This window comes from Alosa sapidissima, chromosome 4 (genome assembly GCF_018492685.1).
Source record: "Alosa sapidissima isolate fAloSap1 chromosome 4, fAloSap1.pri, whole genome shotgun sequence".
In the NCBI taxonomy this organism is placed as follows: domain Eukaryota; kingdom Metazoa; phylum Chordata; class Actinopteri; order Clupeiformes; family Clupeidae; genus Alosa; species Alosa sapidissima.
In genome coordinates, this window is record NC_055960.1 from 18,750,345 (window position 1) to 18,894,523 (window position 144,179).

The 144,179-nt window shown below is 42.4% G+C and overlaps 7 protein-coding genes across 19 annotated transcripts in view; 3 read left to right on the forward strand and 4 right to left on the reverse strand.

Annotated features, from left to right (window-relative positions):
- The window catches only part of eya2 (EYA transcriptional coactivator and phosphatase 2), a 22,321-nt gene extending 19,904 nt beyond the window's left edge, over positions 1 to 2,417 (forward strand). For both annotated transcript variants that reach the window (XM_042090227.1, XM_042090228.1), the window contains exons 12-15: positions 242 to 356; positions 588 to 709; positions 793 to 893; positions 1,135 to 2,417. In XM_042090227.1, coding sequence (XP_041946161.1) covers positions 242 to 356; positions 588 to 709; positions 793 to 893; positions 1,135 to 1,215 — 419 coding nt within the window. In that variant the 3' untranslated portion in view covers positions 1,216 to 2,417. The remainder of the gene's footprint in view (positions 1 to 241; positions 357 to 587; positions 710 to 792; positions 894 to 1,134) is intronic.
- A 12,707-nt stretch (positions 2,418 to 15,124) lies between these two features.
- Positions 15,125 to 20,676, forward strand: sys1 (SYS1 golgi trafficking protein). Its single transcript, XM_042090587.1, has 4 exons — positions 15,125 to 15,362; positions 19,400 to 19,651; positions 19,730 to 19,797; positions 20,039 to 20,676. Exons 2-4 carry the CDS (start codon positions 19,490 to 19,492, stop codon positions 20,277 to 20,279), a joined length of 471 nt encoding a protein of 156 aa, XP_041946521.1. The 5' UTR covers positions 15,125 to 15,362; positions 19,400 to 19,489; the 3' UTR covers positions 20,280 to 20,676.
- Positions 20,677 to 23,126: 2,450 nt separating this feature from the next.
- Positions 23,127 to 26,952, reverse strand: LOC121707775 (neuritin-like). Its single transcript, XM_042090588.1, has 3 exons — positions 26,692 to 26,952; positions 25,477 to 25,624; positions 23,127 to 24,606 (listed from the first exon to the last, which is right to left on the reverse strand). The coding sequence occupies exons 1-3, from the start codon at positions 26,738 to 26,740 to the stop codon at positions 24,360 to 24,362; spliced, it is 444 nt and encodes a 147-aa protein (XP_041946522.1). The 5' UTR covers positions 26,741 to 26,952; the 3' UTR covers positions 23,127 to 24,359.
- atp2b4 (ATPase plasma membrane Ca2+ transporting 4) lies at positions 25,685 to 103,380 on the reverse strand. Of its 6 annotated transcripts, none has more exons than XR_006031391.1 (22): positions 102,638 to 103,380; positions 76,724 to 77,194; positions 72,034 to 72,231; positions 70,839 to 71,096; positions 68,432 to 68,557; positions 67,787 to 67,909; positions 66,648 to 66,683; positions 63,461 to 63,640; positions 62,475 to 62,689; positions 61,715 to 61,957; positions 60,299 to 60,543; positions 59,928 to 60,162; positions 58,952 to 59,131; positions 58,190 to 58,277; positions 57,470 to 57,576; positions 56,223 to 56,414; positions 55,256 to 55,469; positions 54,542 to 54,753; positions 54,079 to 54,186; positions 52,203 to 52,385; positions 45,083 to 45,424; positions 25,685 to 25,727 (listed from the first exon to the last, which is right to left on the reverse strand). XR_006031391.1 is itself a non-coding variant. In XM_042090585.1 (22 exons), exons 2-22 carry the CDS (start codon positions 76,911 to 76,913, stop codon positions 45,221 to 45,223), a joined length of 3,618 nt encoding a protein of 1,205 aa, XP_041946519.1. In that variant the 5' UTR covers positions 76,914 to 77,194; positions 102,638 to 103,380; the 3' UTR covers positions 40,266 to 45,220. The 6 variants fall into 6 exon arrangements, 5 of the variants coding, with proteins under 5 accessions (XP_041946519.1, XP_041946514.1, XP_041946516.1 ...); XM_042090585.1 differs by lacking the exon at positions 25,685 to 25,727 and adding an exon at positions 47,723 to 47,803 and having other exon boundaries at positions 40,266 to 45,424; XM_042090581.1 differs by lacking the exon at positions 25,685 to 25,727 and adding an exon at positions 47,623 to 47,803 and having other exon boundaries at positions 45,331 to 45,424.
- LOC121707773 (translocon-associated protein subunit alpha-like) lies at positions 27,287 to 33,622 on the reverse strand. The gene is made up of 9 exons (XM_042090586.1): positions 33,475 to 33,622; positions 32,607 to 32,725; positions 32,332 to 32,425; positions 32,081 to 32,208; positions 31,494 to 31,628; positions 31,279 to 31,355; positions 30,199 to 30,277; positions 28,572 to 28,665; positions 27,287 to 28,208 (listed from the first exon to the last, which is right to left on the reverse strand). Exons 1-9 carry the CDS (start codon positions 33,542 to 33,544, stop codon positions 28,141 to 28,143), a joined length of 864 nt encoding a protein of 287 aa, XP_041946520.1. The 5' UTR covers positions 33,545 to 33,622; the 3' UTR covers positions 27,287 to 28,140.
- A 24,733-nt stretch (positions 103,381 to 128,113) lies between the features above and the next one.
- On the forward strand, positions 128,114 to 137,269 carry LOC121707793. Of its 5 annotated transcripts, XR_006031403.1 has the most exons (5): positions 128,114 to 128,285; positions 128,493 to 128,631; positions 136,192 to 136,250; positions 136,411 to 136,683; positions 136,767 to 137,269. XR_006031403.1 is itself a non-coding variant. In XM_042090607.1 (2 exons), the coding sequence occupies exon 2, from the start codon at positions 128,999 to 129,001 to the stop codon at positions 130,214 to 130,216; it is 1,218 nt and encodes a 405-aa protein (XP_041946541.1). In that variant the 5' UTR covers positions 128,114 to 128,285; positions 128,493 to 128,998; the 3' UTR covers positions 130,217 to 131,540. The 5 variants fall into 5 exon arrangements, 1 of the variants encoding a protein (XP_041946541.1); XR_006031402.1 differs by having other exon boundaries at positions 136,411 to 137,269; XR_006031404.1 differs by having other exon boundaries at positions 136,555 to 137,269.
- Positions 137,270 to 143,566: 6,297 nt separating this feature from the next.
- optc (opticin) overlaps positions 143,567 to 144,179 on the reverse strand; it is a 9,196-nt gene continuing 8,583 nt past the window's right edge. For all 3 annotated transcript variants that reach the window (XM_042090609.1, XM_042090610.1, XM_042090608.1), the window contains one exon: positions 143,567 to 144,179. This exon is cut by the window's right edge and continues 177 nt beyond it. The gene's annotated coding sequence lies outside the window, so the exon portion shown is untranslated.

The following is a 144,179-nucleotide window of genomic DNA, read 5'->3' on the forward strand; positions in this document are numbered from 1 at the left end:
GAAATGAACTGATATTTCAGCAGAGTTGGAATGTGAGTTGCAAGATCCCAGTGTAATTCAAGTGTCAGTTCACAAAATAACTAGGTGACACAAAGCAATGAGACAAGAGGGTGATGCAAGTTATTAGACACAAAGTGAGTGGAAACTGTGTATATAATTTGACAAATTGTACAATACTCGGACAGAAATTTGACTGGTGTATGTCAACAGTGAATGGTTTGTGTTGCCTTGTGATTGGCAGGGTTATTGGGAAGCCCTAAACGAGAGGAATGGTTACAGCTGAGGCGGGAGATGGAGGTTCTGACAGACCTGTGGCTCACACAGGCACTGAAGGCTCTCGCTCTAATCAACTCCAGGTAGGCACACACACCCTGAAGCAAGCAAGGTTGCAGTAGACAATAACCCAGTATCACACATTTATGAATTTATGAAATCACATTTAAAAGCTGATAATTTATATATACATATACATATTAAAAAACAACATAGAAATTGGTTGCATAAACAGGAAAACACAATACAAGGGTTTCCCCACCCTGTTTAGTATGCTGTTTGAGATCGTTGATGACTGTGTCTTCCTGTTTCAGGCTCAACTGTGTGAATGTGATGGTCACCACTACACAACTCATTCCAGCCCTATCTAAGGTCTTGCTATATGGCCTGGGTTCTGCATTCCCCATAGAGAACATTTACAGTGCTACCAAAACAGGTAACCATTACCTCTACACACTCTTTGAGGAGAACCAGATTGCCACAAAATGGTATCTTACAATCCTATCTATGTCTTAACAGGCAAAGAAAGCTGTTTTGAGCGCATTACCCAGCGGTTTGGTCGGCGTGCAGTGTATGTAGTCATAGGGGATGGAGTGGAGGAGGAGACTGTGGCCAAGAAGGTAAGCTAATATGACAAAAATACCTAATTTTTTAACAACTTGTCTAGCTTTACACAGAACATAGACATAAACCAGCAGGAAATTATCAGGAATTGGGTATGGAGTGTGTGCTAGGGTAACAGACACTGGTGACACTCTATTACACAACATACATTCAACACGCTGACAGACAAAATAAACTGATTATGTAGCTCCCCCTAGTGTTCAACGCTAACAGGCTACTCTGTGCTTGCTGTTACAGAAGAATATGCCTTTCTGGAGGGTGACATGCCGAGCGGATCTGGAGGCCCTAAGTCATGCACTGGAGCTGGACTACCTCTAGGGGGCAGCAGCCGTTGGACACCCTGCCTCTACGCCTATCCCATATCCCTATGAACTGCAGCGGACCAACATAGACGTGGCCAGGCAACATCAATCATGATCCAAAGCCAAGAATATGGGACCAATCTTTATCTCAGCAGGGAGTTGCAATATTACTGGAAATGTATTTGTTTCAGTTCAGTCCAAGAAAAATACCCCCTTCTCCCTCACCATAGACTCCTTTTTTTTCTTTACTTTTTTTAACTGCAGCACATTGCACTGAAAATAAAAGCCCTTCTCAGATCTTTCAGTTCATGGTTGGCGGTTAGAGTGTCACATAGCATGTTTATTCTTTTTTCTAATAAGTTTGGAGGAGAGAATAACCATAAAGTAAAACCAACAAGAAACTGACCATAAGCTGTTGTTTATATTATTAGATACTGTAACTCCATTAAAAGACATGATTTGTTAGAAATATTACAAGAATACTTAGAGAATTGCTTTATTGGGGGGGGGGGGGGTCCTTCGATGCCAGTAATGTAGATTAGAAGAATGATTTGGATACCAATGAGATTTATATGGGATCTCTCAATGTAAATCAGTAACATAAGGGATGTATATAGAGTAGCCATTTTAATGTATTTAAATCGAATCACATGTGACAATCTGCTGGTATACAGACTATGTCTTATCACACAATAGTTGACAGAAAATGTATTAAAAAAATACACAGCTAAACATGATAAATAAATGGGCAGTAAATAAAGCATTTTTGTTTAATAAATACGATTATCAGTAACAATGCTAAACTGCCCCAAATTATACTGTTTGCATTTACAGCCTGCATTTCTCTGTTGTGGCACAGAAAATGTGACACCAATGTTAAACAAAAATATTTTGATAGTGACAGAAATAACATAAATTGCATCACACAACCTTTTTTTATGACCATAACAGACCCTGTCAATTTTACAAGGCAGGATTCTTCACCTGTTTGAGTATTTCAGAACAGAACGTTTTTGATGTATATTTCTTGTATTGTTCCTTTTGTTTTCTGAGTGAGAGTTGAAATATAACCTGTGTGTTATTAAATGGTATGATCGTGTCTGGATTTGCATGTGTCCTATACATGATCAGATTAGCTATGATTTGTATATAAGGTTTTATTGATAATTTGTTCTGATGGGCAATTATTATAGAATAATAAAACATAAATTAAGTGTATTTTGATGGCTATGTTCTTATTACTCAGATAACATACAATTGGTAACATTTATCAAGTATACACAGGAGAGATGTTAAATATCTTGTGCTATGAGTAGGGGATTTCACACAGCGGCTAATCTACAACCAAGTCTATTTACCTTCTAAACCAAAATGACTAACAAATCACAAATAACTAACAAAAACATCACAAACAGAACAGTCTTTAAGAGCATTTCACTGGGGTTATCAAGCAGGCACCTTGCTTTATAGGCGTTTCATTAAATAAGGCCCACAACACCTCCAGAAGGCCCTCTTCAGTGGTGTCTGGTGTCCCAGGCTCACCCCCCTCCACACTCATAATGGGTCCTCTACCAACAAATAATGACAACAAACCAAAGCAGACAACCCAAAATCACCAACAAAGCAGCCTCTGTGCGCAACTAATAATAATAATAATGATAATAATAATACATTTTATTTATAAAGCGCCTTTCAAGACACCTAAGGTCGTTTCACAAACGTAATTTAAAATACAAAAAATACAATTTACAAACACAAAATAGCCAGATGCCAGACAGAGCGGCGTACTCCCACAGCATTCCTGTAGGCACAGACATCAAGACATCAAATACATTTAAAAAAACAAAACAAATGACACAAGACAAAAGATGCCAGACTGAGCGGTATAGTCTCGCCAGTGTACCCGTGACACCAAGACATACAAGAGAGGAAACAAATAAATTAATAAATAATAAAAAGAAAATAAATTTTAAAAGAAAAATTCATGTTAAATTAGGCCAATTGGTTGCATCTAACCGGCTGAAAATGAGTTACAATTAGGCTTCACTAGCAAGTATCTATGCCCCATTGATGTGGCCAGAAAAGAACCAAACCAACAAGATCACCACCAGAACAGCAATCAAATGCATTTCACTGGGATTATCAAGCAGGCACCTTCCTTCTTCAGAGTTGTGTTGAACTAGGCAACACCTCCAGAAGGCTCAACAGTGGTGTCTGGTGTCCCAGACCCTCCTCATGGGTCTTCTACCAACAAATACTGATAATGAACCAAACCAGACAACACAAAACTGCCAACAAAGCAGCCTCTCTACGCAACAAATAGGCTTCACTAGCAAGTGCTTATAATTTAACATAATTAAAGCTAATTAGACTTCACACAGTGGTGAAACCTGACAAAGAGATTTTGAGGTTCATGAAAATCATATTTTAATGTCAAATACAAGCCTTCTCAGTAAAACACCTCTGGACCTATTCCTGTTACAGTTAATGTAGGCCTACCCTGGATTGGCAGTCTATTTAGACTTACCAGTGTTTTTTTATGTAGGCCTATTTTATGTAAATAGGCCTACACACAAATATAGCTAACTTACTTTTGTAAGTATGAGCACTAGTGATGGGGACGAGACCGCCTATGCCGAGTCCGAGTCAAGACCGAGTCTTTGAAGGGTCGAGACCGAGTCGAGACCGAGTCTGTTGGTTTTCAAATACAGTCGAGTCCGAGTCAAGACCGAGTCTTTGAAGAAGCAAGTCCGAGTCGAGACCGAGTCCTTTAGGAGTCGAGACCGATTCGAGACCAAGACCATAAAAAAATTTCAGTTTTAATATTCATAATTTAATATCACCCCAGTTAATAATCAACAGTTAGGCCTACAGACTAAGCTAGATTGGGAATTGTTTAGAGGAGCAGTCTTAACGTCTTAACATGGACTATGCTGACCTACAGACACTCACCGGCAGCAGAGCCATAGAGATAAATAAACGGCTCTGAAGGCAGTATCTTTGCATTGCACCATGGGATGTCATTTTCAAATAATGCCGGTCAACATTGCATTTTATTATTATTGTTGTTATGTGTTGTCTGTTTTTTATATGAACATAAAAAATGCGTTGGTCTCGAGGACTCGGTCTGAAATTACGAGTCCTTCTCCTCCCACTGTGGTCCGAGACCGAGTCAAGACCGAGTCTTTGAAGGAACGAGTCCGAGACGAGACCGAGAAAGCAGAAATTGGTCTCGAGACCGGACTCGAGTCCGAGACCGGACTCGAGTACTACATCACTAATGAGCACACACCACAACATGTAAATGTAAATGAAATTAGGCTACAGTAGGATAACATGTGATCTCTCTATCTCTCTCTCTCTCTCTGTATGTGTGTGTGTTTATAATATTCAGTTCATTACATTACATGAAATCCAACATCAATCTTTCTCATAACATGCATCAAAACACAGCAAGTAACTGATTCAGAAGAAATCAGATATTTGATTGGGAAATGCAGTATCTCCATAAGTTCAACTCAAGACTAAAACAAAACTCCTTGGAGCTTTGCATTAGGCCTACCTGATGTCTGAACTCTTGTACATTTTTTCAGAAACAGTGTAGGCCTAACAGAACTCGCTCATCTGAATGGCTTGAAAGGCTACTGTCCAAAACTGCAAAAAAAAACTACACATCTAGGCCTAATCTAGGCTCAGTGGCTACCATAGTGGCTACTAGTCCATGAGCCAGGTATCATCGGTATCATCGGGGGGACAAATGCTATCATTGTTTTTTGGAAAGGTATACACCCCTAGTACTAGAAAAATCACAATAGCAGTGCAGGGGTGGTAGCGAAATCACTTTTTTCAGCTCATGAAGCTACCCACCCCAAAGATAAATTCCGTTTGTCTGGTGTATATCTTGTGTGTGCTCATGGTAGGGATATTGTCAATATTCTATAATATGGTGCTTGGTATCATTGGAAAGGGGAGTATCTGAGTGCTGAATCTGTCTGACAAACACAGACATCACATGACTTCTTTAAACCAGAAATAACACACATTTTCTCACAATTCCCGCCTAAACTGTATGCTTTCTTTTATCCCTGTGGCTTGAAAGAACACCAGGGACACAAAACTCAACAACTTCAATACTCAAGGCACTCTGATGATTCAGAAAATGTACAATATCTACAATATAGCCATACTATTTATTTGTGAGAGCCTTAAATTAGACTTGTGTGGCCAGCACAAGTCTTCAAAATAGAATGGAGCCAATAGAATGGACAAATAGAATACCCTATTAGTCCAGGGCCAAATGGCCTAGTTTTTGAGATACCTCCACCTAATCATGTTTTTTATATTTTTGATATGTCTAGTTTATGAAATGGATTGTTGTATACAAATATTTTACTGGACAACTAGTTTTTTGGATGTTATTTGAATTTGTCACATATATCTTTGAAAGTAATGATCAGAAACTCACCAGATTTGGACTGTATGTTCCCAGGTCGTTGGCCCTTACAGTGAAGTGATAAATTAACAAAAAACAAAAAAACACATTTTTAACACACACACACACAAATCACAAAGGAGGTCTGATCAGATTTAGAATCGTAGAGGCCTCAGATTTGGTGGCCATTTATAAAAAAAATCTGACAAATATGGGTTTTGTTAGGTGAAAAGAGATTGAAATCAGAAACTAACAGAGGCGGGCAGAGTACACAGCTTCATTACTTGAGTAAAAGTACAGATACCCTTTGCTAAATTTTACTCAAGTACAAGTAAAAGTACAACAGTCAGATGTCTACTTAAGTAAAAGTACTGAAGTACTTGTTTTTAAAAGTACTTGAGTATCAAGAGTACAAGAGTAGCCTACATTGTCTAAATATTGCATTACTACTGCCACAGTGCTTACATTTATGTACAGAAACGTCCTACATGGAGTTATGAAAAATGTTAATGTTAATACCTTGGAGAATGTAAAAGAAATTGAAAGTAAAATCAAGGCATTTTCATCTTTTTACCATGTTGCCAGGGATGGACAGTATTTCTAATACATATATTTAAAATACGTATTTCAAATACGTATTTCAAATACAAAATACTATTTTGTTATTGAAACACTTGAAGCGAAAACAATCATTACTGTAACTTGTTCAGAAAATTGAAATAGTCTGGCGAGGTGGGGCCACGGGTTGGCACATTCCCGGGATGGACCTGCTGCGTCTTCATCCATTGTTTCGTCCATGGTTTCGTCTCTTATCTAAGTCTGACCATGGAGTTGACTTTGGCGGAAAGCTGAAGGTGATTGCTGATAGGCTGTCCCAGTCAGTGGTGCCTGCACAATCCAATCATGTTTGAGAGGGAAACAACAAATTGAGGGTTTCCGAAAATTTTCTTTTTTCCTTTTTTTTTTAGAAGAAGTAACGGGTACTCACGGTTATGGATAGAAATGTAGCGGAGTAAAGAGTACAATATTTGCCTCTCAAATGTACTTGAGTAAAGTCATGAGTACTCCCCAAAAATGATACTCGAGTAAAGTACAGATCCCTCAAAATTGTACTCAAGTACTGTACTCAAGTAAATGTACTCCGTTACTGTCCGGCTCTGGAAACTAACAACTACAGTTAAATATTATACCATAAATCAATGTAATTTTTCACACACACTCATGAACATACCCCTTAAATATATAAATAATTTTAAAAATATAAATTTTGGCTCCTGCAATACCAAATTGTATCATATGCAAGGTCATGTAGTGTGATATTTTTATCCAAAGCGACAAAAAAGGGAACAATAAAGGTACAGTGTGACTAGGACATGTTAGTGTAGCAATAAGCACTACTCGCATAGAATGGGATGACTGTTCAATGCTAGATTAAGCATGCCCAATTGTTTGTAGTGCTAGCAGAGGAGGTACCCTCGAAAGAGTTGGGTCTTCAGGAGGTTATTGAAGATAGTGTAGCACCCACCTGGATGATGCACGACAGCCATTATGCACCAGAACGCTCACCACACACCAGCTTGAGGTGGAGAGTGAGGGAGTGAATGAGCCAATTACAGTGGGGGATGATTAGGGGGCCAGATTGAATGAGCCAGGTTGGTAATTTAGCCAGGACACCGGGGAATCCCCTACTCTTTGCGATAAGTGCCATGGGATCTTTAATGACCACAGTGAGTCAGGACCACGGTTTAACGTCTCATCCGAAGGACGGCATCTCTAACAGTACAGTGTCCCCGTCACTGCACTGGGGCATTGGGATCGATCTTTTTGGCCAGAGGGAAGAGTGCCACCTACTGACCACCCACCAACACCACCCACCAACACCACTTCCAGCAGCAACCTAGTTTTCCAAGGAGGTCTACCATCCAAGTACTAACCAGGCCCACACCTGCTTAGCTTCAGTAATTCAGCTAAGACAAGGTATCCGTTGGTCTGCCTGCTGGCACATTTAACAAGTGTCCTGTGAGGTAGGATTCAAACCAGTAAAGTGCTGAGCCAGAGATGCCCATGTTTGAGAGTATGGAGAGAAGGAATACAGTGGCTAACCGTACCAAAGGCTGGTGATAAGTCAAGCAGGATGAGGACCGAGCACTGATCTGTTGCTCTGGCTTCTTTTAAGGCTTCTGTCACAGCAACAGGACTACAGCAACACAGCTACCTCCCTGAAGACCCAGTGACCATCAAAGTGGCAGACATCCAAGAAAGGGTCTCATGCATGAAGAACTGGACAGGACCTGGACTAGACATGGTCCATAGCTACTAGAGACTAACCTCCCTACATGAGCGTCTGGCCACACATATGAACCAAATACTGAGTGATAGAACCCATCCTGGATGGCTGACTGAAGGGTAAACAGTCCTGATCCTGAATGACCCCCAGAAGTGGGCAACCCCATCCAACTACAGGCCAATAACATGCCTCTGTACAATGTGGAGGCTCCTCTCTGGCATCATAGTGGATGTGTGGTAGACTACCAGAGTGGTGAAGGAGAAATCAGGCAGAGACAGCAGGTTAAAGGTCTCTTATGGCTAGGCTACATACCACTATATAAAGCAGACCTGACTGCAGGACTCACACCAGTCCCTTACCGTGCGTCACAAAACTTTGAACCCCTGCATAGAGAAAAGCCAGCGTTCAAATGGCCAATTAACTAATTACTTCCGCCGACACCGGTAAAGTCTAAACACTCAAAACGGGCACACCACCCCTACCTGGCGGACATCTAAAGCAAACGTCATGACATCAAAAATTACCATAGCACACCCCCAAAAACACACATGATAAAATATTAAACAATGCTCCTCGCATGCAAAGGAATGCACCCAACACACTGAACACGCACAAATAATAAATTCATGAAATTGACATAACATACATCATTAATTAAATAATAATTAAATAACCATAGTGCGATGTGCTGATGAGGTGGCACACCATCACAGGATAAGATGAGTGGGCACATCAGACAATACATGAGTAGAGCACAGAAAGGGATTGGCAATAACACCAGAGGAGCCAAGCAACAGCTACTGGTGGATAAAGCGGTCTTCAGAGACTGCCAGGCTAGACAGACCAACCTGTGCACTGCCTGGATTGACTACAAGAAAGCCTATGACTCAATACTGCACACATGGATCCTGGAATGCTTGGAACTCTACAACATCAAAATGACAAGAGGCTTCATCAAGAACTCCATGGTGCTGTGGAAGACAACCCAAGGCCAACTCTGAGTCCATTGCCAAGGTCACCATCAAGTGCGATATATACCAAGGGGATGCTCTGTCACCACTACTGTTCTGCATAGGCCTAAACCCACCTGAGCTATGGCTACAAACTGTGAAATGGAACCACAGGATCTACAGCAGTGCCATCAGAATGACATTCAGGCTAGACAAGTGTGGTAGGATGGTAACAAAGAGAGGTGGTCAGAACAGAGGGGATAACACTACCAACATAGAGGGCAACCTAGCAAATGTGGGGGACAGCTACAAATACCTTGGAATGCCACAGGCCAATGGGAACCAAGAGGACGTAGCAAAAAAAGGTGCTTCTGCCAAGTATGTACAGAGGGTGAGACAGGTCCTGAAAGCCAGCTGAATGGGAAGAACAAGATGCAGGCCATCAACAGAAACACCTTACCTGTCATCAGGTACCCTGCAGGCATAATAACCTGGACAAAGGAAGAGATAGATGCCATTGACAGCAAGACAAGAAAGCTCTTTACAATGCATGGAGGGTTTCACCCCAAGTCCAGCGTCCTGAGGCTGTACACTAAGAGGACTAATGGGGGCCGAGGACTAGTGAGTGTCCAGGATGAAACAACTAAGATCCACCAATACATCCAGAAGATGGCCCCATGTGATTGGATACTTAGTGAATACTTCAGGCAGCAAACACCTGAAAAAAAGGAGTGTGAGGAGGAACCCTATACAGTATGTACCACCGACAGATAGAGGAGGTAGCTGACATTGAGAAATCCTACCAGTGGCTGGCTCCATACAGCTGGACTGACAGACAGCAAAGAGGCACTGATCATGGCAGCGCAAGAGCATGCCCTGAGTACAAGAAAAATAGAGTCTGGGGTCTACCATGCAAGGCAAGATCAAAGGTGCACGCTGTGTAAGGAAGCCCCTGAGACAGTCCAACACATAACAGCATGATGCAAGATGCTGGCAGGCAAGGCATACATGGAGCGCCATAATCAGGTGGCTGGGATAGTATATAGGAACATCTGTGCTAAGTATGGGCTGCAGTCAAAATGGGATACACCTCCAAAGGTGGTCAAGAATGACCAAGCCAAGATACTGTGGGACTTGAAGATATACATTGCTTATATATATATATATATATATATATATATATATATATATATATTCATGAAAACACTACATTTGAATTCAATCTAATAGCAAAGTATCTTCAAGAAAGCACTACCTTTGAATGAAATCTATAGTATCTCCTTCCCATTTTGAATTTGCACTTTTCTTATCCTGTCCTGCATTGTTATGTGTATTTTGTCATTGTTCTTCGATGTTACATTAGAAATGAACAAGTTGTTTTATTGCTCAATTTTGTTTTGTTTTGTTTTGAAAGCACAAAATATGACTGCCGCTCAGACCTGTACATCCTTTCCGCGAAAATAAATCACACTAATCAATTTGTCTCCATCTTTTACTCCATCCCCCACTCTTGAAACTTTTGTGTATGCTTGTTTGGCATGCCTGTGTGTGTGTGTGTGTGTGTGTGGCTGCACAGAAAGTAGCCTACTGGCGCTGAAAAGGTGAATAGATTGTAGAATAGTTGTAAGTTGTAGCATTGTTATAAAACCTTTAAAATCTCTAAACAATCACAAGTAGGGCTGTTCATCACAGTTCATCCATTGCAACTGGATTGATGAAAGGTCACTTACACCTGTAGGCTACATTGTATTTGGGAAAAGCAAAAGGTATCAGCATAATGTTATATTTTTATTTATTTATTTATTTATTTATTTATTTATTTATTAATAAACAAAAACATCTCTGTCAGTTCCATGCCGTTTTCAACAGCTATCAAAAACAAAGGTCATTTTTGGATAGATGGATTTTTTGTGAATGTTTCTTCTTCTGCATAAGATTTTAGCCATCTTTAGTTCATGTGATACTTTATTATCAATGCACAAATTAAGTAACAGTAGTCTGAAACGAAATGCTGTTTTACATCTAACCAGTGGTGCAAATAACCTGCAAATAACATGTCCAAATGGGCCTTGATGAAATGCGTCGCTAGACTGTTCATACACATTTTAACAGGCCAAAGTTGAAGAGCTGTTGTCCGTTGTTGTTCGTGCAAATATAGGCTGATTCATGTTCCCTTGCATTGTGTAACTGAGGTCCATGGCTTGTCTGGCTTTCACCAGACCAAGCTCAATCTTTTAAGAAATCAAAAAATAAATAGCGGGCAGATCAGGCTGGGTTCACCCAGCCTAGTCCATAGGCGCCCGATATTGTTTAATTTTCCGATTGAGATATCCACGCTCTGGTTATTCTAAATGCAAAAATGCATCAGGGAGTTATGACAAAACTGTAACTAACAAACTAGATCTTAATAGAAAGCTGTTAGCTTCCCTAAGCTACAGGTAGGCCTATAAGGTAGGCCTATTTACAACATAAATTGTCAATAGGCTATGCTATGTTTCTTCCAGTAGCAGCAACTGGAATCCATGCATTTCCACGGAATTATTTTTGGAATCTGATCCCTTATCATACCTGTTCATTCTTACTCGTCGCTCGACTTATCGTGACTAAATTCAAGATGGCTGCAAACGCTAAACTTCGTGAAGATACTGTCTGTATAAATCGTCTTGTAAGTAAACTACTAGTGCTTTTTCAAAGTTCTCAATATCTCGTTTTAAATGTCAGGGCCCTCGGAAGTCTACCAATGAAGTGTGGAGATACATTGAGCCTCGTAAATGGTGTAAAACAGTGGTTTATTTGCATGGCTAGCCCGATGCCGAAGCACCACCATTGAAAAAGCTGTTGGTAGCATCGGCCAACTAGCGCCAGATTTTGGAGTGCAGGGGACAAGCCGAGATGGGCTATGAGACATACGTTCACACTCGGTATCATGTTTCAAAACACTTTAGGTCAATATCACACCGGAATTCTCCTTTAAGGGGGGTAGCAACGAACAGTGTTTAAAGGTTAACTGAAGATAGGGGCGATTAAAGCAGAATGATATTGCATTTTCATTTTTTACCGTGGGGGTGCAAATCACAAATGAGTGATTATGGGCCAGGTTGATGTGGGCCCTTGAGACCAACATACCATAAAAAAATCTTCATCCTCAGTGCCACGGTTCAGGTAGTTATTTAGGAAAAACTGCATTTTTTGGGTTTCGGGGGGCCCAGTGCGGTGGGGGAGTGACCCCCGGGGACCAAATGACATTTTTCCGTAAAAGTCTAGTGGGGCTACATACCCACCAAATTTCATGTGCTCCGGTGTTTCGGTGCCCCGGGTATCGTTGACCAAAATTTCAGGAAGTAGATGACGGGGGAAAAAAAATAAATAAATAAACTTTGACAATCCCTATATGACCGCTTCGCTAGCGGCGGTCATAATAAACATGGTTATGTCATATTTCGCCATTACCTTGTCATATTACCTTTTCAATGTCCGCCTACATTCCATGTATGTTGAAGGGTAAGTTTTTGCTACATACTCATAAAAAATGGTTAATGTATCACTTCATTGTATGGGCCAACGACCTGGGAACATACAGTCCAAATTTGGTGAGTTTCTGATCATTACTTTCAAAGATATATGTGACAAAGCAAATAATGTACTTTTTGCAGAATCCGGAATTTTCACAATATCCGGTTTTGGGAAAGATTCAAATAAACTAGACATATAGTACTATACTATATATACTTTTTTGATCCCGTGAGGGAAATTTGGTCTCTGCATTTAACCCAATTGGTGAATTAGTGAAACACAAACAGCACACAGCGAACACACAGTGAGGTGAAGCACACATTAATCCCGGCGCAGTGAGCTGCCTGCTTAAATGGCGGCGCTCGGGGAGCAGTGAGGGGTTAGGTGCCTTGCTCAAGGGCACTTCAGCCGCAGCCCACTGGTCGGGGCTCGAACCGGCAACCCTCCGGTTATAAGTCCAGAGTGCTAACCAGTGGGCCACTGGTCACAATTTTTTATTAAAAAATATTATAATAATTTATTCAATTATATAATTTAATATGATATATATTATATATAATTATATATTATATATTACAATATTTTATTCAAATTTTATATCAAAAATATTAAAAACACGATTGGGTGGAGGTATCTTAAAAACTAGGCCATTTGGCCCTGGACTAATAGGGTATTCTATTTGTCCATTCTATTGGCTCCATTCTATTTTGAAGACTTGTGCTGGCCACACAAGTCTAATTTAAGGTTCTCACAAATAAATAGTATGGCTATATTGTATATATTATACATTTTCTGAATCATCAGCCTTGAGTATTGAAGTTGTTGAGTTTTGTGTCCCTGGTGTTCTTTCAAGCCACAGGGATAAAAGAAAGCATACAGTTTAGGCGGAAATTGTGAGAAAATGTGTGTTATTTCTGGTTTAAAGAAGTCATGTGACGTCTGTGTTTGTCAGACAGATTCAGCACTGGGCTTAAATGAAAGCTTAAAAGGCCCCCTTTCCAATGATACAAGCACCATATTATAACATATTGACAATATCCCTACCATGAGCACAAACAAGATATACACCAGATTTTAAAAACGGAATTTATCTTTGGAGTTGACTTAAATAGAAGTTAGTTAGTTATTAACAATTAATTGATAAACTTTTAGAATACTTTGAGCACTGATGCAGTCAGCATAGGCCTCTTACATTGTTTGCAGGTACCCTGCTGACGCATGACTGCACTGCAACCTACAGCAACAATCACATAGTGAAATTTACTGACGACACAACTCTGGTGGGTCTCATCACCAAGGGCGACGAGACTCAATACAGGTTGGAGGTCGACCATCTGACCACGTGGTGCAGGGACAACAACCTCCTGCTGAACGTCAGCAAGACCAAAGAGATTGTTGTTGACTTCCGGAGAGGTCACACCCAACACCTGCCACTGACCATCGACGGTGCTGTGGTGGAGAGAGCAAGCAGCACCAAATTCCTGGGGGTGCACATCAGCGAAGACCTCTCCTGGACCACCAACACTGCATCACTGACGAAGAGAGCTCAGCGCCGCCTGTACTTCCTGCGGAAACTCAGGCGAGCAAGTGCTCCACCAGCCATCATGACCACATTCTACCGAGGCACCATTGAGAGCATCCTCTCCAGCTGTATCGCTGTGTGGGGCGGAAGCTGCACTGAATACAACAGGAAAGCCCTGCAGCGCATAGTGAACACAGCTGGAAGGATTATTGGTGCCTCACTCCCCTCCCTGAAGGACATTTACACCACCCACCTCACCCGCAAGGCGACCAAAATTGTGAGTGATGCAAGTCACCCCGCTCACAATCTGTTCGATCTACTGCCCTCTGGGAAGAGGTACAGAAGCCTGCGCTCCCGCACTACCAGACTCACCAACAGCTTCATACACCAAGCTGTAAGGATGCTGAACTCTCTCCCTCCTCTCCCCCCTCCACCCTCAGCTACATAACATCCTGGACATTGGACCCACAATGGCCGCGTGCACTACTCCACTTGCACACTTGCACACTTGTACACTTGTACACTTTACAACTTGTTGTTGTTGTCCTGAAAACACAACACTTCTGCTGCTCTTACACAACTTGCACCACTATGTCACTTTCTTTCTTAGGTCAAACAGAACTACCCAAGCCTTTTATTGGCCTGACTTTGCACTAGTATTTTATTGACTGTCTATGCACAATTTCAACCAATTTTGCTGCTCTTATTTTTTTTCATTATTATATGTGCCCTCTTATTTACTTACTTTTTTGTTTACTTGAATGCTATGTTTGTCTGTGGACTTAAATTGGTAAAATATGTCTTGTCTTCACCGTGGGATAGTGAGAAACGTAATTTCGATCTCTTTGTATGTCTGGAACATGTGAAGAAATTGACAATAAAGCTGACTTTGACTTTGACTTTGAGGTAGGCCTACATTTCATTCCGTTTTCGATGGCAAACGCGAAACAGCGCCAAAACAACCACCAGTGGACAAAAAAAGTATTTAACGTGTATTGTTAAGACTCGCCATAGAGAATGAATGGGGGAAATTACGGAGGTCATAGTTTGACGATGCCGTTCTCCCGTGCGGGCCAGATGCTATATACCACGGACATGATTTGGGGGGGCACCCAAAATGAGGTGGCGGGCCGTAGTTTGGGCAAAGACCGCCTTAACAATCTTTGGTTTGGGGACCACTGTAAGACAGATCATAGGTCAAAGGTAACAAGAGTCGTCGTCCAATCGTACACCTGAAACCCGTGACGTTTCCATTTCCCATTTGCCCATAGAATTGTTGGGTGAAACTTATAGACGTAATATCACACTACTTGGCGTTTTTCTCACCAATAACAATGTTCAATGTAACGCCATTTGCAGTATAGGAAATAACATCGAAGATGCCATCATCCGGTTTTGATTAGCTGCTTTCATGACAACTCACTACCGAAAGCAGCGTTAACTTACGGCCACGCAAAGGGTAAGCTATCACTGTTTGTTAGCTAACGCTAGCTATCAGTTGCAAACAATTACGCAGTTCTAAGGTAAATGTGCCTTAACCAGATATCGTGGCTATTTTGACCAGCTGTAAGAAAGCTTTTTGTGTGACACCAATGAATAACTTTAGTTACTTGTCAAGTGGACAACATTTCAAAGAAACTGTGAGTTAGCTTTGTAGCAGCTAGCTACTTAGTTAGCTAACAATGTTTCTTAATTTGGACGTCTGCGTCACCTCATACAACATACATTAGGTCTGAGGAACCAGAAACAACATTAATATAATGTTTGTGTCGTGGACATTCTCAGTTAAACAGCCACAATTGTGCCACACAATTGTGTGCTCATACATAATTAGCGTTACAAGACATTCTCTGGCGTTACCTAAAATTGTTGTAGCTAACTGTAAACGTTTGGTTGCTGTTGCTGGTCAGGCTTACAGGCTAGCATGTGTCATCTAAGTTTTCTCGGATCACAATTGAAATTCTCAAAACGGCTTTACTCCATATTAGCTTATTAGTGGGGTTGTTTAAGGCTCAGTCATTTCAAATTGGTGTTAAAGTTTGGTTTTCACTTCCAAGTTGAAGTTTGGGGTATATTAGGCATATTCGATGTGTTCACGCGATATAGTGGGGTCGTATGTATGTGTAATTTTTCTCAGTCATTTCAAATTGGTGTTAAAGTTTGGTTTTCACTTCTAAGTTGAAGTGAAGGGTCTATAGAACAATTTGAGTCCGAGTATCAAACGCACACATAACAAAATAGCCTCTGGGGGGCGCCGTAAATTATATAAACTGCTACAACTTTTCATTAGATTATCCAATTTTAACATATGAGGTATGTATGGATTCAGAATTAAAAGGAGAAACTGGTGTGCTAAGCATTTGGTTACCAGATTAAGAATACACTTTAATAAACACACTTTTAGCCCATGGACAGCAAAATTGTGCTTTTTTTTTTTTAGATAAAGGGTGGAAATGCCCTCAAAGTTGCAATGAAACATAATTTTTAAAGTTATTGTAAATAAAGCCTGGTATCACTCAACTCGATTTAAGATCGTTGTTCAGAATATCCCTGAAGCCCAAAGATACCTAGGATACCCATACACAAATATGGCTGCATAAAACCGATGTGATATTAAGCACCTAACTTGCAACTTTGAGTTTACGAATTTAGGATCATGAGTACCAACTTTTTTCAATCAAGCCATCATTTTATTCACAAAAAAAATCACAAAAGAACTTTATATCTGGAAGAAAGTAAATCAATAATATTTTGCAGCGCCCCCTAGAGGCTATTTTGTTATCTGTGTGTTTGACACTCGGACTCAAATTGTTCTATAGACCCTTCACTTCAACTTAGAAGTGAAAACCAAACTTTAACACCAATTTGAAATGACTGAGAAAAATTACACATACATACGACCCCACTATATCGCGTGAACACATCATAAAAACAATTTGTTTCAGTTTTGACCAAACAGCAAATGCTTTAGTTCATCCATCCATGCAACCTAGTGTACACGTGTCTCCTGTTTTTACAATTTAAATTGCTAATGTCATGTTGGTTCCATGTTGAATAGTCCTACCCCATAAACAAATAAGCCTTATTGCATCGCTTTATTACATGCAAAAATGTTGAACTAGTTGTCATACCGAGTTGTCATACATAATGTCATATGTGACCTGTCAGACAGCAACAGTAAATCTGGCTTACAGTGGTGCATAGCTCTGCCCAAGGGATGTTTCCTATGTTATGGACTCCACAAACTCATCCGATCAGCTACAGTCTGAGCTGGCCACTTTTTCAAACTGGTGCAGCCGGAACTGCCTTGATCTCAATATCACTAAAACAAAAGAACTAATAATAGACTTCAGAAAGCCCCCCCCCCCCCCCCCCCACCATCCCCACTCTGACTGTCAACAACCAGCCGATAGAGAGGGTTGACACATACAGATATCTTGGGACAATAATCGACCACAAACTCAACTTCAAAACAAATACCGATACCATTTACTCCAAGTGTCAGCAGCGTCTCTTTTTCCTACGCAAACTCCAGGTCCACCAATCCGTTCTGACAGCATTCTACAGATTACATTACATTACATTACATTTGGCTGACGCTTTTTTTAACCAAAGCGACTAACAACATGGTAAACAGTAAGTTTTAGAACAATTCTCACAATTTTAGGACAGTTTAAAAAAAACACATTAGAGTACAGTAAGAATAAGTGCGTCGGTGAGTGCTGTATTTTAACAGTTACTTGTCAGTTTAACGGCTGGTGAGTGCTAGGATCATTAAGACTTGTTGTAAGTGTTGCTATGAGAGTAGATGTTCTCTAAAGAGCTGGGTCTTCAGGAGTTTTTTGAAAGTGGAAAAGGATGTCCCTGCCCTTGTAGGAACTGGCAGTGTGTTCCACCAACGAGGAACAACAGATGAGAAAAGTTTGGATTGGCTTGAGCGTACCGGTGGTAGAGCTAGACGTCGTTCGTCAGAGGAGCGCAGCGGTCTGGAGGTAGTGTAAGTCTGTATGAGGGCATTCAAGTAGGTGGGAGCAGAACCGGAGACTACTTTGTAGGCAAGCGTTAGAGACTTGAATTTGATGCGGGCCGCCATAGGTAGCCAGTGTAGCTGGATGAGCAGCGGGGTAACGTGCCCTTTTGGGTTGGTTGTAGACCAGGCGCGCCGCCGCGTTCTGGATCATCTGAAGTGGTTTCACTGCGCAGGCTGGGAGACCTGTCAGGAGGGCATTGCAGTAGTCGAGTCGTGAGATGACTATTGCCTGAACCAGAAGTTGGGTTTACAGATGTTTCATTGAATCCATAATCACCTTCAACATCACTTCCTGGTTTGGAGCACTGTCCAACATCCATAGGAACCCACTAAACAGAATCAACCTGAGCAGTAAAATAACTGGACAACAGCAGGAATCACTCACCAGCATATACAACAAAAGGACTAAGCAAAAAGCAAAACAAATCACTTTGGACATCACACACACTCTACACAGTCAGTATTGCCTCCTACCCTCAGGCCACATATACAGAGCACCTACACTAAGGACAAATAGAGCCCTGTCAAGCTTTGTCCCAGCATCCATTAGACTTTTGAATGGTTGAACTGTCTTCTCTCTCTTTTAACACCTTGGACTCTCTTTAACTATTATTTATTGTCCCTCCACTGTGGAGATATTAACAACTTATTTATTCATCAGGCTCAGCAAAGTTTTTATTATCTGCCATATGTCCAGTATGGGCTGAAGATTATGGTGTGTGTGTATGTGTTTGTTTATTGTATGTATTGTTGGGTATGGACACACCCTGATGCTCTTCTACATGTGGAGTTCCTAACGGAAAAATAAAGTTATTTGAATTGATTGAATTGTTATACTGTAAAAGTGTAATTTTTCCTTTGCACATTGCTGTTTTCTTTATACTGTAACGGTGTCTGTCAACAAATTGCACTACAAACGGTACAGTACAGTAAAAACTTAAAAATAGTGCTGCCATGTGCATTTTTTTTTTTCATTAGAAAATACTTAGTAAACTGTCTTATTGACAACACCACAAAGCAGTTTGACTGTCTTGTTCATAAGCAATGGCATAAGGATTTGACGTTTTGATTGCACTGACAGTTTCATTGGTATAAATACACAGGCTACTTGCTTTTGAGAGTCATAAACTAAACATTTTGAGCAAGATACTTGCAGGTAATCCATTATATGGTGCAGTTTGCACTCAGTTATTTTTAGAAGTGTCACTGTTGTCATGTTAATGATGACTCGAGAAATGCAACAAAACGATGGTAAACATTATTGAGTTTGTGTAATTTTAGAACAACTAACCAGGCATTAAAGAAATCAGACAATATCTCGTATGGATTGTTTAGGATAAATATCGGTTTATGTGTTTCTCAATTTATAAATGTTTGCATTGATACTATGCTTCTCTGTCCATGGGTTTTCCATGGGTATATTTCCCACTGACATAAGGGCTTAACTGGTGCATTTATCTCTTCAGACACCTGGTGAGAGGAGGCCTGAAGACAGTCACGGGCTACCTTCAGTCCACCTCAACTCCGATTTGGCTTTCTTAAAGTGTCACTTCAGAATGGCCAGCCATTTCCGCAGCTACATCTGGGACCCAGTTCTCATTGTGTCTCAGATTGCGTTGATGCAGTGCATCTATTATAGCTTCCTTGGATTGTGGCTTGCTGGTGTTGATAGCCTTGTACAGACAAATAGATCTCTCGACCAAATTTTCAGCTATGAGGTAAGTCTGCAATAGTATCTGTTGTGTGGGATATTTGCTTTTTAGACTTTAGGATAATATTGTCAACTGTATTTGCAGGTAGTTGGTTTTGGGACACCTCAAGGCAGACTCTCAATGATGGCATTCATCTTAAATTCATTGACATGGTAAGTTGTCATTACCATTTCTCTCAATACATTTCTGAGAAAAATCAGATGGTAGCATTCCATATAGACAATGTAGTGTTAATCTCTGTGGTATGCTATGCACACAGACAATCAGCAGCAAATCTAGTCTAGCAGGTAGTTCTTTAGAACATTTACACCAATGAGCATATTCTTTGATTTGGGATAACTTTTAAAAATCACATTGCAAAAGTGAAGTAATGGTTTGTCTTTGTATCAACAGTGCTCTCGGCCTCTGGTTCTTCATCCGGCGTGGCAAGCAGTGCTTGGATTTCACCGTCACAGTGCATTTCTTTCACATGATCGGATGCTGGGTGTACAACTCTCACCTGCCGGCCTCTCTCTCCTGGTGGCTCGTCAACGTGGCATGTATGGCCCTAATGGCCGTCATCGGGGAATACCTGTGCATGCGGACTGAGCTCCGAGCTATTCCGGTCAACACCGGACCCAAATCAAACCTCTGAGGGATCATTCGTACTGGCATTCTCGGGGTGGACTGTGGACAGGCTGGACTAGTTGCCATTTTCAGTCTTTCTGTTGCTTTCTGTTGCTACATTATCAATGACTACACTTGACTGAATTGACCTGGAACAAAGGTCTTCTGTCAGAGATTGAACAGTTATGTCAATAAGCAAAGAATGCCCCTGTAATCGCTGATGTATAGATTATGTTGTGTTTTATTTATTTTCTCTGACATTCTTAAGCGGCTGCAATTTTAGAATTTTATAATGGTTAAGTATTACACATTTCTGAAGAGAGAGAAAATGGTCATATATGATGGATCTGTGCATCATCTTGCTTTTGTTGGCCCATAATGAGGTACTATCGTAAATATACAACAAAGCAAAACCTTTATTATTATTATTATTATTATTATTATTATTATATATTTTTTTTTTTTTTTTTTTTTTTTTTGAGAACTGTCATCATAGCACAGGTAAAAACAGACATGGAGAAGGAATGTTTGTCATTCATACTCAATACATAGTAAGTATGCATCCTTTGTAATTAAGAGTGGCTTAAATGTCATAAAAAGCAGTCAAACAAATCTTGACTTGGCCAGAAATGGGTACAATCCAGATATGCAATATGCATTTCAGATAGGAATAGATCACACAGCCTGTGATGAATACTTGAGAAGGGATACAAGGTTAACAAGAGGTTTACTGACTTTGTGCCCTGTTCGTGAAAAGCAGCCACCATTCGGGCATCATTTTTGTACATTTTATTCTGTGGTGTGCTTTATTTTAACAATTTAAACTGATGAACTATTTAAACTACTTGGACAGGAAGTCATAATCCTTCCCTGGATTACCTCAAGTTTGCTTTAATAAATTCATTCATTCAGATTGGCTAATGACTTGAATCCCACACTTTGACTTTTAATGCAATTAAAAAGTGTATCTTTATGCACACTGCTTCCAACTTGTACTGTAAATCCCAAACATTATTACACGGGTCATACATTGTAATGGTACAGACATGCCTGCAATACAGTACAGTATAGTAAGTATCTATCTAGTAATTATCTATTGTTCATAATTGTTATTTGTGCTCCTGGTTCTTGAATTATAAATGTTTTATGGAATAACTTTGACCACTAACTTGGGAAGGCAAGCATTTCAGGCCCATGTATTTGCATTACCATGTAAATGATAAAAGCGTACATTGTTGCTACCACTATTCCTTAGGAGGAACCCTGCGCAGGCTAGGAGTCAAGGAACCCATGACTAGTCCTTTGCTTTAGCAATACTTGCCCGACATGTTCAGTCTTATCACTCACAAGCACACACACTTTTTTTTTAAAACTATTCTTGTTAGTGTGTATGTGTGAGTGAGTGTGTACACTAATGATCTGCTATGGATTTGGCCTCTCTTGCTGTCGCCAATGTCTCAGTGCCGAAATAGGCAAGGAAGCAGGTATTACGTTTGCTCTTGCCGTGTGGAGTGAAGCCACTGAAGGAAGGAGCCGCAGATTGTGGACAGGCTTTCGAGCAACACAAGCATTCGATAAGCCTCTGATTACAGGCACTCGGATGGTTTCTGCAAGATGACAAGATGGGGGAGTGATCTGCACACCGCCTGGCTGCATTTCCTTTCCTATTTACCTTGGTAAATGGCAGCTAAGAGGAAGGAGGGGAGCCGTTACGACGGCCAATATAGACTCATGAATATTTGATACTCTCTAAAGGGTATTGCTCTGCCTGCAACCCCCAACCCCTTCACCCCCTGAGGACACACACACTCCACCACTATAATGAACAGCATATCAGCAGATGGAAGCATGTTAATTAAAGACTGATGGGCAGCTGTTACACACAGTATGAAATCCTCATTAACAGGAACAGGGTGTTTGCCATTTAGGTCCTAATCCCTGCATGCACCTAGGGCTAAAGCACCCCTAACCCCAGAGATGAGGTTTTTGAATGAGATTAATTAAAATGTGCCCGACTTTAATGACTTTTGGACCCACCCCCCACATAGAGGTACTGCAGTGAATGCTAGAGCATTTGGCTGTAAGCTTGACACTGCAGAAAACCAGCTTATGTGAGCCACTGCATTTGGTTGGGAAGGAAGCATAAATAGTGTCTATGTCGTAAAAAATATACTGCTTCCTGTACCCAGTAGAGCTTCTCCCCAGTGTCCTTGCTGAATGATAAGTGTAATATTTCTAGAACAAAATCCTTCCCTTACAGAGGGGATTTCATTTCAATTTACAGTTCAGTGTCATTTGTGTCAGGCATGTCATTTCCACACAAGGCAACCGTTTCAGCAAAGAATATTCCCATCATGACAAAAACTAGGGTAAATTGAGTAAGGTCAGTGTCAAATTTGGTATTTCGACCTAGACAGATGTAATGATAGTAGTAATAGTAATAGTAGTAGTAATATAGTCACATACTCCATCTGATACCAATCTGAAGTATTCCTTTCACCACAGAGGGTGGATGCGTAAAGTCTAAAGATGAAATGGATGAAATGTATTATTGAACTCTTGGAACATTTTAACAAACCTCCTGCTCAGGTCAATATTGATTGGCTAGACATGGATTAAAAACAACAACAACAACAGCTACAGAAAGAGCCGTCTACCAGCTGTCCTTGTGCCTGGATTTGTCACATCCAAAAAACAAGGCTCAAACATGGATTTCAGAGTGCATACAACAGCATGCAGTTACACTGAGACTTGCCAGGAGACACACATACTGTCATACCCAGACATTGCGTTGACACTAGGAATGCACCCTGCCATGAAAATAGAAAGATTTCTTTTGCTTCTGTGCCATAAGAACACTGACAATAAACTAACATTGGGCACATACAATCTTTATTTTAACAAGCAGAAAACACATTTGACTTATTATAAATCTCTTTTTAAAATCTCTCTGCATCTGTGAGCCTTTTACTGTTGGTTATTACCTTTTTTTTAAAGAATAGTCAAATTGATAGCATGGTTGTTTACAGATTACAGAAGTACTTGAGTTAGAATAAATATATGTATAATTAAGACATTTGGCCACTAGATGCTTTCAGAGATTAGTGGCTAAATCCTTTAATTTACCACAAATACGGTATACAAAAACATAAATCATCTTTGCATTCATCATATAATTAATCTCTACTTTCCTGCATCCAGACTACTTTTCTTCAAATGTAAGCCAAATACAGATAGGTACATGTAAAATTACTGCATACATGCCACAATTCACAGCCATAAAATGGTTGATCCTACAATATCTGGATATTACATCAAATGAAACTTGTGCACACAGTGTGAAGCACACATGCTCAGTAAAATGCCAAGATGCCCTCTTTCCCCACAATGCCCTTAGCCATACTGTCACAATATAAACTGAATTTGTATATTGCCATATAGATACTTTCAATGTCAGTGAGTGTCGCTGTGCTTCATACTGAAATTAAGTACTTTAGGCAATACAAAATGTTGTAACTTCATGTTATTGAACAGGGTATTGATTGCATACTGTTTTGTTTTTAATCATTACAGATTTATTACATTGGATTATTGGAAAGTATGTATCACTGCAGTATTTTGTTAATGTCTTTTATAACGCATCAAGTGTTAACGTTATGTTTTAAGTGCATGGGATGGTATTACTATTACTCTTTTTGGTGTTTTCTCATAGCAGCTAAGGTACTCCAATCCCAACAGTGTGGTTTCAGAAGTGGGGGGGGGGGGGCTGTGCTTGATCAGGAGGATGGGTTGATTGTCACAGTACAGGGTCATTCTTTTAACACATCAACACCTTTTTTCACAACACTTTAAAAACACACATAAAAATGTCACGCCATTCATCTTTTTTTACCTTAAGGAGGAGGCACAGATTCCAAATATTTCATCATGTATTCTTATTTGAATGCCATTGCTTTGCCTGGTGCCTTCTGCATCATCTCATCCAGCATAATCCTCATGTATTAAACATGCTGAGGAAGAAGACCACCCAGGTGGGAGAACGTGCAGGGATGGAGAGAGAGAGAGAGAGAGAGAGAGAGAGAGAGAGAGAGAGAGTTATGTATGGAGTCTATAGGGACGGACAGATGGACTCTGGCCCTGACAGCAGCTGGACCACCAGGGGAAGCAAGAGCAGGGACATGGGCAGCCAGGCCAAGCCCAGGCCGGGGGCGGCGTTGGGGCTGCACAGGTCGAACAGGCTGCCCTGGAACCGGAGCTTCCTGGAGTCTGCCCTTAAAGTCTCCCATATGGGCCCTGCTTCCTCCTGACAGTCGGAGAGTGCGGTGAGAGCGCAGGAGTGGAACGCCTCCCAGTGGCTGTAGGAGAGAGCAGCAGCAATTACAGAGCCTTCCTCACCCGGCATATTCATCCCCATCTCCCTGGCAAATTAACCATTCATATTGTGGGTTCTCATCCAGCCTCCCATTTGTTTTCAGTTAACGGCCCGTCTCTTTTCCCCACACTTTTTTCCCATCCTTTAACCTTTATCTTTATGCCTGCTCAGCCATGGAGGGGTTTTATTGCCTACGTTCTTTCAATCCCTAGCTATTAGAATTAATTATGTGTGTGCTAGCTTCAGGCAAGACAGTAACATCTTCATAAGGGAAGATCGCTCAAGATGAAACTGTACCAGTATCATGTCAACGGATAGGCCTGATGTCTTTGTGTGAGCCAGTGTATCTACCAATCTGGTGGTCCTGGAATGCTTTCAGTAACAATGACACAGAAAAAAAAAACAAGATGGCCCCTGAATTTCATTACTGTTGCAGGATCCGCTGGAGTCATAAATTATTCAGTTAGAAGACTCAGAGTCTCAGCTCGGTTCATTTCTGCCATGTCCCTCTGAGATTCCAACCCTCTCCCTTTTGTTCCTACTGCCCTTCAATGTAATCCAGCGTTTAATAATATTATTGATTTTTTTTATTCTTCCTCCCTCAGTCAGTGAGAGTGCACTTGAGAGATCCTTACCTCTCTAATTTGTCTCACAGAGATTACAGTCCAGTGATACTTTTTAGGTACCGAAAATTATAAGTCAACAGCCACTGTTGGAGGAAAAGCATCAGATGATGCTACCTTTTTTACATTTGTCTCTTCATGTATGTATTAATGCCAGCCCTCACACATAATTTAATCGATCCTATGACCTTATAACACCTCCAACACGCCCCCTTGCAAAAGCAGCCTACCTGCAGACAGCTTCCACGCCCTTCTCACTGGTGACATTCTCCTGCTGGTTATCCATGCTCTCCCCGAGCTCCAGGACACAGTCGGAGAAGTCCTTGTAGATGTTCTCACACTTTACATCTGCAGACACCTGGGCTACAGCCAAGAGCACTGGAGGGACGAATAGAGGAGGCAGTCAGACAGAGACACCGAGAGAGTGAGAGTGAGAGAGAGAGAGAGAGAGAGAGAGAGAGAGAGAGAGAGAGAGAGAGAACTCAGTGGGTAGCCTACAAAGGGAGAGACATGTCTAAGAAATGGAAGTTCAAAGACAAATGAGAAGATGGCAAAAGTAGGTCAGACTACCATCTCGATTGTTGATGCTGCTGCAGATGCTGCTGTGAGATGCAGCAGTAGTGAGGACATACTGACACCCATTGTCTTACCTCATGACATCACCTTTTAAATGAAAAAGATTCCCCATGGATGATATGATCTGTATCAGCGTGTTTGAAAGGAAACGAATGCTACAGTAAAATGCTAAACTCCCCCCTCCTCTTCGAACCTCATCTTTGTCCCAGCACCTAATCGATCTACTGTCAGCACCCCTAGTTGAGATGTGGTATATGTTCCAATCCAATAAATCCAATCCAATAAATCCCGGGCGTCAGCGCTACGGTGGGATGGTTCAAAGGTGAGTTATAGATGAAGTGGTGGGCTCGTAGAACCTTGCGTCCAATGTACAGGAGCTGACTGAACTCTATGTAATTTGATATCTCTCAGCAGTCAGTGTCCTTTAAAACAAAATATGTTATTCGGAGATAGAGAACAGCATCAGCTGTGGACACTTTATAGTATTTTTTGTCACGTAACTATATATTGTAGAAATTACTGTAAAAGCTAATGCGAATAAAATATTAATCACATGCGTAATACGCGTCCTGATCTTCCCCTTAGACGCTGAATGTCTCAGGTCCCACCCAAACTATTTTTAGTCGCCTTATCGTGATAACGGGGTTTTCACTCTCTTGGAATAACATTTGAGATGGTATCATTCACCCTTCCACTTTAACCCACTGAACAATGACAAATACCTTTACCTGAACAAAACATTACAGATACTCATTTTTATAAAAGGTTCACTGCATGCGTTAGAACCAGATTTCATATGAACATCCATACGACGCACACAAACGGGATAGACAATGACTGCATGCACATACTGTTAAGAAGCGCCTTACCTACTGCAACTACGGCACTAAATCTAGCCTCAGCCGACATAAATCCCATATCAAACCCGACCCAGGGCAAGACAAGCCATCAGTGGAAAGATGAGAAGTCAAGGGCGAATTCAGATGAGAAAAAAGAGCCGATAATACAAGTATTTTTTCTGCGTTCCTGCTGTGTCAGCAAAACGAAGTTTCCTTGTCCACAAACCGCTCCATTTCACACACCGCGGGTTCAGTTCACACCTTCAGTGCCAGCCCCTCAGTCGCTACCCCGTCGTGCGCTTCCGCCGAGGAGGATGCTCCATTCATTACACCCTGCACCAATAACATCGTACCATCCCCCGGTCAAACGTTTATCAATGGTCCGTCATCGTAAAGCTGACCACTTATTCACGCGTACATCGCCGCCGTACGGTTGTGCAAGATGGAATGGTGTGTTTATCATAGTGCTGACTGTATCACCTTGTCAGCTATATCTCTACACCAAAGACAAATGGGTATACAAGAGAACAAAATCCTTGGGTGAATAAAAAGTGGCAGACTCTGAAGGTGAATGTTTTAGAGACACACACACTCACACACAAAAACAGACTCTTGGACTACTTACTTCTATAAACGCATAAGTGGAACACTTTGAGAATTTATTTCCCATTTCAAGACATACTTATGCAAACCTTGCCTTTGTAGATGTTATGAGGAAGAAATAACCAGCATCACAGTGATACAAAAAAAGAAAAGAAAACAATCAAAAATATCTTCTCCACAATATATTTCAAAATTATAACTCATATAAATAAACCCAGACCAGGGTTACTTATAAGACAGAGTGGAGTCCATCAAAATAAACTAGGGGAATGGCTCAGGGCATCATTAGTCCTCTTACCTACACACATTTCAAACTGTACCAGACTATAACAGCCAAGAAATAGCTACAGAACAGTTGTAGGAAAGAACATAGACTGAGGACATAGTATCAAAATGGAAATTATTAAACCCCTTTTCTTAAACAAAAATGTAGTGTGCCGTTTTTTTTTTTTTTTCATTTGGCAAAGAAGAACCACCTCCTCCGTCTTTGGTTTAGTATGCTGATTGAATCACCCAGTCTCAACTCATATTTGTCTTGCAGTGCTATTGGCCGTATGCTGATTAAAAGGAGCAGTCCCCACCGTGATCTGTTTAAATGTAAATTTGCTCTGTTGATATGGGCCCATCTCATTCATTTGGAGTCCCATGCTTCCGTCTCGTTGGTCAGACAGCTCCGGATGAGATGGCTGAGTCTTGAGTATGAGAGAGGAGGAGGAGAAGGAGGAGGAGGAGGGTGTGGGGGCATTGAGTGAGGTCTCGTATGATGGTGACAGCCCGCTTGTGGTGAGCCGTGCGGTGGCTGGGTAGATGGAGCTTACAGCATGTGGGCCTTGAGCACTCGTACATGGATATGAAGATGAGCCACATGCGACTGGTTTACTGGTCTGTGGTGCCAGCTGTTCTCTTGGCGCGCTTCCTTGGTGAGGCTTTCGGGGAGGCTTTGTCTTGGAAAAGAGAGAGAGAGAAACACAAATACAAAGAGAGAGAGAGAGAGAGAGAGAGAGAGAGAGACAGAGAGAGAGAAAGAGAGACAGAGAGAGAGAAAGAGAGAGAGAGAGAGAGAGAGAGAGAGAACAGAGCAGTGATTATTCATGAGAGTCTGTCATCTGTGGTGGCACATATCTTAGAGCGGTTTTCACCATTAAGCTTTCGCCATCAAACAAGTTTCAAACTAATCAGTGTTTGTACTGGATTGGAAATAACAACATCAGTTTGATGTCAGTCAGCACAGTGACAACAAATGGCGCGTCATGTATTAAGGTGGGCTCAGACATATAAAGACTTCGATCCACAAGTACTCTACTCACTCATTACGTTAAGGGTCTCCTGAGGGATCCAGCTGATGTCAACGTCACCCATGCCCCCGGTGCCTGTCTCCACCTTGACTGGAAGCCTCTTCCTCTGCAGGTGGAATGGCACAGGTGTTAGCACAGTTCATAAGATATTCCACACAAGCAGACTTTATGGCCCTTTCCAAGTTACTTTCCTAGTTACTTCGCACTCTCCCTCGCCACTTGCACTTGGTTTGCGTGTTCACGTGAAGGGTCCGTCATAATAAGGGCCATCCAAAACCAATTACTGTTAAGTAGTAGTGTATTATAAACCCTTCAACGCTGAGTGAATAACGATGACCCCTTGTCGAGGGTGTATGTTAATTGATGCGGCACGTCATGTTGTTTCAAAATGTCATGATATTTCAATGATGTTTCAAAATCTAAGTTCCGCATGAGTAGGACACGCCTGTAAACAAATCCATGGTTCCGCGAAAACCTGTTTCTGCTAGGGAGAGTGAAGTTTGTCTCAAAGCTGAGTGCAGTGTTACGCCCTACACACTAACCAAGGGAACTTCATTTACCTGTAAGGGCTACCCACCTGGGTGCACTCCGTAACCAAGGGGGAGTGGGTAGGGTGAGTGATAGATAGATATTTTTTGACCCAAGGGGAAATTTGTGCTCTGCACTTTACCCAAAGTACACACACACACAGTGTACACCCATTCAAACACACACACACACACACCCTCAGCAGTGAGCACACTAGGAGCACACATACACACATAGCAGTGGGCAGCCCTTGATTCGGCATCCGGGGAGCAGTTGGGGGTTAGGTGCCTTGCTCAAGTGGGAGAGCACTGTTCAGTCACTCACCCACATTTTTCCTACCAGTCTGGGATCGAACAGGCCACCGTTCACAAGTCTCCCTAACCAATAGGCACGGATGAGTACCTCCTCTCTTAGCGCTACTAACAGCTGGACATGCTTAATGTAGCACTTACCACTACCTTCTTCTCTATCCTAACCCCCATCCCCCTTCCAACCCCTTGACTTCACTTGAACTGTTATTCTATTTGATCCAAGTAGTAGCCTACTTGTTGCTGCACTAACAATATCCTAGTACCTTTATCGTATCTTGATTGGTGCAAGTCACTTTCTATAAAACCGTCAGTTAAGTATAAGTATATATACTCTTTTGATCCCGTGAGGGAAATTTAGTCTCTGCATTTATCCCAATCCGTGAATTAGTGAAACACACTTAGCACACAGTGAACACACAGTGAGGTGAAGCACACACTAATCCCGGCGCAGTGAGCTGCCTGCAACAACAGCGGCGCTCGGGGAGCAGTGAAAGGTAAAGTGCCTTGCTCAAGGGCACTTCAGCTGTGCCTACTGGTCGGGGTTCGAACCGGCAAACCTTCAGTTACAAGTCCGAAGCGCTAACCAGTAGGCCACGGCTGCCCCCAACAACTACATGTAAATGTAACATGGTATCATTTGATACTGATCATTTGATGTATGTCTTTCATGCTGTTGGACAGAGTCCTTTTTTTGCTATATACATATATTTGTGCTAGCTGTGGGCCCAGAACAAATTTTCACTCTAGCCACAATTTACTATACAGAATATATCTATTGACATTCAATATCAAATTCATACCGTGCGGGATTCCAAAACCTGGTACAATCCAAAGGCGCCGAGAACAATCAGTCCACCAAGGAATATGTACATGAACATTCTGCAATGAAATAAGACAGAGGGATAGAAAAAAGGACAACAATGTAAAACTCAGGTGTGAATCAAATGTATTTTATTTCCCAATTCACCCATTAAAAGTTTAAGAATTCCTCAGAGAGGTATTTGTTATGACTCACTATCTGTAAGCATAAAACAGTGTCCATCATGTCAAAACAAGCAAAAAGCAAACTAAGGGCCATTCACTCCAAGAATAATAATAAGAAAGTATCGCTCTAGCTAATATGAATGACAATTGTCCACACAAATTAGAACAATAACGATATGAAGAACAATATTGTTGGGGCTCACGTTCAGAGCGATTTTCAGTCAAGTTCAGTCAGTGTGGACACATATTGTTGTAAAGACCAGCTTTTTGGCCAACTCTTTTTGCATTTCTAAAGAATGCCTTTTGCAGTTGCAAGGCCAATATTTCAGGACAAAACTGAAAAGGTCTGTCACATGGCTACCCCCATTACAAACAAAGGACATTCATAACTCCACAGGGACCAGGCCAAAGTAATTATCATGCAGTATTGGTTACCTCTGAAATCACTGTCAATCTATGTTGTGAATAATACATTAATGTTTGGTCTTGAATTAATACTTGTAATGTGAGCAACACTGATCATGGTTTCATCACAATTTAATGTATTTGTGCTTAGTTGTAGATTAAAAACTACACCGTAATCTTTAGGTGTGAGAACCACAAGCCTCACACCCACACCTATCCCACCAGCTATCCAAAGACCTGCAAGCCAGATGGGAGGGTCTTGAATACTCAAAAGCGTTGAACTTATATTAGGATACCTCTTGGAGATAAGCTCTTTTGTCTTTGCTCTGACCTCTTAGTCCTTCTCTCTGTCGCCGTCTCTCTCTGTCTCCCTTTGTCTTCCTCTCTCTCTCTATCTTTCTCTCTCTACGCTTTGTTTGGGCCGATTTCTCTCCTTACATCGTTAGTTACATCGTATCTGGTGTGAATGACCCTGTAGTAGCGGGACTTACGTCTCTCCGTCCAGTCCCTCATCCAGCTCAGTGATGGTGACAGTCTGGTTGTAGATGGCACTCTGGAAAGTATTTCCCTATTGGCACACAAATAAACATAAAGTCATCATGAATCAACATTAAACAAGATCACAAAATGATCATGCTTCAGCCAAAAATGAACAACATCACTGATATAGATGTGTGCAGAACAATGAGAATGACATTTCGCTCACCTCGCCATCCTGGTAGTTCAGCAAAATGACCAGGCCGAATGGACGGCCAGCCATGGGCTGGGCAGGGATGAAGGAATATTCGAAAGATGCCTGTTTCTCAGGCTGGACCACTGTGCTCAGGGGCAACGCTGTGAACTGTTCCCAAAACACACACACACACACACAAATGAGGAACAGGAAACATTAACATAATGTAAAACTATTTACATTATTCACTTGTAATAATTCAGCACATTTAACAGAACACACTTAGAATAAGTACTTCAAGTACATACGGTACCTAAACCATCTCATAGCTCAAGCTGACTGACTAGACTTTAAGGCATGATCTTGTATCTAGACATCTGTACATATATTCACTCATTCACCTGTGTAACTCTACACTTCTTAACTTGTTTTCCTTGCACTTTGTCCTACTGAGTAGATTTAGTACTCAGCACTTACACAAGATCTCTTACTACTGTGCACAAGCCTCATTTGTAAGTCACTTTGGATAAGAGCATCTGCAAACTCAGTCAATGTAATGTGTATTGATCCGTCAAGAGTCTGACAGGCCAACAGGAAACGCAATGGTCCACTGGACTCACATTCTGGATGTAGAACTGGAAGTCCTGAGGATAACGGAAGGAGGCCTCCAAAGACTGCACGGTGAAATCAGTGCTGCCCTTGTTGGTGAAACCCACAAGGAACTTCACAATCTCATTGGCAGCAAACTCTGCAGGGACAGGTTTTTGAGAGAGTGGTCAGTGGAAAAGACTTACTAAAGTCCTCTTCTGAATATGAGGAGAATGAGGAAGAAGAGGAGGAAGACGATGACAATAGAAAAGCCAAGCCATACCTTCTCCAGTCACAAAGATGATGGTGGTGTCAGCATCAGGATGAGAGGTCACATCTGTAGCAGCAGCATCTTCATCTAAATCATCCTCTGTGTCCTGCAGTGGTCAAATAACACCACAGCTCTTATATTGTACAGATGAGTGCATGTGTGCATTTTCAATACTTCTTCAGCAAAGCATAGTATGGGTCTAGAGAAGTCACTGGAGTGACACAATTATCACAAGCAAAGCCAGAACAACGACAAGTATAAGTGTCTGTGTGTTTAGTAACACTCACTGTGTCTGTAGCTTGAGGGTCCTCCACCACCACTTCATCTTCCTCTTCTTCATCTTCCTCTTCTTCGACTGCAGCATCTGGAACCTCATCCTCTAGTTCATCTTCTGCGGATACATGCCCTGGAAGAATAGGGTGAAAAAGTTAAATAAAATCAGAGAGCATATCGAATTTTTGATGACATGCAGATGCAGTAGCCTATGTGTATGCATAACATGTGCATTCGCCTTTTCATTGGATCTCGTTATGTCACAAAGAATAATGCTACACATTATAGTAGCCTAGTACAAGATGCAGTTATTTTTCTGAAGGTCTACTTCTAAAGCAGTTGTGACCCAACAGTGTCTGAAACAATTAAACTTCAGATGGCTGAAGTTTAGCAAAACTACCCCAGTAAATGTAGGCCACTATTTCAAGCAAAGGCGATCAGGTAAGCGTTATTCGCGGACCACGATACATTCTCGTCCCAGAATCTGCCTTCAAATTATAATCTACTGTTGTGCAACACACTTCGCTACAAAAGAGAGAAATGCTGAGAATCAGTGCTTGTATCAGCAACAGCCGTAACGGGAGTCAGTATATCGCTTAGGACACGTCACCAAAGATATGTGTGAGCTGGTAGCACGTTACTGTCAAAATAACACTTATTTTGAACAAACATGTCAAACAAAAAGTCACGACTGGAATTAAGTGCGACATTGTATCTCTAGGTCATATTTGGAACTCGGCGGCAACACAAATGAATGAAAGTTATGCCACGTCAATATAAACGTCTCCAACCCATCAGACAGACAGACAGACTACCCTGCTACCACCACCAGATACTCAACGCGAAAAGTTTAGAAAAAATACAAGTTCGAAAAAAACTTACCAACAGAGAGCAGACCGCATGGAAATGCCAGCAGAAATACAAGTAATAACTTTGACCCAAATTGAAACATTCTGATGTTCTATGGCGTGTCACTTTCCTCCCAACAACGACAAGAAAAGGAGAGAAGGGTAGAAAGAGGTGGGATTAAAAAAAAGTTTTAGGCCACGCCCACTGAACTACAATAGGTGGACTGATAGACTGACAGGTTTAAAGTACGTGTACTGTTAGAACATCTGACTTTGTATGTGGGAAAGATAAACTCAGTCTCAGAAGTCCGTAGGTTCTATCGCAAATGTAATCTTCCTATTCAGGATAACAATAATTAAATCAGATCACTTCTGAGAATAGTTGAACTGTTTTCTGTCTTGTCCAATGAACTGTTTCCACACGAATGCAAGCTATTTGTGATTGAAGCAATATTTAGGCCTACTGCAGTTAAATTAAATTAAATGAGCTCCTGTAAATGAGACCAGTCATGATACAGACTGGACTGAACATCTCTCTACTGGCCATCTGAGGTATATTTCTTTAGATAGCCTACATAGATAGAGATAGATCCTTGCTTACAGAGTATGACACAGTGCAAAAAAGCCCACATTCAGAACAAGAAAAACAATGATGAAATGATAGCTGTAAAATGATAGTCCATCCGCCAGAATTTTCACAGCGAATTGTCACTTTAAACTAGGCTGGAAGGCTAACTATAAACAAATGAAGTAGCCTACTATACAGTATGTGCCAGAGGAGGTAATGGAATGAAATGTTATAGTATGTCAGTATAAATTCAGCCTATAAAATGAATTCAGTGATAGTTGTTGTTGACAATGCCTTTAAACTGGATGTTTTATCACTATAATTAGTCTCATGTTGGAACTGAGAATAGGCTACTCAGAGGGTTGACTTCAAGAGCTTGGTCTTATTCTATTCTCTAAATATTTGCTCCATGATTGGAGTAGTTCCATTTCTACATCATTCTCTCTCCTGATCCTGGCCTTGAAATAACCTCTACTACTACTGGTTACTCTGTCACTTTCATAGTAATTATTCTTTTGAACTTACAAAGGGAAACCTAAATTATGTGCAGAGGTGATAGTATATTTTTATTACCATATTTCTCTTAAGACTCAATCAGGACGATGCAAGATCAGGATCCAGGCTTTATTCTTTTCAATGAGGGGCCAGTGGCCCTCAAGGGAGAGAAGTACATGTTTGTTTCACCCCATCATGGATTTCACCAGATTCTCAGTATTCTCTGACTTCTCTGACTATACAGAAACAGTCTACCATATTTAAAGTTACACACATAGAGAAGGAGTGACCTCTAGGTCCAACCCAGTTTGAATATGCAATAGAAAGGGAGGATGAGGATTAGGCCTTCATCAGGTCTGGTCAGCTTCTATTGTCTTTTAATTAAAACTACCCCCTTTCCTGGGAAGTCCTTCAGAGGCTTGGACACATGCTGTTCTACAAACATTAACATTTCACACCTGGTGATAGGCAAAAGGCCATAGACAGGCAAAAGACAGGCTTTCATTGAATTCAAGGATAAACAAAGGATGCTTGCATACAGACCAAAGACACACACAGGGTACACATGGGTACAAAAATCACAGATGACCATAAGAAGTACGCAGTATGTACATTTACAGAAATTAGGCTGATTCACAACACTTTCAGTAGGAGTACGTGTCCCAACATATTACAAGATCATCATATTTGATTTATTTGCATGACTCATCAAATCAAGGCAAGCTAAATGACACAGGATATGTTCACTCACTCTTAAAACAAATGTGTTGTTCCTACTGGACACAAAAAAACACATACACAAGTTGTGTTGTTTTCAATGCAAGTTGTCTTACTTTCAACACTTGTTCACACTTTTTGTGAACAAGTTCTGGTTCTGTATGTGTAGACATGAATGAGTGTGAGAGCACTCATATTATTGTGGATAATTGTTTGCACTGTGGATTTATAGAGAACTGACCTTGGTGTTGATATCAAAGACGCAAAGCTTAAGTGTTATCCCTCTGTCAATAGAGATTCTATTCTAGGCTAAAGGAAATGTGTGGAATTTTGTATTGAGTTACTTCCAGTACAATGTTACAGCATGTTGTTATAGTAGGCCTACATTGCTACAGAGTGGATGTAATATTACTTCAATTAGAAACAGATCTATGTTATTATCACATTGTTGTATCCTTTGGGTAATAATAAACTAATATTGCTCTAATATTGCCTATACTATTACCTTTTCATTAGTTTGACAGCTGCCTATGGAAACGCAATTCAAATATATAAGATATTGTAAGATCATGTAGATGATTTAAACGTGATTGAGTCAAATGTCCCAAAGATCAAAATAGTGATTCATCACCTTACAGACTCCCACTAGTGGCCTTCTGTGTTTCCCCAACTGAACATTGAAGGTCCATTTATTCAACTCAGGCCAGCTGCTGGATTACTCAGCACTATGGAGCTGGGAGTTGGAGACTTCATGACCACGCAATCGATTCCCACCTGTACAGGAGCTGCACCAGATGGCACACTGTCCACACCGTGACCAGCTGACCTCGGGCTGTGGTACTTAGAACGAGACACTGACATTGAACCACCCCGAGGAGGATGCTAAAAATACCAAAGGGGCATTATGAATATGTAGGAGTTACACAGTGGCAAGTTGCACCAGGGCCTATTATGTAACGACTAATTAGTCCTCCGATTTATGTAGGGTTGCCAACGTGGTTCTTGAATATTGATTTGGCCACTGAAGAAATACAATAAAATATCTGCAAAGCTTTGCACTTTTGTTTTGGTTTTGCTGTGGTTCATGCAACATTTTCTGTTATCCAAGATGTATCTGAAGTAGCTGCAACAGTTAATCAATTAATCAATTAGTTGTCAATTAGTGAAAATTAGTTGACAACTACTTTGGCAAACGGTTATAGTTGGTTTGTGCCACTTTTAAGGAAACTACCTGAAAATTCTCTGATTGCAGCTTCTCAAGCTTGAATATTTTCATCTTTATATAGTCCTTGATGACAGAAAAGTAAATACCTTTGATTGGACAAAACAAGGCATTTGAGGATATCAATCATTGGCTTTGGGAAACACTGATCAACATTTTTTCTGTCATTTTATCGATCAAACAACAGATAGAATAATCAAGAAAACAATCAACAGATTAATTAAGTATGAAAACAATCATTAGTTGCAGCCCTAAGCTAAAGTAATATTAAGGACAATTAGAAACCCCTGTTCGTGCACTATACTGCCGAGGAAAACACTGTTTTAAAACACTTTTTAATAACTTTCTTCTACTGAAACCCATAACTTAATTTGGTTGTCACACAACACTGAAATTTAAATATCATAATGTTGTAGAGCTCCAGGCAATGTATTCACAATATAAAATAATTAAGTTGTTTAAGCAGCCTTTTCCAGTTCTCCTAATTAAATGTTAAACTGATATTCCTAAGAACAGAAATGTTCCAGGAATATCCCAGGGATGAAGCAATCTATCTATCTATCTATCTATCTATCTATCTATCTATCTATCTATCTATCTATCTATCTATCTGTCGGTCTGTCTCTTCATCCATCTATCCTCTCATAATAAAGTTGCAGTTCTTTTATTCATCCACACAGAGTCACTGTTGCGCAGCTGTTTGCTTTTTTTCTCTCTGAATGCAAAAGATGACATGCCATGTATATCAAGGCTCATCTAAGTCAATTAAGGTAATTCAGAGACACTATAACACATCTTATTTCACTGGGTAATACAGTGCATGCATACACTGCACTCATTTAAAATAATAGACTCTGGGATAGGCCTAAACCATTCAGTGATGCTTATTAGAATCAGTTACAGTAATGCAATATGATGCTAATTAGCCCAATCACTTTAGCTGTGCAGCACAGATGTAGACACACTGAATATTTAAATTCCATAAAAACGTCCAGGTCTGTGTCTGTTAATTTCACATCACTATGCTGGACTTCACCTGTAATTACTGTAATATGTTGTCCACAGATAATTCCTTCCTCTCTAAGGCATTACTCCTTCGAAACGATGCGGGAAACGATTAGGCTTCCCTGCATGAATAATTCATATTTTCAGGTGTTAATGTTCACAATCATAAGTTAAACGGAGCATTCATCACATTACCCAATGATAGTGGATAGATATATACAAGCAAAAAACAAAACAAAGAATCAAACAAAACAAAAAACACTCAAAAATCAATGTATTTAAAATCCTAATGGCTTTATTATATTCATATAGATTGGTATATATTGTTTATATCATAACTTTACTTCAATTGCTTGATTATCATTCGTCTCGACAGGACAGAAAGGACAAGGCATTCCACATGATCATATTTTACAAAAAAGTGTAAAGAAATGTATAATATGTGCACATCACACGCATACACACACATACATACACACACATACACCCATGCATACACACATATAATACACAAAAAGATTTGTACAAAGTAATAAAATGGAGAGATTGATGGAAGAACAAACACATGTAAACAGGGTGGTGAGAGACACAAGAGGGGAATAGAGCCAAATAAAACTGTACAGGTAACTGATAGTAATGAAGCTCTAATTGGGTATATCTGTTGCATAGCTGAAAGCAATCAGAATTCACATTTTTAACAAAACTGGGCTTGTATTTACAAAAGGAAAAAGTAGAATAGAGAGCCAAGCCCACATATTTGCTAGAAAAGAGACACACCCTGCTCTATTAGTTGTGAAGCTTTTTTCAAGATCGTTTTGTTGGCTAAACACATCACACAGAAATGCTGTCAAACCCAAGTCCAGCTAATGAATCGTGTTAGTGCAAGGGCGAGGAGAGAATAGGCTATACTGGAAATGTCAGTACAGGCAACAGTAGGAAAGCCACGGCAGTCTCATAGTGTCAAATCATAAAAAAGACAGACAGAAAAGCCATGCCTCAATTCAACTAACCCCTGTTAAGTGCAAGACCTATGATGTTGAATTTCAACACTACTAATTTCCACTACTACTACACTAGACACAAATGACCATGATTATGACATCTATTATACGATAAACATATTCAGGTTATTGTAAACAATTCGCCTCTTCTGCCTTCACGTAGCCCTTGAAAACATGCTTCTGTACGGGGACCATTGCACACACTCGGTCACATACATGTGCATGTGGCCCAACCACATTACGGTAATGGGTGTTTATTTACAGAAAGTGCAGCTTTTGAGTTACACTGAAAACATGTGTGCACAGTGAATCTATGGGCACGAGAAAAAAGGCAGATTGAAGATAGGGCCACTACATCCATTTGTAAGTCCCGTCTAGGATTGGAATGTATAGTTCTTACAATTTGTTGTTGCTATGGTTCACACAATGACCATCAAGTAGCATAAAAGCATAAAACTGAACTACTTTACATGGGTGAAAATGAGAATCTCCAAATACATTCCAAAGCATGCTTATGAGTTAGGCAGCTACTATACACTATCATACAGTGGTTGAGCTATCTGAAGATCTACACATCTATTATTATGCTACTACTCTACAAAGGATCTGTCAGTCTCGGACAACATGTTCATGCATCACAGAGCATGCTGTTTTTTATCTGCTGTTCAGGAGAGCCACAGAGCTGCAAGAACAACTCACCACAGAAGACATTATTCAAAATTATGCACAGCAAATGAGCATCGTTAGGCCTGTGTTACTGTGGAACCAGTCAGTTAGTGCTTAGGTGACTGTAACATAAAAATGCATTCAGCTCTCGGGGAGCGTTTCTTCTGACACAGGATCCAGTCTCAGCTCTGAGCGGAGATGGGGGTGGGGGTATGGCTTTGATGTAGCTGGAGGCTGGGCTGACAAGAGAGGGGTGAAATGGCTGGAGGATGACATCAGGCAGCCCTTCTGAGGTTGCAGCCCTTTGGTTCTCAGTAAAGGTATGTCTTCATGACAAGAGGACAATCAAAGTGTTCATGGCATTTAAATATCTGTTGCTGCTGTTTATCTCACTATTCATAAGTTGTAAATATTAAGCGCTGACAAAAAAATAATAAAGATTTTTCAGGTTTTCAGGTATCACAATATCTAACAGCTAACATTTAACATGTAACATCTTTAAAGACACAGTGGAGAAAAGACATGTTTTCTCGTGGTCATCACATCCTATTCCATGTTCACAAATGTTGGCTCTGTGCTTATGGCTGTCAGCAATAAATGATCATTTCAAGTATGATACTGGTTTCTCATTACCCTCTCTCCTCTGTTAGGATAGGATCTGAAGATACAGTTTCAAATTTCTGATCTAATTAGCCTTCCCTAGACTCCACTATAAGACAGGAATAGCTCATATTAGAAGCAATAGGATGAGAGCATAAAACTAAAGTCATTAGGATGCTGGTAATAGGCAGACTGAAAAGCCCATGAGTAAGTCTACTTCCTGATCTTTCTGCAACAACAATGGCAATAGATTATTTTCGGGAATGTTCTCATCCATGCTTAAGAGCATTTATCAGAGGCCAATTGAGTTACTCATAACAATAAAAGTAATCTTTTACTAATCACAGCATATTTGGCACTAAATGTTTTCTATTTTCTTGATTTTCAGCACATTACATCATTGTTCAACTGTGTCCAAACTGTCAGTGGCTAGTCTGACACAACTAATTAGTGCTGTGAAGATGTGTGAAAAGTTGGAGTGCAGCGGAATGTTACTGATGAGGATTGAGATTTCTTTCGTCGAGAAAGCAAAAAATGACATGAACTAAACATTTAGAAAACATCTTTTTTATGTGCAACCATACAGAAGGGCGTACATACAGAAAGGGATCAATGTGTCAAGTGAAACCATGCAAATACACCTTTAACTGACACATCCATCCTTCAGATGGCTTTAGTCTGCCTGTATTTCCTGGAATGCAGAGGGACATAATGACCACAAGTCACATGAGTTGGGTGTTATGTATGTATACTGTAATATATAATATGTAACCAGCACGGTATGAATAGACTGGAGCATTGGTGGGTAGGAAGTGAGAGGAGGTTATAGGAGACAGTGGTGATGGAGACCAACTGCTCCTGAGGATGAGATTTTGGAATGTTCTATTTGCATGTAAACTACTTTTTTTTCCCATCACTTGCCGTTCACAGACTGAATCCAAGAATTCCTGGAGTTGGATCTGGCAATAGTTAAATTGATGCCTATAGACCTCCCATATGTCCCAATTGGCCAGTAGGTAAAGGAATTACAAGTGATTTCACTGTGGGCAATTACAACAGTTTCAGTAGTGCTTCAAATGACACTTCATATATGATGACTGTATATGATATGGTGAAAATGTCCTGTGCTCCTCAAATCAATGTCAAGACAATGGTGAATGGTGTTTTTTGTGAAGTAATGAAAGGTTAGTACTAGTATGTTTATGTCTACTTTGATAGTCTCGACCATTAGGAAGATTCAGGGGTAATTCTGTCAGCAATTCCCCACAGCCATTGCAATATTGTCAGAGTGTGTCTCATTTCTAACAAATAGGCAACAACATAAATACATGAACAGAAACAAATCCAGAGTATTTGAATTTGTGTGTACATGTGTGTGTTTGTGTGTGTGTGTGTGTAAGAGAAAGAATGAGAGATACAAGGGGGAGAGAGACAGAGACAGAGAGAGAGAAAAAAAAATAGCAGATGGAAATTTATGGAGGAAGTAAACAGGAGGGAGTATCATTCCATACATAAACATGCAGAACATTGAACACATATACTGAACAGTAAGCATTTTTTTCTCTCAGCACAGCATGGCTTAGGCTACACAGGACACTAAAATACCAATCGCACCAGGTTGTACGTATTGCTTTGAACCACCAATTTGTTTATAATTCATGCATGCCACATAGATGCTATTATGCTTATACAAAAATAACACCAGTGCTTATTATTACTGTCATCATATGAGTCACAGAATGTAATGTTCTGTCATCTTTTCTTTTCCCACCCGGGTTCCATGACAGTCAAACACAGCATGAGCTCTTGGTACATATAAATAAGTGGTTGTGACTTACATTGGTGATATTCCAGTTTTAACATTATTTTATTTACAATTGAGTTGTAACCTCTCCAAAACTCTGTTGTAAAAAGAGCCATTCACGCAAGATGGTTAGACAAACAATGTCGTTTTGCAGTTGCACAACATCTTAAGGGACATCATATTGAAGCTCACGGCAGAATATAGAACCAATGTACAGGCCAAACATTTGCAATACCATTAACTATGTTTTCCCAGAGGTATCAAAGTAAAATGGAAAAGAAATCAGGTACTTAATTTGAACTGGCCAATGTTTGACCAACAACATATTCACCTCCTTTGTATAGTTGTGCCCCGGGTAGACAAAGCATTTCTTTCACATACCACTGCACAGAAAGGACAGAAGTCGTTATAAAGTCTGAAGAAACATTAAGGACAGGGGTAATCTCTGAAACACATAAAACAATTGCAATCCAGGCTCATATGGGAAAACTAATTGGACTAAGGGTGTAGAAACAATCAGTGATTGACTGTAATAAAGGGATTAAATAAAAGGCAATTGTAGAAAACTTTGGCAGGGCTGTAAAGCTTGAAAAACATTTTAGAGATAATAGAATTACCTTCCTATTTGTCCATATTCATTGGATGCTGACTATAAATAATATTAAGATAGAGTTGAGAAATTAACAGAATTATAGAGAAAACAATTGAAATCGCTGAAATTATACAGACTAACACTTTCAAAAAGCACTAGAGAATAGATGTTGGTCCAATAGAAACATTTTTTTATGGGAACATCATTTTCCTTTCATACAAATTCAGGTCCTTTCAAATCTGAAGTTTCTGATGATTTTTAAAAATATATATATACGTCTATCTGCTAAAAATCTTTTTTAAGAGAAAATCTCAACTTAAAAATCAATTATTAACTGTAGTCAATGGCGAGCACCACTCATTCATAAAATAAATTAAACCTGTTGTCAGATCAAGCAATAAGAAAGGAAACAACAATGAAAATACATACTATATATTTATATATAAAAAAACATTTTCATACATCTGTGTAATATTAAGTCAACTGGATCTTGTACGAAATGTTTTGAGAAGGGAGTAGGAAAGTTAAGTTGCAATGACAATTGTCTTCAATAAAATAACAGTTTGAGGCAAAGTGGACTTTTCTAGAGGCTAGCCCATTTAGGCTTCGGAGTCTAGCCTGTGTCTCAATCACGTGGCTTTCAGTGGTAAACATCACCATTTAGTTTTAATTGGCCGTAAAACTAGAGAATAATTGAATGCATGGTTCAATAATGGCATTGATAAGGATGACAGGGATGTTAGTTTTTGTTTTTGCTCACTCCACTAATGTCATCAGGTTTACCAGCTTACACACCAATAATTGTCTATTTTACTAAATATTAAAAAAGTACTAGTGTAAATATAAAACCCACAGAGGAGTGGTTAAAAAAGGAACGATACACTGAGTTCAATATGAAAATCGTGCAGGAGGCCTCTAGCTCACAGTCTAAGTCACTGTGGGAGGAGGCAAAGGAAACAATCAGTAGGCAGGGGAAGCCTATTACTATTTTCAAACTTTGATCCCCCTCACATGAAAGTGATCTGCTTCGTTTTTTTTCTCTTGTCATTCGGCAGTGACTTAGTTTGTCTTTTTTTTCTGGTCGGAAATAAACAGCAACCCCTAAAATATGGCTCTGAGAAGTAGAAACATGCAGTCGACAACTCTGCACAATGCAGATATGAAAATAAGGTTCAAATATGGCAGTACTCAGTTATTAGTAATAAAATAGGTGTCTATGCCATGGAAGTTTATTTCTTTTCTCAATTACTCCCTTCTTTCCATGAAGGAGAAGAAAAATAAACATGTGTAAGCTTATGCGAGTGCAACTATGAGAAATTACACAAAAGGGAATTCCTCCACCTACACTTTTTTTTGTACAATGATGTAATTGCCTACTAAAAAGGATCCCTTTCACATACAATTTTGTTTTGGATTTTCTGTTGACAACTAACAATTTGGCTATACAATTTTGTTTTGGATGTTCTGTTGACAACTAACAATTTGGCTGGACAATGGGTCTCTAACATTTTCAGAACAGAAGCATTTTGCAGATTTGGATGGAGAAAGCTGGGACATAGCACAAGAGCTGAGCCTCTGAAAGGAACTTGATCCTGAAGCTAAGAGCAGGGGAAGGGGGAAGTTCAATTTTCAGAGCCTGTGTTTGTATTGAGAGTTAGTCAGAAACCCAAGATGGATGTTTTGGTGTAAATATTACAGCACTGACTGTTGCGTAGCCTATGAACTTCATACACGCAATACACACAAATTCTAGTGTATGCAATGGATGTAGGCATTACACACAGACACACACTCACTTCCACACACACACACACACACACACACACACACACACACACACACACACACACACACACACGCACACGCACACACGCATTCACATACGCACACGTAAACAAGTAGGATGTGGCCCACTGATAGTTGATATCTACCAGTTGATATCATCAGTATATTGTGTAGTTTGTCATGGGCCTGTGCATGGAAGTACAATAACAATCAATCAAGAGTAGTGTCTGTGGGTAATAAACATAAACACCTAAAGCAATTAGAAGCGTCAACACACCAACATTCCTCTGGTGCAGTGCAGGCGTTGGATTTCAAAGCCTCACCTTCAGACTGTTTGGTTCAGAAGAGAGCAGAGTTATGATCATGGTCACACACGTCACGCACTAACTGAGTTCGGTTTAGTAAAGTAAGTAAAAACCATGGAATGTTAGATTGATGACATTTTCCTTTAAAAGTGCAGGATGTGTTTCACGAGGCCAAGCCCGTATGGTATCCATAACCACAAACTCAATATCAATTAAAAACTGCCCAGTAATAACAATAAAAAATAACTGAGTTACAATATCTGTTCATTTCCACGGTCCATTGGCTTCAGACATCCTGTTCAAATGGCCCTCACATGTGAAATCACAGAAGCACTGAGAACACGCCCATGCGCACATACATACACGCACGCTCATTAGTAAGTATTTAAAGATGCTTATGGAATATATGTTTACAAAAGAAACAAAAACAAATAAACAAACAAAAATAAACTAAATTACAATGTTTAGCCATCTTTTGGAAAGAATATGTTAGATTTAAAGCATTACAGACATGTCTAGCAAAACATAACTGGGGGAAATTGGAAGGGGGAGGATGAGTCGATGAAACGGGGGGTGTTACAGGCCTGCTGGTCTGTTGCCTTTCTGGTTGGAGGTGTCCACTGCGCTGGCTTGCTGTCTGTACATGGATGTAGTAGCGGTGTGCAAACACCAGAGGGCAGTAGAAGTGGAGACAGAGAGACAGACACAGAGAGATAGACAGTGAGAGAGAGAGAGAGAGAGAGAGAGAAGAGAGAGAGAGAGAGAGAGAGAGAGAGAGAGAGAGAGAGACAGAGAGAGAGAGAGAGAGAGAGTCTGTGCCCTGTTCTGAGGAGAAGGCTGTGGTGTGGTGCGGTGCGGTTGGGTGTCGTATGTCAGGAGAACAGAGAGTCAGTCCCATCATCAGGCTGTGATGTGACACGGTACTGTGACAGGAGATGGGAGTCCGGCAGTGCTCTTGTTTCAATGGAGTTTGGGGAGGTGGGGGAGTTGGGAGGGGTCCCAGTTTGTGCGGAATGTTGGTCACTTTGTGCTGGGGGCGGGCTGGATGGCTGACTCACTCGCTCCCTCCTCCGCCTCCTCATCTTCATCCTCCTTGATGGAGGGGATCTGGGCCTCCTCCTCAGACAGGGGCACGAACTCAGGGTGGGACATGAAACTGTGGATGGAGTTTCTGGACTTCTGGACTTCGTAAAGGGAGCTACGGAACGCGTTCACCACCTTAATCTGCGAGGGAAATGGAGGAGAGTGGAGGAGGAGGAGGAGGAGGAGGGACGAGTCCAAGGACAACAAGAAAACAAAAGAAAACAACAAGAAAGAGGGAGAGAAGAGAAGAGAAGAAAGGAATTAATGTCAGCTTACCAATATACACTGCAAGGGAGGATTATGGGTTGATCTGAGTAGGGAGTGTGTGTACAGTCAGTCGTTTCTAGGCCCACACTCAGATGTGAGAATGGGACCCACCAGTGATGGGGATGGTGGGGGAGGGGGGGTGGTTTTAACAGGGACACAACAAGGTCTCAGAACACAACACAGCACAACACACTCCAATACACACAACATAGAACGCAGGCTGGAATCTAGGGCAGGAGGAGTACATTCACAGTCGCAACCCAAAAATCACACTTGAAAAGAACTACTGAGATGAACCGCAAGCAGGGTAAAAACTCAAAAGGAGACGCCAATGACAACAAAACCAAAACGCACTACACCACACCACAGCACACCACAATTCTCCTCCAACACCAAGCACAAATTCTTCAGAGATGAAACATGGTGGGCTAGAAGTAGCCAGGGGTTGAGTGGAGTGGGTTGGTGCAGTGGCAGTCCTTTCAACCCAAAATGCAGTCAGATGAGGGAGTGGGCATGAGAGAAGGATGAAGTCATTTGATGTAAGGTAGCAACCACGTAATGAAAGAATTCAATTGGACATGGAGAAATACACATACATGCACAGCTACACCTTCGAAAAATACACCTGCACTGCCACACACACACACGGATACACACACACACACACACACACACACACACACACACACACACACACACACACACACACGTTGTGTGGAAAAAAGGGATCTAGGGCTAAAGGTCAGTAGAAATGAAAATTAAAACACTGGAGCCTACAATCAAATCCATCTTGTCCTGTGCTTGTCTAGCATCTACAATAGTGCAGTCAAGTGTATCTTGAACGAAACACTGACCAATTTTCTGTGTATGCATCTAATATCTAATCCTCTAGAGTCTAAGTTTAGTGTAATTTAGTGACAATAACTTTGATATTATGCTGATTTTATACTCCTTGTGGTTACCATGCAAACCACCCAACAAACTACACATATACACACTCTGTCTATCGCTCATACTCTCACACTCTCACACACCCACACACACACACACACACACACACACACAAACACACAGTAAATGTATGTGAAGCAAGAACAAAATGTCCTCATTATCTTTGGAGTGATGATGATGGTACGCTTCATTTAAACTCCTGTACCTCATAAGCCTTAATGTCCTTAAAAAAAAAAAAAACTTTCACTGCAGGGAAAAAAGGCGGATCCATGTGTGACAAAAATGTCTTTGAAGAATTCTTGCAAGGGTTAATGCATGCAGACCTTTAGCATACTCAGCATGAGAATTAAATAAAACAGCATTATACGAGCATAGGGCCAAATGCAGGAAATATGCAGGCAGTCAGGCAGTCTATATAAGAGAGAGATGATGTGAGGGTGGGAATAAAGAGAGGCAATATGAGAAAGAGAGTGAAACTGTACATTTGCAAGAGAGAGAGAATTAAGGGCTGAGACAGAGAGAAAGAGAGCAAACGAAAGAACGATAGAAAGAATTGAAAGAAAGAAAAAAGACAAAGAAAGAAAGAATTGAAAGAAAGAAAGACAGAAAGAAAGAAAGAGAAAAAGAGAGAGAAAGGCTGACAGATTGAACAGGGGGCCAGAGCATATTGAAGTGCAGCACAGAACATAGGCAAAGAGGCAAAGGGGCGAAGAGGCCATGTCATGGCAGGACTGGGCATTCAGCATCCACTCATGCAGCATTTTGTGCAGTGTAGTGGGTTGGGGGTGAGGATGGTTGGAGGAGGAAGGTGGGGGGGAGCACGTCTATGTGTGTGTGTGTGTGTGTGTGTGTGTCTGTGTGTGTGTGTGTGTGTTTGTGTGTGTGTTTGTGTGTGCGCAGCGTGACGAGGGCTGTGTGTGTGTGTGTGTGTGTGTGTGTGTGTGTGTGTGTGTGTGTGTGTGTTTGTTTGTGTGTGTGCAGCGTGATGAGGGCTGTGTGTGTGTGTGTGTGTGTGTGTGTGTGTGTGTGTGTGTGTGTGTGTGTGGGAGGGGAGGGGGGGTGGGGGTGACTGATGTGGTCCGTGACTATGGTGGCCGGCCGTTGGCGACCATGTGACTCACTGCCAGCAGCAGAGGCGGAGGCGGGCGCCGCAGCGGCAGAGTTGGCGCAGAGCGCGGAAGAGGAAATCTCTACATGGGTGGGACTAGAAACGGTTTTTGCATCGTTTTGCTGGCTGACCACGGAGGGCTGTCGGCGCAGGGCCCCGGGGACAGGGCCATGGAATGTGTTAACCACGTCCATCTGCAAAGAACAGGGGTGGGGCAGAGGTGAAGCAGAGGGGAAGAGTCCCAAAGAGCAAAGAGCCATAGAAAGGTGGGGCAGAGAGAGAGAGAGAGAGAGAGAGAGAGGAGAGAGAGAGAGAGAGAGAGAGAGAGGGATCAGGAAGCAGAGGAGACACTGGTTAGAATACATTCTGTCAGTCACTGACGAAGAAAAAGAAGAAAAAGAAGAAGAAATCCATTAGCACATCAGTGGAGGGGAGACACCATGACATGGAGCAGCAAAGACAGCGGCAGGAGAAGCGCTTCTCTATAGAGGTGAGAGGGAAATGCATTTTCAGTGTGAAAAAGCCGAAGTGCAGAGCAGGGTAGGCTATGCCGCTCTATTGATCACAATGTCAGTTACGTCGGCAGAGCGGCTCCACCTGTCACAGGGTCACAACAAAACCAGATCATGTGTGCATCCAGTGGGAAGGAACAGAAGATCTATACAGTAGAGTAGAGAAGACCTACAGAGTAGTAAAGTCTCTGACTCTCCGTTTGGTTTACTCAGTCCAATTCTGTGTAGTGAATGTCCACTATTGGCTAACAACAGGGTGGGGTAGGGGTGGGGTGGAGAACTAGGCTAGAGGACATGTCTCTCTTTCTACTCACCGATGACTAACATCAAATGGGAATGCATCAGTACAGTTCAGTATAGTAAAGAGAAAAAAAAACACATCCTGAATTATTCATATGAAAGTACACATGCTGTAAATTAGCTATAATAGAGATCTCAGGAAGCATGTGGATATTTTGTAATGCACTCTTCACACAAACATTACATTACATTACATTTAGCAGACACTTCTTGACCAAAGTGACTTACATATGTCAGCTATATTACAAGGGATCACATTGTCCGCGGAGCAACTTGGGGTTAAGTGCTTTGCTCAAGGGCACAACAGTGGAAGCCGGGAATTGAATTGACAACTTTCAGGCTACTGCACGCTAGCCCAGCTCCTTAACCACTACACTACCACAGCCGCGGTAACAAAACCTCACATTTTAATGAATGCATAAAAAATAATTCTGCACATGGATACACACACACACACACACTGCACTACACAGGAAATAAGAGAACATGATAAAAGAGTTAGAAGAGAAAAATTCAGAGAATGTTAAATTCCTCATTAGGAGCTGGTGAAAACAGTGAGGCACTTTCTAGGCAATGGGCACGGGTGGATAGGGCACATGGAGGAGCCCAGCAGAGAAAACATCCACCCACACGAATGCATATAAAGCACTAAATGGAAAAACAGAAATATGGCAGAATGCAGCTATGCGAGGCCCTTGGAAGCTAACCAGTGATGGGAGTATGGACATATGCTGAGAGGTATATATGCTGAGAGGCCTTTCATAGTGTCGTCTTAAATGCTTGATATTACACTGGCTCACTCACAGAAGCAGAACTGGCTTGTGAGGCAACCTTTGGCAGATGCCAGGTCCATCATCTTGATTATTATTTTTATTTTTTTAAAGAAAGCTAAATTCGTAACTGGCTTCTGATGAAAGCAATAAGAGCAATAAAAAAGGGGCTTTCATGACAGTGAATGTGACAGACGGAGAAGGATTCACGTGGTTTGCGAAGATTGGCAACTTGGCCTTGTTTCACTGTCAAGGAGCCTTGATAATGCCAACCCCTTTCATCCGTCGATTTGTGTGCATTTCAATTTTAACACAAAAGGTCTCATTGAATAGGCCATGTTCAGTGGTTATCAAAAAAAGAGAACACATTGTTATGTCTCATCGTACAGTCAAAAGAAAGTGTTCTAACAAAATTGTTTAATGAAGTTGGTTTTTCATTAACAGTAATTTAGGACACATGCTTTTCAGAGCCTCTCAGGAGGCCTACGGTTCTCTGCACACAACAGATTAGGTCATGGTTCGATCTTTTTTTTTTGTTCTACTGTGGATAAAAGAGAACTGATCCACAGTGGCCAACAGATGAGCAGTTCCACTAAAAAAAGAAATGGAAAACCAATTGGCGATGAACTAAAAAAACAATGAACTAGAACGCCTATGAATTAGAAAAGACTATGGGTTGTGCAATGAACTGGGTCGAAAAGCTATATTCCCCCCCCCCCCCCCACACACACACACACATGTGCCACATTGTCTTGGGCACAGCTGTCAGTGGTTGTGGGGGAAATGAGAATTTTCTGGAGTGGTATTCCTGAGCCTTTCCAGTGTCTGAGCCTTTCCAGCGCCTTTGACAGACAGAAACAGGCCAGACAAGAGATGATGAATCAGGCCGTGAGGAAAGATCTGAAGGAGAGAAGGAGAAGATGAGAACTCTGACAACATTTACTACCTAAAACCACCACAGTTTCTCTCTCTCTCTCCTCTCTCTCTCTCTCTCTCTCTCTCTCTCTCTCTCTCTCTCTCTCTCTCTCTCTCTCTCTCTCTCTCTCTCTCTCTCTCTCTCCTCTCTCTCTCGTCTCTCTCCTCTCTCTCTCTCTCTCTCTCTCTCTCTCTCTCTCTCTCTCACTACAGCGCAAACCTTCAACTAGCCATGATCAAAGCGCCTGCATTGTGGAAAACAGTCAGTGGAGAAATAAACAACTATTTAAATAATAAAACATGTCCAGCTTCAGCTCCATGTCTTCAACATTGGTGACAAAAAAAGAGAAATGTAACGCAGCCTGAAAGGATGGGACAGCCCTGTACTTTCTTCAGCAGGAAGGAGATAAACAGCTTATAAATAGGCAACTGTAACCTGTCTTACAACACATCCTCACAAACCCTGTCCTTCTTAAACCTGGGCCTCCTCCTCAAAACCCACCATGTGCATGGATGCAAAAAAATAAATCCTTCAGTGAAAAAAAAAATAAACAGAAAAAAAAGAAATTTTTATGTTTAATTTCTGTCTCAGCTTACATCACTTCACAGTAAAAATGGACACTCCTACACTGTACTTCAAACAACAGAAAGGCAAAGACAAGACAATTTTGTGACACATTTGTGTCACAATGTGTCAATTTTTTTTTTTCCAAAGGAAAAAATTTAAATGATCTGAGAGAGAGAGAGACAGAGAGAGAGAGAGAGAGAGAGAGAGAGAGAGAGAGAGAGAGAGAGAGAGAGAGAGAGAGAGAGAGACATGTGAAACACACACACACACACAGACACACACACACACAGACATGGTGACAGGTGCTGTCTGTGTGTGGGTCACAGTGGGTGTGTGTTCCCTCTCTGCCTCCACATGGGGGCAGCGCAAGCCTTTGCCAGGTACGCGTAGGAATAAACATGTGTCAGTTTGTATGCATGATGTGCGTGTGTGTGCGTGTGCGCGTGTGTGTTTGCCTGTTTGCCTGTATCTGTGTGTTTGTGTATATGTCCAGAGAGAGAAAGAAAGAGAGAGAGACAGAGAGAGAGAGAGAGAGAGAGAGAGATGAGAGAGAGGAGAGAGTGAGTGAGTGGGTTTGTGTGGGCTGCAGCTCAAATGGTTGTCAGCAGGAGGCTTGCCTTTTCAGAGAACCCACCCATGGGAAAAGAGCCGGCATTGGGGGTTCAGCTGCACTAGTAAACACCATGCAGCTGGAGCCCAGCAACATGCTCCCAGCTTGATGAGGAAGGTGTCATTTCCAGCACGCCTCAGTGATACATCTATCCTGGCAGGCACTGGGAGAAACCAGCGCGTAACCTTCAGTCATGTTAGGTACTGTAGGTGGAAAACATCAGATACTAAGCTAGCTGAGTTTGTCTCTGGAGAAATCTCCTAGTGCTCCATAATCCATGTGAGAACTCAAAAGCTGAAAAATGCAAACAGGCGTGAGAACTTGTGTCATAAAGCACAAAGAACAACGTTGGCAATATGAAAAGGCCAAACCTGAGAAATGAACTGTGTTGTGAAAACATTTATCAAAAAGGTTGGCAATATGTGTAACATAGCCGTGATGGTGTATACTGTGAGAGCCTCTGAGGCTAACTAATGGATCTCCCCATCAGCTCTCAGCTGCTCTTGGTACCATGGTTAATATAAAGAGTTTGGTTCCAAAACGCTATATCCTCCATTTTAATGAATTTTCATAAATATTTTTTTTTTTACTGGTACATTTTGTTTTCCAAGTAATTTCAGTAGAACTGTAATTGGGTATTGTTATTTGATTTATCTTTACTCATTCAAAACAACACAACTGCAATTTCATTGATATTTATTGAAATACACAATTAAATAACATGATTTATTAATAATAGTTTTAAAAATGGAGATAGCGTTTTGGAACCAAACTCTTCATATATTGAGGAGGGGAGAAAAAAGACTGGACGGTTCCTGGACTGGACGGAGCGAAAGACGGAATCTGTTGGTCTCCAGCCTGTTGACATAGAGAGTGCCGTTAGTCAGGCGAGCGAGGGGGAGGGAGGGGAGCACATACCTGAGTCTGGATGCGGTTGAGTCCTCGGAACCAGAGGATCTGGCCACGGCGGAGCTCCATCTCGGCGTGGTCGATCTCGTCCTCGCCCTCGATCATCTCCTCCTCGTGCATCTCGGCCTTGGTGATGCCGTGGCCGGCCTCCTTCAGGAACTTGAGGCGGTGCGTGGGCACGGCCGAGATGAGCTAGGGGAGGGAAGGAGGGCAGGGGCACACCAGAGAGGTCACACACTGCACATTGGACTACATTCATGCACATGGAAGAATGTCCATCTCTGGGTTCTAATGTTGTGTGCCAGAATGTTGCTTCTTGTGAGGATGTTTGGGTCTTTTGTCTTATTAGGGAGAGAGAGCCAGAGCACATTGCATTAAGAATACAATAAAATACTTTCCGTACATATACAAATACATAAACTATGATAATAAACTTAAACGGAACTGAGCTCTGCAACTATTCAAGTATTCTGCTGCATGTTGTCATCTTTTCTATTAGCTTGATGGCAAGGGCATGGCCAAGGGCAAGGCCAATATTGTCACGTGATGAAGTTACCACCGGATCAACTGATTTTGTATAACTAATTTTGTGTGACCCACTGCAATTCAAGCATATGTGTGCAAGTGTTGTATAATGAACAAGCTCCTATGTCCTATTTCACTTCATTTTCAGTCTGGATTTCAGCAAGGTTACTATTCAGCCAGCAGCCACAGTGGTCTATTAATGGGTATCTTTGTGATTTTTAATACTGGAGCTTGACCCTGACCATTATTCTAATGAAACTATTTCCTCTTCCTCAAAGAAATAACCCACATCAATGTTATTTTTTCAATACCAATATAGTGAATGGGAAGGCTCCAGTAAAAAAGGCACTTAAAATAAAATAAAAAACAACATAAAACATATCACATATTAAGTCCTTGTCAAGCCTCTACCATTTTTTTCCACCAAATTATTTGTGTTAATTGCTTCAAATATTGCTTGAAATAAGATCAAAGGCATGGCCTCAGAGTTAACCCTCGCTGGGTATTTTTGACAAAAAGCCCAAGCGTGTGCAAAGGAGAGCATGCACATCACATCTCGTACAACATGGAGTCTTTTGATGCCAGAACTGATGGCAGTTCCCCCGCTGCACCAGGCATTTAAACATGCGCGGCATGAGGAGGAGGCAGGGGCACGTTGGTTCGCTGCAGAGGGAGTCGCTCACAGAGTTCCTTCTCCCTCCTCGGGGGGGTGGGTAAATGTGGGACAGCTCCATATCTAGTGCGGCGACGTTCATTACTAGGGTGGCGCGTAGAAAGGCTCTTTTGTTTCATCATTATTCATCCTGTCACTGAGTCGTTTACTTTAGCGAGAGCTCAACGTCAAAACCCTCCTGCCAGACTGAAGAAACACTTGGCCTCGATGGCAACAGGGTGTTTCTGAGAAAGAATTTGGCTTCTTGAGTTGTGATGAATGACTATTTTCCTCTTGTACCAAAGTGCCTTTGAAATGTGTATTTTGAAATCCACTTTGTGTTTGTTCAGGTTTGTGTTGAAAGTAATTTCAGAAAATGAAAAACAGACAGAAATACTGCATGTATCTGCATGTATCGTAAGTGTATAACATTAATACGGTACATCCTGTAGCAGACATGATAACAAACCATGAGCCATGACTTTCTATTTATATATCTTTCAACACACAAACACCTCTCTTGCCTCTGCAGTCACACAACCTGCAAATCACATCGCATGTGCTACTGTAACCATGGTGATGATGTCATGAGCTCAACTGAGAGGAGTATCTTTAACATCTCGTGCAGTGGCTAGGCTGCAACGCTGGCGTTTCCTGTGTACTGTGTTAACTTGCATGGCACGCTCGTGGCCACAGTGGACCTCTTACCTGACCCCAGAGCAGCTCGCCGACACCGATGAACACGCACCAGAGCCACTGGTCGATGGTGAGCGCCGTGCAGGAGAAGGGCTTCCCTCCAAACTGAATAATGACAATCTGTGACAAACAAAAAAGCGACCATCGTCAGACAGGTCTGTATTAAGCAGCTTCAACCTGGGCTAACCATTCAACATTAAGTAATTTCCTGTGTATTAGTCACATTGTGTATAAGCCGCAGGACAGTGTTTTATGTAAGTTAAAAGAAACAAAACCATATTAATACTATATTAACTGCCCCCGTGTATTAATTTTGCAAAATCAATCTATAAGCCGTGGCTAATAGTTGGGAAATTATGGTACTGGAAACTGGGACGAAAATAAAATCAATGACCATGGGGTGCTACTGATTTCCACCATCCACTGACAATGACCAAATGGTATCTATGTGCCAGAAGCTGTTAAATCCAGTTACCTGGATAGCAAAAGTGCCCAGGACCACAGAGCAGAAGATGGGGTTGCGGTAGATGCTTTCAAACACGTTCCTCTCGCCGTGGATCTTGCGAGCGTTGATCTCGTTGAAGAGCTGCATCATGACGAAGACGTTGAAGATGATCGTGTAGTGTTCAGAGGGAGGCGCGTGCAGTGGCGAGTTGCGGCCACTGTCGATGTCGAAAATTTTCTCTCCTATTTAATTGACGGTAGGGGGTTAATAGCACAAAAAAGAATACAGAGAGATAATGAGATTAAGAGTGTGTCTAATCCCAACCCGAGGCATAGGGTCAGATCTAGGACAAGCATACTGGATAAATTAGGGATTTTTCCCACACTGACTTCAATTGTCCTCATGTTTAATGGAGCAGTGTTTCAGCCATGTGGTCAAAAGACTAGTTCATTACGCTACAATGTGAATGTCCGTGTCGGGAGATATATATATTTTTAAATCTTTTTTTCACTGATAAGAGTTGATAATGCACTTCATCTTGAACTTGACAGCAGCTGGCCACAAGGCTGAAAGGCCTAATGGTCGTCACATAAAAATTCACACAAATGAACCCACACAACCATTTGACAGCCAACCTGCCCGAGGGGTTGACAAATGTAGTTGCCTCCATGTCACTCTCTTGCATTAAAAAACACAACACTCTTTCAAAGACAACAAAAACAACAACACCACAGATGACCTCACCGGCAAACAGCAGAGTGAAGATGATGACGAGCTGATAGACGGCGTGGCCCAGGATGTTCTTCATCATGGTGCGGGAGATGAGCGGCTTGTTCCTGCCGTAGGGCTTGCGTAGCAGCAGTGACTCTGTGGGCGGCTCAGTAGCCAGGGCCAATGAGGCCAGTGTGTCCATGATCAGGTTCACCCACAGCATCTGGACAGCCTTCAGGGGAGAGTCCTGCAGAGAGAGCCAACCACGCCCCAAAGCCCCCACACACATGAGTTTCCAGAGCACACCAGCAGAGAGGCATTTTACCTTATTTGCTTTTGTGGTTTAGCCATTTTGGCAGTTGCTCAGTAAGCACAGAAGGTTTGTTTTTGTTTGAGGTAGCAAAATGCACACTTGAATGCATCTGTTTGCTAAAAGCCAGGATTGTTTCAACTGGGGAGAGAGAAATACTGGGGCGCCATGCCACATTTCATTACTTTTGTGTGAATTCAAACCATTTCACAGTAGCTTACACAAGGGTATCTGAACATGCATTTTGTTTTAGCAGTCTACTTGATTTAATAGACTACCAAGCACTTGCCACTTTTTTCCCTCTCAAAATGATGACACTTTTCCCCATGGGCTATGACTCCAGCATCTGGGGGAAAGTCTGGGACTCTCTGTACTTCCATATCTGGGGCACTGGACTGGGACAATATCCCAGACGGCATCAGCTTGGCCGTGGAGACATTTAAGACTGAACTATGACGTGACAGCAGAACGAGACTCCCATGATGGTTTCAAAGAGCTCTTTTCATAACTCCCCTGTGTCAAACCTACTCTCTTGGTGGATGTCCCTGATATTCTAAATCCTAATAAAAATAGAATAGAGACTTCTGCACTATCCCTTCTCTCTACCCCAAATGAAAAGTAATGGTCTAGCCACTGTCTTAAGTGGAGAAAGCCCACACACAACCAAAAAGAAAAAAAAGAGTACATTACCTGAGTGATGCAGGCACCAGTGAAGGCGACTATGACAGCCACCACGTTGACAGTCAGCTGGAACTGCAGGAACTTGGAGATGCTGTCATAGACGTTGCGTCCCCACATCACGGCCTTGACGATGCTGGTGAAGTTGTCATCTGTCAGGATGATGTCAGATGCCTCCTTGGCCACGTCTGTTCCAGCGATACCCTACAGATGGGGAAAGGATGCAAGGTGATTTAGCAAATCTCAGTGACGTCTAGTTGGGGCCAGACTGAGGTGACAACTGCATCAACATAACGTACTAGAAATTATTTGGACATTATTTAAGGGTAAGGCTGAACAGTCAAACGTCAGTCACATATGAGTTCAAACCTACCATCTTAGTAAGTGTGTGCTTTAAGAGTCAGGACCAATTAAAAGATAATTAACTAGGCTGACTTGAAAAGAGGAAATAAAGAAAGAAATGAAAAGTCTAAAATCCCAACGATAACAAATAGGAGAAATTGTCACTGAAGTGCAGTGTGTCAAAGGAGAAAAGCAGAATGTAATGACTTTTATCATATCAGATGAAAAAAATCCACACAATCAAAACACGATGAGCAACAAAGAGATAAAAATGCAATTTCACCATGGATTTATCTAAAAGCACATGAGAAATGTTCATTTGTATAAATTTAATCTATTTCATTTCCAGTCAGCATCAGCAAGGCTTTCACTATTATTGCATTATTTACTTTTCCTTACATAGGAAATAGTATTAGTATGCTAAGACAGTGGCACTATAGTCATGGCAATGTCTCTCTCAGTTACTGCATTAGTGACTGTGCTCTGTTGTGTCGCCTAGAGACCGTTTCATTATCAGTATATTCTTAAAGCACTGAGGTGGATTTCTGATCTCACAGTGACCTGGCCTCGTTAAAGGTGATCACACATTCTCTAATATCTACACATATAACCAAATCCTTTAATGTGGCCACCATTAGGCTCATACAAAGGATGGCAACCTTACAAACGACTAATTAGACTTAGAGGCCCACAACAGCATCGTAATCGTGGCTTTCATTACTGTATTCAGACAGTGTCTGTACTGCTCAGCGAATCACACGTCCGTTTCAGCAGTGGTATGCAGTTGACGTGCCACACAGACAGCAGGGAGAAAGAGACCTCCTTGTGAATGTCACAGACACTGATAAAACATGCTTTACAGCATCCAGAGGGGAGAGAGAGAGAAGAGAGAGGGTGGCTCAAATGAAATGTGTTACCATGGCGAATCCCACGTCGGCCTTCTTGAGAGCGGGGCCGTCATTGGTTCCATCTCCCGTCACGGCGACAACCTGTCTGGTCTCTCCGACTGTGCTATCGATGATGCCTGCGGGACAGAAAGATGTCTGGTCTCAACTCTCCTTCATCCTTCAGCGGTGACACAGCAGCTTTATACTTTTTTTTTTAAAATGCTCTACAGCTTTTATATGTCTTCAATGTGCTTTACATTACATGTGTATAGTATTTATGCAAAAAGAATGCAAAATCTACTTTTGCAATAAATACTACTGCACCTTTTAGTAGTTTGTTGGTGGCTTGGATGTTAAGCAAATGTTTATACTTGATATCTAGCCGCCCCCCCCCCCCCCCCCCCCCTCCTCCCCCATCCACACAAGATCAATGAGCAATAGAAAAGACTCTTGGCTTTCATAAAGGAAAACATCATAAAGAAAGTTTGGACTGTCTCCCTGGCCTGTCTCAGAACACAGTAAGCGCTTGATGAAGTGGCGGAGGGGGTTCCTCCTCTCCTTCCCTCCTACCCAAGCACTTGGCCTGTGACATTACTTCAGACGCTCCACAAGTTATGGCTGTGTGTGTACAGAGTGACTCAGTAAAACAAGCAGACTTTCATAAAGCCTCAGGGGGAGGCAGATAAGGCGGGCGTTTTATGTTTTTTTTACATTTTTTTTTTTTATTTAAAGCTTTACTTTTCTTCTCACCTTTGACCAGAGTGTGTTTGTCTGTGGGGGAGGAACGAGCCAGCACACGCAGTTTGGGCCACACCTTGTCTAAGCGTTCTTGCTCCACCTAGGGGAAAAACAACATGGATGAAGAGCTTTCGGTCCTGCATAGATACCTGCTTCAGAGTATTGCATCAGGAACTGAAGCGTGTAACTGCATTGGCTATGAAACTGGGTAACACCAACTGAAGTGAAACGACTAAATCTTGAACGATTACACGTTCCGTCAAGCGGAAACATTTGATCACTGCAAACCAAAGATATTCTGAAGTGAAAAAACAGGGTTGCGTGGCCCTATTTGTAGCAAATTAAAGCAATCCGTTCTTATTTTTTTTCACAGTCCCCAGCCACAGCAAAGACAGTTGTGCTCAGCATTATCATGTGACAAAGTCTGGAGCTGAGGTTCAAAGATAGATTCTTTGGAGAGCAGTTTGTCAGTTCGCCAGAGGCTATGGAAGTCTTCACCATAGCAACAAGTGGCCCCTGTGGACAGGGAGAGGAAAAAAACTGCAAAGTTTCCAAATAATCTATTCTGACTTCCAGATACAACTTCTTTCCCATTGCGGAAATTCATAATGGTCTGACACAAGTGCTGCATGCGCTGTTTCACACTCAAGAGATTAGACCATGCGCCTCAGAGGATCTTAGTGCGGTGTGTGTTTTTTAATTTAAAGCCCAGGAGCCAGAACATGATGCAAGCCAAATAAGGCGCAATGAAATCGGGTTTGATGTGCGCCTCACCTCCCCTTTGTCGTTGCGGATCTGCCTGTTGAACTCCTTGCCCTCCATGCACAGGAAGTCCTCGTTGGGCTGCAGGATGCCGCACTTGGTGGCGATGGCGCGCGCCGTGTTGATGTTGTCCCCAGTCACCATGCGCACAGTGATACCTGCCCTCTGACACTTGGAAATGGCATCAGGCACCTGGTGAGAGACACAAAGCAACCATAGCAACCATAATGATCCTCTATCAGAATTCACAATGCCAACTTGTTCCCCAGCTTGGAGAGGACTCTCAAACAAGACACTGGATTAAGAGAATATCCATTGTATTTCAGCTCTTTGCTCTTTGTAGATTACAACTCAGCATTCAATACAATCATCCCAGACATCCTCATCAGAAAGCTGTCTGACCTTGGCCTCTCCTCTCACATCTGCTACTGGATTATGGACTTTTTTAACCAACCAGCCCTAAACTTTTTTAATGATGCAGATTACACTGTTAGGGTGATTGTGATGCTTTATTGCATAAGTGTGCTTTTTAATGTGAGGATTTTCAAATTAAGTTTCTAAATACAAACAGTAGGGAGGGGGTATACAGTCTGATACAGCTGTAAATCAAAGTTAAGTTATAGCTCCCATGGTAACGCAAACAAGGAGCATATCTATTGTGGAATAAGGAGTATGAGGAAATCCTCGAACATTAGTCCAAAGAGCACTGATCTACAGCCCTTAGAATCAAAACCCACCACTACTCACAAATCATAACATTTGCCGGGCGCCTGATTCATGGCATCCACAAATTCCTAATGGCAGAATCATCAGTCATTGTGTTGAAGCCCCCGCAGTTTCTTATTGCAATCATTATCGCTGAAGCATATTCTAGACACAGACACACTGCTTCATTCAGATTGATTCATACGAGCCCTATAGACATGGCCATTAGAGGAACCCCCTTGTGGGCTTGTAGTGCAGGCAGAGTTATAGCGGATTGTCTAACCTCTGGCCGAACAGGATCCTCGATGCCCGTCACGGCAATGCACGTCAGGTCATTGAGGATCTCGGCCTCGTTGTCCCAGTTTGGCTCCACCTCGCCAGGGAAGTCCCGATAGGCCACGCAGATGGTCCGCAGCCCGTCGCACGCCATCGGCTCGATGACTTTGCGCACCATCTCGTCACGGTCCTTGGGCTTGAATGGCCTGGCCACACCCGAGGAATCAAGAATCTGAGAGCACCTGTGAGAGGAAAATATACAATATAATTTTAATATAATATAATATAATATTATATAATATAACATATTATAATATAATATAAAAACTAGAGGATGAAGCAGACTCAGAAGTAAAAATGCTATATGTCTTCCCGTACTTGCGCAGGACGATCTCGGAGGCGCCTTTGCTGTACATGCGATAGCCGGGGCAGTCGGTGTTCTTCAGCACGGTGCTCATGCTCTTGCGGGCCGAGTTGAAGGTGTAGACCTTGTAGAGCTTCTCTTCGGGCACCTCCTCGCGGATGGGCTGGTAGTCCCGCTTCAGGTCCAGCACCAGGCCCAGCAGTGAGCACTCTGTCTTGTTGCCCACGTGCCGCGGCAGGCCACCCTCCTTCTCCGGAGGCTAGGGTGGCACAGGAGAGAGGACAGCACTATAGGATAGCACTAGCATTTGTTAGCCTCTGGAGATTTTCTTTAAAGTATCAGACATGCCCATCCCTCATTGAAACAAACAACAGCATTATGGCAGGAAGCTCATTATACATACATTCTACTGTAATGTGACAGGGATATTTTATGACAGACAGATACATGTCTGCTTTCTTTCAAGCACATAAGCAGCTGCAAAAGGGAAGTTTAAAATGCTATTATATTTCAGGCTGTCCCTTGCTGTCCTGTCTGATGTTCTGGGAAATGCCAAGCGCTGCCTACAGCCTGACAGACGGCTCAGATGTACGGCTAAAGCTCAGACGTCAATCGAACCCTGTCATAGCCGAGCCCGGGTTTATGTGCCGTCTCGCCATTAAATCAGACCGTCATGGTGGCAGAGCCAGCTGGTATCCTCAGTGGTGAGTTACAGTTTGTTTGGCTGCTGTGCGATAGGTTGGGCTGGTCTCTGGCTGACGGTATATCTCCACCGCCAGAGGGATAATAAGCAGCAGCCGACTCACACGCTTACAAGCAGGCTGCACTATGGAGAATTTAACCCCACTAGCTGGCTAACTTAATGACTAACAAAACCTGGGAATAGTCACTGTAATCAGTGTCAGTTAGTCAACTATGCATTTTGAAGCATGCTAATGCTAATATATATATATATATATATATATATATATATATATATATATATATTCACCTTTATTATTTATTTTAACAGATAAACTCTGACTGAATCAGATACATTTGGTTTCTCCATTTCCTCATCTTTTGTTTTTGTCCTTTTGCCATGTTCATTTTGCTTGCGTGTTTGGTCTGATCACATATGATGCAGTCTAACTAGAGGATAGACCAGTGGGCTTCCTAACAGGCGTGTGCAATTTCCAAAGGTTGTGCAATAGACCATTTACAGACCAACAGCCCTGTGTGGAAGAGGAGGGTGAATCTCTGCTAGACTTTTTTTTTCTCTGGAGGTTCTTTCACAGATCTAGAGGATCTCATGGCTTTAAAGGGACATCAGAAGAATGGGAATGAGAGCTTGCAGCAAAAATATATATTATATAAATAGGATAAAAGGATATGAATAAAATCTCTGAAAAGAGTGTTTTTTTGTTTCTTTTTAAGTGGTCTCTTCTTACTAGGATCTTGGAGGTGTAGGCAGAGTTGATGGAGATGCTGTTGACCAAGACCTCCAAGGTCTCGGGCTTGATGGCCTCGGGGTCGGGAACCGAGGGGTAGTGCGTGCCGCCGATGTACGCTTGCACCACCGTCATGCGATTCATGGTGAGCGTGCCGGTCTTGTCAGAGCAGATGGCCGTGGCGTTGCCCATGGTCTCGCAGGCATCCAGGTGCCGTACCAGGTTGTTGTCCTTCATCATTTTCTGTGAGAACCAGCAACATGATTAAAGTTGCATTAAACCATAAACCCTTAGTAATTACAACAAGAGTTCCAAAGCAGCACTACTGAAGGCCATAATCATCAATCTCCCTGCGTGACTGAACAGATCATTGAACAAAGTATATTTAATTTCACGACTAGGAATACGTTTTTAGCATCCTCATTGTAGTCACTACAGGGAGAAGAGCCCAACTGTCTGTCAAATCTGTGGTTCCCAAAGGCCAGTGCTGTAAACTCACAGTATGTGCTTTACAAAAAGATTCAAATCAAGTATGCCTTTCAAAAGACAATAACAGATTTTGTGGTATGATATCAAATCAAATAAGCTATTCTGTTACATTTGTACACTTGTCAGATGTGCGTCATTTACCTTTGCACCAAGAGCCCAGCCTGCAGCTAACTGCCACCAATAGCTAGCTTTGATATACAGTAACTACACTGAAGATGCTAAAGGATAACGCTAACCCTAGAACCTCTCCTTATTGCTGTATAGCACTCACCTTAACCGAGTAGGCCAGGGAGATGGTGACAGCCAGGGGCAGTCCCTCGGGCACTGCCACCACCAGCACGGTCACGCCGATGATGAAGAACTTGACGAAGAACTGGATGTAGATGGGGGTGCACTCTTTCGTCCAGGAGAGGCCCTGGACAGCGAAGGTGTCAATGACGAAGTAGAGGATAAGGATGACGACGACAAGTGCCGACATGATCAGACCTGGCAGCCGGAAGAAGAGGAAGAACAACAAAAGCTTGCATTTATATGGGGCTTTATCAAGGCACCCAAAGCGCTTTTCAGTGAAGGGGAAACTTCAATTACTACCACCAATGTGTAGCACCCACCTGGGTGGTGCACAGCAGCCATTATGTGCCGGAACGCTCAACACACCAGCTTGAGGTGGAGAGTGAGGAAATAAATGAATGAGCAAATTACACTGGGAGATGATTAGGGGTGCCTGGCTGAATGAGCCAGGTTGGGAATTTAGCCAGGACACTGGGGAACCCCCTACTCTTTGCGATAAGTCCCATAGGATCTTTAATGACCACAATAAGTCAGGACCTCAGACACTCAGTGAGTCATAGAAGACACTGTCCATTCAAGCAATGTCTCGATTGGCTGAGATGACAGGTTGCCTCCCTCACCACAGTGATATATTGGTAGCTGTGGCTACTCTTCCATTAAGTTTTTCATTCAAAAAATAATAATAATAAAAAAAAAATCATCAATAGAGTTGGGCGTCTCCATAATTCTGGCCTCTGGACCAGACAGATAAATTTCTCTTTTCAAAAGTAAGGACATTTACAGGATCTTCCCCTCCATGAATATCAAATTGTTCACCCTCTCCCAATTATGTCTCTCAGATGTGTGTGACTACTTTGAACTTTAAAAGGTGACCTTTAAAACGGAAGTGTCTTTTAACTGGGACAAAAAAATCTCGCAATTAGATAGCTGCTGACGACGGCAGCTCGGAACGGACGGCTCACTGACCTGCCTTCCCAATCTGCACAGCCAACCGCGTCAGCTTGCCCTGCAGCACGGACTTCTCCTTCTTGGTGACGTTGACCCGTTTCACCTCCTTCTCCTCCTTCTCTTCCTTCTCCTCCAGCTCGGCGCCTTCCTCGCTCTTGAGGGGCTGGATCTCCAGAGCGACGCCATCCTGGGTCTTAGCTGAAGGGGTGGCGGTGAGGGCAGGAGGATTCGGTTGGAGGTAGAAGGGTAACATGAGAAGGGAGGTGGTGGTGGTGGTGGTGGTGGTGGGGGGGGAGGGCAGCGTAAAATAGACAGAGAGGCAGAAAGCACAGACAGAAAATGTGAGTCACAAATTGGAAGTGCTTTGATAAGTGTCATGTTGGGCTAGAGAGGAAAGACAAGAAAAACAATGTCAGACAGTCAACACCGTTGACACCGTCAGATACTGATATGTTGTTCTGCTTGAAAGACGCAGTCAGGCCCTATGCAATGATATTCCTCGTGTTTACTGGGCTACCAATTTCACGCTGGAAGATTTTCCATTCAACATTCAATGTTCCTGGAATGGTTTTACAATCCATTTGCCAGGTTGCAGGATTCGCCATTGTATAGAACTACCACACTCTCTCAGATATATTTTTACTATAAGCAACTAACCTCTTGTTTTGAAGAATAATAGAAACACTTATAATAGAATATAGAATAATATAATAATAGAATTATAATAGAAAATACTTTATACTTAAAAGTCAATGGCAGCTCCACAGATAATGTCACATCACATTACACTTTACTGTAGTTGTGCCGAACCATTTAACCAAACATCTCATCTTCAAATGTGACACAAAACATGACATATCATATGATGTGACACTTGCTTTAACAAAATAAAACGGAACTAGTCTGTTTCCAGTGTGTGTTGCAATCTGACCAGTGAACCAGCACACAGTGACAAAACTGATTAGAGAGAACTGGACAAGAGCGGCTGACACCAGAGACGCCGGTGAACAAAAGCACACACAACGAGGGGGGGGGGGAGGAAGAGGAAGCCTGAGTAACATACAACTCACACAGCATTACAACACATAGGCAGTTACGAACCAACACGCACATAGTAACATAAAAACAGAGAGAGAGAGAGAGAGAGAGAGAGAGAGAGAGAGAGAGAGAGAGAGAAGGAGAGGGGGAGAGCATAGGTTGACAATCTCCATTTTTTGGCAACATAGACTAGAGAAGAAAAGGACGGTGAGACTGAGAGGAATGTGAAGAAGAAAAATTAAGATCACACAAGAAGACTGTAAGAAGATCAGAACAGACAGCATGACGCTCCTGAACACACCCTAGAAGGAGGCAACAGTAAAGGAAAAGAAAAAAAACAATTAACAGATACCAAAATAAAAGACACTCCATGACACTCCACAGCCAATTGATTTCTGCAAGGGTGCAACTCCCACTTTAGCCTCTTCCCAGTGCTGCTGCACGCACACACACACACACACACACACACACACACACACACATGGTTATATCTGTCTATCTATCACAAAAAACAGACACACACAACCACACACACTCTACTTAATTAAGTCTGCATTACAGGGGTGGCACAGTTCTTTGTTCCTTCACTTGTTATGCCTTTCACGACCGAGTCATTAGTGACAACACACTGAGACTCTCAGCCAAAGACGATAATGGCTATAAAAAGACGTCTCAGCCCGTGCTGCGAGCGGAGTCCTTTAGGGACGATGGCTCGGCTCCCTTCTTCTCTCACGAAAACCCATGACACGACTGCCCAAAGGCATGCTGGCGTGAAGGGAAGGAGGACAGACTAGCATCGTCCTTTCCCTTTCCCCCCGAGTGTGTGTGTGTGTGTGTGTGTGTGTGTGTGTGTGTGTGTGTCTAAAGCAGATGCTCCATCCCAGAGGGAGGGGAGGGTGAAGGGGAGTGAGGTGGAGGGGGCACAGTAAACAGCTTGTGGAGGGTGGATGCTCCCCCTGCCACTTGGAGAACATGTTGGCAAGACGAGCGAGCGTGGCAAACAGCAGGACCGATATGGGCACAACCTTTGCTGAGTCGTTAACCCTTTGCCATCTACATGTACACCATTCGTACACACAAAGACCAACGTGGACCGAGCGCGAGTGCTCATCAGTGACACAGTTGCCGACTGATCTCATGTGATCTGGATTATGCAATCTGACGGAATAAACCACAGCCTCAGAATGAGAAACATTTAAAAACAGTTGAAATCAGAGTAGTGCAATTTAGAAGATTCAGTGAAGGCGCTCTTCAACACGTTGAGCCATCTCAAGCCATTTTCTGTTGTTTCAAGCCATGGGGACACAATTCTTACCAAAATAAGCAAAGGAACATTTTAAGCTCATTCTCCTTTTGCAATACAGAGGCAAGTGGTTGCCTTGACCTTTGAAAAGGATCTTTTATTGGGCCTTTTGTCAAAGTGACAGATTCTTCTCACTGGAGAGGTGTTATTAGGCAGTGAGAGGGGGATCTGCAGCTCCACAGAAGAGAGGAGTTTGTAATGTCAGACAACTCGTAATACAATAAATATTCATAAAAAAAACATATTGGTAAGGAGGAAATTGGCTAAAAAACGTACATTTTAACCATTAATTACAAGAGTTGTCATTGAAGTACATGTGCCTCTCTGAATTTCAGCCAGGTGAACAATTTCCTTTACCAGTATGCAAACTTTAATCTATTCAAAATTATAAAATGAACCAAATTAGTAGTTATAAGTAATACATAAAGTAAATTGTGTTTTGTTTCTGTTACTATTTACATTTAGAATAATATTATTTTTACTTTTGTAATCTACAAACCCTAGGTGTATGCTAGCTGTAAATTCAAACACAAGCTCTTTGTGAAGAATTTCTTTGGGTAGTTTATTGTAAACAGAGATTTATGTACATGCACTCATGACTCTGACTTCATCCACTCTGAACAGCCCAAAGTGTTTATACAGCAGCACCGAGGCAGAGTAGAAACGGCTTTGTGGTCAAGACAGATGAGAGTTGCACCCTTTCAAAGCTAAAAAGCCGGGCGCGAAAACCACCCTTGGGAACACGGCAAGAGAGAAGGGAGGGGGAAAGCGACAGTGCGAGCAGGATGTGAGTGGGAGACACAAGACTGTGAGACTGCTGGCTGGCTGGAATGGGGCAGGGTAGGGAGGGGGGGTGGGGGTTACCTTTGTTGCGATTTTCAGGGGGTCCTTGTTTTTTACCTGTTCAAACAGAGAGAGGAGAGGGCGGGGCACTGATAACATGGCTTAAAGTAAAGAACAAAAACGGATAAAAGATCGAAATCAATACAACTTCACATGTGGTCATATGGGATTGAATATGTCATGTCAAGAGAGAGAGAGACATCAGGATTAAAGTGAACTTCTTTCCTTGTGGAATCCCATTGTGGAAAACTAGTTAACTAGCCATCCTTTATATATAGTACAGTAGGTATTAATACGTTTTGATCATTTTTGATATTGTTGCGCATCTCATTTCAAAAGATGTACAGTACAACATATAGCTTATATAATGTCTTTATTCAGGCAAAATTTAATTCTGTTTTGTATTGTAAACAGGTTTATTTAACTAATAAAAATAATACAAGGCCTTTGTAATTACTTTAGATATTAAAATGCAAAGGTATGTTTGTTTGTTTGTTTGAAGACCACCTTCAGAACATTCAGAGTCTCATTGCAAGACCTCTTTTCTCTCCTCTTGAAAACATATTCAGCCCATTAGGAATGAATGCTTTGGATTGAGAGCAAAAATATAAATATACAACAGAAATTAACAAAATTCAAGGGTTAGTATGGAACAAAAACAAGACAAAATACAGCCCTTCAGCCAATGTTGCTATGACACCTTTCTGCACCAGGCTCAGTGGAAATGGCACTAGCTTTCCGGATACTCGTCTTCACTCTGGTCTTGACCTTTACTCTAGCTCTTCCAAACACAATTTTTCGACTTTTGTATTCATGTATTCATTGATGCCATTGTTTCCAGAATACAGATCTAATTCACATTCATTGAGGGGGGTGAGCCAGATGATGAAAGCGACCATCAAGGAGCTGGGATCTAAAAAGATCCAGTCATTTCTGAATGACAGGGGGGAGGGTGGGGGTGGGGTAACAGTAAAGGAGCTAAGGAGCCTTCAGATAAGCGTACGCAAACCTGAATGGCGAGAAGGGGGGGGTGTCTTACCGTGTAACAGGGAGGCCTCCCATTGACTAACACAGGCACACACGCCAGGGAGAAAGGCTTTGTTGAAAAGGCTCGTTAAAGGGGGGGAAGGGGGGTTATCGGGAACGTCAGACACGCTTACCTTTCTTCACCTTCTTCTCCTCTTCCTCTCCAGCGCCCAGGAGGGTGAAGATGATGCCAGTCTGAGAGTTGAGCCCGATGGCGGTGACCACCATCCGACAAGACCCCTCCATCACGTGAGTGCCTGGTAGCCGAAAAAGCCAAAGAAGGTTCACTTGTGTGCTTTATACCAAGGGTTCTCAACCTTTTCTACTTTGAAGCCCACCTTTTCATACTTGTGAGGCCCATTCAAAAAGATCCCCAGTTTGGGCTAGATGTTTTCCATATCTGAAGTCTGTTTTCTTGTCAAACTGAGCGCCTCAAATTGATGACGTTGTTTAAAGTTGGAACGAATAATATAGCTGTAATATTGGCTATTACTATCATAGTTATTCTAAAACATCGAATTTCCATTATAGATAAGATTAATATTGTACTCAACAAAAAAAAAAAAATCAGTTCATATTTTGCAAACAAATTAGCTTCAACTTAAAACATTTTCCGACCCCCTTTAATTGCACTCTGGTGGCCCACTAATGGGCCTTGGCTCAGTGGTTGAGGAACGCTGCTTTATACATCTCATGTGCTAGCCACTAAAAGTATAGCACTTATCATGCAGTCAAAAAAAACAAAACATAACGAGGCAAAATGGAACAAGCAAACTAACCAGACAACAGCATGGGGTCCTTCTCCAGGGACTTCTTGATCTGGTCAGACTCCCCGGTCATTGAGCTTTCATCGATCTTGAGGTCATTACCCTGGATCATCACTCCATCAGCCGGCAGCAGGTCACCTGTGACAACAGACCACCAGTGAGAACCACTCATGAGAACAGAGAAGAAGAGGACACCCAGGCTCTATCAAAGACCACTTATTTTCATCATGTGAAAGAAAAATACACCCCTCAATACAGTGTCCTTCCATAGAGTAATAGAGCAATTCTCTCTCTCTCTCTCTCTCTATATATATATATATATATATATATATATATATATATATATATATGTGTGTGTGTGTGTGTGTGTGTGTGTGTGTGTGTGTGTGTGTGTGTGTCTTAGAAATTCCACTCCATTATAGACAGAATACACCTGAGATCAGTTGCATTGGTTTTTAATTAGGGCAGCAGTTTTCACATTGCATTATGTGCTTACATAATTGCAAAATGGTTTTCGACTGTTGTAGAAAGAAATGGCTTTAATGCATTATCTACATTGCCCATTATCAGCAACCATTCATCTAATGTTGCAAAGACACATTCTGTTTACTAATCTGATATCATTTTAAAAGGCTAACTGAGAAAACATTGGAGAACCCTATTGCAATTACCGGTATGTGTGACCCCAAACTTTTGTATGTATGTATGTATGTATGTATGTATGTATGTATGTATGTATGTATGTATGTATGTGTATATATATATATATATATATATATATATATATATATATATATATATATATATATATATATACACACACTGTACATACATCATAGAAGCCACCCATAGCTTTGTCATCTGAGAGAATATAAGTAAATAAGAGGGGTGGTGAAAACAAATAACAACAACAACACTTATTAGGTGCTGCTTTGACCCTAACTTGACCCTTTTCTGCTGGTCTTGCACAGAAACGCTGCCAACATGTTGCACTCTGGCTCAGCTAAGCTGCTTTGAGCTGGTAAAGGCCTCTGCGTGCCACGCTGGAAAGGCTGTATATAAGAACACACAAGCAGCGCGGCACAGCACAGCGAAGCGCAACAAGCTTCTTCAGCTGGGCCGCCAAGAAGGAGTTCCGTGACCCACAGCTGTGTACTAATTCCCCCCTCCTGGTCACTTGATGGACATCACTCGAATCAACAGACAGTGACATGGTTGGGGACAGGGACCAGTCGAGTGACATTTCCTCTGGGGACGCTGGGCTCTACTCAGACTCAGGGGTGAGGAATTCAAATGGGGTCCAGTGCTTGCAAGGCAAATGAGCAGAACTGGTTGGATTTCATGCTGGCACAGATTTCTAACCATGTATGCCAGACACACTTCCAGGGAGCTGCAACTGCATCACAGACTCACAGCCTCTAGAGGCATCAATCTCAAACATCCTCTGGTCCTCTCCTCTCTCTCTCTCTTACAATCTCTCTCTCTCTCTCTCTTCCTCTCTTGCCTTCTTTCTCCCTTTCTCTGTATCTCTTGCAACTGATCCATCTACTTTAGATCTGATCATCTAAATTCCTGCATCTGGCTGTGGCAGATGGGCCCCCCGTTCCAGCGTGAAGCTCCGCTCTAGTTTTATCTATCACAATCACTGGATTACCACCACACAACGCAACCACTGCTTTCTTCCTCCACGGAAATGGAGCCTCTGTCATATTGGACACCATGTGGAACAGAGATTTTTTTTCTGTGCAGAATACATTCTGTGCTACAACATGCATTCATTTCTGTCCACCAAAATAAGCATGTTAGTGTTCACCAAATACTGTACAGAAGACATTGTTTTGTGCACAGGAACCAGATGATTAATCTGTGTGTGAAATGCATGTCTATTTATATATTATGTGCTAGTCCCATGAACATACTGGAAGTATAATACCAGTCAATTCTAATACTAACTGTTCAAGGGGGAGGGCAGGCATCATTTTGAAAGGATTTTTGATGAACGTATCCCATTGAAATCATCCCATCACAATAGAAATCCCAACTAGATGCTGTTTGGATTTTCACTGATATCGACATTAATATGCACACACCAAGCAATGTACATACTGCAGTAGTCTGTATAGTCTGTCTGGATTTCACAACAGTCAGTGGGGGATTTCGTCACTGAAGCGCAACACTCTTTCTGAAGACCTCAGGAGTGGGCCACCTGGGTGTGTGTTTTGCCCTAACCCCTCACTGCTCCCCGAGCGCCGCTGTTGTTGCAGGCAGCTCACTGTGCCGGGATTAGTGTGTGCTTCACCTCACTGTGTGTTCACTGTGTGCTGAGTGTGTTTCACTAATTCACGGATTGGGATAAATAAAACAGAGACCAAATTTCCCTCACGGGATCAAAAAAGTATATATACTTATACTTATATACCATATTTGATCTGAGCGATGTCTCCCACCACGATCTCGGCCACGGGGATCTGGATGACCTGGCCCTTGCGGATGACGGTGAACTTCTGCTCCTGCTCGATGCGGTTCTGGAGACCGCGGAACTGCTTCTCTTTGCTCCAGTCGTTGAAGGCTGTCACCAGCACCACAATGACGACCGAGATGAGGATGGCCGCACCCTCAATCCAGCCGGCCTGAGACTCGCCCTCGTCGTGCACGCCCCCTGACGCCTGTCCACATGCTGCAGGGGCAGAAAAAGAGAGAGTGTTAGAGAGAGAGAGAGAGAGAGAGAGAGAAAGGCAGACATGAGGAAAGAGAGAGAGGGAAAGATCAAAGAAGAGAGTGATAGAGAGAAAGGGAGGGACAAAAACAGAGAGGGGGAGAGGGGGAGAGAAAAAGAAAGGGACAGAGACAGGCAGAAAAAGAGACAAAAATGGGGGGAGAGAGAGAGAGAGAGAGAGAGAGAGAGAGAGAGAGAGAGAGTGCAAGAGAGACTGAGAGAAGTCTGTCACACACTCAAGGGAAAAAGTAAAAGAAATCGACGGAAGAAAAATAGTCTGGGGGGAGCTTCCCAAGCATGCAATCATTTAGAACAATGCTTCACTACTGGCTATTTGGGAAGGGAAGGCAACTGTGACACAAGCTATTAAAGAAAGCACTAAGCTCCCGGTCCCTTGGGTTTACCCTTCTCTAAAGGAGCGAGAGCGGTATGCAAATAATCACCTCGCCTCCCTGCTGCTCGGGAAACATTCTGAAGAACTTTTAGCTCAGAGAGAGAGAGAGAGAGAGCAAGCAAGAGCAAATCCACATTACATGTTCTACTTGTTATCACTGCTTGTTCGTTGCCAGCCTTGTGGTTGATTTTTTTTTTTTTTTTTTTAGTTTGGCTTCACTTCCCATTCCATCCCCCCACCCCCCCCCCCACCCTGGATCCACATGCCCGTCTGTTCCATTTCCCTGTTCCTGAAAGCCGACCTCTATTATCTGCGCTAGAACCGATATTACAAACCCTTTCCCCTCATTAAAATATAAAAAAGGAAGCACGGCGGCCGAAGGAAGATACTGCTGGATATCTGGCAACCCCGGATAGAGAGTGGCTCAGCTCGGCTCGGCTCGGCACCTGACCAGAGCTCGCTGCTATTTGGGGAAATGCCCCATGGCCAGAGGCGGAGCGTTACCCTCGGCGTCGCCCCCTGGAGGCTGGTAGAAGGAGAGGCCCAGGGAGATTATGGCGGCGATTTCCAGGATGATGAGGGTGAGGTCCTGTAGGGCCTCCCACACGAGTTGCAAGAAGGTCTTGGGCTTTTTGGGAGGGATGAAATTCTTTCCAAATGCTGCATGGCGCTTCTCCAAGTCCACTGGATTTCCAGAGAGACCTACAAATGTAACAGCAAATATTTGTACTGGCAAATGGCAATGCCATGGGTTTGTATAAACATCTGTTTGGGTAAACAGAGCTATTTCACCACAATGATAATCAGAGGTTTTTTGGGGATTAAATCTCTTTGAATATTAGAGACAAACAGACATGCATGAATAAAATATAGCTCTACATACAACATTAAAACCAACCAAATGGGCGAGGTATGCCATTACAAGGCTGATCACACTTTTCCACAATGAATGATGGCACATCAATATATATATATGTGTCAAGTCAAGTCAAGTCAAGTTTATTTATATAGCACATTTCATACACAGAGGTCATTCAATGTGCTTTACATAAACAAAACCAAACGATAATAACAAATAAAAGCATAGAAGGGCAATATAGTCAAAGAATAGTTAAAAGGTAAAGATCATAATAAAAAGAAAACATAAAACACAAGGTAAAATCATTTAAAAATAAAGAATAATTAGTAAGCAAAAACAAAGGCAAACGTAGTAAAAAAAGTAATAAAAGACAAAGTAGAATAATTATCGAGGCAGATTCAGAATTTGTAACTCGGCACAGTTAGCAGAAAGCGTCTGAGAACAGTTTGGTCTTAAGTCTAGATTTAAAACTGGCTACAGTTGGGGCCTTTTTAATGTCATCCGAAAGTTGGTTCCACAGCTGAGCCGCATAGCAGCTAAAAGCTGCTTCACCATGTTTAGTTCTAACTGTAGGTTTTACTAGCAGGTTTTTCACCTGGGACCTGAGAGGACGAGAAGGTGTGTACTGCTGAAGCATGTCTGACAAGTATTTAGGTCCTGCTCCATTTACTGCTTTATAAACAAGCAATAGTGCTTTAAAGTCAATTCTGTGACTTACTGGAAGCCAGTGCAAGGACTTAAGAATTGGAGTAATGTGGTCAGTTCTTTTAGTTTTTGTTAGAGTCCTAGCTGCTGCATTTTGTATCACCTGAAGATGTTTAATAGTCTTTTTAGGAAGGCCTGTGAACAGTCCATTGCAGTAATCAACCCTGCTGGAGATAAATGCATGAATGAGTTTTTCTAAGTCATGTTTTGACATCAGCCCTCTGAGTTTGACAATATTTTTGAGGTGGTAAAAAGCTGATTTAGTTATCGCTTTCATGTGGCTGTTGAAATTTAGATCACTGTCAATTAATACACCAAGATTTTTAACAGTGTCCTTTGCCTTCAACCCTTTTGTGTCAAGGAGAGTGGCAACCCTAAGTCTTTCCTCATTTTTACCAAATATAATTACTTCAGTTTTTTCTTTGTTCAGCTGAAGAAAATTTTGAGACATCCAGGTGTTGATTTGTTCTATACACTGACACATAGATTCAAGAGGACCATAGTTGTTTGGTGATAGAGCTAAGTAAATTTGTGTGTCATCTGCATAGCTATGATATATAATCAAATTATTTTGAATGATTTGTCCAAGTGGGAGCATATAGAGGTTGAATAATAGTGGCCCCAAGATCGACCCCTGGGGAACACCACAGGTCAAGGACGTTGGTGTTGAGGTACAGTTTCCGATGGCAACAAAGAAGCTCCTTTCTTGTAGATATGATTTTAGCCAGCTGATAACTATCCCTGTAAATCCAACCCAGTGTTCTAGTCTGTGTAGTAAAATATTGTGATCAACAGTGTCAAATGCTGCACTAAGGTCCAGTAGCACTAGGACTGATGTTTTACCTGAATCTGTGTTGAGGCGTATGTCATTGGAAACTTTAATGAGAGCTGTTTCAGTGCTGTGATTTGCCCGAAAACCAGACTGAAAGTAATCAAAATACCCATTTGATGTTAGGAAGGTGGTTAATTGATTAAAGACTACTTTTTCAATAATTTTGCCAATAAAAGGTAGATTGGATATGGGCCTGTAATTGTTTAGCATGGAGGCATCCAGGTTATTCTTCTTGAGAAGTGGCTTTACAACAGCTGTTTTCAGTGACTTAGGAAAAGTGCCAGACAGCAATGATACATTTACAATTTGAAGGACATCCGCCGCTATGAGGTGAAAAACAGTTTTGAAGAAATTGGTAGGCAGAGTGTCTAAGACACATGTGGAAGGGCTGAGATTCTGTACCGTTTTTTCAAGTGTTTCGTAGTCTATCAAGCTGAACTCTGACATCAAGTTTAGTTTCCCTCTGTTTGTTGCTGGAAGTTCAGGTTGTTGAATTTGTAATTGAGCAGATATGTTGAGTCTGATTTTGTCAATTTTACCTTTAAAAAAAGATGAAAACTCATTGCATTTATTAGTTGAGAGAAGTTCAGGCGCTAATTGTGAGGGGGGATTTGTTAACTTATCAACAGTTGAAAATAGAATACGAGTCTTATTTGAACTTCTATTGATAATGTTAGAAAAGAAAGACTGTCTTGCTTTGTATATTTCAGAGTTATATGTGCGGAGCATCTCTTTATGGATTTCATAGTGGATCTAAAGTTTGTATTTACGCCATTTTCTTTCAGTCTTCCTACACTCTCTTTTTAGAAGTTTAACTGCTGGATTTTGCCTCCATGGTGCTTTCTGTTTGTCCTTAACTTTCTTGAATTGTAATGGAGCAATGTCATCCATAATGTTTGCCATTTTTGCATTAAAGTGATCAAATAAGTCTTCAGAGTCTGACAGTTGACTTGACTTTAGTGAAAGTGCTTGCTCAAAGAGAGCACTTGTCTGATCATTTATGATTCTCCTTTTTACCATCATAGCTGTGTTTTGAGTGTGTGGGGACATAGACACATCAAAGAACACGCAAAAATGATCAGATAAGGCCAGGTCTTTAACAGCTGTAGAGACATCGAGACCCTTTGTGATAACAAGGTCGAGGGTATGACCAAGAGAGTGTGTTGGCCCCTGTACATGCTGTGTTAGGGAGAAAGTATCGATTAGTGCAATGAATTCCTTGGCATAATTGTTTTCAGGATTATCCACATGCAAGTTTAGATCCCCTGATATAATAAGACAGTCATACTCTATGCAAACAACTGATAGCAGTTCACCTAGCTCTTCAAGAAAAACTTTAGCTGAATGTTTTGGAGGCCTGTAAATTGTCAGTAATAAAATCTGAGGAGAAGACTTAATGCATGCACACAGATATTCAAATGAAGTAAAGTCACCGAATGACGACTGATTGCACTGAAAAGACGTCTTGAAAATTGTGGCTATCCCCCCACCTCTTTTATTTGCTCTGGTAGCACTCAAGAAACTGAAGTTTGGGGGAGCTGATTCGATGAGAGTAGCAGCACTGTTTGCTTGATCTAACCATGTCTCAGTTAAAAGTAAAAAGTCAAGGTTGTGTGTGCAAATTAGATCATGAATTAAGAATGATTTGTTTGAAAGAGATCTGATATTTAGGAGTGCTAGTTTTGCTAGTTTAAGTGTTGGGGAAATATGATCCATGGGGGAAATCTGAGGTTGATGTGGTACGGGTAGGAGATTGGACTGGTTTACCCTATAAGCTCGATGCATTTGTGTTCTATTTCTTGTCAATACAGGAATAGAGAATGTCATGGGCTTACTGGGTCCCGGCATGTTCTCAAAACTACTGTCAGTACCATTTATATTGCAGGGACCCTGAGAATATCATGCAATACAGTCATCATATAATTGTCCCCTGCTGCTGCCATCTGTATTTTCCACTGCACATTCCATGCTATATGCCGGCTGAGAAAATGAACTAAGAGGTTGCTGCTGCTTAAGAGATCCTTCTAAACGGGGAGGGGGAGGGCGAGGGGGTGGAGGTGCCCTTCGCTTCTTTGGTGCTAATGATCTTGGGCTAGTAAAACTCTGCATGGCTACTGGTAGCAGTCTCTCCATTCTTGCAGGGAACATCATGTGCTTGGGTGGGGATGGTGATGGGTATTCAGGGGATCCTGTGGAGTTTGAGTGGGTGGTGGGATGAAGGGGTGGGGATGGGTATGGGAGATTAGGGGGGTTTGTGTGGCCTGGGGAGTTTGATTGGGTGGGGACGTGATTGGGTGTGGGTGGTGATGGGAAATCAAAGAGGTTGGGGTTGAAAATTGATCCAGAGTCTCCATCTGCCTGCTGAGGTTCTGGGAAGTTTGTTGCAGATGCTCCGCTTTCAGCATGTATTCCAGTAGTGTATTCCATGTTGTTGTGTCTTTGTGGTGACAAGGAGACGACGGAGGTGGGGAGGGGTATTGGTACTGGTGTTACAACATGACCCTTCCTTTCTGATATCCTCTCAGCAGCTTTGATAGGTGCTATCTCCTCATGCTCATCACATCCATTTGTTTGCTGAGATTCCAGGGAGTTTGACGCCAGTGATTGACTTTGAGTCATTTTAGCAGCACCCATCTTATCTTGTCCAGTGTGCATGTGTGTGTTGGTGTGGCTGACTGCTTGTGTGTGTGTGTGTGTGTGTGTGTGTGTGTATCCCTGTCTGTGCACTGGTGTGTACTGTGCTTGTGTAGTGGCTCCAGCTGTGGATATGTATGTAGTGCGTGCGTGCGGTCACTCACCCTCAATAGGTGAGGTCTTGAGCCTGCGGCAGATTCCCTGCACGTCTCCGTATCTCTCGGTGATCTTGTTGACAGCCTCCGTGGATCTCAACTCCATCAGCTCCCGGAGGTCCATTACCGTGATGCCAAACTCACCCTCGCCATCCGCCACCGAGTTGGCCGCCGCGTGGTCCGCAGTGTTGTTAGCCATTTTGGAATGCTTGGTCGTGTCGAACCGGGTCGATGATTCGGACCGTTGGCTGTAAACCTTAAGACTGGATAGCAGTAAACCGGTTCAAGGTGAAGGGTAAAGAGATGAACTCCTTAGAGGGGTGCGTCTGATCTCAAGGCTGATCTGTGGTCAGTTGTAGTTTGGGAAGGGATTCGGGGGACAGGTCTGGGATCAGATGCAGAGACTCTTGGGTGAGCAGCTGGACTGGTGCAACATGCTTTTACGCGAGGGATCCTCTTGGCGTATTCTGTCTATAGTGCCTGGAAAAAAAAACAAAAAAAAAAACATAAAGAGTCTTCACAAATAGTCTTCACAAGAGCTTCATAAATAACCACTTCCTAAGATCACAACTAAACACTTCAGGAAAAACTCAAAGTGAAACGCGCCGGATTGTTGGGGATGAAAGTATTGTAAATCAGCTATGGTCATTTACCCAGGTGGATCTTATGTGTGTCTTTGTCCAGTGATGCCAGTAACGCGTTACTTAGTAACACGTTCGTCTATTTTGACCACTTTTTTCGAGTAATGTAACGCGCTACTATTTACAAACCAGTAATCAGATTAAAGTTACTTATCTAAGTCACTGTGCGTTACTATTTTTGTCATTTTCCTTAGTAAAAATATATAGTCTTTGCTTTCTTTTTGTCTCGGGGATTAAAGTCATGTAGGCTACAGTATGTTCACGTTTTCATCATGAGGACAACTCACGAGTAAAACCACGCAGCGACACAAACGTAAACAACAATGGAGGGAGGAGAGAGATGCACATTTTATCTATACAGCCATTATTTTGAGTTTGTGTCAACTAAACATGACAACATTAAGGTACATTCTACATTCTGTGCTGGCGACAAAGTGCTGTCTAGCTAGACATCCCAAGTCTCCCGAAGTTTTGGGAGTCTCCCACATTGATAGTGCCGTCCTGACGCCCGCAAATTACATAAAATCTCCCGGAACCTAGAGCGAACAAGAGCACGCAAGCCAGACCGGACTTCAAATCGCGTGTGCATCTGAGTTTAACGTACACACAACGGAGAGGGACAGTCTGAGGAGTGGTGTGTGTGTACCTGAAGCGCATCCAAGACAGAGAGCATCCTGGTCTGTTTTGCTAAATCAACCAATCAGTTTTCAGTGTAGGTGGGCTTATACAGAGCCCGTTTACGGAGAGCCGGATCACTTCCTATTAACTCCATTGTACCTGCAATCTGTTGCAGTTCCGCTAGGGGCGATCACGAATAAGTGCAAAAACAATGGGGGTCTATGGAGCTAGACGGCTAAATTTGGCTCTTTCACCTGGTTGTCGTTGAGAAATTGAAGATTTGATTGTGGTTTCTGCAAGCTCAATATGGATTATAGGTCAAAAGTTGAATGAACGAGTAGTCACGTCCTTTCGATTTCTTACAGGTTGGGTCGTTGTTGCCCACAACACACTAGCTTTCTGCTAATGAATGACGTCATTGACACATTTGAAAGGCTTTTTAGAACAAATAAGTGACTCAAAAAATATAATACTCAGCGGTTTGTATTTTCTCTGCCCCCTCTTTTGACTGCAACATTCAAATTTCTGGGCAAAAAATTAAATCCCGAGAAAAGTGGATTTGAGGGGTACAGCTCCATAGGCCCCCATTCATTCTGCACTTATTCGTGAGCGCCCTCATGTGGAACCAGAAAAGGAACTGCAACCAGTTCAGAAACCGGAAGTTTCCCGAGAGTGGCAGTTCTCCCCTTATTAGACATTCTCTGGCTTAATTAATCAGTTCAGTCAGTGTATCTAGGAACAGGAGCGTCATGGCAAAGTCAGTGCCCCTCAAAAAGGAATATTTAAGACCCATTTCACATCAGACTACACAAAAGTGTACCCAATTGTCTCATAAGTGTAAAACATAATGATAGTCTTGCACACTGCACTGTTTGTAACAGTGACTTTAGCATTGCTCACGGCGGGTTAAATGATTGCAAAAGACTTGTTGAGGTGAGTTTAACAAGTGTCATTTCATTTGCATATTACTCAGGCCTATACTAGATGGCTAGTTGCCAAGGCTACATGAAAAGGCCAAACTGCCAAAATCTACATATTTTACTATCACAATTTCTATCAATAGGCCTTCCTTAATTGGTGTACTGACTAGACATTATTGAACAAACATCTGAATTTCAGTATCTAAGTAGGTTAGGTTGGGATGTCTGCTATACATTGTTGACATTACTGTTAAAATGCACTTCCAGTATAGTGAGTATTGGCAAAACCGGTTATCATTTTTATGTTGAGGCGGTGGGGGTGTTGTCAGCAGCTGCTGAAAGTAACTAATGAAGTAACTTGTAATCTAACTTAGTTACTTTTAAAATCAAGTAATCAGTAAAGTAACTAAGTTACTTTTTAAAGGAGTAATCAGTACTTTTTCAAGGTAACTCTGGCAACACTGTCTTTGTCCTATGCAAGCATCCTTTGTTTATCCTTGAATGATTTTAATTCAATAGGGTCTGTCTAGGGACCTTTTGGGTTATCCTCAGGTGTGACTTTCTACTGGGGGAGCACACCCCCCATGGCCGTTACCATTTGGCTAGGTGTAGATTGGGGGTAATTAACAACCATCTTTGGAAGAAGGGCTCTCTGAGTTAGAAGTAATTACGCCCCCTTTTGATGCTGTAACTTGCATAAGATTTAGACTTGTCTTGAAAGTGTTGTGAATCAGAATCCTTTCTGTAAATGTACACTGTGTGTTTTTTTATGGTCATTTGTAATTTTGTTGTGTATCCCTTGTGTCTGTGGTTTGTAGTCAGAGTATCCTTGAATTCAATAGGAGCCTATCTCCAGGTGTGAAAACATTAATGTCTGTATGGGACCAGGCCTCTGAGAGACATCCCAGAACAAAGGGTGATCGGACCTGATGAAGGCCACATCCTCATCTTCCCTTTCTATTGCATATTCAAACTGGGTTGGACCTAGAGGTCACTCCTTCTTTTGTTTGTAACATAAGTTAGTTTCAACCTCTGTATAGTTAGAGAATAGGGTGACACAAGCAGGTGCCTCTCCCTTGAGGGGCACTGGCCCCTCATCGAAAAGAATAAAAGCCTGTTCCTGATTTTCCAATGTCCTGACTGAGTCTCCAGAGAAATATGTTAGTATTATAGAGTAATATATCAGGAAGCATTGCGATGGCTGGGGAATAGGCTAAGTAGGCTGGCTGAGGCAGACGCTAAATGAACGGTCTGACATTTATGTTCTGGAGAGGTCATTAGAGAGTAAAGATGGCAGGTAAGACGCACCAACATTGTCGGCGCACTTGTTAGCATCGAGACCTACAACAGCTACACTGACATTTCAACTAACCTCATTTGTATACAGTACATAATGTTTGGTTTGAATTTGCTTGCCTTGATCCAGCAGTTAACCATATCATCTTGCAATTACAGCTAAGGTAAGATGCTAGCAGGCAAGCACTCATGCTGGCAGCCTTTTCTCACCGAAATGAATGCTGAAAATTAGTCTTAATCAGCAGCGATATTTTGGAAAGCCTACACTGCAAAAACGGCTTATCTAACCAAGTGTTATTAATCTTATATTAAGATTTAAAAAAATCTAGTATAAAGAGACTTATACATAGTTTGCTTTCTCATAAAATCATTTGACTTAATTTAATGAGAGTTTGACTTAGAAGAAAACAAGCAAAATTGTCTGCCAGTGCCTGGAGCAAATTTGTCTTAAAAAGAAGCAAATTTGACTGCCAGTGCGTTAAGCAAATTTGTCTTGATAAGACACCTTAAAATAAGTCAAACTCTTATTAAATGAAGTCAAAATAATCTTATGAGAGAGCAATAACACTTGGTTAGATTTTATTTTTTTGCAATGTGTGCCAATATGGGACTTTCAGTTTCAGTAAACGCATAATAACAACAGAACAAAAGTCAAATTAAAGGTTAAAGGTTAATAATATTAAAGGTTGCATACATATTATTAGTGAATGAGCTGGTAATGTATAAAATGCTGCTGCACCATGCTGGGCTTATGAAGTTCTTATTTACAAACAGAGCATACAAAATGGCTCCATTGATCCTCCGCATCTACACAAAGAGAGGCTTTGAGTATTTCCCACTGTGGCGTGTATGGACAAGGACAGGCGTGATTTCGTCTCTCTTTTTGGCTGGGAGAAAAAGCTGGGCAAATGCATATCATTCCAACTGGATCAATGACTCGAAAGCTAATGTGCCCTGCTTTGGTGAATGGTCAGGTTCCACTGGCATCGTTACATACTCCAAGCATGCAATCCGGAGGTCACAGTTTGATGTGATGTGTGCAATGATTGAAGATGACGCACTCGTCCATAACTGTAAAATGCTCACACACACACACACACATACACTGAAACACACACACACACACACACACACACACACACACACACACACACACACAGTAGCCAGGACAAGCCTGTAGCATGTAATTGGGGTCGTGTGGTGGCAGAGGGCCCAAGGGCAGCACTCTAGCCTACATCAAATGGCCATGCCGTTTGAATTCGTAGCCCCCCATTACACCCAGACCTCCATCCATCCATCCTCTCCCCACCCCCACCCCTCTTTCCGGCAGCGAGCCTGTTAAGCATGGAGGCAGCCCAGCCCATCCCAGCCAAGGCAAGGCGGGTCGACCTGCCCGAGCTGCTCCACTTTTCTCCAGGCACACTGTGTCATCTCCTCAATGGAAACCGTTCATTAACTAAATCATTGTGTAAACTGACCTAATCCTGTTCCACTCGTGTCGCGCCCCCCCCGCAAATCCTGTAATCACACAGATCAGGGATGAAGAAGGTACAGCGCCGTTATCGAACCGTGGGAACATCCACGCTGTCACTGAGCGGAAGCCACGATGACGACGGGCCATCATGAAACAGGAAAGATTACGCGTGAGTCAGCCAATGTCATGAGGCATGTGACTAAATTCCATACTAAGTAAATATGAGGTTGTGGTTGACATTGAATTTCTAAAATGGCACTGGTTGCTCAGGGGAGAAAAAGCTTCACAAGTTGGTCAGGGTCAACACAGGAAAACCGCACAGAATGAAAGGATGAAAACATGTGCTTATAGCGTGGAAATGAGAACAGCGGGAACACGTTTACCCGCACCGCATTCTCATATGACACCAGGCTTGTGTACTTAATGGGATCGACCCCTGCCGAACAGAGAGTGAAGCTATCCACGCCGTTTTGGCGTCGAGAATTAGCAGGGTTTACGGGCTGAGCACCACAGTCTGCATTCCCTTTTGTCTTGGCTAAACCCCCTCTTTGAGAAAACACTGGGTGTCAGTGACACTACTGGGTATCAGGTTCTTTACAAAAGGCAGCCTTGTTCATTTGCAATACAAAAAGATTGAAACTGATGCAGGAAAATAGTCTCCTCTCCCTCCCCATCCCCTCTCTCTCTCTCTCTCTCTCTCTCTCTCTCTCCATACATATATAGTATACATATAGAGTATACATAATAATATCTTTAAATATGTGTGTGTAAACAGTATATAGATACTCTCCCTTCTCTCTGTCTCTCTAAATTACAGATACTCTCTCTCACACACATAAAAACACACACCCACACAAACATAATATGCAAACATACGCCCTACATAGTTTGAATCGACTGAAATACTTCTCTCTCACACATATGTTTTTCTCTCCCCCCCATCCACTAATGCCTGAGGACAAACTTTGGAATGGAGAGAGTTGCAGTGGCGGCGGTGGCGGCGCGGCAGAGATGGAGGTGATGCGTGCCCTCGTCGCCCACACCCGGGGCCTCATAAATATTCATACGCTCCCGCGCTCCTCGTCCAGCTGAGCAACAGCGCCCGAGCGAGCGCGCCTGAACGCTGTGAGCCGTGACCTGTTGAGCTGTACAAACATCTCCTCTCTGTGTCAGGGGCTGGTAAATAGGCAGCGAGATAGAAAGAAAGAAAGAAAGAAAGAAAGAGAAGAAAGAAAGAAAGAGAGAGAGAGAGAGAGAGAGAGAGAGAGAGAGAGAGAGAGAGAGAGAGAGAGAGAGAGAGAGAGAGAGAGAGAGAGAGAGAGAGAGAGAGAGAGAGAGAGAGAATGGAGCGGAGAGAAGAGGCGGCTGGGAGGGCGCCGAATGCTAAAACAAATCAGGCTGTGTACTGACGAGAGACTTGCACTGATTAGCGGTGCTATTGAGCACTGCAGCACTTTGCACAGCTTTAATGGTATACGGCAGCATTCAGCCACAGTAGGCTTAGCATATAGCTGCCTGCCCTTTACTGATGATGGGAAGGAAGATAGAAACAGAAATATATAGAGAAAGAGAATGAGAATGAGAGAGAGAGAGAGGAGGATGGATGATGGATGGATGATGTTTGGTTTCTCTGGGACCTGCAGAGCCGGTGCCAGACTTGTAGCTACACATCTGCCTGCAGTCTGGTGGAGCCTCTCTGCATTTCCTGTTCTATCATTCCTTTTGATTGTATTTCTGCTACACACAACACACACACACACACACACACACACACACACAGATTTACTGTATCACCCGGGGGCAAACACTTCATCGGAGTGACAAAGAGGCGATTTAACAACACAAAACACGCCCCCTAAGAGACACCGGAGAGGGACACATCAGAATCCCACAGACCCCTCTGGCAATGCAAAGGATTGTGGGATAAGTTCATAAATGCATCACATTTATTAAGGTTTTGGTGTGTCTGCTTGCGTCACCAACAAAAATAAAGGTAATTTTGTTTTTTCTCTCACTGTGGCCTCTTTTTGGTAAGGATGGGACATGGTCTTTTGGGAACAACAGCCATGACCTCTCCCTCTCATGTTAAATCCAAAGACAGACTAGTGCACTTCCCCTGATTAATACCGAGCTGCTTGATCATCATTAAATTACAGCTAAGGTACACCATGCCCTTCCAGGGGAGATCAAACCATGTCACTTCAGTCAATGGTGCCCAGACAAATGTGCAAATAGGAAGAGCTCAATTCTCCACTTCTCGTCATCAGTAACCCGGTTACAGGAACAGTACCAACAGCTTAGCACACTGGCTGATGCAACAGCAATTTGTTTAATGGATCCATATGATGACGAGGGTATGGATGGGTGGACTAAATGGAGAGAGCCATTTTGTGGGGCTGCCATCCAAAGACCAGACAAGAGCCACACTGACATCCCTGTTGAGAGTGTCAAAACATTGGGAGGTGGATAGTGTGAGTGGCTTGCTGTGCTATAGTGCTGTGTTGTCATGCTGATTGCACAACAATGTGTTTGCTATTGAGATGAGAAGAAAAATGTTTATGTAGAATTGAGGATTAGGTATTTTAGCCATCTATGGTGCACATAAGGGCAGAATTTGAATCAACTCTTCAAACAACATGCGTTCGTTTTTTGAGAGCTCAATACTGGTGGCATGACAGACATGCAAATCACTGGTGCTCCATTCGAGACCTTGAGAGGTTTCGAATTGTGTCACAGTGACACAAATCTGCTCTCCATAGCCTGTTTGTTGGCATCCAGGGGAATTAATTGGAGTGTGACTGGCTGTCCTGTGATTACATGCAAATTTGATTTATAATTGGAATGTCGAGGACTGACTGCGTGTTCTCATCCAACTTTACATTTCATAAAAGAAAAATCTTATTGGAGGAGAGGGCAGATGTTAAACATCCAGCACAGCTGAAATATGAAATATGTGAGAAGTGGTAGCCTATACGTGATAGAAAACTTGCTATTTATTTTTCCATTGTGTTGCAGCTGTTGCCATAGTATCCTACAAACAAATGCCTCCAACTATATGACCAACTATCTAAAACCTTTTATTTATGTTTATTTATATTTCATATGCTCTTTGTGGCAAAACATGTATGAGGGACAGAGATCCTAGGTATGGACCACCTCATAAGTTCTTTTCAATTTGAACAAATTATCCAAATCCATTGTGGAGTCTAAGTGTGATTTCTTAGCCAGTGGAGGTGGGGGGATGAAACTGTGGCTGCTGCCCAAATCTTCGTCCAGGGAATCATCATCATCATCATCATCATCATCATCATCCATTCTCCCACAGCACAAAGCCACCTCTGCTCTGATGCAGCTAACACGGCTAACGACCTGGCGCCGAGGCGGTCCGCTGCCATTTAGGGCACTCAGTGCCAGCCCACACACACACACCTACACACACCTTAGCAGGCATGTCTACAGGGCTCCCAACCCCCACATAAATGGCGTTTGGTTTGAGGCAGGAGGCAGGTGGCAGAGCGTTATTCAAACGACCAACTGGCACACAGTTTGGAGCAGGGCAGAAAATGAGAGAGAGAGAGAGAGAAAAAGAGAGAGAGAGAGAGAGAGAGAGAAAGTAAACAACAAAAAAAGATAGCTATTCCATGCTCCCTGTGGCCAACAGCAAGGAAATAAAAATAAAATAACACACAAAGAACAATCAAATCAGGAAGCAGGGAGGTGAAAATGTGGCAGATAAATGTTATTGGGGAACAAAGACGAGACTAGCGCACAGACTAGCGAGGAGAGAGCAGAGCAGAGCAGAGCGAGGCCGGGGGTGTGGAGAGAGCGATGGCCGGGATGTGGGGGGGGGGGGGGGGGGGTTGCGCACTGGCTCTGCAGCCTCACCTGCCTTGCATACTAAAGCGGAGAATGCGGAGCCTAGCAGCTGAGAGCTGCCGCCGCTGCCACACACACAAACACACACACACACACACACACACACACACACACACACAAAAGAGGGAGAGAGACTGCACCAAACACACTACTGCCACAGGAATCCCACCAGTAAAGAGAAGCAGAAAGAGAACACTGCACACTTGTGGTGTAATTACGCAACAAACATGAGGTGTGTGGTGCATGGCATGTTCTGGTTTCGCATGCACAGGTTCCATTCATTTCATTCTTTCACAGAAAACACATCTCTCTCTCTGGCACTCAATTTGTTCCACACCGCAGGCACTATCTATCTAGCAAAGGAGCTCTTTCCACCTACAACATGCTCCCTTTGTGCACATTTCATATGTATGATGTTTAAATATTTAGCAAATACAGTGTATCATGCACATCTATATTTACACACAATTGCCCTTTTATGGTGGTTCCCTCCTCCACACTGTAACACACACACACACACACAAACAAGGTTGTGCCTGGACCTTTTAAGGAGGGCCGTTTGTTTTTCATGTGGCTAGTGTGTGGGAGTATGCAAACTGAGTCCCAGTTCTCTGCCAACCCGGCAGACACTATAATCAACAGCAGACCACACCCAGACTGCAGTCATGTGACCACAGAGGAAGTGGAAACTCCGTCTAGTAACCAGCCAGCCAGAGTCAGAGAGAAAATGAGGGAGAGGGAGAAACAGAGAGAAAGACAGAGACAGAGAGAGAGAGAGAGAGAGAGAGAGAGAACATGAAAAGAGGAAGTCAGAAGAGATCAGAGAGCAACGAGAGAAGAAACGAAAGTCACAGAGACTCATGAGGGGGAAAAAAGATAATGGGATGATAATGACTAGAGAATGGAAATAAATAAAATGAAAATAGACCCCTGGAGTCATCGTGACTCATAAAATGATCATGTCACAGAACATTAAGGAATGGACTTTCCATAACAGTCCAATGACGATCCAGTGGAAAATGTCAAATAAAAAACAGCATGTTCTTCACCCAGCACCGCTTCAAGGTGAAATCTGAGTGTCCGTGAATGAAACATGCTTGTGATACAAATCTTGCTTCGGCACCTGAGTGACGCTGGTGGAAGGGAGTTCCCTTACTGTGTGTGCGGGCAGGGCTTTCTTCACACCCACACTCTCTCCTTCCCTGTGCCTGTCCTCCCTTAAGTGCGCCACATACTCGACGCACCCGACCTGTAGCGCGACAATGTGACGTCACAGAAGCGCCGTAACCATTTATACTCGCGCGTCATGGTCACGACACTAGTTGCAATATTCTCCTGAACAGAGGTGTCGCTGTTGTGAAAAGATTAACGCTAACTATGTTACACAGCAGAAGAAGCTGCATTAAGAAACACTAGTAGCAGAGAATGTAAACGGGCTCTGCTATAGGGAGGGAAAGTGAAAACCAGCGCCCCAAGTGGTTGCGTTCCTATCGAAGAGCAGCTCCAATGTTAAGTCCCATAGACCTATTTCAAAAAATCTATTGTGAAGCCAAATCAGCGATGTTATCCACCAAAAATATTTTTCAGTGTCTATACAGTAATAATATTCTAACTGTGAAAATGCCAGACCCTATTTTGCCTTATTTAAGAAAATCAAAATTGCTCCTTTTGTTTCATAAACGAACTACAAAAGAAGTCACGTGACTTTACCCTTCAACGTTACTCACGGTAGCATGGTTTGCTTATTAGCCTGGTTAGCATTGACACTTAACACTTACAGCTAGCTCTTCATGTGAGTAGAAGCACAACACCAGTTATCCTGACATAAAGGTTATCACCACGCGGTTTACATCACGTTCCGTTATTACAAAAATATGTTAAGCCAGTTAAGCAAATTGCGTATTGATCAGTTAGAGATTAAGCGCCCAAACATGTGACGTCACATGCAGCTGTTGTTCCTCATCACCGTGTTACGACAAAAACTCAAAACAATTCAACTGATCCTAAAAATAAGGTATGACCACTTGAAGCAATAGAGGTGACCCCAGTGCCTAACATATGGAAGGCATTAAATTAAGATCCCACTGTGCACCGAGATATTTTTTTTCTAAACAAAAATCCCATCCACTCCGCTAAACTCTAGGAACGCAACCACTAGATGGCGATGAGATTACTTTCCCTCCCTATTAGCTAGCCTCTGTGATGGTACTTCAGACTTTGGTTGCTACTATTCACAACTACCACCATCATTATCATCTAGTTTCCAAGGTGTGCGCACAGGTAGACAGGTAGATAGATAGATAGATAGATAGATACTTTAGTCATCCCGAGGGAAATTTTAATAATTTAAACAGTTTAGTTAGCTGGCTAGCTAGCTAGCAGCTGGCTGAGTTTGTGTAATTTCCTGAAGTGGAAAGAGATTTTGTTCAGGCCTTAATAGATATCCTTTGTTTGAAAATAAATCGTTTCTATTCTTTCCTCTTAATTCCATGTGTTGCAACTCCCGCTGGTAACTTTATTAACTTATCCAGCAAACTATTACAAATTCACGACTGTAACAAAACACTGCAACTCTCGCTTGCCCTCGAACTAGTCCATCTTCCTGTTTCCGCTTTATCGCGCTCGTCTGAAAAAAAATGAGTGGTGCGCTACCTCGCGCTACCTGGCTAAAATCCTGGCGCGCCAGCAAGATCTACGTCATTTTGACGTCACGGTGTCACGCTACCGGTCGGGTGCGTCGAGTATGTAGAACGCCTTACCCTCCCTCACCTCACTCTCTCACTCCTTCTCCCTCTGTCCCACCCCTTTCCTCCATTCCCCTCATCTCTAGGTCTCTCGCTGGAGCTTCAGCTGCATGACAGACCTAATCAAGCCCTCACCGCCCCCCCACCTCCACCCTCAACCCACCCCCTTTCCTCCCAAATCCTCCCTGGTGTACTCCTCGACACCTCGCCGGTCTCTCGCCTGACCCCTCGGCGCGGCTGCCGGACCTCCCCCGGGGGGATGAGATCCGCTGGGTGACCCCGACCCTAAACTCTGAGCGATTATTTCGGTCCTAACCAGTAGGCCCTTTTTTTTCCGGACAGTTCCTTCCATCACTTGTTCCCTGGCTCTGTGAATCCAAGTCTCTTCCTCTTCGCTCCTCCTGGTCATCTGCCTGCCAAGTGTTCCACCACCACTACCTAAAATACCCACAACAGCCGAGCCCATGTTAACGGTGACCTTGTGGGTCTGCCCTTGCCCCGGTCTCTCTGCTGAAGAATAAACCCCTACGGTTACTATAGGAACACATTATGGTAAACACCAAATAAACTCCACTAGCACTGGAATTAAGCTGCAGAGTTTTATTTTTTTCACATTCATATTCTATTCGTAGCGACCATGCTGTCTGGTTTCCACTGTTTTTTTATTTGGTGTTTGAAGTTCCACGCTGTCTCTAGTAGTGATTGGTAGCAATAGGGGTTCAAACAGCAGATATGGAAAGAGAGCTGAAAAAGTTATGCTTTATTTTATCTGACAGCTTAACACCACCTGGTAATGACTTCATAACCATAGAGAGAGCAAAAATGAACCAGGAGCTGAATAAGCCTTTCAAAAAAAAAAAAAATAAAAAAAAAAAAAATAAAAAAAACATTGCTTGAGACAATGTGTACCGCAAACAGTGAGAGTCCATCTAGGCTTAGCCTGGGCTCCCCCCACCGTAGTCATAATAGAAACAGGCCACGCTCTCAGGAGAACCACGACAGCAACAGGCGCAAACAGAAACAAGTGAAAGAGAACAGGCCTTGTGAGGACCCTGCCAACACACCAACACTGCGAGCACAAGTGACAGTGTTTAGGACTGAGCACGGAGATGACACAGGAGATAAAAAACAGACATGTCTCCATCTCTACCCACCTCTACCTCTCTCTCTCTCTCCCTCTCTCTCTCTCTCTCTCTCTCTCTCTCTCTCTCCCTAAGACACACTCTCTCTTGACTTTAGGGCTTTAATGTGGGCTAGTAAATATGGAAAAAGGAGAGAACAATCCAACCTTTTGATCTCGGGTCTTAGGATAGAGACAAACAATACGGTGTGTGCATGGATGCCAATACGCCTCTTGCCTAAGCTGCTGCAGCCTTTTGAGAGTTGTGTGGGGTTGGTTCAAAGTCAGCTAAGTTCATTCATCGCAGAGAGGAGGGCAACACAGCTTCCTGCAGAGGCAGTTGGGTCTCTGGACAATATTCTGCATCTGCTAAACAACTGCTTAAAGCTGCAGTAGGCAATAACACAGGCATCCCCCAGTAGTGCCATTCGCTATGCAACTTTCTTCCCCAAGTGCTCCTTTTTGAAATTAAAGCCTGCTAAAACTGGTGGATGAGCGAAGGCATTTAAATGACACTTGTCTTGCATCTGGCTTGATGGGAAAGGCATCTCTCCGGACAGATAATAACTGTCATTTCTAACCGAGCTCCCTTAACTCTGTCCCATGCCTTGTGAGTCACCAGGTTTTATATGAAATCTAATTAGACTGTGGTACGTGCCTTGCAGTTACTCAAATTTTCTATTTTACCTCAATCACATAGCTCTCTCTGAGGCATTGAAACAGCAAGGGTCATAAAGGCAGTTTTCATACATTTTTTTTAGTTATTAGTGTATTATTGCAATTTGTTACTGTGCTTTATCAAACATATTCAATCAAATACAGGTGATATAAGTCAACAGAAAGCAGCGTTTACTTCACGATAAATAACAAAATACGTGTGCTCACAACAGTTTTGGTACCAGACCATTTCTCGTGGAATTAGCCCTAGTGCAGGATGGGGGTTAGGTCAGCTAATCCGGGAGTCCACGGTCCAGCTCCAAGTAACATCAAACAATTCCAAGTTGTACACTAACTGTAATGCTCCCCTGAAAGCCAGGACAGACACCTAGCGTGTGTGACTGCAGCATGTGCTGATTGGGAAAAATGACGTGTTATAAGGCCGCACCGAGGCCCAGATGTCATCACACAGTTCACTATTTCTATTCACTAGAAATATAGCATATAGCACTAGAACATTGGCTATATCTTGACAAAGAAATGCATTTTGATCAAGACTTTATATGTAATTTCCGTTGACACAATAATATCTATTACACAGAAAAACGGCCACTCACCACATTTCTACTGTTATCTGTCAGCTTCCACATTGTCCATGCATGCATTTGCAGTCATAGCCTGCATATGCCTGATAACTTAACCACATCATATTCCAAAGCTGATTAATACTTTGACTAATCGGAGGCCTTTAACCCTCCAACTAGCTATGGGGCACATTCAATACTAATAACAGTGACTATCAATACTAATGACAGTAGTTTGCAAATAGTGGACTTGCTTAGATATGGATCCATTGTTCTATGTTCTCTCAATGTGCTAAAGCAATATTAGTTAGGTAGGGTTTCATTCAACAAATGGGAACATAAAATTGGCCAAAATGTTAAACAAACACCTACCAATCGGCTGCTGAATAAATGCTGCTCCCATTACATGGTGGTTTGGTTGAATCTTGGCTCTGCTGATAACCAGACAATAAACCCACCCAACACTCGCTCCCTCTCTGGCACACCTGGTGCATGGCCTGGCATACTAGGCACAGCTTTGCCTTGCGTTGCCCGGGCCTGGTGGAGACGCTGGCCAAAGGCTGTGACTGGCCCACTGCCGCTCTTGCCGCTCGGCTGTGCCTTCACCGTGTGCCAGTATTCTCAGTCCTGCCGCGTTAGGGCTGCCCCCCCCCCTCCCCTCCCCCCCTCGCATGCCATCCCTCCCTGCCAACGGGAACACCTCTTCCCAAGTGGGTACTCACTTCCCTCCCCCATCTTGCCCTCTCCCCATCCCCATGGCTCTTGTCATATCAGCCCAGTCCTACTGACAGGAGGGACAACAGTCTTAAATGTCACGTTCCCCTTTGGACTAGAAAATCATTTCTTCCTCTTCCTCTGTGACCTAAACTGTACGTAATAAAAAAGAAAACAATTTCTTCTTCGTCTTCATTCTAACAGCTCCTAAACATATGTCCTTGAAATGGGAGCAGAAGCCTTTTTGCTTCAACAACATTAATTGGTAAGGTTGCAGTAAAGATGTTTAGCATGTCCAGTATTCACAGGGCTTGTATGAAATTGCACTGTAACTGGCTACATGTGTGTGTTTTTCTGACTAATGACTTTTTTACTGAACACTCACCAACTAGACCATCTGATAATCTGTAAAATATGTATTTCCTGCCAGTGAAAACCTGAATATCATGGTTTGGCTTTGTTTTGTTTTACCTTTATTTTTACTGAGAAGTATGTGAAGAAAATCATGCATCTGTCAGGTTGCATTACAGCTATGGAGGGCCGACGGCATTGAGCCAGTCAATGGGGCAAGCGTTGTGCTTTTCGGAGGAGGTACGCAACACACACACACACACAGACACACACACACACCACTTGCTCGCTCAAGCATCCTCATGTGGAGTGCAAGTTCTCTTATTGCCGCCTTCTTAGGTAGTGTCAGGAAGCCCCAGCTGAAGCAATTCTCTGCAGCCACCCCCGTAGGTGAACGGCAGCAGAGAGAGGGAGGCCCCCAAATTGGCAAGGGGGGGGGGGGGGGGGGGGTAGTGGGGCGCAGGGCGGGGGGGGGGGGGGGGTGTCACAGCTGTGCGGCGACCAGTTTCACGAGAACATTCCGGAGAGTCCTGCTCCAGCCTGGCCAAGTGACTCAGAGAGTCGCGCCCGGCGCTGGGAAGAAATCATGTGAGCGCCTCATTCTTGGCATTCCACTCCGTTTTGTACCAATCCACACTCACGGGCTGAGTCATCCAAAGAGCCCCACGCACACACACACATGCACACAGACATGCATTCACACACACAAACCCATACAAGCACGCACACGCACACGCGCACACACACACACACACACATCCAAAATACACTCAACCACCCTGTACTCTCTCTCTCTCTCTCTCTGCCTCAGTGTTGCTGTTTCTTTGTTTTCTTCGCGGTTACTCTCTTCCATCTCCATCCAAGGCCCTGTTCCCCTGCGCCACCCCTGCTGTCTCTATGCCCAGTCAAAGTGAACCACGCCCAGACAAGCTCCAAGGCCTGAGCTGCATACCAAGAGAGCGAGCACATGGTGGAAGAGAAGAGGCTCGCTTCAACGGGGAGGGACGGAGAGAGAGAGAGAAAGAGAGAGAGAGAGAGAGAGAGAGAGAGAGAGAGAGAGAGAGAGGGAGAAAGGGAGGAAACGGGAGAGAGAAAGACAAAAGGATTGAAGTGAATGGACAAACAGCAGATTTAACTAGGCAGAGAGATAGAGAGACACAGACATGGGCACACACAGACACACACATAAACACCCAGAAAGAGAGAGAGAGAGAGAGATTGAAGGAGAGATGGCATAAAGGTATAAAGGTGGAGGGAGGTGGATACACACAGAGAGAAAAAGACTCCAGAGAGGCACACTGTGAGCTGATGAGCATGGAGACAGAAACAGTGAGACGGCGATAATGAACAGGGGGAGACAGCAAGCAGAGGACAGAGAGAGAGAGAAAAGAGAAGAGGAGAGGAGAGGACAGGAGAGGAGAGGAGAGGAGAGGACAGGAGAGGAGAGGAGACACATTCCACGACAAATGGAGACATAAGCAATGAGTCACCCTGGCCTTTTGTGATCGAGCGCACAACCAAAATCGGCAGTGCCTCCTTGCATCCCGTAGCTCCTTGGTGTTTTTTGGATAGTTGTCATCCAGGCATGATCTAATCTAATCTGCCCATGATCTGGGCATATGAGATTACTTCTCTGATTTGGCATAAACAGCTTTGCTATGGACTCGTGGATAGAGACTGTTCAGACTCGTGGATAGAGACCTAAATATGATTCAAAACAATTAAAAGCAAGAAAAATACAGAAAACAAATGTTTGTTTACTAGCTTGTTGCTAGTGTGTAAATAAACGTATCTCATGGAGCTGTAGGATGAGTGTCTTTTCTTAACTCTAAACTGAAATTCAGCAATCAGGAAGCCTAATTGATAACAGACAAAATGTGCTTCTGACTTCCTGACTGTCCTGACACAGTTTACCCTAACAGTATGTGTGTGTGTGTGTGTGTGTGTGTGTGTGTGTGTGTGTGTGTGTGTGTGTGTGTGCGCGTGCATATGTGCATGTGTATAGGTGTGGATGATTCGTGCTGAGAGATCAGTGATCAAGAAATAGCCGCAATTTGAAACATTTCAGTATTCCAGCACTACCGCTGATCCTGTGCCTGGGCCCTTTGAAGGGACCCGTTTGAAGTGGGGGAGCATCTGTGTGATTCGCTGCAACTCAATTAGTGCATGTCACTAACGAGGCGTGAGCTCTGTGCTCTTTGGTGGAGACCAGGGCACACCTAGCAACGGCCACTCCAGCTGCTGGAATGCTGTTTGGCAGGGCTGCCAGCGGGGGTAGGAAAGTGGCGACACGCTGCACCCTCTTTTGTTTACAAAATAGACTGTCCAGAGTAAAACAGGGGGGATTGGACTTCCCACAATTCATCTGGCACGCCATCGCTTGGTGTTTTCCATCAACTTAGTTTGGCTCCCAAGGGGATGGGTGGAGAGGAGAGACCACTGCAGCTCCATAGCAGGCTTTGTGCATGTTAAGCAACCATTTAAACTGTTATGCACTGTGTTTATTAAAAATACGGCCTGCGATTTTGTGTTAGTGAAAGTCTGTTGATATTTGTGCTCAGCCGGCAATTAAATTCACACACCCTTCCCTTCTGTGCCCTTGAGTTGATTGGCTGGGATTGGTTCAAGGCAAGTCCGAGCCGCTATGCTTCTTTTAACAATTACAATGCCAGACAGGGTATGAGCAATTGAGTTTTTTTAAAAGCAAAAACACTGAAGAGACAGACAGCATTCCGTGAGGAGCAAAATTCACTGAATTTTTGAGAAGTACATGAAGACTCGGAGAGAGCACCTTTAAGCAAAATGTTACAACATGATCACAGGTTTCCAGTTCCATTGCCAATACTTGTCAGAAACATCTTACTGACTCAGTAAATGACAAAATAATCTGTGCAAAATTATGCAAGAAGAAATCTGCAAAAGACTCATTCTACAACTCGATTTCAACATCAGTAAGTCACTTTGTTGTCATTTTTAGACTACAAATCGTTTGGCACATATTACAATGCGCTATGAGACTAGAACACTGGTGCAATTTCAATTTCTGTCACGTTCAAGTGATAGAGCAGAGAGCTTATTTCATCCTACATCCAAGAGCATTTCTAGTTCATCAAAGGCTGAATTAATGGAACGCTAATGTAATGTGGTGAGTTTATGGAGCTGGGCACAGTGCCTGGATTTCTGTGGCATTCTGTCTGATAATGACACGAGTATGAAACATCCTAAAGCACCTTTAAGTGCTAGCAGAGGGCCTGAAATCCAAATATTTCATTTAGCCATCTCACATGTCGCCTAGCATTGGAAACTGCCGAGACTTTGCACGTAACTGAGTCAGGCTTGGGCAGACAGCGGCCATGCTTGTATCATCAGCAGTGCCTGAGGAGTGCCACCATTGTGGGTGATGGACAAAATGGAAGCGAATTCGACACAGCCATGTGTCACAGCCCGGAGAACACGCACTGCCCGTGGACTTCTACAGGACGGCGCTCCTCTTCCCCCCGACTGCACCAGAGAGAGACGACACAAAGTCTCTCCTCCTATCGTCATGCAACAGAGAGAGAGGGAGAGGTAGAGTAAGAGAGAGACAGAAAGAGAGAAAGAGAGTGAGTGTGTGTGTGTGTCTGTGTTTGTGTGTGTGTGTGTGAGAGAGAGAGAGAGTGAGAGTGTGTTTGTGTGTTTGTGTGTGTGTGTGAGAGAGAGAGTGAGAGTGAGTGTGTGTGTGTGTGTGTGCGCGCATGTGTGAGTGAGAGAGAGAGATAGAGAGAGAGGAAGAGAGAGAGAGTGAGTGTGTGTGTGAGAGAGAGAGAGAGAGAGAGAGAGAGAGAGAGAGAGAGAGAGAGAGAGAGAGAGAGATGGAGAGAGTGCCAGAGCCCTGCCCAGTGAGCCCTTATGTCTTCCATGTTGGCTCGCCCTCCAGCTGGAGTTAAGTGATCACACCACAGAGTGTACAAAACACACACAGACACACACACACACACACACACACACACACACACACACACACACACACATTACAATCACACACTCACACGTGTACCCAGCCAATGTGGATCACTCTTTAGGTCTTTAGGTGATGATGTTCCCATGGTTTCAAGACCCTAATCTCAGCATTTTGTCCATAACTCAATAGCTAAATCACTGCATGAACACGACACTACACTTTTACTTTTCTCTGTCTAGCTCTCTCTCTCTCCCCCTTCTTTCTCTGTCTGCTACAAATATTCAGGAAACACATTTTTGACATGTTCCTACAACTTCCTCCAAACAAGACAACTGCTAGTATTATCAGGTGCAGCTGTCAGCTATCAGCAACAGTAATGTTATTAGGCTTGCAAAACATCTAATGCATGCATGGAGTCAACATTGCAATAACACAATCTCTGCAGCAATACACATAATCATGGTATCGCTAATGCCGACTGCATGTACCACCGACACTAATCATTATATCTCCAACATAGTTGTTGACCTTTTGCCTGGCTGCCATTAGTGCTTGCTCAGACATTAAACACACACACACACAAACACACACACACACACACATTAGGCTGACGTGGTGTGATAATGCCAAGGCCACAACTCCCACTGGCAGTTCTGTATTCAGTACACTGTGAAATGTAAACCACTAATGTAGTTCATAAATCTCAGCATAAGTGCTTTAATTCTATTATAAGCAATATTCAGCATGTATACAGAACTGCAGCTATATGAGCATGAAATAAAACAACTCCAGAATCTGTATGTCCTCAAAGCAAATCAAGGAAGACAGACTTTCAGCACCGTACCTTTGACTTAATAAAAGAACCTTCATACCCAGGGGGTTTCCAAGAATGGGTGATGACTAAATATTCTTGATTATACCTCTATCTGTGTTCTATTAATATTTCTGTTGGAGACTGGGGAGGTCACCCAAAGTCGTTTTCTTGTGTCCACAAGCCGCGCCAGTGAAGCTGCTTAAATAGCTCCCGTCCACCTACGGACGACACATGTGGGGGCACGTCTCTTACCCAACTCTATAATGAGCCTTTACTGGGTGAATTTAGATATCCTGAAATAACACAAAATCCATCTCTACTGAGCGCCAGCCAGTGGCCACACTCAGTCCCCACGGTGAAGGAAATGTTTTCTCCTCGCCTGCCGATTGTTGATGGAAAAATGAGGCACTAGGCCCACTGGACAGCCAAACACTTTACTGAGACTCAGGTGACCACTCCCCAATGTTATTTCCCTCTCCACAGTGTCACAAGATGTGGCAGATGCAGAGAAAACAAATTTGCCCACTTAGCAGGCTTAGCATACTCAGAGCGCCTAGTGACAGAGACCATGACAGCACATGTTTTCTTTTTCCCCCTCATGAGATGAACTGTGGCATTTTGTAATAAATGGGCATTTCTGTTCAAGATGGCCATTCTTCAACAGACGGCGATTCTTAAATCTGAAACAGTGCTTGTCACGCGCAAAACCACATTAACCCGAGGAGGGAGAGTGTGTGTGTATGTGGGGCAGGGGGCCTTCCACAAAAGCTTCTTCTTGCTGTGTGGCTGGTCATTTGGATCCTGAGGTTTCCTGTTTGCAACACTGACCATAACCCTTCCCCATCCCGCTAAACCAGTCTCTGCTTGAGGATTTGCATTTCCAGGAGTACATCATTAATGCAAAAACAGACTCAGCAAATTTCCGGTTGACAGGTTGACTCATGGACAAAGCTGAATATTAGCCTTGGGCAAAACCTGAATCGTGATTTTGTTGGCATTTGTGGCTCACCGGTAAAATGTAAAATATAACTTTTAGCCTTTTAATTTCCTTAACATATAACCTGGAAAGTCCAGCTAGCTAAGAGTGCAAATGACTCATGTGATTCATGTTCATCCTGGAAAAAGTCAATGTATAATCCCCATACCCAGTGTCAACATGCAGAGACACACACCTCAGTGATCTTATCAGGGAATCATTAGGATATCAGGGAAATAATGCACATTTCCAGCCAATGCCGAAAATATGTACATTTCTCTCACATAATGGCAAGAGTGACAATTATTGTTTGTATTGTCAGCATTTTACTGTTCAACTTTCGTCATTATTTGTGTGCAGTTAAATCCTAACATTGTATTTCTCTCTTAGGTGCGGTTCATCCAAATCTACTGTTAAGATACAGCACTACCAACCTGGGATCACTGACCTGCTCAACTTATTACACATAACCAACAGGAAGACATCAGCCAACATGGGGAGGGGCCTGTGGGCAAGGGTTGATTGTGCTGTTTGGTAACCAGCCAAGAGGCCACAACTGTTGAGCCACGCCTTCGCCAAACATTTTATTAACATGCAAGGAAACCACAACCAAACGCCACTAGTATCGCTGGAGGCACAGATGTAAATGACGCATCGGCATGGATAGGCTCTTGACGGGAGCGTATTGGGGAAAAACAGAAGTACGCCCATGCAGACCTGCCCTCACGTGCAGTAGGAAAGAAAACGTATGTAAAAAAGCTCAGCATGAGGAAGCAATCCCAGTTTCCATTTCCTCTTTCTGGCTGCAGCTCGGGCCTCTGGCGCTGGCTGTCCGTTTCACTCTGCACTCCCAGTTCCTCAGTCCATTTAGTCATGGTGCTTCCCACCCACCTAAGTGTCATCTGTTACGAAACCACCGTCAGGTGGCTTTTTTAGGCACTTGTATAAGAGCAAAAATGACAACTGCAGCATGAATACAATTTACAGATGGAAGGGGACGATGCTGCATCTGATCTGTTTAGATTTAGAATCTGGCCAACTGAAACGAAAGGAAACAAAAAGGGAACTATAAATCTGAGAATAACACGACAACGACATGTTCGGCTTACTCTAGACTTTGTTACTGCCAATCCATGCACTTTTGACCTGCTGTAAAAATCAAGGCAGTAATGTATAAATAACCACCAATATTATTGAGAGATTAGGCAAAAATGCATGCTTGCACTCATTCCTTACACAAACATATGCACTTAAATAACTACCTTTGTGGCAGCTTTGAATATATTTGATATATAAGCCTAATTTCTCTGACCTTGATGCCTAAGGACCATAATTATCATGTTAATGATGTTTTGGATGACTGGCACTTCCATCATTTTAAGGCAAGTGGGTTATCAAATGATATGACTTCACATGACTCCACAATGAGCTAATGATATAGTTTGAACTAAGAAAAAAATCCTTAAGTTGGTGTTACAAAGTCTGGGCAGAGGGGTTTACTACACCACCTCATACTTATCCAGAGGTACAAGAAAGCAAGTTCATTCAGAAAGAAAGGCTGTAGCCACTAGCCAGGATGGGTGAGCCTGGTTGGGTGAGCACTGTAGGAATCCCCATTACGGGCCCATTGCGACCATGTCAATAAAGTCACAGAGCAGAGTGCCAAATGTAACATGCTTGTGGGCCATTTCACTCAGGAATCTCCAGTGATGCCGGTCCATTTTTAGCACCACTGAGACTGCCACTTTACAGTACAGTTTGCAGTACAGAGAGCACTCACGACACGACGACCTCAATTTCCAGCAAATATCCCAGTAAGTCTGTGACGTAGGCTGCTCTGGCCCCAGATCAACACAAAGCTCAGCAGAAAGAACTGTTGAAAATAAACAATGGCTTACATCAATCTGCCAACCCGCACCTTTGCATGCTAATTTGTCTTGACCTGTCGACAGCAGAATCAAATTGTGGAAACTTTCACGGCACCTTCGGCCCTGATTTCCTTTAAATACATGGATGATTGCAAGCTCTGAGGAGGGAAGATGAAGGATGTCATCTGCTCCAGTTGTACTAATACAAAGCCTGTCTGTCTCCAAACATCTATCTCTGCACTTTTTTTATCCTAACACATTCTGCCTCAGAGGGTTTCCTTAAGAGTAGTCTGACTGATGCAAACAACTTGAAACTGTTTATATTTTAATGTGTATTAAATCAAAAACCACAAGGGCTCTTTATAGGTAACAAAATAAGAAAGAAATCCAGAAATCTCCCTACAACACATGTTAAGCCTACCTCTGTACCTTTACATGAAAGAAACTGGTAGTATAAAAAACATATTACATTCGATTTTTCAGGGCCAAAGGTTATCATGATGAAAGTGGATGGTTTGTATAGAAGTAGTTTCCTGTAGCCCCAGGGAATGAAGCTGATGGCTCATTCATTGCCTCATTGGAAATGGACTCATGACGATTCTCAGAGGTACAGCAAAGCCAAATACTATCTGATGCGCAGATCCTCCTAGTAACTCTACTGTGTATATATGTGCTGATAATAGCCTGTACTTATATCAGAATAGGAGAGTAGGCTACTAGTTAATAAAGTAACTATTATTTACATATTACCTGAGGCTACTTAGAACCAAATGGGGCCTGCATAGAAATTAATGTGACAACTGCTGGGTGAATGGCTGTGCATCGTGTCTGAATGACAAACAATGATAAATTATAATATAGCTGCAGCAATGCATTCTCAATAATAGTCTCATCACAGCTATACACCCAGTGTAACTGTAGCAGTATGCCCTGAGGGTGTACATCGCTATATAATTCCTTAATAATGAAAGGCTGTGCTTTGATACACATAAGCATAGGGTGTGTTTTTATATTCAGATGCAATGCTTCAATTCCGAGTCATGCATCAGGTGTGTGGTAGAAAAGCTGAACAAGTCTGCTGTTTGTGTTGCTCTCCCATCTGTTCGGGACTTCTCAAATTGACCACGCGGGCATGTCTTATTCAGCTGAGGTACCGTGCTGTGTTCAGAATCCTATATAGCAGCCTCCCTCTCTACCGCATCCCACCGCCGCCACAGCCATTTCTGGCAGAGGCGCACCGTGAGGAAGGGGAGGCTTTCCGAGGCCAGCTTGAATCTTTTCCTCTGCAAAGTTAAGCTCTATAAACAAAATGGGGCAGAGCTGATCAGAGCGCAGTCTCTTAATTAGAGAGAACAGATGCCGACAAAGTAAACACAGCTTGATATGCACAACATAACATGGCATCAGTCTGCAGCAGTGTTGGAGAGAAGGAGGGAGGCACCCCCTGCTCAAAACGAGCACGATCTCAGGAGAAGAGGACCTAGTGGCGGTCTTCAGATGGAGCTCCCTGGGTTGAGTCTTGAACAGCGCTGGGCAAGCTGATCAGGCTGCTGGGCAGTGTCCCCCACACTATGATATTTGAAATGGATGTTTGTGTTGTTTGTTGTAGATCTGCAGATCTAATTTTATCTGAACTTCCTCAGTATCCGTGCCTTGGCTAGTACAATGCAACCAAATGAATTAAATGGGAACAATGCTCGGAAATTAACCAAAATAATTCCATCACTGATAGCAGAGTGCTTTTCATTCACTGACTACAATTAATGGATATTATGATCTAATTCCATTTAGGCTAATGCTATGAAATCCCTCAACTTTAGTAATAATGGCGTAGCTTAATTTGCATTTTCTTAATATCTGTGTGATCTGTGCCCTTTTCATTGTGTATTTCATCAATTTATTGCTAGTCCATATTTCAGCAAAAAATGCAGGCCGTGTACTCGATGTTTGAATTAATCGAATTCTCCATGGCAGGGGAAAACGGGACAAAACTGGCATTAACAGGGGCTTCCGAATTGAAGCCAAACATTTAGTCATTTATCACACTGCAATAGCCATGGCTAGTCATGGCAACATCAGCAAACCTTAAGGAAACAGTAGCCGCTTTATATCAGGTTATGTTCAGCCATTCGGCAGTGGCACACACATCTCATTCTTGCGACGCTAAAATGTTTTTTTTTTTTTAAATGATGCACTGGTTAACATCACATAGGCTAATGGTCAGCATCCATGGAAGCGGGCAAGTTTATTTTAATCTCAACTGGTTTTGACGTTGTGTGCATTGCCCACCAAAGCCTAAGGCAGCTGTTTCAATGAATGTTGCAACAGGCTTGTGCTTTCGTCAAAGGAATCCCCTTTAAAAACAACAGTGCGAGCGCACACCCAGTTCACGGGCGAGGCGCAACATGGCTACACAGTGAGTGTTCAAACAGAGGGGTTTTGTTCAGATTGCTCAAGCATTTTCATATGGGCGATATTTGATCAGCTTTATAAAAGCATAAAGCTACCGCGTTGTACACTAACACCGACAACTTCGCCGAGAGGAAACAGATCTATCCAAGTGATGCATTGTGAAGCGCTGTAAACTTTCTGCGCTATTGGCTCAACATTAGAAACAGAACAAAGTGCCTGTGCGTCTTGATTACGCCCCTTTCCACCCCTTTCATGTGACGTCAGAAGAATGGATTTTTACTGCAATCAGCCACTTAATTAAACGAGGATCACTTCTCTCGTCACGTTAACAACATTCGGTTTGCAGAGATCTTCTGATCACCCAGCTACTTAAAATATGCGAGAGAAACAATGTGACTACCTAGTAGCTTAGTTTGGTTTTCCTGAAATAAAATCTACTTTTTACTCATTCATGGTAATAAGCATGCAGTAGGCTACCATCAATGCTTCCATTCGGAGTAAGACAGCGTTCATCTCTGCGTATTGACTCGCCCTATACTATCATGGCGTGACACCAGTGGGGCTACTCTTGAATGTCTTCTGGTTTTCCTGGTATGAGAGGCAGGAAAAACAGGTTGTTGTAACGAATGTATGACTTTTTTTTTTTAGCGGCGGCATTCCACCTGGTCTCAATCAGAATAACCACTACAAAGAATTGAATGAGCGAATTCGACGGTCCATCTCCTCAAGTATTAAGACAAACATGATTTAGATTAGTTCAGAACGACACGCAAAGCAATAAATGAGTGCGGTGACGGAAGAAAATGCTCACAAACAAACGCACGAATAGCCTTCACAAGGACTTACACACATAAACACAGACAAGCACACACCTGGTTAGAACGAGCAAAGTCAAATGGAAAAGGAATAAGAGCATACCGTTCAGATGAGATGACGCCGCAGCTCCCAAGCAGCTGGAAATCAGTCAGTCCAAGTGGTTTTGCCTCTTCAAATCTGGCAATCAATACATTCTAACCCCGAGTCTTGGGCGGTAGAAGAAATCCCCTTTCCTGCCTGAGCGGAATCCCTGTTGCACCCTCCAGTCTGGACCTATGACGTCTCCTAGGCTGCTAGAGCAACATCAACTGAGCTGCAGAAAGATCGAGGCTTTCTTCAAGATAATGTTTTGTTTATGTTTAGAGATAACGTTATATGATCAAGTCGCCCTTGTTTTCTCTGCATATGGAATCTAACTTGACAACATGACTGCAGAGACGGAAAATCAGTTCAGAAAATCTGATAGAATCAATTTCCCCCTCTAAAAGGCTTTTTGTGAATTAAATATGGCCTAAAGTTGAATGGAGATATTACATAACTTGTTACTGACAAGTACAGCAGGCAAAAAGTGAGGCAAAACAATCCAAACAGTCTTTACTTTCCGAAAAAAAGATAAAACATATTCACTAAGAGGACCAGGATGTAGGTCTGAGAACACGGAGATCCAAGTGATAACTTATTCTGCCCCGTAGTCTACAGATGAGAATGTGTTCCCCTTGTCCTAAAAGAAACGCGGTAAGAGTATGGTGAATCGCTACCACGCCAGGGGTCCGCGAAAATGTCTTCGGATGCTGTTCCTACGAGCCATCGCCGTGCTTCGAAAACGAAAGGGGATTGTTCGCGATGACCGAGTGGCAGGACGGTAAGCAAGCTGCGAGGAGAGGGAGGGACTAGTTTGGGAAGTCATTTAAGGTGGACTAAAGAGAAAGTTTAACTGAAGACAAACAACGCTTCAATGTAATAGACCTAATGAATAAACAGCCAACACAATGCGTGGTGATTAAACTATATGGAATGTTATTAAGTTATTCATGATGATATGGAAAGTCATTGTTTTTAATTATTCTAGTGGTACGCCTACATCATAAGTACAACAACAGCAACAGTAGGCCAATAGTATTAATGATGATGAAGACGATGATGATAATGGTCTTCCTTGCCATGCCTTCACAGATCTAGTTTTCATCAGGACTTCTTTAGTGCCGATGTAATGGGTAAGATACAAGTTAGACAGCACCTTAACAACATTTGTCCATTCATAGCAGACATCCCAACCTGCAAAAAGTCACTTCAGGGAGGTATCCCGAAGAACCCCCCCCCCCCCCCCAAAAAAAAAAGAATAATTATTGTAGCCTATAGGTATACTTAGATACTGAAATACAGATGAATTTTTGTTCAATAATGTCTAGTCAGTACACCAAATAAGGAAGAAATGACATTTGTTCAACTCGCCTCAACATGTCTTTTGCAATCATTTAACCTGCCATGGGCAATAAGTCACTGTTACAAACAGTGCAGCATACAGTATCATTATTGTTTACTCTTATGAGACTCTCATGTTGTTCATACGTTGTTCATATTACATAGCCATGTTTATTCTGCTCTTATAAGGTAACTGTTAATACACTGGACATATTTATATTTAATTTATACTACTCTAAACCACCTTCTCTAAATCAACTGTATACTACATGCCTATACTTTGTATATCACATTGCACTTTTCTACTTTTTTGCACTTCTGGTTAGACGCAAACTGCATTTCGTTGTCTTTGTACTTGTACTCTGCACAATGACAATAAAGTCTGGACAGGGCGAACCAATTGAACCACTTCTACAACAGGTTTGACTGTCCTACTCCAGCTCCAACGGCAGGGGTCTGTCCACCATCCCCTGCTGACTCAGAAACTGCTCTTGCTTGCTTGCCTGCCCAACTCACACCTCCCCCCTCACCTGGAGGAGGACCACCTACAACTCAACACTGCTAAGACCAAGGACATGGTGGTGGATTTCCGGAGGTCTAAGCCCGCTCTGCTGCCAGTCACCATTGAGGGGGTCAACGTGGAGGTAGTAAACACTTACAAGTATCCGTACAAGTAAGTCAACACTACAAGAAAGGGCAGAGCAGGCTGTACTTCCTAAGGAGGATGCGGTCCTTCAACGTCTGCAGCAAGCTCCTCTGGATGTTTTACCAGTCTGTTGTTGTTCATACGTCCTCTTCTATGCTATGGTATGCTGGGGAGGAAGCATGCTGGGCGACTGGACAGGCTGGTAAGGAGCTGGAGTGCATCACTTAAATATCAGACAAAAAGACCCTGAACAAACTGATCAGCATTTTGGACAATGACTGCCATCCACTCCACAGCACTATCATTAAGCAGAAAAGCTTGACCAGTTGGAGACTACGCTCACTGCCATGCACAACTGACAGGCTCTGGAAGTCATTTGTCGCCAGGGCCATACAACTCTTCAATGCTTCACTAAAGGGAAGAGGAAAGATAGACTTCTCTGCATAGTCTATCTGCCTCTCCACCCTCTTCTATACTTCCATGACCTCCTATAACAATGTTGTGTACTGACTATCCACTGGCCCACTGTGTTACTGCTTACACTGCTGGCTATATTAGCCCACATGCACAACCCCTCCTCCCTCCATCCCCCTGTCTAGACTGTGGTCTAACTTCATACTTGACCATTACTTGATACCCTATTACTTCAAACCTATCCTTGCACTGCTGCTATTATTCTTATATTAATATGTTTACATTTTTCTGTTTTGTCCATATAATTTTACTATAACTGTTATATTACTATGCTTACATTTTTCTTATCTATTGTCCATATTTATTGCTGGTCTCTAGACTTTATCCCTGCACTGTTGCACTTATTTGCACTACCACCATGACACACCTCATACTGTAGAGCACCTTACCACCTGCATACTGAACACACAGGGTCAGCCCTGTCACTGCAAGCGCAGTGACGAACATGACGTCTTGAATTTCCCCTGGGGATCAATAAAGTATCTATCTATCTATCTATGACGAACGGCACTTCTGCCACTGTCTGAGCGGCTCTCTGTAGGCAATTACCTGTAGCACTGGCCAAGTCAACCGGTTAAAACATTTAGCCAAAGTACTGCGGTTGAAAATTAGCCAGCTGGCTACCACACATTTACAGAATTGTTGATTTATGTATGTTTTCTTTATACATTAAATTAGATTAAATTAAATGAAATGGCTCTTTTTATATGATTGCCATTTGGAATTATCTTCTCTCCACAGCAGTTCAGTAGGTAAGTAGTAACCTTGAATGTAATGAAAGTGACACATTACAGCATTTGAGTCCATCAGAAATCCCAGAGATTGGCTTTAGGCTGTTGTTCTGTTCTGTAAATGTGGCAGCTATAACCTTGTTTACAGATAATGTGGGGTTGGAGGTGGAGGTGTTACCCATTAACAGATGTCATCTTATTTCTCAAGTCAGAGTAACAGAGCTTAAAAGACACCTTCCCTCTATTTTGGAGATGCAGAGTGTAAGCAGGGTGATCTCCACTAGTGGAGCAGGAAGGAGTGATCCTCAGTAAGATGGATGTCCAACGAGTGGAGGAGATGACGATGAATTGAGTGCTGCCTTGGATAGGTCACCAAGGTTGCAGAGGTCAAGTGTCATGGCCGGGATATGACAACTAGCCGGTGGGGATCAATATACATGTAGGATGGCAGTGGGGCTTGGTAGAATGGACAGTGATGCTCTTCAGCAGGTTTAGGAAGGCAGTGGCCATCCCAGGAAGGGCTTATGTCCACAGTCTTCTGTTTTGTATACTTGTGGTCACCTCTCTGAGTGTAGCCTCGCTGTGTGGGTCGGGTCGGAGAAGAGAATTTCGGCTTTCCGTTCTCAGTGAAGCTTGTGTGGTGCAATGTTTTCATGAGGTAAATGTTTTTTTTTAAATATATTTTTAAATATATTTCTAGCTGGTTTGGCATCCTGACCCATACTTATTCAAACTACTTTTTTGAACCCTAGTTAGAATAAAAAAAAATGTTGAGCAAAGTTTTGTATGTGTTAAAAAATCCCACACTGCCGATCACATGATTCAAGAGCAAAACTGAATTTCATTAGACATGCAGATGTTTAAAAAATGTAGTGCTTGCAGTCCCCCATGTAAACAGCTGCAGAGCTAAACCAAGGTCGCTTGCGTGTAGAAAGGGATCATGGCATGCCGAGAATCAGCCGCAGTCCAGAATGTCTCATGACGATCCAGTTGTCACACGCTAGAGTCATACATGATTGCTCTTATATAAGCACATCTTGAGGGTGAGTGAGTGAGTGAGCGAGTGAGGGAGCGAGCGAGGGAGTGATTTAATGTCTTTGGTGTATCTGTCGGCTCACTCCCTCACGAGTTAATAATTAGCTTCAGTGGGAGACAGCCATGCATTTGTTGGTGTCCCTGCTATGGGCCTACTACAGTTACAGATATATCAAGCTAAAATGTGAAGCTTTTTTTTTTGATATGTTGTAATTTGACGAAATGGCGAAATTATTAATTTTAATACCCTTCCACATAAACAATAAATGTGTCATAATTCACCATGCATGGCTTGAAATGTTTTAAATTTCACAGGTCATTAAAGACCATGTTAATGATAATATTCACATGCCCATAATGCATGTTTGGCATAGCGCCACCAACTGGCAACAGAAAGAATGACAATTACACTGATGTCACATGATCAATTTTAACATACTGCTCCTAGACGGTTTGTCAGATTCATGGGAAATTTGGCAAACATTATGCCAAGATGTCGCTGATGTTAAATTGTGAAGGGATTTTTGATATGTTAATATTTGATATGATTTTAATATCTCACCACATAAAGAGGAAATGTGTCATAAATCACAGTGCATTGAATGAATGGTCTGAAACTTCTCAGGTTAATAGATATCATGATTATGATGATATCCAGACACCCAATGGGCCTGCCTGGCATAGCGCCACCACCTGGCCAAGCAGGAAATGTGCTAGAAATGGACAATGCCTTAAGTGATTGATCTAAAACTTTATAAAATATTGGATATCATTATTGTGATGATAATCACATGCATAATTCACAGGCCTAGCATAGCGCCACCATCTGGCCAAGCCGGAAATGTGCCAGAAATGCTCTATGCTTTGAATAAATGGTCTGAAACTTCTCAGGTTAATAGATATTATGATTATGATGATATCCAGACACCCAATGGGCCTGCCTGGCATAGCGCCACCACCTGGTCAAGTAGGAAATGTGCCAGAAATGGACAATGCCTTAAGTGATTGATCTGAAAGTTTACACAAATTTTGGATATCATTATTGTGATGATATTCATATGTCTAATTTCCACCATCTGGCCAACCAAAAAGTGTATCAGAAATGTTCTTTGCTTAAAATGAATGGTCTGAAATTTCTCAGGTTAATATGGTTATGATGACACCCAATTAGAGGTGGATTTTGTTGTTCGTTCTCATGACACAGTTCGCGTCGTTCAGTTCGCCAAGATGATTCGTTCTGAATCGTTCGTTCTTTCGTTCATTCGCATTTCCGGTAGCCTACAACGTAGTTCAGCAGTGAATCATGGAATGCAGGTTCTCAGCTCCTCGTTTGTGAAAACGGTCAACACAACACTGTAATTGTAGCGGCAAATATAGCTGCAACTTCATGATTATGTGTACTTTTAGACAAAACAGCAGTAGGCCTAGCTAATGTGTTCATTCACCTTACATTACATTGACATATTGAAGGTAAATAGAGTAGACTACGGCTAGATCAGCTAATTTCTTTTTTAAAAATGTGCTCATTCATAAAGGAACAAAGACCCAGTAGGCTATGCCGACAAACATGTTTAAAGGCTTGGCAGAAAGATTATATTGATGAAAAGGTTTCAAGTTCCCATTTTGCCTAAGCTAGAGCCATAATCACTCTGCTTCTTCTGCTTCACTCTGCCAAGGACGAGTGACTGAAGTAACGAGAACGACAGACCGAAGTAAAACAGGTGGGGGGTCTTGGCGTGAGAACGAACGAACGAACGAGACAGATTGAAGAGACATTTATTAACCTGGCATGACACAGAAAATACAAAGACAGCATGCATTTACCATTAGACAGATATTTAAATGTAAATGCCAATATTGAAATGCAAAATGGAGTTTTTAATGTAAACCATTATCGTTATTTTTTATCGTATGCTCTCCCACTAGTCTCACTATAACCCATTTGTTTTTTTTCATGGAAACGGTTGCTATGCTTTCATGCCCCTCATTGGCTAATTCGATGAGAACGTTTTAGAAACAATACAGACAACAGCATACGATTGGTTTGGCTCTCGCCTTAGGAAGCTGGGCCATAGGCATTCACAGCAGCACTAGGTCAGTGTGATTCAGCGACGAACGAAAGAACGAACAAGAACTGGAAAGGCGAACCAGTTCAAGTCGTTCATTTTAAAGACCCGTTCAAAGGAACTAGTTCGTCCGCGACCGACCCACCTCTACACCCAATGGGCCTGCCTTGCATTGCGCCCCCACCTGGCCAAGCAAGTACATGTGGCAGAAAATAAAATACAAAAACAAATAGCAGACGCATCAAATATGTACATTTCACAAATGCACCATGTCGGTGCTTTGTTGGATTCCGACATGTCACGGGTTGCGGCCCGCAGGTGCTCGGGCCCGCCATTGCCGCTTGCGGCTATATTTATTACTGTAATTACAATTACAGCTGAAACTGTAGTAATTTGGTTTCCATGGGAATCATGTACGTGTTGCTTTTGTTGATTGCCTGGGATCTATTGAAAGTGTTCTACTTAGCTTTTCAGCTAAATGCCAATCAATAGCTGTGATTAACCCGTTTGAACATGTGGCGACACAGATGTGTATCCAACTCACTGCCAGTTTAACACAGCAAATTTCTTATGTGCTCAATTCCTTCTCAGCTTGTTAGAAACCACAACACAGCTGTCAAACTCAAGGGACAGTCCCCATCAATCACTGGGAAATTAAGATGAACCGATGAGAAAAATGTGACTGTACATGATTATTACGGTATATGTTTTCCACCTTCAGTCATATGCAGATAAATTTGCCAGTTTACTGTATTTGAAATTGGTCATGGATTGAATTTAGATAAAAATGTATACTTCACTCAGAGTAGTTGTCACACATGTGCACATGGACAAGAAAGAGAACATACACACATAAACACACATTAACTGTCTGTCACACAACAACTAGACTACCGGTATACTAGTGGACACCTAGCAACCAAACAAACAGCTACAAACTGCATGCCGTTTCAGATGAACCAGTGTAGACAACATAGTGATGGTCCTAGGATCTCTACACATCCATGTTGAGAATGAATGCCTGTAAAGAGCGCTGTTTGTTATTGCAACAATATTATTCTATGTCATATTTAAAAGACACATTCTCTCCCTATATTCAGGCTTCAGTTTATCTTTGCTGAGACAATCTCATTGGCTCTGTAAAACTCTCCACAAGGAAAATGATCCATCGCTCACAAAGTCACCCTGCAAAAACACGATAAGATAATCTGTAGCTCACCAAGTGAAGGCAGTTTAAAGGTTCAAGTGGGAGACTGGAGACCTAGGAATGAATAGACTATATTGTTGATGGCTATAGGACGAACAGCTGGTTGGCTAGTCAATTTTCACACATCTCTCTCTCTCTCTCTCTCTTACTCTGTATCTATCTGTGTGTGTGTGTGTGTGTGTGTGTGTGTGTGTGTGTGTGTGTGTTTGTGTGTGCGTGATCCTGGAGCCGAATCAGAGAAATTTCTCCAAGTACACATAATCCCATTTCTATAGATTTCCAGGTCTTTTCGCAGCTGGGTTCCTCAGCTGATGCCACAGTGGGGGACCACTGACAGTTTGGGTGAGCAGTGCAGTATCTGAGCCATCTCTCCCATGGATGCTCCAATCCTTTTCAAGCCCAATAATAAAGACACACATACAACACTTCTTTATGTATTATAGTGGGAAGTTCTGAAGCTAAATTGTGAAGCCAAATTGCCAATCTTTTATCAGACCACAAATTGCCAATCTTTTATCAGACCACTAAGTAATATTACACAACACCGTCTACATGACCCCATCAAAGGATAATCAGTTAGCCTCTCAGAATCAGTGTGGCTTCTCGTCACAGTTTGTTCACATAAATACTATCAAAGAAAAACTCTATAATTTATTATTGCAAGGGCATAACTAGCAGGCTTGTTAACAAATAAAATACTTCCCATCAAATATCTCTTTATGTTATTATGAAACACATTTAAAGGGATTAAGTAGCTAATACATTTGAACAAAGTGTGCAAATAGCATGCAATATATTCTTCCTGACTAATTCCATTTAGTAAATGCCTGAAAGTACTAGAGACCATCCAGAATGTCAGTCAGTTGCAATGCTTCAAATGGCAGGGGTGAAACAGCAAATGCTACAACTTGGAATGTGTCATTACAGTCTTTTGAGCAATAGAAAGCTAGCCAGCAAGCTACATTCAACTGCATTTTCAACATCATCTTAACAGAATACATATTTCACAAAATAAATCATAAACTGATCACACTTTTATTATTATTATTATTATTATTATTATTATTATTATTATTATTATTATTATTATTATTAACTAGCCCTAAAGCAAGTTTCATAATGACCCTTTGTTCTGCAGCCAAGTAAAAATATAACATTGTTATATTATGGTATGGTTGTATTAGGTGCAGACCTACTCCAGTTCTTCCCAGCCAGCCCATTCCCCAATTAATGGAGAGACGCTCTCCTCCAAATGAGCCACACACCTAGGGTCCAAATTACACATAAATAAGTGGGTCAGTTCTATTCCTGCGATGTAGTAGCTTCCTCCTTTATCTCTGCAAACCTCCCTCCAAAAAGTAATTCTCCCATGGAATTAATCTCTGGACTTAGTGTAAAGAATTACCTTATCTCCCTTTCCCTGTTCCGTACTATATTCTCTCTCTCTCTCTCTTGCTCTTTCTCTGTCTTGTCTGACCTAGCAGGGAATCCCAACAGCTCCTCCCTGTCGTCACTGGTGACAGCTTTGGCACTAGTCCCACACCCTAGAGAGAGAAAGAGAAACAGAGAGAGAGAAAAACAGAGAGAGAGAGAGCTACACTCCATCTTCCCTTCAGTGTTGCTGACTCAAGCACAGTTTCCTGGCAGCAGCACTGCATTTGGCATCATGGCAGGGACAGAACAGAGACAAACATGGATTCTGAACCGAAAATGGCATCACTGGGAACCATGTGACAAATCCAGACTCTCTGTTGCACAGGGTGATGTTATGAGACAGTGACAAGGTGGCACACTCTAGGGAATAAAAGGCAGCTAAGTCAATCTATCTGAGCCACAGACATTTATTGTACTACTACCAACATGATCCTCCATTTTCCTAAATTCCCACCATGTGTTTCACTGCTGTGCCTGCCAGCCATAACTGACTGTAACAGACTTAATCTTCACAGATAATTACACTGATCACAGTAACACCACACCCATCCCTGTTCTATGTATGTTCCTACATAGAACAGAGGTTTGAAACGATCATCTGAGCCTTCTTGATGAATATTTGTTTGTTGGTTCCCTCTGTCAGAAGACTTTTTTTCAAGATATGGCAATTTATATCATGTCTGTATTATTTTTTTATTTCTGACCTCAGCTAGACATTTGCATTTACATTCATAGACCAGAGTACTGTAATTATACCTTTCTACCTTCTCTTGTGTCTTTTTTACATCATCTGTAGGTAACTAGAAGAATCCTGACAATCATTTTTGCTTGTGAAACATACAATACTGTATGTTCAATACTGTACTGTACAATAATGAAACAGAAATATACTGGAAGACTGATTAAATGGAAGCTGTTAAAAATGGAAGTTGAGTTGATTTTGGTCCAACTATTCCTTTAGCTTGATGCCATTTTCGGTACTGGGTTGGTAGGTTGTAGATTTTATTATCTACCTTTCCTGGGAATTCAACAGTTCTGTACAGCATGGGTCGGTTTTACATACATAGATTAAGCCTAGTCCTAAAGGAACATTTAACTTCAATGAAAATTTCAATTTTTCCAAAAAGGTTACTTTATTTAATCTATTGCAGCCCAATATATCAATGTCCCTCAGGTCAAGCCATACAACATCAGGCATTGGTGATGATCTGACCCCACCAGTGCATTCAACCTGTAGACCTGTAATGGATCTATACGTCACATTATGCATCCTACAGACACATATGTTAAACACAGATACAACACTAACAGTCAGGTAGAAGAGATATGGGCCACATAACAAAAAATATGCAGATTAGGAATTAAATAAAATTAGGAATTAAATAAAATCCTGCTTCTGTGTAATATCCTTCTTATATTTTACGTCATTTTACGTGTCTCTATATTTATTTATTTACCAGTGGCAGCCTCCATAGGAAATCCATAACATATTCCTCTCCCGAGCATTTACATCATTGATTTGCTGCCACATTCACAGGCGCACAGGCTGTGTGAAGTAGTGCAGAGAGAGAGAGAGAGAGAGAGAGAGAGAGAGAGAGAGAGAGAGAGAGAGAGAGAGAGAGAGATAATGACTGAGGGAGGGAACACAATATGAAAGAGTAGGACTAATGAGCATCGATATGACTGATAAAAGTCCCCAAATGGCACCAACGAGTGTGCTGCTGCTGCTGCTGCGATGTTCACCCTTATTTATGCAGCCTCCCAACAGGTCGCAGCCTGTTAGTCGCCGGCATCTGCAGTGCAGTTGGACTGGGGTGAGTATGGTGGACCCAGGGGGTGGGGGTCCAGTGAGAAATGAGAAACTCTTGACAGAGAAAGAGTGAGAAATGAGAAACTCTTGACAGAGAAAGGAAAACCTCACAGCCCTCTGCGGGAAGCAGCCCCTGAGTCCTATCAGGCAATATCCAGCACGCTCTGTTTAACATTTAAGATATAGATGGCATATAGGCCCTTTGCAGTACAGAGCAGTGGCGACAGCAGTCACTACAAAGTTACAATGGGGACTGCGTCTCTCAGAACAAGCAGGAGTGAACCCTGAACCCTGAACACATTTGCATAAATTCAGTAATAAAAAATACTGAGTGATATGTCTGGGGAATGCGAGTGAATGACAGGGAGTGATAAAGGGAGAGAGAGAGAGTGAGAAAGAGAGAGAAGAGAGAGAGAGAGGGAAGCTGTGAAAATGCTAGTGGGCCTATGGCAGGTGAGAGGACTCCCTTGAGCTCTGACAGATTGACATGGTAGGTGGACACAGGCCTTCTTAATTATCACCATGACACAATTTCATTAGCCCCTCACTATTACATGTCCATCTATAATTAACTGTGTGCGTGTTAATAATAGATGGGCTATGATTAATTTTTTACAGCTACATATTGCCAGCTCATTGGCAAACAAATACATTGAAAGAGTTTAACAAAATGGCAGGCTTAATCATGGAGGAAAGTGTCAGAGAGTAAGTTATGATATTTCGTGCAATGGAAAATGACCTAAAAATGAAAGCTGCAAAGTTGAGAAAAAACAAATCACATCTGCTTCCTCAAATGCTTCCTATTGATAGCTGTCACACTGTGTTATGCAGAGGCATGCTCATAAATGTCACAGGAGTCACATGATTTCATGACTTCAAGAACCACAGCTGTTAATGAATATGTTTTTTATGTACACTTAATTTAACATTTATATACCATATTTTCTAGTCATTTTTTGTTTAGGTCTATATAGGCTATTAGGCTTCTCTGCTTGAATGTTGAATATGGTCTCACCTCTTTATGTTGAAAAGCAAATCATTTCTGCAATGACAAGGTAAACATGGAATTATTGGTCTTATTTTTTGCTATGGAATTATTGGCATTGTAGAAAGCAATGGAAGTTATTGCCTCATTCTCCTGCACTCTCCTGCACTCCTGCACCTGAGTGACCCTTGATAGCAGCAATGGGAATGTTGTCTCACAAAAGCACCGTGCCCCTTACTTTGTCATGTAGCTGAAGGTGATTGATAAGTGTGCAGTGTGGCTATTAGGGAGGATCGGGTCAGCTGATTCCCACTGGACTACAGAGAGAGAGAGGGGGGGAGGTGGGATCAGGGTTTGTGTCAACAGTCAGGCTTTTGTGTGTGAATTTGGACACAAACAAACACTTCAACAGTAAGAGGATCTCTTTTTTGGGTGTCTTCCGACTGAATTCTGTTTGATATCAGCACCACACCCTTGCTGTGGAGGGCGTAAAACAGGACAAAGTCTAAATAAGGGCAAGAGTCATGCCTTAAAAACAGAAAAAACAAGTCACGTTTTTAGCACAGTTGGCCATTATGACGGTCTAAGGCAGGACCTTTCTTGATGCATTTGCAGTGCTAGTTTGAAGTGTCAGACAGACGTCGGAAAGTGGCAAACAGGCTTGCCTATACATGACTACTGATAAAACTACTGCTTGTGCTAACACGCAAAGATATCTATTTACCTATCGCATCTGCCAGTGCCTATTTATCGACACAAGTTGCGTCTGTTGAATCACGTCATCCTAGACTAATTTTCCTACCTGCTTATTTTACCTAGCCTACCCAGCCAACATTTGCTAGGTCATTAAGTGTTAACTGTGGGCCTAAAAGCATTTAATGATAATACTGCCCTAATCAAGGTTTGAAAATCGGAGGTTTACAGGCTACTGTGACCTTGGTGGCCCCTTCTTTCAATATTATTTGCATCCTGCTTAAAAAGCCAGAGCTTGATGACACTGACTTAAACAATTATAGACCCATCTCAAAATTGCCCTTTCTTTCTAAAATCCTAGAAAAGGTTGTCTTTCAACAACTCCAATCCTTTCTATCAGAGAATGAGATGTTAGACATCTTCCAGTCTGGATTCCGACCTAAACACAGCACAGAATCTGCTTTAATTAAAGTCACTAACGACTTGTTACTATCAGTGGATGCAAAGAACTGTGCATTACTTATGCTGCTAGATCTTAGCGCCGCCTTTGACACTGTAGATCACTGCATTCTTTTAGAGCGCCTTGAGCACTGGGTTGGAATTTCAGGAACTGCACTGAAATGGTTTGCCTCCTTCTTAGAGGGAAGAACCTTTTCAGTTTCTTTCAATGATACTTCATCTTCATCTGCCCCCTTATCTTATGGTGTTCCACAGGGATCAGTGCTTAGTTGTATTTTATTCTCACTAAACATGTTGCCACTCAGTCAAATTATGAAAAAGCACGGTATATCCTATCATTGCTATGCGGATGATACACAACTGTATCTCCCATTTAAATGTGGTTCCTCTGGTGCTCTAAACCCATTGCTTGATTGCCTAAAAGAGATTAAACAATGGATGTCGACCAATTTTTTTAAACTGAATGAATCCAAAACAGAAAGTCTATTTTTTGGTTCACATGAAGCTGCAAATAATGCAATTAGTGAACTAGGGTCTTTTGCCAGATTTGTAAAACCTTATGCAAGAAATCTTGGCTTTCTACTTGACCCTGATTTTAAATTTGAGAAACAAATTAATGCTGTTGTCAAGTCATCTTTTTACCACCTTAGAATCTTAAGTAAAGCCAAAACTATGTTGTCTTTCAAAGACTTTGAGATATTGATCCATGCCTTTATTTCATCCCGCCTGGACTACTGTAACTCCCTTTATTTTGGTGTCACTCAGTCCACTCTATCCCGACTTCAGATGGTGCAAAATGCAGCTGCAAGGCTGCTTACCAAGTCTAAAAAGACAACATATTTCTCCAGTTTTGAAATCTCTGCAATGGCTACCAGTGAAATTTAGAGTAGATTACAAAATTCTTCTTTTTGTCTTTAAAGCTTTAAATGGACAAGCTCCCCAATACCTAAGTGAGCTTGTACACTTTCACTGCCCTCCCAGAACTCTGAGGTCATCAGATAAACAACTGCTCTCAGTACCTCAGAGTCGTCTAAAAAATAAAGGTGACTGTGCTTTTTCAGTAGCTGGGCCCAAGTTGTGAAACAACCTCCCTTTTCACATTAGATCTACACCAACTATTGGTGCTTCTAAAAGAACATATGCTATTAATGGCTTTTAAATGAATTGTGGAATATAGGCTATATATATGTACATATTATTTTAGTTTTGCTTTCCTGTTGTGTTTTTTTTGTGTGTGTCTTGATTCATTTTGTCTTATATTAACTATTTATTTATCTGTTTTTATTTTTTTTGAGCACTTTGGTTAACCACAGGTTGTTTTAAATTGTGCTATATAAATAAACTTGACTATGACTATCAGACTAATAGCGATTTTCATTTAACCTATGGCCTGTCAAAATAATCTTAGCATTCACAGCGCAAATTAATATAGTCTTTTACGCAGTGGAGAAAGTGACAGCGCACGGCAAGAAAGAAAGAGCGTCCAAATTCACCCATTCTTCTCTGTTGGACTAACCTGACTCTCGCCAGATGAATTTCCTTCCGCCTAGCTCCACTCACAGGATGTGAGTGAAGGTCAGTGTTTATACCGGATCTGGAAATAACAAAACGGGAGGGTGCTGGGAGATGACCTTGAAATACGGGAGAAACTTGGGAAAAACGGGAGTGTTGACAGGTATGATATAAAGCCTCTGTGCAATAAGTGGTTCCTGAGTAATCCGGTTTTGAAATTGCAACACATTTCTACATAGCCTCATTGGGGCGAAATTATAATGTATTCTAATGTAAACTATTTGTCAGTAGGCACATACATTTTTGTAAATTGCTCAGCCATAGATTATCCCACTATCATGGTTCTTATATTGTCAGGTTCCAGCCAATCCCATTACATGAATACATTTATATTGGCATGCTTCCTAGTGACATTAATGCAAAAAAATATGAAGAAAATCAAATAACGAGACACAAATTGATATAAAGCCTGACATAAGCCATATGCAAACATTCACATCATGTATAGCATGTAGCATGTAGGCTATAGGCTATGGCCATTACAATGACCAATATATTATCTTAAATAAACTAGCTGAATAACACAGGTGACCACTTCTGCATAATTTCATGGAGTGCTGAAATGTACACACATTTTTGAACATTTCTGAACTGTGAAATGTAGCATATGTTTTTGTGGTTGTGAACTTATTGCAATATCACCATAACTATTCCACCTGTGTGTGCATGGTTATAATTCTGAAGTGCAAAACAGCATAAATATTTCTATAAAAATAAGCAAGTCTGACCTCTGAATTTACTGAAAGTGCACCTGATTGATGTATTTAAAAGTTAAAATATACAAACATTTCTTAAATTCTTACAAAACACCCACACACTTTTTAAAATTGTTAGTTTGGACCCCCCCCCCCCCCCCCCCACACACACACACACACACTTTTGCCGTGCGAAATACCAGTGCTGTTTTCAGCATCTGTTTAGTGCTTCATTGTCATTTTCATTGGATTCTCCCATTTGCGTGTAAATCGCTCATAAACTTCTTTTTTTTTTGTTACACGCATTTTCTCATTCCTCTTCTGTCACACACACAGTGACAAGTGTCAAATCCCCCACAGTGTTGAAGAGATCAGTCATCCCCCTCACATTTGATAAGGTAAAAAGCCTCTCCAAATAAATAATAACCTATAGGTTTACGTTAGGCTATGTAAAACTCCCCATTAACAGCATCACGTCACTAACCACAGCTAAGACTGCACAATCTCGTATTTACTCTGTTGGATATCTGAAGCCAGTTTCTCTAGTTAGATACTGTAAATCCTCAAATTATGGCCGGGGTCTTAAGACAAAGTACAGGCCTTTAGGGGCAGGATTGTATTCGAGACAGCCCTTTATTTCTTATGCGAGTTTTATTTTGAGACATGCGTTTCTTAGAGCGGCATACTGGTAGGCCTTCAAAAGCATGACATTTTCGGTTTAGTTTGATATTTTATTTACTTTTGGACTGTTTGATTATATTGTTAAATGTTGGGACTGATGGGCACTGAAATCTGGGGAGGTATTTGATGATCACTATTACGTTCCATGTAGTTGAAAGAGTGTCAGGATTTCAAACAAACCATCCGCTTTCATGCGTTCATTGAACGTCTGCGGTGCTGTAATGGAAACCTTATTGCGTAGCCAAGTAGCCTATTGAGTTATTTTTAAATTATGCATGATTTACTTTTTATTAATTTCGTAGGCTGGCTTTATTTTATTATATAGAAGTATCTAAATAACCTGTTAAAATGTACCAGAATTCAGGAAATTGTATCTAGTCCAAAACATTTTTTAGGGGGGAGGACCCCCATACCCCCCCCCCCCCCCCCCCCCCCCTCTGAAATGTCCCACCCACTTTCACAATGCCTCCGACGCCCATGGTCCTAGTAGTAGGCTAGATCCCTTTGATACCAATGTTCATTTAACTCTGGGAGCGAGCTCACAAGCCAACGGAGAGTTGCTAGACTAGCCCTGGAAGCAAATGTAATTTGTAATTTGTAATTTGCAGCCGCTAGGGTGTGTCTAGATTTCTAAGCTACCAAAATGCACCAGAATACAGGAAATCACATCAAACAAATGAAAAAAATTCTGGGTCCATGCCTGGTCCCTACACATGAGAACCACTGATGTACGTTTTTTTTACTGTACGGTATAATGCTGAATGAGCCAAACAAAAATTTCCGCAGCAAAATTTTGGTTGGCCCCACCAAATCTCACTCCAAGGTTTTTTGAAAAGTTGGCAGCCCTGATTGAATTAATCAGTGCCCCACTAGGGCCCTTGTTAAAAATGTCTAGAATTGCCACTGCTGTGGAGAGGTTCCTGTGAGAATGCTGCTCTTGCAAGTTCTCACTGGACATACACACAACAGACAAACCACAGGCTGGCGCCTAAGGACACATCAACATATAGTGTGAGGGTACAACAACATTTTGGATGTGGGCATGTCTGATACTCCTGAAGGAAAAGATTAACATCTGAGGATGATTAACATCGGAGTTCAGGCAAGGTTACATCATGGAAACAACAAAAAAGGAAAAAACAAGCAAGCAAACAAGAAAAAAAAATTATGACTGAGCTGATTCTTATCAGCAGAAGTTACATTTAGTGCTGACAAGCAAAACCGCGGAACTGGAGTATGTAGTAAATGATTGATCACAACCACACAAGATTGTTGATACCTTCGTACCGGCAATATTGGTTTAATTCCACTGGATAAAACAGCTTCCGTGAGCCATAAAGGAAATTGGGCTGGCCTTCCTAAGAGTGAATGAAAGGCTGTAAATGGGCTGGCCTTGGCATTCAGAAAAGGACACACTGCTGTAAGTGGCATGCTGGGCTCCTGCACCAGTGATCAGTGGTGATATGGAGAGGAAACAGTCAGAGGGGAGACAGTAATCCTTCTGACCTTTCACACATTCCCCTGACACGGTTTGCCTGGGAGACAGTGAGTGTCTGTGTGTTTGTGTGAGTGTGTGTGTGTGAGAGAGAGAGAGAGAGAGTGTGAGTGTTGATGTGTGTACGTGTGCCTGAAGAGAAAGAGGAGGGCTGGGAAGGTGCTGGTCCACCTATAGTTGTGTTTTAACATCCTAGCCATATCAACATGCTATTGGGTTTCTTGCTCTAGTGCCTGAGAGGACTAAAAGGACATTTTGAAATGGAATATGGAAATGCCTTAATATAATATGTTCTTTATCTCAAGATGACATTTTGCTTTGTGAAAACTGATGGTTGGCAAATTCATCAGGATCTTTACATTATTTTGTGTGGCTACTGTATGCAAAGAAATGGTTACTTAGTTAGGGGCCCACATTTAAACATTCTACAGTACACAGACAGACAAGCAGAATGAGAGCACAGACAGTAATGTGTCTAAATGGGCCATACTAGTTTAGCATTAAAAAGCTATTTCATTGACTTTGTCTGAAGCACTCCTTATAGCACACTGGATGACTTGCTTCTAATCGTCTGTGGCCTTTCTCCATACATATAAGTTTATTGTACATATATTAACACAACACACATACAAACTCTCTCTCTCTCTCACTCACACACACACACACACACACACACACACACACACACACACACACACACACACACACACACACACACACACACACACATGCCCTATGCAACCCATTCTGACTTAAAGGGCACAGAATGGCCCGTAAAGGTGTAATTTACTGCCGGCCATAAATATTGCCCCATCCCCCCACTTTACAACTGTAGGCCACCAAGGAAAAATCAATTGGGCCGGGAGGCCCGCTTCAATTTATGGCTGCTTAGAATTCAGGGAGAGGGGAGCAAAGAGCCACATCACCATGGGGATGAACCGGTATGGGTCAGCTGATCGCTCAGTGCAGTGGAAGACCCTGACCATGAGAACATGATCTACAACCAGACTGGAAATCCTGAATCATGTACAGCAAGACCCCCCCGCCCCCCTTCCAATCTCCGTTGTGGTATTTTTACATTCAGAAGGGATCCACCAATCAGGGGGTCTCCTGCCACTGCAGTGTGTGTGCGGGGTTGTGGGGGCGGGGTGGACCCAGACATGGAGTCTCTCCCGGGGTGGGGCTGGCAATGGTGAGGTAGTGCTTAAAAGTCCTCTTCAGACGGGAAAGAAGAAAAATAAGCCTGCTTGCGTCGAGAACCTCTCGTCTGGGCTCTGGAGAGGGGAACTGAAATCGATGCCTCCTCGGCTCTCTCTGAGTCAGCCGCCTCTCACGGCAGCTTACTTAACCCCTCGTAAGTAAATGGCAACCAAAGCAGCCCACCTCAGTGACGGAGAGCAGCCCACTCTATGTCCACTGCCACTCAACAGTCCACTCAACCTCTCTCACTATCACATCTAATCATCCATCATTACAAACCAGCCAACTGGAGCTAATCACACTACTACTACTACTACTACTACTACCCATCACACTATTACTACTACTACTACTACTACTACTTCTACTACCCATCTGAATCTTCCCTTTGAGCAAACATCCGCCTCGCAGTAGCTCAGTAACTCTCTATTTGCATACATCAGCTTAATACTTTACTCCTCATTCAATATTGCAACACTTTATCATCCTCAATGCATTAGTACACACAGTACAAAAAGCTGCCACAAGACATGCTCAGATTTGAAAGGTGACCACTTTCCACCTGTTCTACTCACATTTAAATCAGCACTCTACACTGAATATTCAACAGCTTCATGTCATTACTACTTCATAATTTCAGTTAATTAAAGTTATTTTTTTCTAGGAAAACATAGAGAGATAGACTTGCTATTAGTAAAACAAGGAAGAGACTGTTGCCACACCTCTGGCCAACATGAATGAGAGTTTAAATTAAGGAGAGCTTTATCTCCCTTCACACAAGAGCACTCAATCAAATCTATCTGTTCTATGTGATCAGAACACTAATGCCACCCAAGCACCAATTGGCGCAGCTGCTCCCTGATAAGGCCGCTCAATCCTCGTTTTCATTTTCCCCCTGTGACGCAGGCTTGAGTTTTGACAAACAGCATGTTCCTCCTCATGCACCGGAAATTGACGCCATGCTGACAAACCCAAAATAATTGCAGGTGCGGGTATCACGCTGTGGCGCCCTGCTGAGCTGCACATGGAATAAAGCTTTAAGGGAGACATGGAGGGAAATCTCAGACAAATGCCCATGCTTTTAGACAGCAACACTATGGCTTGCTCAACACCTCTGTGTGTTAAGGCTTATTATACGGCTCTTCACAATGCAAGTAGAACGCTCCATTAACTTGAATGGGATTTCCCAAAGTTCTACTGGTCATTATTTTTCGTCTAAGGACCTCTGAAATAATGACCGCTGTCAATGGCAACAGATTTTCATTCAAAAGTGAAGGCGGTTGATCAGCTGTGTTCTAAAGAACGTTTGATTCAAGTTCAGCGTGTGTTGCAAACTATTTGTTTCTCAGCAAAAGCCACAATGAAATGGTAACAAATAAATGTAAAGAGACATATCGTGGAGTTCATTTAGTTACACTTTACTTGACTTGATACATGACACTGTCATGAACATGTCATAAACAAGTCATAAATGTTTATGACATAACACTTCTGTTATTAAGTGACATTCGGTTTTTGTCAACTTTTTGACAACTGAGGGTAACACTTTACTTGACAGTATCGACATAAGAGTGACATGAGACTGTCATGAACACATGACACTGTCATGACACATGACACTGTCATGGCACATGAACCCTAACCCTAACCCTAAACCTAACCCCAATCCTAATCCTAACTTGTTATGACAAAAACCGAATGACACTTAATGACAGAAGTGTTATGTCATAATCGTTTATGACTTGTTTATGACACGTTCATGACAGTGTCATGTATCAAGTCAAATAAAGTGTAACCGTAACCATAAGAGTAAAATGTCACTCTTATGTCGATACTGTCAAGTAAAGTGTAACCGTATTTTGAAGTATACCGGTATATAGTTATATGGAAGCAGGGGCGGACTGGGACCAAAAAACGGCCCTGGCATAGGCCCTGTCAGCATGGCATGTCACACTTAGCCTACCTGCTCCACCACTGAGTTCTTATGTAGCCTCAACTACTGTAGGCTCCACCACCTGCTCACTGTCCCTTGCTCTGTATGCTTGCTTACATCCTCGTTCAAACTCAACGAACTTCAACATGTTGCTGACATATGCTAGCCTACTTGCAATATTGTATTTTTTAAGCTTCTACATGGTGTTACTTTTGCACTATTGTCACTACCGGCACCCGCCGCAATTTTGTGTAGGCAACTTCGATTAACTTTTGACGCTCACAGAATCTTGGCTCTGAGCCAAAATGCGAGGGGTGGGGCCTGATGTGAGCTGTTATTGGATCAGTCGAGTGTCAATATGGAAATGTAACCAATGGGCCGCTGATTGTCCTTCATTTGGGCCGATCGTTGGCCAAAATGATTAAATTATATATAGGCCTATAGCCTATTCTATCGGCCCAAAAGGTGCGTCGGCCCACCGGGAAAATGCCCGGTATGCCAGATGGCCAGTCCGCCCATGTATGGAAGTATTATAGTATTTTGACTATATTATAGAAAACTATAGATATATTAACATACTTGATTAGCCCAGTGAGCAAATGCTTTTGAGTTGGTTGAGCAACTCAAGGCCAAGACAAGTGTCTTGACCAGTATGATTTTGTTCAACACACACACACAAAAGCTGAAAATGAAACAGTGTGCCTGAAGACATAAGAGTGGCTCTGCAACTAAGTGGCAACCTGGAGTTCTCTAATTCATGAAAAAAGTGTGAAAAAGGTTAAAAAAAAAAACATGTGTGTTCATGTATGTGTGTTTCTGTGGAATTGGTTGCGCATGTGTGCATGTACAGTATGTGTGCAGTTGTGCATTTATATTAAGGACAGCATGGAAGAAAGTGATAAACAGAGACCTTAAATGGAAAATATTCCAAGAACGAGGCATGAGCGTGCAGAGGAGTGCATGCGTGTGGGTGTCATAATGTCAGTGTCACGGGAACCATCGACTAAATCCTGTGGCCTAATGTGCCTGTTAACTCCGGCAAGACATGAACACATCAGTGAGCAGCAAACAAGCTCCCCATTCATTATCTATAAATGACTTGATTAGTCATTATGCACAAACAGTGCTTCGAATTCATGACCAGCTTAGGCAGAAAAACACGGGCTCTGATAATGTCCAATTCTGCAGTCTGCGCGTGCTCTGACTATGAAATAGGGGACAAAACCGATATGAGGATTGACGTTCCTGGGTGCGGCAGCTACATGGGTTATATATTAGCCAATAGTAGATCGGATAATGATCCCCCAGTTCTGTTGATCCTGTATGGCCAGTTGCTTTTCGCGCAGGCCACACCCTATATTTTAGACAGAGGCTGCACCTCAGAGGGCAGGTGGATTGATCGATGAGTGCATCCACCTTAGCAACAGCCTGTGTATGTGTTTACTGTGTGTGTGTGTGTGTGTGTGTGTGTGTGTGAGTGGGTGGAGTGAGTGGGTGGGGGCTTGGTGGGTTTGAAAGAGGACAGCCGGCTGTCAGTAAGGCACTGGAGTCACGGCCTGCATATTGATTCCAGAAAGACAGAGCGAGACCCAGTGTTGAGCCTATACACCCCCCCCCCCCCCCCCACACACACACACACACACACCCCTTCTCTCTCTACCACTGAGCTCGGGAACTCACTGCTGATCCCTGGTGGAAGGCTGGAGGACTGTCACTTCCTGGAGAGGCGTGTGCGGGTGGTGGCCGAGGATGATAGTCTCGCTGTCAGTGGCAATCAGATTGATGAGGAGAGTGTGGGCCTCCCCACCCCCACCCCCTCTCCTGTGTCTGATTCCGTGTCTCGTGTTGTTTATGACGGAGTGATGTGCCCCACAGGCCCTCGATCGCAGGTGTCAAGACTCGCAGAGGTGTCTCTGTGTAATCAGATAGTGACGCAGAGACAGACAGACAGGGAGGGAGGAAGAGAAAGAGAGAGAGAGAGAGAGAGAGAGAGAGAGAGAGAGAAGAGAGAGAGAGAGAGAAAGAGAGAGAGAGAGAGAGAGAGAGAGAGAGAGAGAGAGAGACTGATCATCTCAGTGCCCAGCTGATGAGGAACAGAAACCCACAGACTTCCAAAGACCAAAGGCAGTTATTTAGGCGAGAGAATAAAGGGCTCTAGTTCAAGAACTAAAAGTCTCAGTTGCTGACTTTCTCATATCTCTGCGGATTACTGTGTTCCACGACAGTGCTTTAACACATGCAATAATTGGACAAATGTGCAACATATATATTTGGTCAATCTTGAGTTTTCAGAGTGAGGTATAGAACCTGGCTGGTGATAGGGTGGAGTTATTGCGAGGACTTGAGAGTAACGTAATGGATTGAGAGCCTCAACTGCATCAGATTTTGCAGATATAAACAAAGAGGTGCAGGGATGCCTGTGTGGCCTAGTTCCTTCCCTTGAACACATCACCTTGTACCCTGAACTTTCCTGTTTTTATGACCCCACTTGGTGAAGCCCTGCCACATGATGCTGCGGTAAAATGTTTCCATGCGGTGAGCGTTAATAATGGCCCTATTTTACTGGTGTGGAGTTCTTGTTTTTTAAGTGTTTTATGTCAAGTATCTCCACCAATTAACCAAATCACAGGTAACCTTGTAAACATTAAACAATTTGACTAGACAGCTAGGCCTTCTCTTTATCCTAGTGGAAAAGTCTCCAGCTGATTAAGCTACAAATGTTTGCAAGTGAGATGATGTTCCATATGATAGATGAGTGAATGACCATGCATATATACTAAGCTGACACCATAAAGTTGTCAACATTGTAATGAAATCTGGTTATAAGACAGGCAAGAGATGGCCAGGGGAACTTTGAAAGAGAATGTTGTCTTGTAAAACAAGTGTACCATTATCTTATGGTGGATTCTCAGTTGGATAGTGTTTACATTCTCAAGCCACGCAGAGGTAGGGAGAGAGACTGTGTTTGCTCAGGTGGAAAGGAACATTTTAAAAGCTTATCTATAATTACATTTGAAACCATTCTTCAGCTCCACCATGCATCTGACAGCACAGAGAGAGAGAGAGAGTGTGTGAGAGAGAGAGAGAGAGATAGAGAAGAAGAAGAAGCCATTTTATATTCATGCTGGGAAGACTTCTTATTTCTTATGTGAAATTGTAATAATCAATCTGAGAATATATCCATCTAGAATCCAGTGTGCTGTTAGATATATCTGGAAGGCACATGTTAAATACATTAATATGCATGAAAAATGAAAGAGACAATAAATAATTAAACATCTCTCATTCATGGTTAAGGCTGTGTTGTGTGCATATTTCACAGTAATATCAGAATGCAACAAAAACAAACTTATCTTCAAACAAAATGTCTCCACATCAGCATCTGGCAGACACGTCAGATTTATTTTTTCAGCCATTTAATGCTCATGTCAATACTGACACAACTATGATCAGCAGCCGTGATGCTAACTTCAGCTCATAACCACAGCACAGGAGGTGTAAGGCTTAGGCCACAGAGGAGGCTGGTATGGTTCAGGGTCAACGCTAGAACACTGCTGGTAACAGAGAGAGGCAAATATCAAATGTTCTGCTTGTTATCAACACACTGCAGGTGAGGCCAGCTGGACCTTTCATTTGGAATGCAATGTCCAAATCACAACAGACGTAGACAGCTGTAGTAGAGGATGGGCTGTGCTCAATTTGGACCGCAATCAGCAAACCTCTCTGAAGGATCCAAATGTTCCGTATTCACTGTAGGCCTATTCCCCAACAGTGTTCTAAACTCAATAAAATTGCAGAGCTGTACTCAAAGCTGCATATTGTTCAGACACCACAAAAGTTTTAAGTTCACTCAACTAGTTTCCCAGTTATTGATTATTTTGACAAGATTAGCTCTTAGTATATGAGTAGAACTGACCCCCAAACTCATTTCGTTCAAGATTGGATTGAAATTACGTCTGACGTAATAAAGACGTGCAACTTCATTGGTTAGGTTTATATCAACATGGCAAATAACCTAATAACGTACACAAACCAACATAAACCAATAAAAAAAATCGGAAATCCCAGTGAATGGTGAATGAACTAGTCTACGATCGATTGTGGCAGTTGTAAATTGATACACTTTGACATCGTAGGCCTAAGACTGTTTGCAAGGACTGCTGCGCACCCCGGATGTAGGCAGGCAAGCTGCAAGCAATCAGTGAGATGATCCATCATCATCAGACAGCCTTATAGCCTCTACACAAAGGTAAGAACGTGCCTTAATGTAGGTGTAGGCCTACTTTGTTTATTTATTTGTGTACCGTCTACCGTCAGCAGGCAGACCTCAGCTAAAGTGTAGGCTATGTAAGAGAGACCTTTTGCGGGCTAGCTGCATGTTTTAGCGAGTTAACTAAAGTTTGTTGTCTGAGCTGTCACCCAGCCAGCCAGCCTGTTATTGCACTACTTTAGTGGAAACTGTACAGACAAACAGTATAGTTTAGCATTACCAAAGATCTTTTATTAACCCTTTCTGGTGTGGCCTACTTTGGCCGCGCAGGTGGAAATCAAACACATGACACGCACAAACAGGCAGCGCACTTTTAAACATTTTATTAGTAGCCTATAGCTGCCATAAGCTATATGGTTCGCATTAGCTGCTAGATGTAATGCAAAGTAACACTGCAGGGTAATTCTTCAACTATGATCCGTTTCTTGTCCTTGGAAGAAATAAGAAAAACTAAAAAATATTTACTAGGCCTACTTTTTTGTTTTTGGTGGTGGAAATGACATTGCCCTGAAAACACAGTTGATTTGCTTCATAGTAGGCCTACTAAAGAATCTAGCCTAGTAGAAAAAAACCCCATCATAATTACATAACATATGGCAGGGACACATTTTTTTTTTTTTTTTAAATCTTAATGCATTTAAATCTTAAATTTGTCTATATATGTCATTATGTCATCTCCACCACACTTTGTCATTTCCATCACAACACATATTTTAAGTTAAATGTTCTGCTCTGCCAATTTTAGTTAGTTAGGCAGTTTACTGCCATCTAGTGGTTCTTTCTGATGTGCAGTCGCTATGACAGCTATGCTGTATTGTTTGATTTATGACAGCCATAGCAACCAGGACAACCATCTTGATAAGCAGCAGCACATTTTGAGTTATTTGCTGAATTATCATCTTTCTACATCCTGTATGTTAAAGCCTTTGAAAAGCATCGTCCGTAAGTTTAATAATTGCTTACTTAAAGTAGATTGTAAATTTAGTGACATTATTTGGTAATTTCTGATAAATCTATCTTTATTTGATAAAACCATGCTGCCTTCTATTTGTCTACTGATCAGCTACTGATGGACACTTTTTCATCTGTTTAATCGTATATTTCTTCAGATATTGAATATTGAATACATATGTTTTGTATCATTTTCAGTTTTACTCATTATTCATTAAAACCGGAGCTTGGAGGCTAAAACCTGACTCACGAGTTTTCTTGAAGGAGTTAGACTGGCTGTCAAATTGTGTTCGATACACACAGGGAGGACAGTACAGTAAAAGGACGTCTCTAAGAGGTAAACTAACACAACAACGGAGGTATGTCAGACAAACAATCACATCACTCTGGCTGTTCAAGAGCACCAAAATAGTCTGCAGCAGCAGCTGCAGCCCGCGCCAAAGCGGAAGCGGCTAAAGCTTGTGCAGCCTTTGCAGAGAAAGAGGTTGCAATGAAAGTAGACAAAGCTAGACTGGAAGCAAATCTAGAGGCCCTTAGTCTGGAAAAATAGTCTGCTGCTGCAATAGCAGAGGCTGAAGTGCTGGAAGCTGAAGCAGAATTGGCAAATGAGGAATCCTCAGCACCACATATAATAAGCCAAGGTGGTTGCAGTGGCCTAGGAGAGCCATTCTCTTCAGAGAGTGTAGAGGAGCGTACAAGAGACTATGTACACATTATCCATGACAACCCCAGATACAGAGCCAGTCAGTGCTACCAAACATTATGTGCCTGAGGCCCGCATAGGACATGGAGAGCCACCACTCACTACAGGAGGATACATTCATAGTTCTAAAATACCACAGCAGCCGCAGGGATCATACCAGAACCCATTTTCACACTTACACACACAAGATTTTAGTCCTTCTACAAGGCCTACAACTGTTAACAGAGAGAAAGCACATTACAAACCACAACCTGACATCCCACTAGGATCAAATGGATTTCCGTATTCTCCCTACATACCCACGGCGCCACTAATTAAGCAACGTCCACCTGACGACATGATAAATATGGCTAGATATCTGGCACGCAGGGAAATTGTCAGCACAGGCCTAAAACAATTTGACGATTGTCCAGAGTCATACAGGGCATGGAGGTCATCCTTCTTAAATACCATCAATGACCTGAACCTATCTGCAAGCGAAGAATTAGATCTGCTTACAAAATGGCTGGGCAAAGAATCCTCCAACTATGTCAAACGGCTTCGGTCTGTCCACATAGGGAATCCCATTGCTGCCCTGCAAATGGTCTGGGCACGGCTGGAGGAAGTCTACCGCTCTCCGGAAGCTATTGAGCAGGCTCCTCTAAAGAAACTAGACAACTTTCCCCACATTTCTAATAGGGACTACCATAAACTAAGAGAGTTAGGGGATCTTTTAATGGAGCTACTCTCCGCAAAGGAAGATGGATATCTACCAGGGCTCACAGTGCTAGACACAGCCCGTGGCATTAACCCCATTGTGGAGAAACTGCCCTTTGGGCTACAAGAAAAGTGGATATACCAAGGGTCTAAATTCAAAAGAGACCACAATGTCACTTACCCTCCATTCTCTTTCTTCACTGATTTTGTCTACCTTAATGCAAAAATAAGAAATGACCCAAGCTTTGCTCTGGCCAGCACCAGCTTCAATTCGCATGACAGGTCTACACCAAAATTCAAGACTAAAATACCTGTGACAGTGCATAAGATAGATGTAGATTATCCTACTAGCCATGACGCTGACACCAGCAAGATGGATGATGTGGCTAAGCACTGCCCTATCCACAATAAACCCCACCCCCTTAAGAAATGCAGAGGCTTTAGACTTAAGACGCTAGATGAAAGAAAAGCGTTTCTAAAAGAGCAAGGCATATGCTTTAAGTGCTGCGCTTCTCTCATCTAGCAAAACAGTGTAAAGCTATTCTGAAATGTGTGGAGTGTGACAGTGGAAGTCATATCAGTGCTCTGCATCCAGGCCCACCCCTCTGGTCATCGCAGACTGCCGTGCCTTATGTAAAGGATGGCGGGGAGGGAGAAGAACAAAATCAACCTACCAATGTCAGCGCAAACTGCATGGAGGTCTGTGGAGAAGGCCGCGCTGGGAGGTCATGTGCCAAAATTTGTCTCGTTAAAGTCTATCCACACGGGAAACCTGAAATGGCTGCAAGAATGTACGCTATGCTCGATGATCAGAGCAACGGGTCATTGGCAAGGTCTGAATTTTTTTATCTTTTTGGTGTTTATGACACCGAAGCTCCATACTCCTTGAAAACCTGTGCTGGTGTAGTGGATACATGCGGCAGAAGAGCTGAAGGTTTTCATATAGAACCAATTAGTGGTGGTAACAGCTTTGCACTCCCCACTCTGATTGAATGCAATGAGATACCTGATAACAGGGCTGAAATACCGACAACCGAAGTGGCCCTGCAACATCCACACTTAAAGTCTATCGCATTACAAATCCCACAGATAGATCCAAATGCTCACATCCTCCTACTACTAGGCAGAGACGTGCTCAGAGCACATAAGGTCAGACAACATATCAATGGCCCTAATGATGCCCCCTTTGCTCTGAGGCTAGATCTAGGCTGGGTCTTAGTAGGGGAGATGTTCCTGGGAAATGCCCATAAGCCAAATGTCTACAGTGCAAAGACTAATGTGCTGGAAAATGGACGCCCTTCATTATTCACTCCATGCCCTAGTCACATACAAATTAAAGAAATCTCTCACACACAGACAAGAAAAAAACTTTAGGGAAACTGGTCTTTCAGAAAACTAAAGATGACAACAAACTCGCTCTTTCTATAGAAGATAGGACATTTCTGAAAATTATGGATGAACACATGTATAAAGATGAGGCCAACAGCTGGGTCGCACCTTTACCCTTCAGACACGCCCGGCCACGCCTTCCTAATAATAAGCAACAGGCTCTCAGTCGTCTTTCCTCTCTGCGCCGCACTTTGGAGAAGAAACCTACAATGAAGGAACAATTTATAGGCTTCATGCAGAAAATCTTCGACAATGATCATGCTGAGGTTGCACCACCACTTCGAGAGGATCAAGAATGTTGGTACTTACCGACATTTGGCGTATATCACCCAAAGAAGCCTGACCAGATCAGGACTCCAGTGCACAATATTATGGTGTTTCTCTTAACGATGTTCTGCTTACCGGGCCAGACTTAAATAACAGCCTGTTAGGTGTCCTGATTCGCTTCAGGAAGGAGCTAGTGGCCATAACAGCAGACATCCAACAGATGTTTCACTGTTTCATGGTGAGAGAGGACCACAGAGATTATTTGAGGTTCTTATGGCATCGTGACAATGATCTGACAAAGGACATAATAGAATACCGGATGAAAGTCCATGTCTTCGGCAACAGCCCTTCTCCTGCCGTGGCGACATATGGACTGAGACGAGCTGCCTGAGAGTGTGAACAGGAGTATGACACTGCTGCTGGGCACTTCATAGAGCGTAATTTCTATGTGGGTGACGGGCTTGTCTCACTGCCCACAGAAGCTGAAGCCATTCATCTTCTTCAGAGAGCACAAGCCTTGTTATCTGAGTCGAACCTGAGGCTGCACAAAATTGCCTCTAACAGCACTGATGTCTTGAAGGCCTTCCCCAAAGAGGATCATGCCAAAGATGTAAAGGATCTCGATCTTGATGGAGAAACAACACACACACAACGCAGCCTTGGGCTTACATGGGAAATTGTTACAGACACATTCAGCTTTCAGGTGTCAGAGAACGACAAGCCTTACACACGACATGGCGTACTGTCAACTGTAAATAGCCTGTATGACCCCATTGGCTTTGTAGCACCTGTGACAATACAGGGATGGCTCTTGCTTAGGGAACTCTCAGTGGACAGCATGGAATGGGACTCGCCTCTGCCTGAACATAAGAGGATAGAATGGGAAACATGGCGTAGTTCACTAAAAGACCTTAAGGAGCTCCATGTGCCTCGGACCTATACAACACAGTCCCTGTCAAAAGCTAAAAGAAAAGAGATCTGCATATTTTCAGATGCATCCACCAAGGCTATTGGTGCTGTTGCCTACCTCAAAACCATCAGTGAGGATGGGGCCTACCAGCTTGGATTCATCCTAGGAAAGGCAAAGTTAGCTCCGCAAGTAGACCTCACAATACCACGACTTGAATTGTGTGCTGCAGTGCTAGCAGTAGAAATGGCTGAACTCATCGTGGAAGAGATCGACTTTGAGCCAGATGCCATACACTTCTACTGTGATAGTAAAGTTGTTCTAGGATACATATACAATGAGACCAAACGCCTTTATGTGTATGTGTATAATAGAGTACAAATAATAAGACAATTCACCAGACCAGAGCAGTGGCATTATGTGTCTACTGACCATAATCCAGCAGACCATGCTTCAAGGTCAGTGTCAACTTCACAGCTGGCGAGTACTTCCTGGCTGACAGGACCAGCTTTCCTACGCAAACAGCATGACTTGAGCACAACCAATCAGGACCCGTTTCACCTGATTGATCCAGATTGCGATGCTGACATCCGGCCTGAAGCAGCAACATATGTCACAAGTCTAAAACAGCTTAGCCCTGAACGTTTTGAGAGATTCTCAAGATGGACCACCCTCCTTAAAGCAGTTGCATCTCTCATTCATGTGGCCCGTTCATTCAAGTCTGCTTGTGCTGGGAAAGACGCAAAATGCAAAGGATGGCATCGCTGTAATCAACACTCTACAGCTGAAGAGCTGTCGCAAGCAAAAAAAAATAATCATTCAGTCTGTGCAAAAGATGGCCTTTCCTGAAGAGAACAAGGCACTATCTCAAAACAGCACAGTGTCTAAAAACAGTCCACTTTCAAAGCTGAATCCCTTCTTGGATGAAGACGACATGATTAGAGTTGGTGGCAGACTAACTAATGCACAGGTGGGCAATAATGAGAAATATCCCCTTATCTTACCTGGTGGCAATCACATCTCTTTACTTCTTATACGCCATCATCATGAGAGAGTCGTCCATCAAGGGCGTCACTTTACTGAAGGAGCCATACGTGCAGAAGGACTGTGGCTAGTAGGTGGGAAGAGATGCATTAGTAAGGTGTTACACAAGTGCATCTTCTGCAGGAAGCTTCGTGGCAGTGTAGAGAGGCAGAAGATGGCAGATTTGCCTGAAAAATGTCTCTGTGTGTCACCACCATTCACTCATGTTGGATTGGATGTTTTCGGCCCATGGAACTTAACTGCCCGCCGAACCAGAGCTGGGCAGGCCCAGAGCAAACGTTGGGCAGTACTATTCACTTGTATGAGCATTCGCGCCATCCATATTGAAGTCATTGAATCTATGGATAGCTCAAGCTGCATCAATGCTATTAGAAGTTATTTTGCCATCCGGGGCCCAGCAAAGACACTCCACTCTGACTGTGGCACTAATTTCATTGGAGCCAGCAAGGAGCTTGGATTTGATAAGGTGATGAAAGAACCAAGTGTCCAAAGCTACTTCAGCCAAGAAGGCTGTACATGGCAATTCAATCCCCCCCATGCCTCTCACATGGGAGGGGTTTGGGAGCGCATGATAGGAGTGGCTCGTAAAATATTAGATTCCATGTTGATGCAGACTAAGATAGCTCTTTCACATGAAGTCCTGTGCACCTTGATGGCCGAAGTGTCCGCCATCATGAATGCCAGACCGCTTGTCCCTATCCAAACTGATCCAGACATGCCCTTCCTCTTAACACCTTCCGCATTACTTACTCAGAACAGCAACTTTCTGGTGCCGCCTGGAGACTTTGGCGAAAAGGATCTCTACAAACGTCAATGGATGCAGGTGCAGAATATGGCCAACAGGTTCTGGAACAGGTGGAGAGCAGAGTACCTCCAAACACTGCAACCGCGTCGAAAGTGGCAAGATGAACAGCGTAACATTCAATTAGGTGACCTCCTCCTGCTGCGGGATGCTCAAGCAGTCATCACAGCCATTTTTCCTGGTCAAGATGAGAAAGTCCGGAAAGTTGAGTTAAAGGTGACAAAAGAAGGAACAATCAAGAAGTTTCTCAGGCCTGTGTCAGAAATCATCTTGCTGATGGGAAAAGAAGAGCAAATGTATCCTTTTCTCCAGATTCAAGTTAATGTGACATCTTACAGATGCCAGACGGGGAGTGTTCTGCCTCTGCCAATTTTAGTTAGTTAGTATAGGCAGTTTAGTGCCATCTAGTGGTTCTTTCTGATGTGCAGTCGCTATGACAGCTATGCTGTATTGTTTGATTTATGACAGCCATAGCAACCAGGACAACCATCTTGATAAGCAGCAGCACATTTTGATTATTTGCTAAATTATCATCCTGTATGTTAAAGCCTTTGAAAAGCATCGTCCGTAAGTTTAATAATTGCTTACTTAAAGTAGATTGTAAATTTAGTGACATTATTTGGTAATTTCTGATAAATCTATCTTTATTTGATAATATATATCTTTATCTATGTGTCTACTGATCAGCTACTGATGGACATTTTTTCATCTGTTTAATCGTATATTTCTTCAGATATTGAATATTGAATACATATGATTTGTATCATTTTCAGTTTTACTCATTATTCATTAAAACCGGAACTTGGAGGCTAAAACCTGACTCGCGAGTTTTCTTGAAGGAGTTAGGCTGGCTGTCAAATTGTGTTCGATACACACAGGGAGGACAGTACATTAAACATGTAAAAATAATACAACATGCATTTCTGGAAAATTAATAAATGTAATATTTTGGCTGATATGTTTTATTAATATTTAATAAAATACATTTGGAACAGTAGATGCTATCTTTGCTTGAAAACACGTTTTGTTGTGTTTTGGAAACGTGTGATTGGGCAGTCGTGGCCTACTGGTTAGGGCTTCGGACTTGTAACCGGAGGATGGCTGGTTCGAACCCCGACCAGTAGGAACGGCTGATGTGCCCTTGAGCAAGGCACCTAACCCCTCACTGCTCCCCGAGCGTGGCTGTAGCAGGCAGCTCACTGCATCGGGATTAGTGTGTGCTTCACCTTACTGTGTGTTCACTGTGTACTGAGTGTGTTTCACTAATTCACGGATTGGGATAAATGAGACCAAATTTCCCTCACAGGATCAAAAGAGTATATATACTTATACTGAGTGTGTTTCACTAATTCACGGATTGGGATAAATGAGACCAAATTTCCCTCACGGGATCAAAAGAGTATATATACTTATACTGGAAATGACAGTTAGACTTTTGGAATAAAATGTCAAAAATATATAATATTCAAGTGAAATCTTTACAGCCACTATTAGGGCAAGTTTCTAGAAAGAGTAGATAATTAAACCATGCAAAAAGATTTTTTACTGAAAGATGTGACATTTTCTGAAAATTACCAGGTCAAAGAGTACCATAGTTGAAGAATAACCCTGCAGCAATAGCATATGAAGGGTTCAGATGCAAAAGCCTCTAAATGCCACCTATGTCAAAAATGAGATAAAGATGGTGAGGGGATGCTCTCCACACATAGTATACGCTAATCAAATAATTTAACTTCTAAACCCACTAAATACCACTCTCTTCCTGGTCTGAAATATCGATTTATAGGCAAAAACCTATAGGAGCCTGAATTTAAATGCTCATTTAAAAGAAAAGTGGTCAGACGGATTTAGAGGGTTTTGCATCTGAACTCTTCATATGTCTTATATTAACGTCAATTCCAGTTTTGTTAACACGGATAGGAAGCCAAGTTGTAGCTCCGAATTTACTGACAATAGCCTAAACATGATCAATGGCAACGTCTGACTCTGATAGGCCTGCCTATATATACAGATAGAGAAGAAGAGACTGTTTGACTGACTTTTGTGCAAAAAAGTGAAATAATACTGTTCATAATATTTTTCCCCTCAGGACCAGATGGCTGTGTGACATGTTTTCAGTTCTGTGCAAGGAACCACCATCACACTATGGTAAGTGATATATACTTGTCCTCCATTTACTAGTGTCACAATGTAGCCAACGTGTAGCCTATATTATTATAAGTTATAGTGATATTTTGTAAGCATTTATTTACCAATGAGAATAGCCTAGCCTAATGTTATCCCTTTGCATTTTTTAATTACTCTGCAGGCCCTTCCCATCTTCCTGTGGGAAGATGGATTTTGTAAGACCTGGAATGGAAAACTGGAAAGTTTTTGATTAAATTGTGTGTCCTCTTTCACTCTTTCTTCTTTTTTTACTTTGTCTTCTCTATATATCTCTATTTCTATTCAGCCCTCTCTGATACTACCTTGCAACCAAAAGACAACAACCACAACCATCTTCCTAGCCACCAGAATAGCAATTAAGTCATACTGCAGTAATTCACCAAGAATGTCATATTTGGGAACTTTTCATTCACTGGTATTTCATATTATATTAAATACACATGTAGTGTTTTCCATTGACTACTCTACTTATTAACTAATTACTGTCATGTTCTTCAGGCAGAAGAAATTGACCTGCCAGACTTCTCGGATGCAGCTGTAGCCATTCCCACTGTCTCGGGTGATACAGACTCCCTTGTGAAGTTTGGTCCTGCTATTCATTCTATAGTTCTTGACGAAGATATTGTTGTGTGTGATATAGCAGAGTTGACAGACGTTAATTTTGCTATTTGGTTTAATTTATGCACTTCATCTCAATTATCCAAAGCAATTGTCCTACACATTTAATTTCATTCAAAAAATTATAATGGGTTTGGAAGACCTGAAGCGGTTACCTCCTAGACTGCTGCTTAGCCTTAAAAATAAATAGCTGATGATGGATGAGTAGGCAGTCTGTTCTCCAAATCTCATGGTTGGTACTGCCAGCATGTTAATACTCAAGCAAGCAATGGAGCTTTTCGCTTTTATTTATGTTGGACTATTATTTGGTTATTTGAGTATTATTACCTTTGTTGAAGTGGTAACAGGTTGTTATTTCTTTGATTTTTTGGATTAACCGCATTGCTGGGGATGTTGTTCTGTTAGAATTCTAATGGAATTCTTAAATAAATGTAATCTGCATTGAAATTGTCTATTGAGTAGTTTTTTATTTGAATCATACAAATTAAATATTTTTGATTTTGAGGTAAATATTAAACCTAAACAGTCAAAAAATGTGTTTCAATAGAGTGAAGTCAACTTAAAAATATAAGAGACTGAAGTGACAATGTTTAGGTCTGAGAAACTGAATGAGTCATGGTGATAACATGAATATATTATTAGGAGTGATAACTTAAAAACATCAACTCCATTTCCAGTGTCAATTTTGTTGGTTTTAACAATGGTTTCAAAATGATCAGGTTCATTAAACTTATCAACGATTTAAGTAGTGATTACTTAAAATGTTTGTTTGTCAAATTATTATGTTTCAGTTCATCAACTTCCTAAAAAATGAGTGTGAATAACTTCTAGTTTAGAGTAGTAATTACTAAAAATGTTTGTTGAAATTATTTGTTTTAATGTTGTTCATTTTCTCAAATATTTGGAGTCTTAAGAGCTTGTCTGACTAATGTAACAATAAGTTAAAACATCTATTTCTCACATTATTCTTTTTAATTGTATCCTTGTCCTTAAAGATTTTGAGCATTTAAAAAAGTCATTTTAAGTAGAAATTACTTAAAATATTTTTTAACATAGCTAAATATTTTGAGGTAATCAGTTGGGGTTTACAGTGTTCAAGGGAGGGTGCATCCATCCAAAAGCACAGGTAAATGGTCCACCCTTTATTGTATTTTCAGATGGCAAACTTGCCAAAACATTTCTTCAACTAGTAGTGGAACAGAATCCCTGCAGCTGAACTGCAACTAGATGTGGTGCTGTGAGATACCATCTTTGACACATCTGTAAACAGACTATCTGAAAATGTTTTATTAATCCATTTAATAAAACCTGGTTTGTTTCTAAAGAGCATTTATGTCATTCAATATTTAACAAAAAAAAAGATTGAAATAGGGAGTGCATTGTCCTTGGGAAATGACCCATCATTTCTGCTCAACTTATTTCATACCCAGCGACCTGCTCTAACTCATATGTCATGCTGCACACCGTCTGTCTCTCAAAAAAGGACAGGAGACTGGTGCAACCCAGAGCTGCACCTCTCAAGCCTTGGGCATTGTTTGTGTTTTTGTGCCAGCATAAGAAAAACACAGAGAGCCAGCGAGTGCACCAGAGGACTCCATTACGTCTCTTAGTGTCTGTCAGCTCCCTTTACGGTCTCAGAGAGCCCCCGGGGGTTTGCAGGGGCTCCTAGATGACTCAGCGTTCAGTCCAGTCACTGACACCATCAGTCCACTCACCCTCACCGCCAGCCAGTCCAGCCTCTCCACAGGACACCTTCTAGCGGATGTCTAAAGGAGGTCTAGTTTTAGTACTGGTGTGTTCAGCTGTGGCGAATGGCCACAGATTGGAGCGTTCTCACGTGCGCTCCATGATGTGAGTGGCTTGATGGTGTTTTATGCCCCCAATGTCGTCTTCCAGGCAGTGCTGCCACCACTGACTTAAAGGCACATAATCCTAAACCTAACCCCAACCCTAACCTTAACCCATGCTTAACCCTAGGGCCTTCCAGGCAGCGCTGCCTTGAAGACAATGTTGGGGGCATAAAACACCAAGAAACATGTGAGTGCCATTTACGTCTCTAAAAGGAGACGACGAAACACATATCACAGTAGAGCAGTGGTGTAGTCTATGTGATACGCAGTATACCCACTTAAAAGGCATCACCATCTCAGTATACCCACTTAAAATAGGGTTGTTTTAATGACATGTTTGTGCATGCCCATAGCCAGCCACTCTGAAACAGTCAAAGGCGATTCAAAACGAGTCAGAAAGTCGAAACAGGACCCATCGTCAAAATTTCGGTGTCCACCACTCTAGTTCATCCAAAACAAACCAGAAAAAGGACTCAAAGAGCTAAATACCGGAATTATCCTTTAATGTGACCACTCTTTCACTGTGGTCATTCTGTGTAAACTGTTTAGTGAATCACAGTCATCAAATGAATCCATGTGGGACACAGGGGACACAGCCAAGCCACAATACTGTTCCATTCTGATTGCCAAAGCATGTGTCTTTTTTTAGCTCCCCTTCTCGTCCATGGCACTGTGAGATGATGCCTCGCACCCTATGTGATTAATGTCCTGCAATGTCCAGTGGAGTATCACATCACACTAGTTCAAACCGGTTTAATCTCACACGCTTAACTAACGCAATGCATTGCACGTCCAGCAGAGTCCAGCAGTCACCGGCTGTTTTCTGTGCTGGAATTCCCCCTCATGCCTCCTGGGTCTGCTCACTGACCACCTGACTCCCTGCAGCTGGGGCCTTGGGTGTCCAGCACCACCAGCCCGACTTAACGCTTCTTCACTGTCCACTGAACCTTTTCTCTAACCAGCGATCTTCTAACATTGAGGGGAGGTATTACAGTCTTGCAAAGGGCTCCTGGCTCTGTGAATAATCATTTCTGTGCACAGGCTAACAGGCACGGGCAGTGGGAGCTCGATGATTAACCCCCTTGTCAAAAATGTAATCTATTCAGGCTAACACATACACTGAAACGCTAATCTCAATGAAGATGAGGGGATGAGTGATGAGGTTATTTGAAACTGGGAGGTCTTGTGGATTGAAGGTCGTATACTAAGGACAGTGGAGTCTGGAAAACAGACTCAAGCAGGTCATGTTCCATGCTGAGACAGTACTAGATAGCACAGGGCTGTGAGGGGGATCAGTGAATCATTTAAATGGGGATCTACAGGAGGGATCTACAGCATTGGCTGGGTTAGGGGCTGTTCTATGTTCATGCGGATATCTTTTCTCTTGCTTTCCTATTCACGGCCACCTCGGGTAGTGTTTCTCCAGTTTGGCACGTTCGTGGTTTCCCTCATTCAGTTTTACTATCTACATTTTAGTTGCCCTTTCTTTCACCTCTTCAATACTACATCTCTCTCTCTCTCTCTCTCTCTCTCTCTCTGTCTCTCTCTCCTTCATTGCTTCTGGCGTCAGCAGACCTGTGCAGGGCTCCCAGCCTCCTCCCACTCTCCCTCTCTTTCCCGCTCTCTCTCTCTCTCTCTCTCGTTCTCTTTCTCTCGCTTGTGAAAAGAATTAAAATGCCAATGACCTGCCTTTCTCCAGCACTGCTGCAGCTACCGTTATTGATGGCAAAACATGAGTCCGCTCACTCACTCGCCCCCACACTGCTCACCTCCCACACGAGCGCCTGCAGCTAACTATTCCCACCTCTTTTCTTCTTCATCACTCTCTTCCTCCTCCTCTCCTCCATTTGTCTTTCTCATCCCTGCCTGCCTTCGTCTGCATACCCCGCACCAGGCTGGGAGACCCATGCATATTTGTTCAAAAAGTTGCACTTTTCCCCCCTTTATTTATTTATTTATTTATTTATTTATTTATTTTTAATGACCATAACTCATCTGATGTCCATTAATCACTCAAATACTCATTTGCATATGGCGGCCATTTCATCAGTTTTTAATTGTCACTGAATTCAGCCGAGTCTCAGCTGGAAGTAATTATACTAACAAAGCTATGACTACACCATCCTTTTCCCTTCATTGTTTAGCAAACTAGGTCTATTCTAACCTTTTTAGTTGCACAATGCTTGCATAATTACAGCTTATATTGTTTGACAATTACAGGCAAGACAACTGCAGATTATATTCTCTACAGGGTAAACAGATTCTATAAGAAAAGCATAAAATGTAGTAAGACCTTATTTAAGAGCATGCACACACACACTCCCATCCCCCATACATGTTCACGGGTACAGCTGTGGTGCTCTGCATCTTTGATTCCCATATCATGTACGGTTATTTTCTTCTCCGGAAGTGTGGGTGTGTGAGTGTGTGTGAGAGTGTGTGTGTGTGTGTGTTTGTGTGTGTGTGAGAGTGTGTGTGTGTGTGTGTTTGTGTGTGTGTTTGTGTGTGCATGCGTGGGTGAGTCTGTGTAGGCAGGCAGTGATGAAGCTGGCTGTGTACGTCTCAGGGAAGGGAGGGGGTGGGACAATCGGGGATGGGGTCTGTGTGTGTGTGTGTGTGTGTGTGTGTGAATGTGTGTGTGTGTGTGTGTGTGTGTGTGTGTGTGTGTGTGTGTGTGTGTGTGTGTGTGAGTGTGTGTGGCTGTGTGTGTGGCTGTATGATTTGATGGCTGAGGGGTGTGCTTGTTTTCTGACAGGCAGGAGGATGGAGAGGGACGCATGTTCTCAGCTCACCCCTGCTTTTCTCACTGTGCCTCCCACACACACACACACACACACACACTGCAGCACACTGGCACTCCTCCGCACCAGATGCACCTAGGCACACACTGCAGCTTGCCTGCCTGCACTCTGAGTAGGAGGGAAGACCCCGGGTCCTCCCAGGCTGTGCAATCGATAGATGAGCGCAGGCAATCTGCAAGGTCACCTTCATGCACAGGGGTGCAACACAGCAGTAGCAGCAGCAGAGAGAGAGACAGAGAGATTGAGTGAGAGAGAGAGAGAGAGAGAAAGAGGGGGCTGGGTGTTGTGGAGGGGGTGAGGAGTGGGAGACACAGAGAGATTGAGAGAAAGACAGAGAGAGGGAGGGATGGAGGGAGGGAGGGAGGGGCTGAATGGTAAGTGGAAAGAGGCAGAGACATTGAGGAGTGACTGAGAGAATCTGCGAGAATTGGTGTGTGCGAGTGTGTGTGGAGGAGAGAGTATTATAACAGACAGTTAATTGGGTGCAAAACATTAACATAAATCCTTACATGAGTGATACAGGACAAAGTGAGACGGGAGAGAAGTGAGAGAGCGACTGAGGTGAGACCCTGATGATGCAGAGGGCAGTAAGCTGCACGGCCATCACAGAGCCACCACACCCACAGGTCACGACAGGATAGCGCCACCCCAAGTTTGGCGTGCACGGCACGGCATGCCAGATACCGAAGGGTGCAGTGGGTGTGACAGCCACAAGGGAGAACCAGACAGAAGGGAGGCGCCGCACTACACCGCACCGTGCCGGTCCCCTGAACACCAGCCGCTCCCCTCCCCCACGCGCACGTGAGCAGAGCCAACATGGACACACTTTATCCCCACTCCCTTTTTCTGCCATCCATCCCGCTCTCTCTCTCTCTCTCTTTCACACCATTAGTAGCCAACCAACAACACACACACACACACACATACACACACACACATGATTTGTGGTGCTGATCATGATGAGGTGAGGGGAAGAAGCGACACATATTATCACTTTTATTCATCAGGTGAGTCATGAATTAAAGTGTGTGTGTGTGTGACTATAATGTGTGTGTGTGTGTGTGGTTGTGTGTGCCTAATGTTCATGAGGAAGACAGTAAATATGAGACAGAGCGTGCGATAGAGAAGGAATGGCAGAGAGAGAGAGAGATAGGGATAGAGAGAGAGAGAGAGAGAGAGAGAGAGAGAGCAAGGGGAAGGAGTGTGCCGTGTATACTTGATGACATCTACAGAGGGAGAACACAGGCTGAGGGAGAGGCACTGGGCAGCCCCTGGCAACGCAAGGATGACAAAAGAGATGGAATAAAAAAAGATGAGAGGAAGAAGGCATCCCACTGATCCTCCTCCTGGCCTTGGTTTGATACTCTCCTTTTTAATCCTCCTTTCACTCCCCCTCCCCTCCTCTACCTTTCTCATCCTCTCTCTCTCTCTATCTCTCTCACCCTCCCAGCAGCACACTTTTATCACACTCTTCTGAGATTAATCAATCAGCCTTGAACAAATGATCATGGTAAGACTCATTTGTCAAAGAAATGAAGATCACACCGAAAAAATTAGATAGCCTGGTTGCAATGTGTTGTTAGCATTGAGGAAAAACCAGACTATACAGTTGTGATGTCTCCTTTTGGCCTTCTGGTGACTTTTGATTGTTTTCTGTTTAACTCTTGGCATCAGGACAGCACTAATCTGCTTCTGTTTGAATAATAACACACACATTGACGTAACAGTCACTGATTTAACCCTTCTGCTAAGCTCAGTCCAGCAGATTTAGAATTGCTTCACTCTATCATATAGCCACAGTAATCAAATCAGGGAGGGGAGTTCCTCAGAGCCAACAGGAATTAGACCTTGATTTCCGCTCTCTGCAATTAACAGAGACTAACACACATCTTCACATATTGATGGAAGACTATTTGAAGCACACACACGCAAACACACACACACACACACACACACACACACACACACACACACACACACACACACACACACACACAGACACACACACAAACAAACACAGACTCGCTTGTGAGACAAATCACGCACAGAAGCTGTATTTCGATACACGTCACAATCTGTCAACAAAACATTAATTGTTCTCTAAAAGTGCCAAACATTTTGTCTTCAATACAACGAGGTGCATATTTATACACGTAACATGGGTAAAATGTCAACTTGTCATTTTTAGAGTTGCTATGAAACCAAGGAATCCATCCGCTATATTTGAAGAAAGGCCACCATTTTACATCGAATTAGAAAATCTACAAAATAAAATGCTACAATATGGGGAAATCATATATTCTACAACATTCATATATTTCACTCATTCCTTGAGAGTCATACTCAGATCTGCAGGAGCTGAAATCCCCAGCAGCAGCATCATCAACACTGCACTGTGTAAGATAAATGGGAGAAGTTCCCCAACAAGTGGTGGATTGTGGGTACTACACCAAAAATGTTAACTGACCTTAAAAATAAAGCTTACAGAACACAGGCATCAGTCTCTAATTGTATGAGGCTACTATTCTATTTTACTGAATTACGTAGCACAGTTTATGAAAGAAATTATTACTGTAAGAAGTGAAGAAATGATTTAGTTATTGACTAAATGGTGTGAAGTGTGGTGGTGCTCTTGTGGCGTT

Excerpts from the sequence above, each read along its gene's own strand:
- LOC121707773 (XM_042090586.1), bottom strand. The coding sequence starts at position 33,544 with ATGTTTCAATTTGGGTCAAAGTTATTACTTGTATTTCTGCTGGCATTT. Across the intron at positions 31,629-32,080 it reads TCCAGTTCTACATCCAGAAT|TTCACAGCGTTGCCCCTGAG; the intron begins GTGAGTCCAGTG and ends TTTTGGGAACAG. Across the intron at positions 28,209-28,571 it reads GGAGACCCTTAACGTAATGA|ACAAAGCCTCCCCGAAAGCC; the intron begins GTGAGTAGAGTA and ends CTCTTTTCCAAG.
- sys1 (XM_042090587.1), top strand. The coding sequence starts at position 19,490 with ATGGCCAGCCATTTCCGCAGCTACATCTGGGACCCAGTTCTCATTGTG. Across the intron at positions 19,652-19,729 it reads ACCAAATTTTCAGCTATGAG|GTAGTTGGTTTTGGGACACC; the intron begins GTAAGTCTGCAA and ends CTGTATTTGCAG. Across the intron at positions 19,798-20,038 it reads ATCTTAAATTCATTGACATG|TGCTCTCGGCCTCTGGTTCT; the intron begins GTAAGTTGTCAT and ends TTGTATCAACAG.
- LOC121707775 (XM_042090588.1), bottom strand. The coding sequence starts at position 26,740 with ATGGGATTTATGTCGGCTGAGGCTAGATTTAGTGCCGTAGTTGCAGTA. Across the intron at positions 25,625-26,691 it reads TAGTGCCGTAGTTGCAGTAG|TGCTCTTGGCTGTAGCCCAG; the intron begins GTAAGGCGCTTC and ends TCGTCCCTCCAG. Across the intron at positions 24,607-25,476 it reads GGCGTGGAAGCTGTCTGCAG|CCACTGGGAGGCGTTCCACT; the intron begins GTAGGCTGCTTT and ends TCTCTCCTACAG.
- LOC121707793 (XM_042090607.1), top strand. The coding sequence starts at position 128,999 with ATGTACACATTATCCATGACAACCCCAGATACAGAGCCAGTCAGTGCT.
- atp2b4 (XM_042090585.1), bottom strand. The coding sequence starts at position 76,913 with ATGGCTAACAACACTGCGGACCACGCGGCGGCCAACTCGGTGGCGGAT. Across the intron at positions 63,641-66,647 it reads CCCTGAAAATCGCAACAAAG|CTAAGACCCAGGATGGCGTC; the intron begins GTAACCCCCACC and ends CCACCCCTTCAG. Across the intron at positions 61,958-62,474 it reads CCCTGGCCTACTCGGTTAAG|AAAATGATGAAGGACAACAA; the intron begins GTGAGTGCTATA and ends TGGTTCTCACAG.